Source organism: Perca fluviatilis, chromosome 19 (assembly GCF_010015445.1).
Source record: "Perca fluviatilis chromosome 19, GENO_Pfluv_1.0, whole genome shotgun sequence".
Classification (NCBI taxonomy): Eukaryota; Metazoa; Chordata; class Actinopteri; order Perciformes; family Percidae; genus Perca; species Perca fluviatilis.
This window is the reverse complement of record NC_053130.1, coordinates 1,577,619-1,710,118: the sequence shown is the minus strand read 5'-3', so window position 1 is coordinate 1,710,118 and position 132,500 is coordinate 1,577,619. Positions and strand designations below refer to the sequence as shown.

Here is a 132,500-nt window from a genome sequence, read left to right as displayed (position 1 = left end):
ACACCAAACATCCATCCACACACAAACACACACACGCACACAAAACCACAGAAACACAGCGACAGACATGGACGGATTTTTGAATAAAGCTGGAAACAAAGGCATCGCCACGGTGATCGGGAAAAAAGCCGGTGAGTAGGGGAGACCGGGGACGCCTGGAACATGTTTGACATTTCCTGTCTTTATCTTGGACTTCTGTAAAGCCGCGGCGCGTTCAGAACAGAGCCGGCCCTAAACAATTTAGTTCCCAAAGTGCATCTAGTTTAGCATCTCTTTTTCACATAGTTTTTGACCGTTGTTATCACCATATCTGTGTCTAAAACGTTGGAAAAGCTAGAACAGATGATAGATAAAGAACTACAGTCATTAGATCTTATAAAAGAAGTATTTATTGTGCCCTTTTGGCAGAATTTCTGCTGTTGTTTTAGGCTTTTTTTGCTACTTGTATCCTAGTTTTTGTCGCTTTCTTGAGGTTTTTGCCGCTTGTATCGTAGCTTTTAACCCTTGTGTTGTCTTCCATTTTTACCATGCGTCATCCTCCCGGCTCAGAATTGAAAACCTTTCTCTAGGTCTCTTTTTCGACACTTTTGGCGCTTTTGTCAATGTAACTTTTTTGTCACCCAAAATTCAATAAAAGTAGAGTTGTGTGGAGTTGTGTGTTATTTTTGGGCAACCAAAATTAAGTTGTTAAAAAGAAACACATATTTCTGATATAGACATTTAGAAAACGGGTCAAATCTGACCTGACACAAGGGTTATGTTTTTTATGTTTTTTTGGCCACTTTTGTTGCTTTTTACGATGTTTTTTGTCGCTTTTTATGTCGTTTTTGTCGCTGTCTTCTTATTATCTTTAACTTGTCTTTACTCATTTGCGCTGCCGGCACCCCTAGGGTTTGCCTACACTGCTGCTGGCCGGCTCTGGTCCTAAATGTGATCCAGACTAGTTCCATGTGTCTACTATTAAACTTAAAACTGTTCTCTCTGCAACCCAAACACAAAACGCACGGTTCACTCCCAAAACACAGGGAGGAAGATGTAACAGTTGGCCCCTTATAGTCCGGGTTAGTTGTAAATGTAAGATTATGGAATTACACACACACACACACACACACACACACACAGAGAAACCCAGGTACACACATGTTTGTTTTTCTATTTGTGGGGACCCGCCATTGACATAATGCATTCCCTAGCCCCTTACCCTAACCTTAACCATCACAACTAAATGCCTAACCTTAAAGGAGAACTCCGGGCAATTTTTACGTTAATCTTGATCGCTATATATGAGTACTGTCGATAGCAAAAAACACGAGCCGAATCAGTGCTAGCAACACAGAGCTTCTGCAGCTAATGCCGAGAGCTCCCACTCAGCTAAAACGGCAGTTATGGGGGCATAAGATAAAGAGTGTCTTTGTGCCTCTTAACAGACACAAAATGCAATTAAAATGTCTATGTACAACGAACAGGGCCCTTACATGACAACAAGATGCGTTTAGCAACTTAGCCATTGTTTAAATTCACCTACCCTCTTAGCTGCTAGCTGCCGTCTGGGATGAGTGAGTGTGTTCAGCCAGGCTCAGGTAATAATCATCACGCAGCAGTTCCATGTGTATTTGTAGCATATATATTCATTTTGTGTGCTGTCGTTGGTGAATATGAGTCTCTGCAGTGGCGAATTGTGTGGTAGTTTCCTTAGCCAGGCTAGCAGCCCCGACCGGGCATCCTTCTACTTCCTCCCCGCCTCCCTTGCCTGCCGCTGCCGACAACAATCCAAGAGCGCCGCTGGTCTGGTGGAGGTCCTCAGAGGACAGTTCATGCTTTCCACGCGGAATTTTGAAGTTTATTCCCCCCTCATAAATAGGTAATTGAGCACTGTAGTGGTTATGATCATATCAGAAACTATGTAACTACATGGAAACAGACCAAATGATGCCTGTTTCTTGTAAAGTAATTAGCATTACAGAAGGCTGTAGCCTTGCGTTGAAGCCCCGTGGGAATTCAGTTGTAGCAGGAAAAGGTAAACAACGGAGCGTAGTGTGTGAAGAGTGAAGAACGGAGGTGTTCACAAGGGAAGAAGCTTGGAGTAACGTAACTATGGAGCTAGAGCTAGCCTTCAGTAACGCTATTCGTAATAGTATTACAAGAAACAGGCATCATTTGGTCTGTTTGCTGTTTACATATAGTCACTGATAGGATCACTACAGTGCTCAATTACCTATTTTGAGGGGGAATAAACTTCAAAATTCCGCCGTGAAAGCATGAACTGTCCTCTGGAGGACCTCCACCAGACCGAAGCCTCGGGGCCGATTGTTGTCGGCAGCGGCAGGCGAGGGAGGAAGTAGAAGGATGCCCGGTTCGGGGCTGCTAGCCTGGCTAAGGAAACTACCACACAATTCGCCACTGCAGAGACTCATATTCACCAACGACAGCACACAAAATGAATATATATGCTACAAATACACATGGAACTGCTGCGTGATGATTATTACCGGAGCCTGGCTGAACACACTCACTCATCCCAGACGGCAGCTAGCAGCTAAGAGGGTAGGTGAATTTAAACAATGGCTAAGTTGCTAAACGCATCTTGTTGTCATGTAAGGGCCCTGTTCGTGTTGCACAGACATTTTAATTTCATTTTGTCTCTGTTAAGAGGCACAAAGACACTCTTTATCTTATGCCCCCATAACTGCCGTTTTAGCTGAGTGGGAGCTCTCGGCATTAGCTGCAGAAGCTCCGTGTTGCTAGCACCGATTCGGCTCATATTTTTTGCTATCGACAGTACTCATATACATATAGCGATCAAGATTAACGTAAAAATTGCCCGGAGTTCTCCTTTAACCCTTACCCTAACCCTAACTATAACCTCATTCTATCCCTAATCCTACAACCAAGTCTTAACCCTCAAACTGCCCTTTAACCTCGTGGGGACCAGCATTTTGGTCCCCACGAGGCTGTGCAGACCCCACAAGTATACTGCACTGCCAGGTTTTGGACCCCATGAATATAGTAAAACAGGTACACAGACACACACACACACACACATACACGTACACATTAAAACTTGATTTTGAGACTTTTATTCTTGAATAAAATGGCATCAGTGTGTCTCCATGTCATCATTAACGCTTCTCTGAAGCTTCTGATGACACTTTTTTGAAATTAGTGAGGCTTTTTTAATGTTATTCAAATGTTTTTTGACATTTGTGACACATTTTCTGGCATTTTCTGATGCTTTTGAAGCTTTATTTTGACACTTTCTGGGACGCTTTGTCGATGCAGCTGTTTATTTTCATTTGTTTAACATCTACGGAAAATTCTGCAACCTTTTTTTTTTAAATCCTCATTTTTTAATTAGATTTTGGGCTTCTTTATTTTCCGTAACATGTCATCTGCAGGTTCCATGTTGATATATTTATATTCATCACAAACAGTCAGAAGCTCTTTGAGGTTTCCTTCCTGTGTCAGTATTACGGGATGGAAGCAGCAGCAGATGGGCGCGGTTCCTAAAATATTTGCATTTAAATGAATGAAGAAAGTTGTCCTGAGGGTATCTGATCATCTGACTAACACTGAAACACACCCAGGACATTAAAACTAATAATTTAAGGGAGTAAACACTGGAGGCTGTTTATCGCCTCCAGTGTTTACTCCATTACACCAACTGTCAGAAGAAATACTGGAGGCGATAAACAATCAACCAACTGTAAGAATAAATCTCCTCCATGCACGCTACTTTTACACTTTCAACTCTTTTTGTCAACGTAAATGAAGGTGCCCGTTATTGAGCATTGCAGCTTGTTTCTTGCTTTTTACTGGACAGTCTTTTGTGTGTTTGTTGCGTTTAGTTTTACAGTGTATTTGTATTTTTATTTTTTATGAGATTACTATAATTTTAATGATGTTTGATGACTGTTTGTGAAGTGACTTTGGGTGTCATGAAAGGCGTTTTAAATAAAATGTATTATTATTATTATAGATTTACAGTGTTTGCTGTGTTTAGTTTTACAGTGTATTTGTTGTGTATTTTAATTTTCAATTTTTTCAATTTTTTATGAGATGACTGTTTGTGAAGTGACTTTGTGTGTCATGAAAGGCGTTTTAAATAAAATGTATTATTATTATTATAGTTTTATAGTGTCTGTGTTTGTGTGTTTGTTGTATTTTAGGGGACGTGGTGGAGAGCACGGTGGATAAAGTGATTAACAAAGCCGGAGCTAAGAAGGGTGCAGCGGCTGGCGCCGATGCGGGCACCGGAGCGAAGAAAGGCGGCTTCGGTGTAGGAGACGCCATCGGCCTCGTCACCGGAAACAAAAAGGAAGACAAGAGCGGAGGGTTCGGTGTAGGAGACGCCATCGGCCTCGTTACCGGACATAAAAAGGAGGACAAGAGCGCAGGGTCGGGAGTTGACGATGCCGTCGGTCTCGTTAGCGGACAAAAAATTGAGGATAACAGCGGAGGGTTGGGAGTTGATGACCTCGCCGCTGCCCTCGCCGTGGGCGACAAGTAGAAGGAGGATGACGGAGCTGGAGGTGAGATCTGACACACTGAGTCAAAAAGTGTCAAAAAGGAGCAGAAAAACACACACAATAACTACACACACACACACACATTCCAGGCAAGTGTTTCACGTGTTTTATGGGTTTTAATGGGTTTAATGTTTGACAGTCAACACCCAGCTGTAACTGAACATTTTGTCTCTGTGGGAATGCAGTCTCGTGACATTTCATGCCGCTGGCTCTGCAGAATAGAATATTTGCAGCCCGCAAAGAAACTGCCACATTTTTTTATATTAAATGAAGTTAAGTGTGACCTTTGTTACATTTTGGACTGTCCGGCTCTCCGTACCTTCGAAGGTCAAGAACTGAATCTCACTAACACACTAACTAACTCCACACACATACACACACACACACTAACTCCACACACACACACTAACTCCACACACACACACACACACAAACACACAGGTTTGTGGCACTATCCTTGTGGGGACCCATCATTGACATAATGCATTCCCTAGCCCCTTACCCTCACCTTAACCATCACAACTAAATGCCTCACCTTAACCCTTACCCTAACCTTAACCATCACAACTAAATGCCTAACCTTAACCCTTACCCTAACCTTAACCATCACAACTAAATGCCTAACCTTAACCCTCACCCTCACCCTAACCATAACCTAATTCTATCCCTAATCCTAAAACCAAGTCTTAACCCTCAAACAGCCCTTTAAACTTGTGGGGTCCAGCATTTTGGCCCCACAAAGCTGTCGGGATCCCACAAGTATACTGGACTCCCGGTTTTTGGACCCCCACGAATATAGTTAAACAAGCCCACTAGCTCCTCACACACACACACACACACACACACACACACACACACACACACACACACATACAAATACAAATACACACACACACAGACACACATACACACAAACATACATACACGTACACACACACACACACACACACAGACACGCACACACACACTAACTCCACACACACACACACACAGACAGACACACACACACACACACACACACACACACACACACACACAGTGAGTGTTAATCTTCTCTCTGTGTTTCTGTCTCTTCTCAGGGAAGGTGATGGGATCTTAAAGGACTCTTTTAAACCGACAGCCTGCAGCCTTGCATGATTCTTTCTGGAGAAAGTCAGTTTCACACAAAACGATTAAATCGTCTGAGCAGGGTCCAAAATTAACTTTTTAGTCCGTATTTTGAATGTTAAAATATTAGATGACCATTGTTTTTTTGTCACTTGCATATTTTACCACCATTTGGCTCATTTTGAATCCGAAAACATGACTCTACCGGTCCTTAAAAACCCTTGAATATGAAATCAGAAACTAGATGTAAACACACTCAAACAATGTCTTAACTAAATGTTGAACATGTACATGTTTGTTTAACGGACATCTGGAATAAAAGGTATGAGGTCACCAGTGAATTGTCTCCTGTGTTTTGATGATGCTAATGATGCTCAGGGCCGGCCCTAGACTTTTGATGGCCCTAAGCAGGATTTGGTTTGGGGACTCTCCACATTGTAACACGTTGCCACTGCACTTGGCACTAAACCAACTTGTGTATTATAAATATTAGTTTAAGCACTCATAATGTACAAATACGCATTTAAAGAATAATGTGAGAGCTATTAGCAGCAACACTATCTTTACATAGACTGGCTCTGTTATGAGCTCTATTGTGGGACATTTCAAGCACTCTTGGGGGCCCTCTGGTAGCCGTGGGGCCCTAAGCAGCCGCTTAGGTCGCTTATGGGTCGGGCCGGCTCTGATGATGCTAATGATGCTAATGATGCTAATGCTACCCAAACTGTTTCAACGTGTTGTTGTTTTTCTTGTGTTTTGGCAGTGGTGGAATGTAACTAATTACTTAAAAAGGTCATTTTTTTTTTTTTTACGTCATGTAACATGACCCCATGTAGCGTAAAAAAAACGCAAAAAAATACATTTGCAAATGTATCTTAATTTTACAAAAACTTAACTTAAAAAAGTGCCAAAAAATGTTGTCGTTGCTGTTGTTGTGTTTTAGCAGTGGTGGAATGTAACTATATGTATAAATAATAATGCTGCTCAACGAAGCTGGAGGCAGCAAAAAAAACACCGCTGGCTAAACTATTTAAAAATCGTGGGTTTGTTCAGGACACCCACGTCTGTCTCCAGCAATGATGACGCAGTGATTAGTGATGATTCTCTCCAACCAATCAGGAGTCTGCAGGTTTGCACGTCACCTTTTGGTTTCGCCTCAGCTCGCTGGAAAACTCCACGGAGGTGAGACTAAATAAAGTTCCTGTTGGCCGGTACCAGGGACTTATTATCATAAAAAGGCGAGTAGAGTCGAGGCGAGAAAGTACCATGTGATGGAAAAACTGCATAAATGTGTCACCTAAAAATCCTCAGTCTGAAACACAGGTGACTCACACACACAGACACACACACACATACAGGCACACACACACTAACTCCACACACAGACACACACTAACTCCACGCACACACACACACACACACACACACACAACCTCACAAACACACACACTAACTCCACAAACACACACAGACACACACACACATAGTGCGTGGCACTATCTTTGTGGGGACAAGTCATTGACATAATGCATTCCCTGGCCCCTTACCCTAACCTTAACCATCACAACTAAATGCCTAACCTTAACCCTTACCCTCACCCTAACCATAACCTAATTCTATCCATAATCCTAAAACCAAGTCTTAACCCTCAAACAGCCCTTTAAACTTGGGGAGTCCAGCATTTTGGCCCAACAAAGCTGTAGGGACCCCACAAGTATACTCACGGTTTTTGGACCCCACAAATGTAGTTAAACAAGACAGACACACACACGTACAGACAGACGCACACACGTACACACAAAAGTTCTGCATGGAGTCTCCTCAGAACCATAAATCTACCACGTTTGTGTGTGTTCTTGTTTAACTATATTCATGGGGTCCAAAACCTGGCAGTGCAGTATACTTGTGGGGTCCCAACTGCTTTGTGGGGCCAAAATGCTGGACCTAATTGAAGTTAAGGGCGTGGTTACAAGACTTTTTAGGATAAGTGGATATGAATAAGTTTAGGTCGCTTGTAAAACGCCCAGATTGGGTGGGTACTCACGAGGGTCACGGGCACAAGGGGACCACTGGTGTGAATAAAACACTTTAAAAAACTCCTTAAAAAACCGGGTTCAGTTAAATAAAAAAGCGGTGGCTGTTTAAAAGACGGCCAGATATTAAAAGAAGGTTAAAAGAACCACTGGACAGGAAGGACAGCGGGAAATTAAAAACTTTAAATAAAAGGTCACCTCCACAACTACCCAGGTGTCTCTCCTAGAGAAATAATAAAGTAAAAAAATATATAAAATATACACACATACATATACACATACATACATACATACATATACACACATATATACATATATATACATACACATACACACATATCCACATATATATACACATACACACACACACACATGCATACACACACATGCTAGGAAATGCATAATGTCAATGGTGGGTCCCCACAAAGATAGTGAGACGCACTATGTGTGTGTGTGTGTGTGTGTGTGTGTGTGTGTGTGTGTGTGTGTGTGTGTGTCAGCAGTGTGGCGGTGTTATCCATGTGTTGAGCGGCTGATTGCTGACCTCAGGTGTGGCTCCGGGCCACACCCAGCTGTAACAGAAAATCGTGTCTCCGTGGGAACGCAGTCTCACCATTTCATGCCACTGGCTCTGCAGAATAGAATATTTGCAGCTCGCAAAGAAACTGCCACATGTTTTAATATGAAATGAAGTTAACTGTAAACTTTGTTACATTTTGGACCATCCGGCTCTCCATACCCTCGAAGGTCAAGAACTGAATCTCACTAACACACAGACACACACACACACACACACTAACTCCACACACACACACACACACTAACTCCACACAGACACACACAAACACTAACTCCACATACACACACACACACACACACACACACACACACACACCACAAACACACACACTCAAAGGTCAAGAACTGAATCTCACTAACACACAGACACACACACACACATACGCTAACTCCACACAAACACACATACACACACACACACTAACTCCACAGACACACACACTAACTCCACACACACACACACTCAATGGTCAAGAACTGAATCTCACTAACACACAGACATACACCCACACACACATTCACTAACTCCACACACACACACACACACACACACTAACCCACACACACACACACTAACTCCACAGACACACACACACACACTCGAAGGTCAAGAACTGAATCTCACTAACACACAGACACACACACACACATACACACTAACACACACACACACACACACACTAACTCCACACACACACACACACACACACACTAACTCCACACACACACACACACACACACACACACAGAGGAAATAATAAGTTGTGAGCTGCAACGTCTGCCCTACATTGCCAATGCAAATGTCCAATTTACATTGATTGAGTAATAGGCCAAGACGTGTCTACATTGATTACAGCTCCCCTGCGTTGATTAGAGCACTCCTACGTTGATTACAGCGCCCCTACGTTGATTACAGCGCCCCTACGTTGATTAGAGCGCCCCTACGTTGATTACAGCGCCCCCTACGTTGATTACAGCACCCCTACGTTGATTACAGCACCCAAAAAAAACCTCCCACGTTGATTACAGCCCTCACGTTGATTAAGCGCCTACCGTTGATTAGAGCACCCCTACATTGATTACAGCACCCCTACGTTGATTACATCACCTCTACATTGATTACAGCGCCCCTACGTTGATTACAGTGCCCCTACGTTGATTACAGCGCCCCCACGTTGATTACAGCACCCCTATGTTGATTACAGCGCCCCTATGTTGATTACAGCTCCCTACGTTGATTACAGCACCTCCTACATTGATTACAGCACCCCCTACGTTGATTACAGCGCCCGATTCTTTGAAATGAATGGCCGCATTGCATTGGGGGATATCGGCTTTGAATGTGTTTAGCTCGGATCATATCATAATGTTCTGTATTACAGCATATACTGTAATATCTCACCGGTAATAAGACCGAAATAATATTATTAAAATATAGAAATGAATACCAAGATAACATCTAAATAAATGTTGATATATGTAGCGTTATAGTTTAAAAAATATAAATAAACAAAAAAGCAACCCAGCTTCCCTGGCCCAAATAGACCGAAATAATAACATTAAAAGAAATGCATATAAACCATGATAAGATCTCGTGAATAATGTCAATTAAAACAGCGGTTATTGGGCTAAAAATACCAATAATAAAACTGTCACAGATTTCGAGTTAAGGGGGGGCGTGTTTTTTCTTTCATCGATATCCGACAGTGAGGTATTAACATGAATGTCTATCTGACGGACCCCCTCGTCGAAAAACAACGTCAAAGGGTACACCTCTTTCGTTGAAACTTGACGCCAGGGTTCCTTGACCATGCGTCATACATTTGACGAGTAGGGAGTGAGACTGTGTTGACTTTAGGGAGGAGAGAGACTGAAACAGGATGAACCCGCTCTGCAGCTGCAGCCAACTGAAGTAAAGGTACTAATACACAGAGTAGAAACACTATGTTACTTCAGTAAAAGTACTAATACACAGAGTAGAAACACTCTGTTACTTCAGTAAAAGTGCAGAAGTATCTGCATCAAAATAGACTTAAAATAGCAAAAGTAAAGGTACTCATGCTGCAGTGTAATCGATATTGATTCATAGTTTAAGTCATTTTCTGGGCAGTTTTCAGGATTAATTTAATCTGCTGATTATTATCCAGATAAATCATTTAAATCATTAAAATCACACACTTTATTCTTTTGCTAAACCCAACCCGTCCGCTCTATATGGCGCTCAAAATGCATACAGATAACATGCCACGTGGCTTTAGAAAGGGGCGTGTATGATTACGCTGTGACGTTGTATACAGCGTAGACATACATACAGATAGTTCAAAATGCGTACTGATAACACGCCACTTGGCGTGTATGTTTACGCGAAGTCATGATGTCATGTTGCTCAAACTGTTTCGATAATCGATTAAATTGGTTTGAGTCATTTTTTATGTAGAAATACTTCAGTAGGAAGTTGATAATTCAAAATATAATATAAAAATAAAAATGATTATCATGCATTAAGACCTGAAAATAGATAAGAGTACATGTTACCCCAAAGCCCAGTTTGTTTTGTTGGTCTGTCTGTCTGTGTGTGTGTGTGTGTGTGTGTGTGTGTGTGTGTGTTGTGTGTGTGTGTGTGTGTGTGTGTGTGTGTGTGTGTGTGTGTGTGTGTGTGTGTGTGTGTGTGTGTGTGTGTGTGTGTGTGTGTGTGTGTGTGTGTGTGTGTGTGTGCAGGTTAGGCATTTAGTTGTGATGGTTAAGGTTAGGGTAAGGTGCTAGGGAATGCATTATGTCAATGACGGGTCCCCACAAAGATAGTGCCCCACAAACCTGTGTGTGTGTGTGTGTGTGTGTGTGTTTGTGTTGTTTGCTGTTCTATGTTTTTTAAATGTTTTTATCTGGCGCTTTTTATGTTTTTTGAGAGGTTTTGTTTTTGATGTTTTCGTTACTTTTTTGCAAGGGCGTAACTTTGGGTTCAACATCGGGGGGGGGATTGAGGTCTCCATTTTTTGAGCAAAATTGAAATTTTGAGCATCAAACATCAACATAATTTTCTGCATTCTGGTAAAGCTTTCTGCATCAAGTTATGATTTATGGTGCAAATTTATAACAACAGGTGTGAATGGAGAAACTAGAGCAGGTGGAACAGGTCGCTCCTCATTCCTCAACAGCCAATCAGGAGAGAGATGCCTGAGAGAGGTGGTGACCCAAAGAGACGAGGCTTCAGACTCACATCCACCTGCTAGAAAGAAAACTGGAGACGGAGACTCTCTTATTACAGAGACAGAGAGAGACAGACAGACAGACAGAGAGACAGAGACAAAGAGGGCGAGAGAGACAGAGAGACAGAGAGAGAGAAGGAGAGAAACAGAGAGACAGAGAGACAGAGAGAGAGAGAGACAGAGAGAGAGGGAGAGAGAGAGAGAGAGAGAAACAGAGAGACAGAGATGGATAAATGGATCGCAGGCAAAATTGGTGAGTAGAGAGAAGGGTGGGGGGGTGTCACAGATTTGTGGATCCATGTCTGTTGTCAAGGTGATTCTCTAACGTAAACTTAGTTTTCTATCTGGATAAAGAGACTCAGAGAGGATGGAAAAGGGTTGGTCTGAGAATCTGTAGTCTCTGTCACCCCTGTGAGGAATTCTGGGTAATGACAACAACAGCAGTCAGCAGACCATAATATGTTACAGACCTATGACTAACCTGTAGAGTTGGGCCCAATTAATGGCTAATAAATAATAAGAGCAAAACAACAACACAAAAAACAATTGATTCTTCTGATGTGTGTTTTTTTTGGCGCTTTTTTTAACCCTCCTGTTGTCCTCTGTAAATGTCCTGTTGTAAATTTAACCCATTTTCTATATCACAAATTTGGGTTTCTTTCAACAAAATTTTCAAAGAATAGTAATGTGGATGGTTCCATACGATGTACTTCACAAGTAAAATAAATGATCAGTTCACTGCTTTCATTGAATTTGGGTGTTTTAGCCAATTTTATAGCATTTAGAGAGAAATAAATTGATAAAAGCATGTTGAAAAAGTGACAGAATTGTCAGAAAAAGCTTCAAAAACTTAAAAAGGCGCTGAAAAAAAATCGACAAAGATGTTGGAAAAAGTGACAAAAACGGGGCACCTGGGTGGCCTAGTGGTAGAGCGAGTGCCCATGTAAAGAGGCTCAGTCCTTGACGTAGAAGTTGTGGGTTTAATTCTGACCTGTGGCACTTTCCTGCCTCCCCACACCCCCACCCCCCCTCTCCACCCTTTCATTTCTAAGCTGTCCTGTCACTAAAGGCCTAAATGCCAGAAAAAAATCTTTTAAAAAAAGGCATTTTAGGCCTTTAATTCCACAGGACAGCTGAAGACATGAAAGGGGAGAGAGAGGGGGGAATGACATGCAGCAAAGGTCAGAGTCGAACCCTCGGCCACCGTGTCAAGGAGTAAGCCTCTATATATGGGCGCCCATTTGCCATTTTACACTTACACTTATTTTTTAAGATTATTTTTTGGGCTTTTCCACCTTTATCTGATAGGACAGCTAAGTGAGAAAGGGGAGAGAAAGGGGGGGGAGACATGCAGGAAATCGTCACAGGTCGGATTCTAACCCTGGACCTCTGCGTCGAGGAATAAACCTCTCAGTATATGTGCGCCTGCTCTACCCACTGAGCCAATCCGGCCACAAGCCACATTCTTTATAGATTCTTTGTCGTTCTTTTTGTGTTTTTTTTTAGGGATGCACTGAATCCAGATTTTTGGGGTTCGGCCTAAATCCTGAACCCCCTGGTTGAGATTTTGCTGACTCCTCCTCCCATCCTCAGTCCATGAACTCAGTAAACACATGAATGAAGTAAACAGGGACTGTCCTTCCTTTGCCGTAGCTGAAGTTGCTGCATTCTGGCTGCTGTCTGGAGATTCCTTCATGCACCGTATTCTTTCACGTTTCGTACCAGATGTTGTAACAGCGGCCATGTTGTGTATAGTTTAGGGTCCTCGCCACCACCAGACAAATCTGCATTGCAAATTGAACATGTAACTCAGGGGTGTCAAACTCATTTTCCCAGAGGGCCACACTGGAAAAAGAGAATCACACCAAGGCCCAGACATGGAGAGTTTATTGACGTGCTTTTGTTACTGCATCTCACCTTTTTTTTTTAACAATTTGTAACTTTTATTTAAATTTGTTGCTTTTTGTCCCATTTTTGTTGACATGAAGCTCTACAAAAGTCATCAAAGAGTTCCTTAGCCATCATAGAATTTAGAAAATCAAGCAAAACAATTATACATTTTTTTTTAACAACACTTGTTTCACAGCCTGAATATGAAAACTCTGTCTCTGCTTCTGGGGGAATTTCTGAGTCTCAGAGTCGGCAAATCTGCCATATGTCTGCTTTAAATGTCATATAATTGCAGTTTAAAAAACACTTTCCTGTGTTTTTGGTTTGGCGCACAACTAGGAGGGCCAAAATGTATTGTGAACCCAAATTGATATACGGGCCGGATGTAAATCTGCAACAGGCCGGATTTGGCCCACAAGCCTTGAGTTTGACACATGTGATGTAGCTGGACTTGAATGGCCTTCTTTTGACTGAAAGTTCTGCCAAACAACAACTTTTTCTGCTCACCAGTTCCATGTCCACTTCCTCACAGCCTACTGCATTGAACGCTCCACCTACGTAAACACCTTCCCGTAATCAACGGCCCCGTCATTACGAGAGTGCAAGTGTAGGGTTCGGTTCAGCAGATCCTAGTTTTTTTGTGTCTCTTTCTCTGGTGTTTAGCCGTAACGTTGAGCTCTGATGTGATGTGATGTGTTTGCTCTGCAGGAGATATGGTGGAGGATAAAGTGAAGAGCGCTCTCGGCGTGAAGGACGAGGAAAAGGGTGCCAAGAAAGGAGGATTCATCTCAAAGGTTTTCCACAAAGATGAAAAGAAGAAAGAGAAACCACCGGCCGAGAAGGAAGGTTTCTTCTCCAAGATCTTCGACCACGACAGCGACAAGAAGAAAGAAAAAACGGTGGAGAAGAAGTCGGGGTTCGCCGGTCTCTTCAGCGAACGGGAAGACGCCGGCGATGCCGTCGGCTACGACGAAGAAGCTACAGGAGGAATCGGAGGAATCGGAGAAGGCGAAGGACAAAGTGACACTTTTAATGACGAAGGTACGCGTACACATCTTCACAGCCACATGATAGATTAGGTCATTAACCCTTGTGTTGCCTTCCTGTCAACCTGCAACTTTGTGTTTTTCTGGGTCGAAATTTTAACATCTTGTTGTTCTTTTTCTACACTTTTCTCAACATTTTTGTCGATTTTATTCAAAGTGTTTTGTCACTTTTTGGGCATTTTTTTAATTATGTTTTCGTCAATTTTTTAACAGGTTTTATGTCTCTTTTTCTGATGTTTTTGATGTTTTTCTTGTCACTTTTGTCAACGTTCTTTTGTCAAAGTTCTAGCCCAAAAGCATAATATTTATAGCACTTTAAAGACACTACACCAATTCCATCCGAATAAGGCTCAAATTGTAGCTTAAACGTTGTTTCATGTACATGTGTAAAGGTCTACCAGGCAAATATAAGATCTATTCAGACCCGTAATGATTGTCTTTTGTTGTGTTGCAGAATTGTTGAACGATCTGATGGATGTGGCGTCTAACGGGAACTAAAAGCTGCACACCACACCCTGACTGACCTCTGAGGAAAACCAGATTCTGCTGAAAACACTTTTAACCCTTGTGTTGTCTCCGGGTCAAATTTGACCCATTTTTAAAGTTTTTTTATATCAGAAATATGGGTTTCTTACAACCAAATCGCTCCAAAGTATGATTGATGCATGCATGTATGTAGTATGTAACCCATACAACATTCTTTGCAGGCAAAATTAATACTTCCATTGAATTTTGGTTGAACATGTTTAAATGGTTTAAAACAGATTACATAATTTCTGCCTTTTTTGTCTACAAAAATTGACATTGAAAAAAAAACTTACGGATATGTTTTTAGGAAATGTAATCTGAAGCAAAAACTTGAGAAAAAGAGGGTAAATGTAAAAAAGTGTTTTAATTAGGTCATGTATATGGGATGTATGTTTTAACTGTGGTGATAAATAATAATATATAATAAAGACGTTATACCCAAATGCATTTGAAGCATTTGTATTAATAATATGTGATATTTATATCGAAAAAGTAAAAAACAAAACAAAACAAAAATTTGAAAAAACTTGAAAAAAAAACTTTAATTCCGCTTGGCGCGTAGGGGGGATGTTGGGGGGGGGAGGGGGGGCTTTAAAAAACAGAACTTTGAGTTCTTTCACCCTTGGGAGTGCTTTTCGTATTCTTAATTTTCGTTGCTGCAAAATGCTTGTATTTTGGGGATTAAATGTAACCGTAATCCCCCCGAAATGAGCGGAAGTCACCTATTTTGGGCTAAACCAGAGATCTTCAACAGGGGGTACTCATAGTTGCTGCAGGGGGGGAGGTGGTAGGCACCAAATTACTGATTGATGGTTTAAAAAAAATTTTTTTATTGTCATTCGATTAATTAACTGGAATCCAACATATTATTAGTAAAGATAAATCTGTTTTTAATGTGTAAAACATTGATGATAGGCTTACTGGCCTACAGATCAGGTAGCCATCCACAGATACAGTTTAAGGATTCCCTGTTCCACATTTCAACATTAAAACATGAAGTATAAATATATGAACATGCCAACAATGTTTTGTTTTAAAAGCTTGGTGTTGTATGCACTATTAAAAGGTTTGTGTAAAGGCTTTAGGCCGCCCTACACATTATTGTAGGCCCAGTTTAATATGTAACTCTACTTCATACAATATATATAGTATGTGGTCCCTGCTCGTCTCTCAATCAGGTTAGGGGTCCTTGGCTTAAAAGATGTTGAAGATATGATACGACCGAGCTGTGGACGGAGGACTGTAGCTGGCGTCACGAAGCTCTGTAGCAGTTTAACCCTCCTGTTGTCCTCGGGTCAAATTTTCTAATCTCTATATCAGAAATATGGGTTTCTTTTTAACCAAATTACCCAAAAATAACATGGATTATTCCCTGCAACACTTTCCGCAAGTACAATTACTGATCACTACTTTCTTTGAATTTTGAGTGTTTTATTTAATTTTATAGCATTTGAAAAAATAAATGAAAATGGTTTAATCCTGACTAAACTTAAAGACATATTGTACACCAGTCTCTGATTATCCATCGACATACGTTCCTCTAATATTAGTGAAAATTATTCCTAATTTCAGCTATTTTAACTGAAAAATTTGGTATAGCTTCATAAACACAAGGTTTATTGACCATGAATTCCAAAAATAAGAAACTATAGTGGTTAGAAGTTGGTGTTAGTGGAATTGGAAGTGAAAACGTGTCAAACGTTGAATAAAACGATAAAAACGTGACAAAAACATTGTGGTGGACACTGTGGTGATAAATAATAATATATAATTAAGACATTATTCCCAAATGCAGTTGAAGCTGGGTGACTAGTATTAATAAGATGTGATATTTACAGTATATCCTCAAAGACTTTGGTCACAGAAGCTGTTGACGAAAGACGCTCCGTCGATGTTTGACAAAACACTGACTCAAAAAGCGATATTACATTTCCTTTCAGACATTTATTTACTACTTGAATCATTATATAACCTAAAGACTTTAGTAAACTCATTTCAAACATCACGTACAACACATCATAAGTTAAGGTTTAAGAGATTTGAGGAATTTCAAAAAAGCTGAAACATCAACGTTTCAGCTTTAGCGCCAAATTATCTCGTCACACATTGCTCTAGAAAACATTTGGGTGTCACTGTACAGAACGTTGAGTTTGTTCTGAACACACAGGGGTCAGTTTTACGATTTCCACGTTTTGTTGTTGTGTGCACCGAATTGACTGATGTATAATTCAATCAGGAGAGACTTTGTTTGCAGATATGCAAAAATATTTATTATACAAATGTAATATAAAATGTACAAAGTGTTTTGGAGATTAGACTCCATCAAATTAATAATATTTTTAAAGGGGTAAAGAACAGGAACATAACCCCCGATGGAGTCTAGACACTGGTGGTGGCAGAGGAGACCGAAGACCAGACCGAAGAGGCAATGGAGCGGTCAGCCGGGAGAAACACGAAGACCGGAGGAGGCAGGGGAGGTGGAGGGTTAAGTGCTTTGACTGAAACGACAGCTGAAAGCACAAGGAGAGAACAGATTTAAAGCAGAGTTATAAGGCTGTGATTGGCCCTTGAATTTCGTGTCCAAGTCTGATTGGTTTAACTGAAAGTATCACTCTAAACAGCTGATTTGATTTCAGAAGAAAGAGTAGTGATTGGGTTAATGACGTCTTCCTGAAAGAATTTGCGCTGAGCTTCATTACAACACTCCTCCCCTAGGCGGCACCGCAACATCTTTATTTCTTGGATCTTTTATGATACGTAAAATTTTTTTACAAAAGTGTTTGTTTTTCTACTTTCTTTTGATCACGTTTCCCGATGCTGGGTTCAATCTGTTCGTTTAACAGTTGTTTGGTCTCACTTCATTCTTCAGACATTGTTTCTGAAATTAAACCAGCTGAAATGAAAGTTTAAGATGAAAACACGGACAACAGGCACCAGTGTTAGCATAGTTAACATTGCTAAGCCTCTGTCCTGACCGACAGGTCCTAAAACATCCCCCGCTTCATCGTCTATTTTAAAATACATGGGAGCATCATTTACAAAATGAACATCATGCTGTATTAAAGAAGACGTGAAACTAGCGATTCAGACCATAAACTCATTATGCCAATGTTTACTGAGGTAATAAATCAAGAGAGAAGTAGACTGATTGTCTCATAGACTTCTTTTGGAATCAGTGAAGTCGCCCCCTGCTGGAAGTTAAAGACAATGCAGCTTTAAGGAGTCTCCCCCTGCTGGAAATTGGAGCAGATTGGGACACATTCATCCTCATCTCTTAATCCCACAGTTTCACCAACAATAAACCGTTTATTTACTTATTTTCATGTCAAAAGTGTCAAAACTATTACTACTGCTACTACTTCTAAAAAGGAGTAACTAGTTATGTTTCTAGGCATAAACAAATAGGCTGAAAGATACAAATATACGTTTCACTACAGAAATACCCAAGTCCTTCATGTCCTCCCGTGTCGATGCAAAACTCAGCTGCACAACAGTAACTTTCTTTGGGACCATCACATTCATCTTTTATAGGCTCAACCAACTAAATGAGGCAAACACAACACAATGTCTGCCACCAGCTTTGTGTGGAAATACTTTAAAAAGTTGAACAGTGAAGATGCAAAGTGTGTGGACGCTAACAGAATATGGAATCAGTTTCAGAGTTGCTGCTCTACTGCTGCCTCCATCGCTTAGTTTGTTAGTTTTGTTATTTCCTAACCCTTTAAAACACCACACACTTATGATAAGTTACTGTATACATACTGATTGGTTTATCATTAACAAATGATTAGTTAAGCATTGACTGCATTGGCATAGCGTACAGTAACTAATCATTAGTGGTGAATCACAGTTAATCAGTAACTACTTATTAACTAAACAGTTGTTCCTCATTTATTCCTCATTCGTTACTCAGTAACTACCTACATTTTTGTGTACCTTAAACTGGTATAGATGTCTTTAGGTGTCTAAAATGTGTTTAGCTGCTGCCCTGTCCATGGCTGGACATTGCTTAGCTTCTGACTACGGAGAAGTAGCTCATTCAACCACATTTTACAACATATGAACTGTCCCTTTAAGATAAAACTGATCAGCTGCCTGACAAAGCTCCACACCTTATATTACGTCATCTGAGAGAAACCTGGTAAACCAGTTTGTTCCTGTTGAGTTGTCAGTGAGAAGAGACGCAGCAACAGACAGACGGTAAGATTTACCTTTTATTACAAAGCTGTGACTTTAACTGAGGGATGACGGTTACAGGAAGACTGAAAAACACTCAAAGACTCAAAGTTAAAGTAACCAAGACAATTTTCTGCAGAAAGGAGGGGCACACTGGAGATGTTTACCTTCTGGGCTTTCTGCCAGAAATCTCTTAGGTTTGGACAACAAAACTGCTTAGTTAAGTTTAGGGAAAGATAGTGTTTTGGGTTAAAATAAACCCTTTTGGCAGACAGCCCTGAAGGCAAACCTCTCCGGTATGCGAGCAAGGGAAACACAACTGACTTCCTATTTTAACGTCTGCTGTTTCTGCTGTTTTCAGCTGCTCTCAGAGACAAAATGGCTTCTATGTCAGAGAAGGATTTCTACTGTCCGGTCTGTTCGATCTGTCATGAAATCTTTAGAGATCCTGTTGTTTTGTCATGTAGCCACAGCTTCTGTAAAGACTGTCTGCAGAGCTGGTGGACAGAGAAACAGACACAGGAGTGTCCAGTTTGTAATAGAAGATCTTCAAAGTCAGACCCACCTTGTAACCTGGAGTTAAAGAAGCTGTGTGAGAGTTTCTTACAGCAGAGAGATCAGAGAGCGTCAGAGGCTCTCTGCAGTCTGCACTCTGAGAAACTTGAGCTCTTCTGTCTGGACCATCAGCAGCCAGTGTGTGTCGTGTGCAGAGATTCAGAAAAACACACCAACCACAGAATCAGACCCATCGATGAAGCTGCACAACAACACAAGAAGGAACTCCAGGAAACTCTGGAGCCCTTAAAGAAGAAGATAAAGGTTTTTGAAGGAGTTAAAGTGAAGTTTGATCAAACAGCAAAACACCTGAAGGTACAGGCCCGACGCACAGAGATACAGATTAGGGATCAGTTTAAGAAGCTTCACCAGTTTCTAGAAGAGGAAGAGGAGGCCAGGACGGCTGCACTGAGGGATGAAGAGGAGCAGAAGAGTCAGACGATGAAGGAGAAGATGGAGGCTCTGAGCAGAGAGATAGCAGCTCTTTCAGACACAGTCAGAGCCACAGAGGAGCAGCTGAGAGCTGAAGACGTCTCATTCCTGATCAACTACAAGGCTGCAGTGGAAAGAGTCCAGCAGCGCCCCCTGCTGGATGATCCACAGCTGCTCTCAGGAGCTCTGATAGACGAGGCCAAACACTTTGGGAGTCTGAGCTTCAACATCTGGAACAAGATGAAGGACATGGTCTCCTACACTCCTCTGATTCTGGACCCAAACACTGCTAATCCAGAACTAATCCTGTCTAAAGATCTGACCAGTGTGAGACTTGGAGATGAGAGACAGAAGCTTCCTGATAATCCAGAGAGGTTTGATTCACTCTTCTCTGTCCTGGGCTCTGAGGGCTTTAACTCAGGGACTCACAGCTGGGATGTCGAGGTTGGAGACAATACATACTGGCTACTGGGTGTGTTAGCAGAGTCTGTCCAGAGGAAGGGAGGCATACGGTCTGGATTATGGACAATATGGTTCTCTGGATGTAAATACTCAGTGTGGTCACCACCAGCTCCAGACACTGAGCTTACATTTCAGAAGCAGTTCCAGAGGATCAGAGTGACTCTGGACTGGAACAGAGGAAAGCTGTCGTTCTCTGATCCTGATACTAACACACACATACACACCTTCACACACACTTTCACTGAGAGGCTGTTTCCATACTTTAAAACTGGGGATAAAGTCCCACTGAAGATATTACCACTGAAGGTCTGTGTGACAAAACAACAGGTCTGATAGTCTTAACTCTGACGGGGGTGATAATAATATTCACTTCTTAACAGTAAGTACAGTAAGTAAAACTGATTCGAGCAGTACAGGAGTCAGCTAAATAAAACACAACTAAAGGTTTTAAGAAGTTAAAACATATAGGTTCTTAAAGAGAGAGAAATAATACCTTAGTTTTGTGTGAGGTTAACATGTCTTTAATTATTGTTGGTTAAACTATTATTTCATCAACAGCTAAAACAATTAAACGATTATTTTATTGTCACACAACTATTCTTATAATCGATTGATAGTTTTTGTCATTTTTAATGTAATAATGCTATGATGATTTCCTTCTTTTCTCTGTTTTATATTATTATTAACTGAATATTTTGAGGGTTTTAGATTGTTGGTCGAACAAGACAAGACATCATCTTGGGCTCTGTGACATGTGATGGACACTTTATTGACATTTTCTACATTAAAATGTTAATTGATTTTTTCTCTTGCTAAGCTAATGTGTCTGCATTTTAGGACTTTGTTCTTTTTCTGTTTAAAAGTGTCCAACCGAGTAGAAACAAAGACATGAATGAATAATCTGTCAGTGGTGTAATGTGCTCAGAAACCTGTATCCTGTAAAAGTCTCAAAGCTAAACTAGTCACATCCTGCGTCTCAATAAACCGGTCAGTCCTCCAGAGTTGTTTGTCTTTTGTCATGTTCTTCCAACATTTAGAACAGAAAAAAGCATAATTAATTTGCGTTTAATCACAAATTAACTACAGACAAACATTTGATAAATTTAAATATTGTTATCGATTGACAGCCCTAATTATCATTATTACTGTTTGTATAATATATAATATATAATAATAATAATAATAATAATAATAATAATGCTGTGATTTTATACTGTATTGTCTGTAACTGTTACATGTTGTACGTCTGATACTATGTTTAATGTGTGGCTGCTGTCTCTTGAATTCCTGCTCTAGTTTAATTTCATTGGAAAATATACGTTTTGGATCATACGGACCCATTCATGAGAATGCGTTAAAAGATTTCATGCGCAAATGCATTTAAAGCTGGGTGATTTTATATGGATAAATACTGTATTGATGAAGTGACAGAAATAAAAAAGTTGCCCTGTTATGTCTCATTAAAGCACAAATGTGAGGTTTACTTTGTTAAATTGGGAGGCAACAATTTATAAGGTTTTAAGAAAGAAATGTGTTCAACTTTTGTTTTACGGATGTGTATTTAGGAAATGTAACGGAAAAGAGGGTAAATCAAGTGTTTTAATTAGGTCAACAAGTGCTCTGCGATGTATGTTTTAACTGTGGTGATAAATAATGATATAATAAATAAAAAATAAAAATAATAATTACTAAAAAATAGTAATAATAAAGACGTTATGCCCAAAAGCATTTGAAGCTGGGTGATTTGTATTAATAATATGTGATATTTATATCCTCAAAGACTTTGGTCACAGAAACTGTCAATGAAAGAAAAGCTTCTGCCCTGTCCACAGCAGGACATTGTTTAGCTTCTGACTACAGAGAAGTAGCTCATTCAACCACACTTTACAACATCTGAACTGTCCCTTTAAGATAACACTCATCAGCTGCCTGACAAAGCTGCACATCTTACATTATGTCATCTGAGACAAACCAGGTAAACAAGTTTGTTCCTGTTGAGTTCTCAGCGAGAAGAGACGCACCGACAGACAGACGGTAATATTTACCTTTCATTACAAAGCTGTGACTTTAACGGAGGGAGGATAGTTACAGGAAGGAGCTCTAAAGTACTGAAGAAGTGAAATACTTTAACTGTAATCTGCTGCAAACTGAAAAAAACACTTAGAGACTCTAACTCTAAGAGGGCCCTATCTTGCACTCAGCGCAATTGCCTTTGTACACCGACGCATGTTTCATCCCTATTTTGCACCTGACGCACAGCGGACTTTTCCCTCCACAGACGCACGTCGGTAAATTAGGGAATGTATTTGCACTCCCGGGGGCGGTTCAGCGAAAAAAGGAGGCGTGTTCCGGCGCAAACGTTCCCTGGTGCTATTTTGCAGTTTCAGAAAACAATTCCGCCACTGACCAGGAAAAACCTGGTCTAAAGTCAGTGGCGCTAGTCTAAAGTCAGTGGCGCGTTATTCAGATGCTATTTTAGGGGCGCATGCTTGGCGATAATGTAGCGTGTGCACAACGCGCATACACTTTGCTTCTCTCATCTAAACAGATGCAGCAGTTCCCATTTTTGCAAACCATACATAATTACAAAGAAAAATATTACTGAACATGCGCTTCAGGTGTTTTGATAGGTCAGGAGGCACTTTACAGTACAGTCCTCAAAAAGTTGCAGCATTCTTTGTGGCTTGTTGTGTTTTACACAACATTTCCATGAATCATGGATGTGTTGATGACATAAATGAGGAAATATTAGAGGACTTAAGGAGACGTGATGTTGAACTACGGCGGGATTGGACACTCCGGCGGAATCTGGTCCGGGAGTGGCAATGCGCGATGTGCTCCTGGTGGAGCGGGTGGACGGAGATGGAGTGGGGTGAGGAGGAAGGGGCACAACAGGAGCAGGTGGTGCGTTTGGAGGCCCACGCTCCATGGCTGCAGCAATCCTCTCCAGACTTGAGGAGATGCGCCCGAGGGGCCGCAGCAACATCGCCACCTGGCCAAGACGGGCATTTATTACTTTGCCGCATCCAGGACAGCTCCCGCTGGCGTGCGCCAGGCAAATCCACCATTATAATAGCAATCCGCCATGGAACAAGCGCACCTGCTCTTAAAGGGAATAAGAGATGACGCTCTGATTGGTTATTTTCACATTACGCCCAAACCACACCTAGCTACTTCAGACCAACCCATTTTAGATTTGCGCAAGACTCATTTATCCCGCCGTTATAATAGCAACAGCGCCCAAGATCCGCCCACAAACCTACTTGCGTTTTGCGTTTCATACTTGCGTTTCAGATCATTAAAATAGGGCCTTCAAAGTGAAAGTAACTGAGGCAACTTTCTGCAACAGGGAGGGGCACATGGGAGACGTTTGCCTTCTGGGGTATGTAGCAACGTGATATCATGACTTTGTGTAAACATACATGCCACTTTCTGTTATCTGTACACATTTTGAGCTATCCGCGAATATCTATGCTGTATACAGCAGAAGGTAAGTCTGCTGTATCAGCGTAGACATACACGCCACTTTCTAAAGCCACACGGCGTGTTATCACGAGGCTACGGTTGGTTTTAACGTCACATGCAGGAGAAAATAAAAACCAGGTGGGATTAGGAAAAGAAAAAGGGGACGTGATTCCCACTCTCCTGGGTGAAAGTCTTGTGTTTTACCAATCCACCACCCCGACAAACCTCCCTACACGGATTTTCGCCCTTTCATACTACTCGCTACGGCGTCAATTTACACGCAAACGCAAGGTGAATGGAGGCCAAACGGCGTTGATAAACACGCTGAAAAGTGAGTGTGCGTCTTCATAACACACCAATAATGGCATGCCAATTGGCCTGTCATACATACGCCACTTCATGAGATCAGTCTGCGTGTGGATGCAATAATCAGCAGCACAACAGTAACTTTCTTTGGGACCATCACATTCATCTTTTGTAGGCTCAATCACCTAAATGTTAGCCTAACAAATCCAACATAGACCCAAAATCAAGATGTCTGGGAACTCATCATTGGCAGGGCTCAATCCGAGGGGCGGGATAAACGGCTGTCTTTCAAATTCCCTCTGCAAGCAATAGGATAGCACTACAACCAACCAGATAAACGCTAGTTGATAAATTAAACTTTCGCCATATCCGGTTGGCAAAACTCCAAACACATCTTCCTTTTTTTAAGAATGACTTCAGTGCCGTTCTTTGTTCTTTTTTCAAAGAAAAGCTGAACTCCAAGTCTTCCAGAGTCGCGGCCAAAGCTGATTCGAAAGATCGCCATAAACAGAAGCCATCTTCTTTGTTTTCAAGTAGCAGCGAATTCACGTGGAACCATCAAAACTCTGCCGTTCTTATGTTAAGCCCCACCCACAATGTCTGCCACCAGCTTTGTGTGGAAATACTTTAAAAAGTTGAACAGTGAAGATGCAAAGTGTGTGGATGCTAACAGAATATGGAATCAGTTTCAGAGTTGCTGCTCTACTGCTGCCTCCATCGCTTAGTTTGTTAGTTTTCTTAGTTCCTACCCCTTTAAAACACCACACACTTATGATTAGTTACTGTATTATGCATCATGCTGAGTGGTTCATCATTAACAAATGGTTAGTTAAGCATTGACTACCATTTGTGAAGCATTGGCATAGCATACAGTAACTAATCCTTAGTGGTGAATCACAGTTAATCAGTTACTACTCATTAACTAAACAGTTGTCCCTCATTCATTCCTTATTTGTTACTCAGTTACTACCTACATTTTTGTGTACCTTAAACTATATAGTTTAGATGTCTTTAGGTGTCTAAAATGTGTTCAGCTGCTGCCCCGTCCACGGCCGGACATTACTTAGCTTCTGACTACGGAGTAGCTCACTCAACCGCACTTTACAACATCTGAACTGTCCCTTTAAGACAAAACTCATCAGCTGCCTGACAAAGCTGCACATCTGAGACAAACCAGGTAAACAAGTTTGTTCCTGTTGAGTTATCAGTGAGAAGAGACGCACCGACAGACAGACGGTAAGATTTACCTTTTATTACAAAGCTGTGACTTTAACTGAGGGAGGATATTGACAGGAAGGAGCTCTAAAGTACTGAAGAAGTGAAATACTTTAACTGTAATCTGCTGCAGACTGAAAAATACACTTAGAGACTCAAAGTTAAAGTAACTGACGCAACTTTTCAAGAGAGGGGCACACGGGAGACGTTTACCTTCTGGGCTTTCTGCCAAAAATCTCTTAGGTTTAGACAACAGAACTACTTAGTTAAACCCGTTAAACCCTTCTGGCAGACAGCCCTGAAGGCAAACCTCTCCCATATGCGAGGGAGGGAAAGACAACTGACTTCCTGTTTTAACGTCTGCTGTTTCTGCTGTTTTCAGCTGCTCTCAGAGACAAAATGGCTTCAATGTCAGAGGAGGATTTCTGCTGTTTGGTCTGTCATGAAGTCTTTAGAGATCCTGTTCTTCTGTCATGTAGCCACAGTGTCTGTAAAGACTGTCTGCAGAGCTGGTGGACAGAGAAACAGACACAGGAGTGTCCAGTTTGTAACAGAAGATCTTCGAAGTCAGAACCACCTCGTAACCTGGACTTAAAGAAGCTGTGTGAGAGTTTCTTACAGCAGAGAGATCAGAGAGCTTCAGAGGCTCTCTGCAGTCTGCACTCTGAGAAACTCAAACTCTTCTGTCTGGACCATCAGCAGCCATTGTGTGTCGTCTGTCTACATTCAGAAAAACACTCCAACCACATAATCAGACCCATCGATGAAGCTGCACGTCAACACAAGAAGGAACTCCAGGAAACTCTGGAGAACTTAAAGGAGAAATTAAAGGTTTTTGAACAAGTTAAAAAGGAGTGTGATCAAACAGCAGAACACATGAAGGCCCAGGCACGACGCACAGAGACGCAGATTAAGGATCAGTTTAAGAAGCTTCACCAGTTCCTAGAAGAGGAAGAGGAGGCCAGGATGGCTGCACTGTGGGAGGACGAGGAGCAGAAGAGTCAGAGGATGAAGGAGAAGATGGAGGCTCTGAGCAGAGAGATAGCAGCTCTTTCAGACACAGTCAGAGCCACAGAGGATCAGCTGAGAGCTGAAGACATCTCATTCCTAATCAACTACAAGGCTGCAGTGGAAAGAGTCCAGCAGCGCCCCCTGCTGGATGATCCACAGCTGCTCTCAGGAGCTCTGATAGACGAGGCCAAACACTTTGGGAACCTGAGCTTCAACATCTGGAACAAGATGAATGACATGGTCTTCTACACTCCTCTGATTCTGGACCCAAACACTGCTCATCCAAAACTTATCATGTCTGAAGATCGGACCAGTGTGAGATGGGGAGAGGAACAGCAGCTTCCTGATAATCCAGAGAGGTTTGATTATCACATCTCTGTCCTGGGCTCTGAGGGCTTTAACTGGGGGATTCGCAGCTGGGATGTCGAGGTTGGAGACAATACATACTGGCAACTGGGTGTGTTAGCAGAGTCTGTCCAGAGGAAGGGAGTCATACGGTCTGGATTATGGAGAATTAGGTTCTATAAATGTAAATACTCAGCGTGGTCTCTAACAACTTCACGCATTGATCTCCCACTTAAGAAGCAGTTCCAGAAGATCAGAGTGACTCTGGACTGGAACAGAGGAAAGCTGTCGTTCTCTGATCCTGATACTAACACACACATACACACCTTCACACACACTTTCACTGAGAGGCTGTTTCCATATGTTAGCACTGGGGATAAGGTCCCACTGAATATATCACCACTGAAGGTCTGTGTGACAAAACAACATGTCTGATAGTCTTAAGTTTGAAGGTGGTGATAATAATAGTAAACAACTATTCACTTCTTAACAGTGAAGTAAAACTGATTCCAGCAGTACAGGAGTCAGCTGAATAAAACACAACTAAAGGTTTTAAGAAGCTAAAAAAAAGAGAAATAATAACTTAGATTTGTGTGAGGTTAACATTTCTTTAATTATTGTTGGCTAAACTATTATTTTATAAACAGTGAAACAATTATACAATTATTTTATCGTCACACAACTATTCTGATAATCGATTGATAGTTTTGGTCGTTTTTAAAGTAATAATGCTGTGAGGATTGTGATGATTTCCTGCTTTTCTCTGTTTTTCTTTTGCTCGGGTTTAGACTGTTGGTCGAACAAAACAAGACAGTTAAAGACCTAGTATTGGGCTCAAACACACACACACACACACACAGACACAGATATATACACACAAACACACACACACACACACAATTAATAATGCTGTGATGATTTCTTGCCTTTCTCTGTTTCATATTATTATAAACTGAATATTTTGGGGGTTTTAGACTGTTGGTCGAACAAAACAAGACAGTAAAAGACGTCATCTTGGGCTCTGTGACATGTGATGGCCACTTTTCTTGACATTTTGTACATTAAACAGTTGATTGATTTTCTCTCTTGCTAAGCTAATGTGCATTTTAGGATTTTGTTCTTTTCTGTTTAAAAGTGTCCAACCGAGTAGAAACAAAGACATGAATGAATAATGTGTCAGTGGTGTAATGTGCTCAGAAACCTTCCACTGTATCCTGTAAAAGTCTCAAAGCTAAACTAGTCACATCCATCTTCATTGTCTTTTGGCAATGTTGGAGGTAGAGATTGTGCACCTTAAAAAGTGTTTCCTGTTGTAATTGCAATAGTTAAATAATTGATTTTTTTAGTGTGTTTTTCAAATGTTCTAATGAAGGATTTGTGCAATTGAGAAATGTAATTTTCTCTTTCACTTATGTTGTTATAATAATATGAACAGTATATACAGTGTTGTGCCTGAACTCGTTCATTGAACTCGTTCATATTTTGGGCGAACCACCGGCTTTCAAAAAGAAAATCCACACTGCAGTCACATCCACAGCAAACCTGAAACGGCACGTTGAACTGAAGCAACATATAGAAAAAAAGAACTATGAACTAAGTTCATTTTTGGAACTGTGAACTTAGTTCAACACTTAGAAGTATGAACTATGAACTGAACTAGTTCATGTAGAAAGTGAACTTTCCCAACACTGAGTATATATATAAATGTGCCAAGAATATATACAATCAGATATATAAAAAATGTAACAAGAGCAAAGAGCAACAATAATATAAAATATTAAGAATAATATACAAATAAAATATAGAATAAATAGGCCTACTCTAAATAGCCCCAATCCTTCATCACACAAATGTGAAAACACACTGAATAGAATCTAATTATTACACTATAGCACTAAGAACAGAAAACACAAACTAAAACTAAAACCTGACCTTTCTGGCCTTCCTTGATACAAAATCATCAATGGTGTTATCTATGAAATCTGCTCCCCTATTGAGTAATTGATATTGATGACGACAAGGCCAGTGATCCGTTCCTGTGACATGGTTGACCTCAGGTATGACTTAATCAACTTTAGTTTTGAAAAACTCCTCTCTGATGGGGAAGGCGGGGCTTTCCCGCAGGTTGCAGCAAGATGCTCCTCTCTCAGCAAGCAGGCCCCCTGCACCTGCAGCTGCAGGGGGCGCCGATTTGCCAATTCCCCACACAGATAGATAACAGAAAACTGCTTTGCGGCGCAGAGGATGTTTTTTTAAGTTCTCGCGCCACCCTCCATGAGTCATGAAAATGCCGCCCCGGGCAGTTGCCCGGTTCGCCCATGCCAAAAACCGCTACTGCAGACAAACATTTGATTAATTGAAATATTTGTATGGATTGACAGCCCTAATTATCATTATTACTGTTTGTATAATCATGCTGTGATTTGATACTGTATTGTCTGTAACTGTTATATGTTGTAAGTCTGAGACTTTGTTTAATGTGCGGCTGCTGTCTCTTGAACACCTGCTCCAGTTTTAGGACTCTGGCTCTGCTTTCTGCCTCCCTGACAAATCCTGGCAGCCGTCAAACTGCCACGGTCTACAGGTCTCACTCTATAGTTCTGACGGTACATCTACAGGTCTGCAGTTCTACAGGCCAATCAAAATGAAAATACAGTGAACCTAACACTGATGGAGCAGATTGGGACACATTCATCCTCATCTCTTAAAAGGTGCAGTAGGTAAGACATATAAAACTAACTTTCTGTCATATTTGCTGAAAATGACCCTATGTGAACCAGGTCACAAATCTGGCTCCTCTGGCACCACCTACAGCCTGTAGTGTGATTTTCAAAAATCCACCGCTCCCTGTTCAGATGCACCAATCAGGGCCACGGGGAGTGGCTGTTATGGTTTGCTCTCTCTCCGCCCTGAGTTGGGTGGTTTTTTCCCTGTTTGTCTGTGTGTTCTGTGTTTTTCCACCTGGAGTGCTGGAGGGAAGTAGGTCAAGGGGCGTGGCCAATTCAACACTGCACAGCCGGTCTTCACAGCTGCAGCTCATCTTCATGATTCACTCCTGCAATACTTAAACCCGGGCTGATCACCTCTTCGGTGCTAGTTCATTATCTACAACCCATGTGGTAACTTGGCTCTCAGTTAAACTCCAGTATTGTCCATGTAACCCTGAACTCCAGTTTTTGCCTTTGTTCCCTGAGCTCATACTAACCCTGTGTCTCTCTCTAGTCCCTGCTCTGACCTGCTGATTCCTCCGCTGTGCCTGCACGCTCCCCAGCCTCACCGTTCTGCCGCCCCCTTCCCCATGGGACACAATCTATGTACTCAGCTCTGCCTGTCCACCTCGTGTCCCGTAACACTTGGACTCATCCCCGTTGGCTCGCCTAAAGCCTCGGACCAGCCAGGAGTTTTCCCACCCTGACACTGCCCACAGTGATTCTCTGAGTACACTCTGCTCCATTAAACCTTTTAAAACTGATTTTACTTTGTCTGTGTGATTCTCTGCGTTCTGGGTCAGACAAACCCATTAACAGTGGCTAACTGCGTGTCAATCACTGCTCATGCACACGCATTCATTCTCCCTTGTGGGGGGAGGGGCTTAGGAGACTGTTTTGGGCTTTAGCAGAAAAGGGGGAGGGACTGAGAAGTTATCGATGTTTAAAATTTTTGGCCAAGTCCTTCATCTTCACAATTCTACCTTCAGCACCTTCAATCCCACAGTTTCATTTCAACAACAAACCGTTTATTAACTTATTCAATTCAATTTTATTTATAGTATCAAATCATAACAAGAGTTATCTCGAGACACTTTACAGATAGAGTAGGTCTAGACCACACTCTATAAATTCCCAAACCCCAACAATTACAGTAATTCCCTCGAGAGCAAACATTAGCAGTGGCTATTGCGACAGTGGCGAGGAAAAACTCCCTTTTAGGAAGAAACCTCGGCAGACCCAGACTCTTGGTAGGCGGTGTCTGACGGGGCCGGTTGGGGGTGTGATAAACAGTGGCAAATAATAGTCACATTAAAGTTAATGGAACAGTGACTTCGAAGGTCATCGTGGAAGTTCATATCATAGCAGGGCACATTGTGTCATACTGAGTAGTGCAGTCTCTTATACCGGATCCTGACTTATTTTCATGCCAAAAGTGCAGAAGTGAGGGTGAATGAATAAATGAGTGGATGCAGTTCTTGTGCACTGCTTACTAGGGTTTAATCCCGGGAATACACATCCAAACTATTACTGCTGCTACTACTATTAAACAGGAGAAACTAGTTACGTTTCTAGGCATAAATAAATAGGCTGAAAGATACAAATATAGGTTTCAGTACAGAAATACCCAAGTCCTTCATGTCCTCCCTTGTGGATGCAAAACTCAGCAGCACAACAGTAACTTTCTTTGGGACCATCACATTCATCTTTTATAGGCTCAACCACCTAAATGAGGCAAACACAACACAATGTCTGCCACCAGCTTTGTGTGGAAATACTTTAAAAAGTCGAACAGTGAAGATGCAAAGTGTGTGGATGCTAACAGAATATGGAATCAGTTCCAGAGTTGCTGCTTTACTGCTGCCTCCTTCGCTTAGTTTGTTAGTTTTGTTATTTCCTAACCTTTTAAAACACCACACACTTATGATTAGTTACTGTATTATTCATCATACTGAGTGGTTTATCATTAACAAATGATTAATTAAACCTACATTATGTAATTCTTTTAGTTGATTTTTAGCAAACACCCATTGTGCTAACAAATATGTTCATTCATGTGTAATTACTTCCACAAACTAATCAAAGTATTCTTGTTAGGGTAGAATCTGCCATTCAGAATCATTCAGAATACTTACAAGCGAGTCGCTCGAATGACGGCCGCCATGTAGCGCCTCCATCTTTAAAATACATTAGCCAAAGAGGGACATACCTCCACATTTTGCCCACTCACACTCAGTGGCACCATGACGAATGCAAACGGGAGATTACTTGCCAGGGAAGCGAAAAAAATAATTAACACAACAACGCAATAGGCAAAGCAACAAGACCAAAGTTAATATTGGAGTGGCTAGAACAGCTGCATGTAAACGATGTAGAGCGCTAATTTCGGGTTCGGCCACCGTAGGAGGAAGGGCTAAAAAGTTAAATTCAGTTGGTGGTCATATACAATTTCACCGCTAGATGGGAGAAATTCTTACACAATGTAGCTTTAAGCATTGACTACCATTTGTGAAGCATTGGCATAGCATACAGTAACTAATCATTAGTGGTGAATCACAGTTAGTCAGTAACTACTAATAACTAAACAGTTGTTCCTCATTCATTACTCAGTAACTACCTACATTTTTGTGTACCTTAAACTGGTATAGATGTCTTTAGGTGTCTAAAATGTGTTTAGCTGCTGCCCCATCCACAGCAGGACATTGCTTAGCTTCTGACTATGGAGAAATAGCTCATTCAACCACACGTTACAACATCTGAACTGTCCCTTTAAGATAAAACTGATCAGCTGCCTGACAAAGCTCCACATATGACATGACGTCATCTGACAAAAACAGGAAACCAGTTTGTTCCTGTTGAGTTGTCAGTGAGAAGAGACGCACTGACAGACAGACGGTAATATTTACCTTTTATTACAAAGCTGTGACTTTAACTGAGGGAGGACAGTTACAGGAAGGAGCTCTAAAGTACCGAGGAAGTGAAATACTTTAACTGTAATCTGCTGCAGACTGAAAAAACACTTAGAGACTCAAAGTTAAAGTAACTGAGGCAACTTTCTGCAGCAGGGAGGGGCACACGGAAGACGTTTACCTTCTCGGCTTTCTGCCAGAAATCTCTTAGGTTTAGACAATAAAACTACTTAGTTAAGTTTAGACTTCTCTCGTATGTGAGGGAGGGAAACACAACTGACTTCCTGTTTTAACGTCTGCTGTTTCTGCTTTTTTCAGCTGCTCTCAGAGACAAAATGGCTTCTATGTCAGAGGAGGATTTCTGCTGTGCGGTCTGTCATGAAGTCTTTAGAGATCCTGTTGTTCTGTCATGTAGCCACAGCTTCTGTAGAGACTGTCTGAAGAGCTGGTGGGCAGAGAAACCAATACAGGAGTGTCCAGTTTGTAAGAGAAGATCTTCAAAGCAGGAACCACCTCGTAACCTGGAGTTAAAGAAGCTGTGTGAGAGTTTCTTACAGCAGAGAGATCAGAGAGCTTCAGAGGCTCTCTGCAGTCTGCACTCTGAGAAACTCAAACTCTTCTGTCTGGACCATCAGCAGCCACTGTGTGTCGTCTGTCTACATTCAGAAAAACACACCAACCACAGAATCAGACCCATCGATGAAGCTGCACGACAACACAAGAAGGAAATCCAGGAAACTCTGGAGCCCTTAAAGAAGAAGATAAAGGTTTTTGAACAAGTTAAAGTGAAGTGTGATCAAACAGCAAAATACATGAAGGTCCAGGCCCGACGCACAGAGACGCAGATTAAGGATCAGTTTAAGAAGCTTCACCAGTTTCTAGAAGAGGAAGAGGAGGCCAGGATGGCTGCACTGAGGGAGGAAGAGGAGCAGAAGAGTCAGAGAATGAAGGAGAACATGGAGGCTCTGAGCAGAGAGATAGCAGCTCTTTCAGACACAGTCAGAGCCACAGAGGAGCAGCTGAGAACTGAAGACATCTCATTCCTGATCAACTACAAGGCTGCAGTGGAAAGAGTCCAGCAGCGCCCCCTGCTGGATGATCCACAGCTGCTCTCAGGAGCTCTGATAGACGAGGCCAAACACCTGGGCAACCTGAGCTTCAACATCTGGAACAAGATGAAGGAGATGGTTTCCTACTCTCCTCTGATTCTGGACCAAAACACTGCTGGTCCAAACCTCATTCTGTCTGAAGATCTGACAAGTGTGAGATGGGGAGAGTATCAGCAACTTCCTGACAATCCAGAGAGGTTTGATGGTCACCTCTCTGTCGTGGGCTCTGAGGGCTTTAACTCAGGGACTCACAGCTGGGATGTCAAGGTTGGAGACAATACATACTGGGCACTGGGTGTGTTAGCAGAATCTGTCCAGAGGAAGGGAGTCATACGGTCTGGATTATGGAGAATACGGTTCTATAAAGGTGAATACTCAGCGTGGTCTCCACCAGCTCCAAACACTGATCTTACATTTAAGAAGAAGCTCCAGCGGATCAGAGTGACTCTGGACTGGAACAGAGGAAAGCTGTTGTTCTCTGATCCTGATACTAACACACACATACACACTTTCACTGAGAGGCTGTTTCCATACTTTAGGCCTGGGGATTTCATTAGCACTGGGGATACAGTCCCACTGAAGATATCACCACTGAAGGTCTATGTGACAAAACTACAGGTCTGATAGTCTTTAGTTTGAAGGGGGTGATAATAATAGTAAACAACTATTGTATATAAAACTGATTCCAGCAGTACATGAGTCAGCTGAATAAAATACAACTAAAGGTTTTAAGAAGCTAAAACATAAAATGGTTCTTAAAGAGAGAGAAATAATAACTTAGTTTTGTGTAGGTTAACATGTCTAATTATTGTTGGCTAAACTATTATTTCATAAACAGCTGAATGTTTTTAAAGTAATAATGCTGTGATGATTGTGATGATTTCCTGCTTTTCTCTGTTTTATATTATTATAAACTGAATATTTTGGGGCTTTTGGACTGTTGGTCGAATAAAACAAGACAGTTAAAGACGTCTTCTTGGGGTCTAACACACACACACAGATATATACACACAAACACACACACACACAACTTCCAATGTATCCTGTAAAAGTCTCAAAGCTAAACTAGTCACATCCTGCGTCTCAATAAACCGGTCAGTCCTCCAGAATTCAGTTTGTCTTTTGTCATTTTCTTCCAACATTTAGAACAGAAGAAAGCATAATTAAAGCTGCAAGCAGCGTTGGACGGGCCCTCACACCTCCTTGCACGTCGGGGTTACTGGCGGACACCGCTCCTTGCGACTGTGCATTTTCGCGGCACTCAGACACTGCAAATCGTCACCAATGAAAAGGGAACTATCTGCTGAGTTCAATGATATCTCACACAAGACTACATCATACAATTCATTATCTGTGAAAGGGGGCGCGGCCAAACCATGACCAATGGCCAAGGAACTCTCTACTGAGTTCAATGATACCTCACACAAGACTCTACCTTAAACGGTTCCAAAGCCATAAAAGGGGGCATGGCCTTAGTACATGGGCGAGGGTAAAGTACTGGGGGCCGCTCAGTATCACATGTAGACCACACATTGTAAGTTTCATGTAAATTGGATGATGTTTGTCATATAAGGCTAATTTCCTGTTGCCAGCAGGGGGCGCTATGACCAAATGTAAATTTTTGAATATAGATATCCTCAGGCCTGGACCCTTGTTAATCTTTTGAAATTTCGGCCAAGTTACAACAACTTGTCGCCACACCCACACCGAATCAAAAAGGCGATTAATTTGCCAGAAGAAAGAAAGGAAAGGAAAAAATAATTCCTTCAGTTTCAATAGGGTCTTTGTCGCTGTCGGTGCTTGAGCCCTAATTCAAATATTTTTATCAATTGACAGCCGTAATTTATTGAAACTGAAGGAATTATTTTCTGGAAATGAATTGCCTGAGGGGCTTAACATATTCAAAAACTCACCAAAATTGGCGATCGCATCAAGCCTGGTGAAAATGTATGTATTTTAATGATTTCGGGAATGGGCGCACAAATATGGCTTGCTAGCGCCCACTCACAACCAGCCCCAGCAGTACGTTAAATGTAGACTCACAAAATCGGGTATGCATATGTATCATGTCAAGACGTACAAAAAAGTTCATTGGAGTAATACCCTAAACCCAACAGGAAATCCGCCATTTTGAATTGAAAGTTGTTTTTTGGCCATTTCCACATGTCGTACTTTAACGAACTCCTCCTAGAGATTTCATCCGATCGACTTCAAATTTGGTCTGTGCCATCTTAAGACCTTAGATATGAAAATGTATTAAAAGAATTGTAATAGCGCAAAAAATGAGCAAGTTATAGAGGACCAACTTCCTGTAGGGGGCCATCGAAACAGGAAGTGGGTGTAACTTGAGTGTACATTGAACCAATTGGCTTGAACTTTTTCAGGATTCATAAGAGTCCAACCCTGAGGACATCTACAGGCCGATATTGGCTCAAAGTGACAGCGCCCCCTAGTGGCAACAGGAAGTAGGCCTAAAGGTTAAGGTGCTATACTTTAACAAACTCCTAGAGATTTCATCCGATCGACTTCAAATTCGTTTTGTGGCATCTCAAGACCTTAACAATGAAAAGCTCTTAAAAGCTTGAGTTTTCGTCCAACTGTGTGGGCGTGGCATGGCTGCCATTTTGAGTATTTACTAGGGCTGTGCAATTAATTGAATTTCGATTTCAATTTTCCCAACGATCACCAACATAGTACAATCAAGAAAATTGAGGCCAATATTGACTTTTGGTAATAGCGCCCCCTGCTGGCCACAGGAAATAAGTCTTATATGACAAACATCATACGATTTACATGAAACTTATAATGTGTGGTCTACATGTGATAGTGAGCCGCCCCCTATACTTTAACCACGCCCACGTATTCAGGCCACGGCCGAATCGACTTCACATTTGGTCTGTGCCATCTTAAGACATTAAAGATGAAAAGTTATTGCAAGGCCCCAACGGTGCCTTGCACTGAAAGTGCGAGGAACCTATTGTTTTTATAAGGATTATTAGGGCCCGAGCACCGACAGCGGCGAAGGCCCTATCGAAACTAGGGGTGCACCGATCCGATATTAGGATCGGATATCGGCCCCGATATTGAAAAAATAGCTGGATCGGGGATCAGAAAATTAACAGATCCACAGGCCGATCCATTTTTTTTTTTTTTTTCCTCCGTCACAGCACCAGGACCCCTGTTGACTGCGTATCCTTCTCACTCATGGTAGTAACTTTATAACACAACAATTAATAACCCACAACTAACTAACATCATAGCATATAACAATTTGTGACTTAAACAGTTTCTAACACTAATATTTTTACATTTACAAATAATAGCTACACCTCCGAACTGGCTGGGCAACATTACAGCTGCTAGCCTAGCTAGCCAGGTAGCATAACAGTCTGTTAAGCTGGGAGAGGCTCCAGTCGGTACTGCACATTCAAGAACCGAGAAGAAAGTTAGCTAAAGGATGAAGAGAGACCGGAGATACACCAGAACAATGTGTGCTCAAGAGAGGAGCCGTCTGTTGTTCCGAAGTTTATTTTACTACTTTGCAACTTTTTCATGGCTTCTCCTTCATATAAAGTTATTGTATAATGTCGTGGAGCCAAACCCTTTAGTAATCAAAGCTTTTAGTAAACATGATGACATTAACATGTTTTTGTGATATTCTATGTACTCCTGACAGTAGAATAAGCCATTATATACCTATATAAAGGTGGCCCATTATTGAAGGCCCATTGATGTTATTTATTTAAATTTATTTTAAGAAGATTGATCACAAATAAAGAAGAATTCAATACATTACATCTATTTTATTTTGTCTTAGTTAGGAAAGTAATGTTTAGTTAGGAAGGTCTGTTGTCTTTAGTCTCTTCAACATGGTGGAAGGAAGGTATAAGGTGGAAGATATACAGTTTATTATTAATTCAGCAACGGTATCGACAGATACACAAAGCCCTGACATCGGTATCGGGACAGAAAAAGTCGGATCGGTGCATCCCTACTTTTGACTGAAAGTATTGCCAAACAACACTTTTTCTGCTTCCATTTTCCATTTCACTTTCTCACAGCCTACTGCATTGAATGCTCCACCTACGTAAACACCTTCCCGTAATCAACAGCGGCGCCACAAGCGTATCAAAAAGCTCAATATTCGGCCTGATCTGAAGCCGAATCCTGGATTCAGTGCATCCCTGGTGGTGAATCACAGCTAATCAGTAACTATTCATTCACTAAACAGTTGTTCCTCATTCGTTACTCATTTGTTACTCAGTAACTACCTACATTTTTGTGTACCTTAAACTGGTATAGATGTCTTTAGGTGTCTAAAAAATGTTTAGCTGCTGCCCTGTCCACACGTGTTTGTGTCTGTGTGTGTGAGAAAATTAACCTGCAACTACATTTAAAAAAATATATTTTATGAATTTGGAGTCTGGTGGCTTTGGTGGCTTCAGTTCCCCGTCGTAAAGGGCTGTCTGACAGCAACGTAAAGCGCTAAAAATATTCAAAATATAGCGTCTACTTAAACTGGTATAGATGTCTTTAGGTGTCTAAAATGTGTTTAGCAGCTGCCCCGTCCACAGCAGGAAATTGCTTAGCTTCTGACTACGGAGAAGTAGCTCATTCAACCACACTTTACAACTTTACCCTTTAATATAAAACTTATCAGCTGCCTGACAAAGCTCCACATCTTAGATTACATCATCTGAGACAAACCAGGAAACCAGCTAGTTCCTGTTGAGTTGTCAGTGAGAAGAGATGCACCGACAGACAGATGGTAAGATTTACCTTTTATTACAAAGCTGTGACTTTAACAGCTTTGTTACAGGAAGGAGCTCTAAAGTACTGAAGAAGTGAAATACTTTAACTGTAATCTGCTGCAGACTGAAAAAACACTTAGAGACTCAAAGTGAAAGTAACTGAGGCAACTTTCTGCGGCAGGGAGGGGCACACAGGAGACATTTATCTTCTGGGCTTTCTGCCAGAAATCTCTTAGCTTTAGACAACAAAACTACTTAGTTAAGTTTAGGAAAAGATAGTGGTTTGGGTCAGGGACGTCACTAGGATTTAAAGACAGGGGGTGCTTAGCCCCCAGGGTATTTGTAACTTGTGTTTGCAAAATCTTTGCACTCAGAATCTTTTGTTACTGAATTTAAGCTCCACTTATGTCAACAACCAGTCAAGAAACCAAGATGTTAACAAGTAAAAAGTGACAGACATATCCTCTTCTTCCATTTCTACTCTGTTCAACAAAAGTTACTGTAACGTTAGCTTTAAGACACATCACAGCTGCATGGGGGGGGGGGGAGATTTACTTAGGCCAGACTTTGCTCCTGATGAGTTCTTCTGTAAGCAATGACTTAAATGCTATCTGTCTGCTCATGTAAATGTGTGATAAAGTAATAGCATACTATATCTAATTCCTCTCTCTATAAGATAAGTTGTCTAAAGAATGCTATTTAATTACACTAACGCTAGCATATATAATAAATATAATGAAATAATTTAGTTTAGGCTTTGCCTTAGTGCCTAGACCTGCTATAGACCACTACTGACCTCAATCATGCTGGCTCCCTCAGAATCAACTGCTCTGCCAATCTCCTGCTTCTCTTTCTCTCTGCTAACATATCTTTGAATATCCATCTCATCTGCTCAATGAATTGAAGGATACACCGGTACAATAGCATTAACAGGGACCCTATGACATTTAGTTTTCAGTGACAACAACATTCTATGGGGACTGATATTGCTTTAGAATACTATAGAGATAGGCTATATTATTGGCAATGAATAAAGAGCTGTGGATAGCTTGCTAGGTTAACTATTTCTTATATTTCACTCATTCACTCTAGCTAAACCATTGTTTTCTATAGCAAACCAAAATATACCCTTTCCTTTACCTCTAGAAAACGTAACTAGTAAGGTAAGCTAAGGTAAGCAGGTCATTTACCACGTTTCAAAGTTTATCTGAAATTAAGTATATTTATTTTAAAATGAATTATGTATTATTTTTTGAACTATATTGACTCATTTATTTATGTATTGCATCATTTATTTATTTTAAGATGTATTAATGGGCATATTTATTCATGTATGTATTTATTCATTTATTTATTGTTGAATAAAATGGCATTCCAAGTGTGGGTATACTGTAACTTTCAGTTATGTGTTGTGTATCCAAAAAAAAAAAGGTTCTAAAAAAAAAAAAAAACTGGTTACCTGCTGCATCATGACACTTATTTAAAGTGATTTCCTTGCTAAACCAGCTAATAAAACAACAGCATTTCAGGTACACATAGTTTTATTTTATTTTTAAAGATTTTATTTTTGGGGCATTTATTTCTATAGGACAGCTTGGACTTGAAAGGGGAGAGAGCGAGGGAGAGAGAGGGGGAATGACATGCAGCAAAGGGCCGCAGGTCAGAGTCGACCCGCTGCGCTGAGGAGTAAACCTCTATATATGGGCGCCCCCTCTACCAGGTGTGCTACCCAGGCGCCCACTTTACTTTTATTTTTGACAGTGGTTTTACAATAGCTTAAAATGTCAGCTTTATTACTGCTGCAGGTATCATTAATTGATCTACATGAGCATATATATTCTGAATCACAACCAAAATAACAGTAATCAGTGTCTATTTTTCATACAAAGACAATAAGATTTACGACCATTACATTTTAATCAATACAGTGCAACATTGTAAGCCATCAAATACCATAGCAGGGAATGTTTTACATAAAAAGAATGATGCAAAATAAAAAACAATTTAAAATGAACATTTTCTTTTCTTGAGTTTCATTACTGCTGACACCCAAAGAGTTGGTACTGCTGAACCATCTCCTCCAGGCCCAGACAGGTAATTCTGTGTTCCTCACTTTGACACTCTGCTTCTGTGGGCCAGTACTCGATCCAGGTTCTCTCTCCGAATACATACTGAAATCTGAGGAAAGCAAAGTGAACAATACACATCTGTAACACTCTGTAACATGACATGAAAAGCCTCCTCACTCCTTCCCACAATCACTATCAATAGTGAGAGTAACACGTAAGATAGAGTACAAGAAAGGCTTTGATTTACTAATAGAAAACAGCAAAAATGTTTAAATACAAACTCCACACACAAGAACAAACTTACGATTGTTGCCGGTCATCTCTGTGAATATCTTTGGACGTGCCCATGATAAGGTAGGTTTTTCCCGTCCCCAGATCTAAAGACTCCCTGCAGTGGGGATAACTGAGGAATGTGCGCACTTTATTCAGAGGACCCACATCAAGACTTCCTGTAATTCAAGTATAGGAGAACAGAGAGAGGTAAGGATTAAATGCAAAGCTAAAGGTGCAGTACAAAACATTTGTGTTGTATTCTCATATTCCCAGTGAAATCATGCTTAAAGAAATAGTTGGACATTTGGGGAAATACTTATTTACCTTCTTGCCGAGAGTTAGATTGATACCTCTAATGATACCACTCTTATGACTGCGTAGCTTACATGCAACTCAGCTTAGCACTAAGACTGAAAACAGGGCAAAACGGCTAGCCTGGCTCTGCACAAAGAACAAAATCCACCTACCAGCACTTAAACGCAAAACGACAATTTGCAATATATATATATATATACATATCTTTTTTTTAAGATCATTTTTTGGGCATGTTAGGTCTTTATTTATATAGGACAGCTGAAAACCAGGTGAGGTACCCAGGCGCCCGACAATTTGCATTTTTAAGGGGGTCAACTGGTCAATTTCTTGGCCAGGACCAATAACTTCTGGAGTGTCCGCTGGTTGCCTGACAATGCAAGCTAAGTTAGCCGGCTGCTAGAGGTAGCTTCATTCTCATCTAACTCTCTGCAAGAAAGCATTTAAGTGCATTTTGAACAATCATTTTTCTGTCTGTTTGGAAACACCATTGAGATTCAGTGTGCCCAAACCATTTCAGAAAGAGGAAAAAAAATTGTTATGTCACTATCACCTTTAAGGGACCTTGGAAAAACATCAGTGTCTTGTACATTTCAGGCAGTTCAAAGATAAATACTTACCTTCTTTGATGACTTCCAGTACCTTTGCTTTGTAAATGTCAGTGGACACATCTTCTTCAAAACTTTCCAGTCTCACTTTGTACGCTGAGGACAACCAAGTTGTTAGCAAATTGTAAGCTCACTTACTCACACCAACATACAAACATTGTTTTTGATAAAAGTGCTTTATAAATACATTCCATTCACACTCTCTTACCAAAATCTATTATGCTGGTCTGTGTACTCTCACAGATCTTAGCTGTTCGCTCATCATTGGTGATTTTGTCCTTCTTCTGCATACTGCAGTTCTCTGGAAATACACAATAGGCACAACGTAAATACACAACTGATCAAAAAAGCACATGTGGATGTGTGTGGATGGGTTGATGGGTAAGTGCAACTGTATCTGACACACAATTTAAGTATGTTAGTGAGTTGTTCTTTAATACTTGATCCTGCAGGTGCTTGTTGCCTTGATGGAACATTGTAATGATTATTTTACAATTTACAATCTGGTGATTTACTAAAAAATTTAATTCCACTTCCATCTCCTTCAACAGATCTTAAAAGGCACTTTACTGGAGGTACAGTATACTTTACCATTTCAACAAGTACTACTCAGCCTAAGAAAATGCTTATACATTGTCTTCTGTAGCTCTGAAGGGAGTTTTCTGTACTCTGAGAGAACAATCCTGGTGATGTCATCATGGTTTGACCATCAGTTTTAGCAAAGTTTGCCACTAATAGTGACCATGTCTGTCTGTCAGTCAGTAATCCCACAACGTTGGTCCAGATGGAAGAATTTCAACAACTAAAGGATAGATTTCCATAATATCCGGTAGAGATACACATGGTGCCCAGAGGATAAATTTAAATGACTTTGGTGACTCCCTGAATTTTCTTGTAGCGCCACCAGCAGGTTTACATTTTTAGCTTTTAGTAACACGTCTCAACAACTTTGATGGATTGCCATTAAATTACATTCAGACATTTATCTTTTCCTAGGTACATTCTGACTTTCTTTTTTTCTTTTAATGAAATGCTTTTAAAAAAATCTTAATTTGTGAAATGTTCATGTTCATGACCCAAAAACTGCAAAATGAATGACATTTCCAACTAAGATGCGACAGCATGAAAGCATTGTCATTTTGAGCATATTAGCATTTAGCCCAAAAGTGCCAGCCCGGTCTCATGGCAGTTCGTGTAAATGTGACGTTATTGTAATATATTGATACGTGTTCACGGAGACGTTTTTGTCAGTTTTTACGTGGTGGACAACACGAAAATGTGAAGTAATGTATTTCAATGGGAAGCATATTTTGTGACCACAGCACGAAAATGGTAGGGAGTAATATAAAAAGCCGAAATTCCGCGTAGGGAGGTTGGTCGGGGTGGTGGACGGGTCAAACAACACGGGACTTTCACCCGGGCGAGCGGGGATCGCGTCCCGCGTGTGGTGCTTTGTTTGGCGTTTTGTACCGTGTGTTACTGTGGCGCGTCTCCCGGCGTTTAAGGCGCCCTTTCCCCGTAAGGTTTTTCCTAAACCCAACCTCCGCCATCCCGTTATTGTGGCGCGTCCCCAGCGGGCGCCTCGCAGGCGCCTCCCGGCTTATGGAGCGTCCTTTTCGGCCGCCTCTCGCTGTCCTTTCCCCGAGAAAATAACGTGACATTTGCACGTAAAAAACAAGAAAAATAATGTGACATTTACACGTAAAAAACGACAAAAACGTCACCGTGAACACGAGAAAATAACGTGACATTTACACGTAAAAAAACAAGAAAAATAATGTGACATTTACACGTAAAAAACGACAAAAACGTCACCGTGAACACGAGAAAAATAACATGACATTTACACATAAAAAACGAGAAAAACGTCTCCGTGAACACGTATCAATAGATTAAGAATAACGTTGACATTTACACGAACTGCCGTGAGATCGGGTTGAAAGTGCACAGGTACAGCCTCTAAGAGCCACTAGCATGGCTGTAGACTCTTTATCTTGTTTAATCTTCTCTCGGGCCTTAAGTGCCCCAACTTTATTGAGGTAAAATAATAAATTGCTGCAGTTTACAGACGATGCAGGATGATAAGCCTCACATGATGGATCAATGCTTTATCTCTACGAAGCACAATGTTAGTGTTGGGTTTAGGTGTTTGTTCAAGAATTTCAGATATAACAAATTTATGTTTACAGTAGACAGATTAGGTCCGTTTGACATCATCCTGGTTACCTTCTGCACATGTGCATTCATCACTTGTACAGAGCCGCAGCAGCTTTCCTGCTTTCCTCTCTGGATGGTAGAATTTAACACAATGTGTTTCTGCAATGGGAAAGAAAGATTTCAGAAAATGTACATGAAATAATTTAAAAAGGTAATAATGGCTGCTTATCAAGTGTTATCTCTGACATCTATTGGCAGCAATGCACATGGAGGCATCATATGTTTCAAAGTGTATATGAGACTCACGGTCATAGTATTCATAGACAGACACAGCAGCTGGTTGTAAGACTCCCACTTTCAGCTTCTGATGGATCCTAAAAGTGATCTCCTCTGGTTGTGTGTGAGAAACCTGTGGACAAATGTGAGCTAGAGATAAAGAAAGGAAGAACGAGGCAGAGAGAAAAAGTATAGAGGTAGGAAACAGTGATGTCTAACCTTATCCAGGTAGATGATGAGTGAGCCTCTTTCTGACAGGACTGTGTTCATCTCATATTTTGCAATAATGCGGGCTCGTCCTTTAGACAGCTACACACACACACACACACACACACACACACACACACACACACACACACAGAGTCAGATAACTTTATAAACTTTCTAAAACATCTTGTTCGTCCCAACCATAAACACTGACTGAACTGTATGTGGATGTGGATACATGACGTGTATCTGTATGTTCTTACTAAGTCCAGGTCGTTTGTGTTAACGGTGAAGCCAGTTAGCAAGCCAATATCCAGGATTGACATGGATGCATCACTGTCAGTGTCCTTATACCTGCACACAGCATTGATGGAATAATTAAATAACAGCATAAAAAAAGCTAAAATCCTTTAAGATTTCAAAATTATGAGAACAACACTTCACAGTTCACTCATGACTTCTTGATTATACTCACAAAATCTCTATTCGCAGCTTGTATGTGTTCTCATCCTCATCCATTTTCTCTGCATGAGCAAAATATTGTATATAGTAATTTAATATTTTGTTTATTTGTTTCACATAAGGTAAGGTACCTTATGTTGTTTGTACCTAAACAACACATAACGATGAATAAAGAAAGAGACAGAGGGCACCAAGTTACCTGGGAGGAGCTGCACTGACAAGTTAAACTTCTGACAGTCACTCTCCTTTTCTTTAGGCAGAGCGTAATACAGCGACACCATCTGTCAGACAGATAAAAGTGCATCTTTATATGTGATGAAATCATAGACATCTGTTTTAAAAATATAGTCCAAACAAGATTAAACAAATATTTGGTCTCTTCTGAGATTCAAAAAAGAGACATCAATAATCAACTGAGGATAAAACTCAGAACAATAATTACTTAAACTTACTTTCACCGTTGCTTCTCCTGTGCCCTTGGCAGTTACCTTCACATTCTGGTTTATATCTTTGATCTGTGGGGCGCACACACACACACACACACACACACACACACACACACACACACACACACACACACACAGTCAGAGATCATCAAAAAAAAAAACAGAAAATATCAGGGGCCTGTTTCACAAAACCAAGATAAGGGATTAAGCCGGGATTTCCCCGTTATCCTGGATGAATTTAGCCTTGACTCGGTTTCACGAAAGCGGAGGCACATAAATCACCATGGAGATTTATTCTGTGCAGCTAGCCTGGTACTACTTTATTTAATCCTGGAGCCTTTTCTGATCACCGAGCAGTGGTTTTACCCTATTGTTATCAGCCTGGATTAAAATACAACAGGTGCATATTGCTGTTCATTTTTCAGCATTATTTAAATGCTGTTTCATTATTATTTAAAGTTGTGACCATTATTTTTTTAATAATTATTCATGTGACAGTCATTGTTACTGTTATATTGCTGTAGGAAGACTGCTGTTCATATTGTTAGAAGTTTGATGAATATATTACGGCAGTTGTTGAGATAATTAGAAAAGGCTGATAAAATGTCAAATGTGTTTTAAATAAAGTCTGTTACTAAGGGCAATACATACAATGCTGTACATTTCTATAGTTGACCAATGCACCTTGAATTATTTTAGTTTTCATGTTTGTTCTGCTTCCATGTGCATTGTATTTGGTATTCTTAGCACACAATTTGTGTTGTCCAGTAAACTGGGACTATAATTTGGGAGGATTGTACAATTTTAAGAACATATCCTAATTGTACAATCCTCCCAAATTATAGTCTTAGTTCACTGGACCAGTAACTATCTAGTGATGTAGGCTACTGTACATTCATGTAACAACAGGTTGAAAACAAATGGTTTTTTACCTTATATTTTGCTGGGGGAAATAACTGATGAATATACTCTGTTCCATTCATGTTTACAGTGTGCATGGAATTTAAAACTTTATTATCTTTATAGTTTCTAGATTTTAGAGTCGAATTTCTTCAGTGTCTTTATTTTCTATGTCCATATATATGAGGGAGCAAAGCATATAATATGTGAAGAAGGAAACCTCTAGGCCTCTATAAAAAAATAAAAAAACGCGATGAAAAAGCGTGGCAGAGAATAGCGAACCGACTAAAAGATAGTCTAAAAATATATATTTATGAACTACTGATCTTAACTGAAACCATTCAATGAGTCACTTGTCATTTGCAAAAACGAACAGTTGTACACTGTGCATTAAAAGTGAGCAGTGGAGGTTAATATGACTTAGGAAATTTATATTTTAGCCCAGAGAGAGAGGGAGGAACAGAGTGAAAGAGATATTTCTTCATCATATTCTAGCGTTGTAGAAAATTGATCTTAATGGTAAATTTCCTGAGGAACATTATCTTCTGCTCACTTTTAAGGCAAAGAGTACAACTGTTAATTTGTGCAAATGATTAGTAGCCTAATCCTTGAATGGAATGATTATGACAGCTTCAATTCAGAGCAGTGGTCAGTAAATGTAGTATGTAATTTTTAGGCTACTTACACATTCAGTCGGTCCATGATCATCTGCTGCGCTTTCTTTTCTTCTTTCTTTCTTTTATTACAGCGGCCGTGTTTATTTTCTTTTTATACAAATAATGTGTTTCACGTTATCATACTTCCACAAGAAGCTGCTGCTCACTCTGTATAAAGTATGTACAACGAGTATTCTCGCGGTCTTTTGAGGAAAGCCGTGGACGCGCATCTATCTGAATGACTTCAGCCTGGCTCGACCTAGTCTCTCCTCAGCCTGGCTCGACCTAGTCTCTCCTCAGCTCCTAGTCTCTCCTCCTCAGCCTGACCTAGTCTCTCCTCCTCAGCCTGGCTCGACCTAGTCTCTCCTCAGCTCCTAGTCTCTCCTCCTCAGCCTGACCTAGTCTCTCCTCCTCAGCTCCTAGTCTCTCCTCCTCAGCTCCTAGTCTCTCCTCCTCATAGTCTCTCCTCCTCAGCTCCTAGTCTCTCCTCCTCAGCCTGGCTCGGCCTTCGTGAAACGCACCAAGCCAGGCTGTACAGACTAGGTCAAGCCTCGCTTTACCAGTTATCCTGGATTTATATATTCTGCTTTTGTGAAACAGGCCTCAGGACTGATGATATTAATGAACCACTATGTGTTTGTGTGTTTTCTCACTTTAGATGTTCTGGTGGCGTAGTGGTTGTCCTTGTTGAAGTTGAACTTGTCAGGCTTTGACCTGCCTGGCAACAAGATGTCCACATTCAGATCATACTCTGGTTCTTTAGCACTAGCCCAGTACTCCGCTATAGCCTGGTACACTATTATAGTAGCCTAGAGAGAAAAAGAGTGAGGGAGGGGAACAAGATTTAGAAGGAAAATAGGTTATGAGCTAACATAAGCTGCAGTTTTCAAGATGGAGAGAGGGTTCTGTGTTACCTGAGTTGATCCATAGCCTCCGCCCACATACTGCTGTGTGTTGAACCATCTCACAATAGGTCTGGCTTCTTCAAATGCCTTTATTAACAGAAGGCAAGTCAATGGTTGAAATTCTCTTTGGTTGACATGACTTTGATAACTTTAGTAAAACTGATTCTTTTACAGTTATACTTTAGATTGTAATCTGCCATTTTCCAAAGCCTAGCATAGAGCTTCTAAATCATTTGTTTCTATTATGACACAATCAAACAGCAGAGATTTGAAACTTGTCTGATAAAAGCAGTCAATCACAAAATACTCTCAATACTCAATGTCCTTGAATTTTTCTTTCTTTTTTCTAGGAAGTCACATCAAGATTAAAACCTCTTTTGCAAGTAAGACCTAGCCATGATAAGGTCACATAGAAAGTATCCAACAACAATAAATCAAAACAGCAGCAATAGGTACCACAAAAAATATTTCAAGTTTAAAATAATTTAAAGAGATGATTGTCTCAAGTTTGAGCTTGGCCTGCAGACCATTCCAGGACCAAGGACTTCAGTAGAACAGGATGGTTTTACCAGCCTCTGTACTGATAAGAGGTACTTTGAACTGGCGCCGTCTATAAGTTATAGTTATCCCACCAGCCTTTGGGCCATGCCTCCTCATTTACATACACTTTTGACATCTGTCAAGTCCAAATGGAAAAGCCAAATGTTAAATCAAAATGGAAAAGTAAAATGTTAAATCCAAATAGAAAAGGTTAATCTTAAAATGTCAAAGGGCAATTGCCAAATTCAGTTTAAGCATTTATATTTAAGCTTTGCATTTTAAATTTGACTTTTTGCAATCATTTTACATTTCAACTTTGCTTTTTCTTTTTTAAATTCAATTATGGCACGATTTTTCCTAATAGCATAGTAAAATAATAATATTTTTAATTTGATCTTGCTTCGTTTTCTCTTTGGACTTGAATTATGAATAAATATATCCTCCGTAATATGTCAACTCAATACTAAGTCATTGCAAAAGAGGAAGAGTAATGCCGTCTACGTATCCATATTCAATCATAAAGTGCTCTGTGAAGTGGTCACCAGTAGGGGTGGGAATCATCAGAGGCACGCTAAGATATCATCACGATACTTATGTCACAATATAATATTATTGCGATTTTAAACATATTGCAATATTCTGCGATATATTGCAATATAGTACCTTTTTTCCAATTTTTTCCCAATTTCAAATTATGTCCCCAAAAGGAAACTTTGTCCTTATCTGTTTAATCTAAAAAGATACATTTCTCTGTTTGTTCATCTCACTTTAATTTTATTGCTGCAAAATGTGATTGTCAAGCAGACAGACTGACATCACAACACATATATAATAACAGATCGATACTTGGCGTCTGTGTATCGATACAGTATTGCCACGGGAATATAGCGCAATACCATGCTATATCGATTTTTTCCACTACCCATAGTCACCAGTAATGTAAAAGGTCGACATGAGCCAAATTAACAAATGGAAAAATATGGTTACTTAAAGTTACTATATGTAACTTTTTAATGTTTCTGAAACGGTGTCATTTTTCATATATTGATCATAAATGACCTGTAAAAGCAAACAAGACTAACAATGAAAAGAACACTATTTTTATTTAGTTTTACTGTAATTAGTGCCATTGCCTGGTCCAATTTTCCCTGTGAAGTCACAGAATGATTTGCGGCAGGAAGACGGCGCTACAGTCACACATTCTGAAGGGTCACAGATTTCTTTGTAACATCAGAAAAGCCTTTGTTATTGTATCCAGCCAGGTAAAAGGTAGCAGGATATTTCCTTATAGGCATAATTGTATTTTAATTTGACTTTAGAAGTTATCTGCTAGTTATGGCTGATACTGGGGCAGGGCCATCACAGGAAAAAAGGAAATTAAACGAATAACAACTGACAGAGTGACTGGATCTGGGTCGGAGAAGATGGAAACAATTACGGGATTGAAAATGATTCAAAACCCACCCCGAATTGTCCCTCTGGTATGTAATATGTCTATTTCATTAAAAAAATAACTTAAAAATGCGCAATATGGTTGTACTTCATATAAAATTACGTCCCCCTTCTATTTAGCGCCCAGTTTTTATTCCTTCTCTGTCCCTGTTTGTGTTGGCCTAATTCTTTCTTTTCTTTTTTTTTGGTTGCTACAGTGAACTCTTACTGCTTGTAATCTTTACAACAGCAGGTGTGGTAAGAACACTATTGCTTTTGTCCAAAGCGGCCACTAGAATTAACACAAACTGAAAGTTACATAGAGTGACTTTAAAAAGTGTAAAACTGAGGCAGTTACATTACTTAAAGACACATTTTACCGATTCGCAAACACCCTACCCTTTCAGTGAGGTAGCATGGATGAGGACTCAGTTGTATGTTTTCTGTCAGAGTCCTGATTAGACATACTCAAGTGGGAAATGCTCACCTTGGCCTTGACCAGAGCGAGAAGAGCGTAAGCTGTGGCCTCCAGTGTGTAAACGTATCCCTTAGGTGTCTTCCAGTGGGACAACTCTGAGGAAGACATACACAAATATCTTTATATTAGTATGCTTACCTTTAACGGTAATTGTTTTATCGTTGTAAGACAATTTAAGCGGAAATGAACATACAGGCTTCACCGAACCCGACCCGAGTAATTTTTTTCTCATACTAATGACACATGTACGTTTGTTTGTGTGGAAAGCCCGCCTTTTATTAAGCAACTGTAGGAAGGCATTGAGCTTATCAGTGCACAAGGGGTAACAAGCCCACATAAATAAGCTGTTTTAAATTTAAAATGTTCAGTGTGTTAACCTCCTGATTGCTTCATTTCCGACCATGATCAGAAAACCAGCGAGACTCGTTACCTCCAGGGCCAATGTTATACAATGAATAACGTCGGGGTTAAAATCCCGTTTCTGGTGAGACAATGAATGAACTTGGCTTTCACTCTGGGGTTTATTTCGGACACCGCACACACTGTGTACAAAACTTAAACTTATTCCACCAACTCTACTCCGGTCGGATCTACACATCTGCTTCCTCTTTCTCTATCTCTCTTCTGCCCACTTACCACACACACACACACCCACACGCACTGAGCTCTCTTAAAGGAGCCGCAGCAACATTTTACAACAAATGCCTTATTGCGCTAATGTGACCGAGCCCGACCCAAACCATAACATAATTTCTAAATATCTGTCCAAACTCGGCCTGTCGGGTCCCGTCGGGCTCGGTTTGGGTATCCATCCTCTAATGAGAGCCTGACTGAATGTAGTCAATTTAAGCAATAAATTCCTCAGGGCATGCTATATTGACCGAGAAGGCTGTGTTCTCTTTAGCGGCACTGAGTCGGCAGTGCCTACATGTAACAGCATGCATTGCGCAAGAGATTCTGATGCCCGCTCAATCCCAATTCCCAAACCTGCGGCTCTGTATACAAAAAGTCAGAAAGGCGCCTTTTATATTTTACTCTTTCACCGATTAAAGAATATAAATACACAAACTGCCTCCATGGTGTTTTGTGCCTGGATGCAGCAGCTACAGAAAGAAGAGAGGACCGAGTAATGACCGTAAGCTACCACCAAATTACCAACAGGAGTAGAACGATACAAACAATAACTTTGTGCGATGTAAAAATCCCCAGATATGACGCAAAAGCAACAACATCATTACTGGGAAATTTTGCCGAAGATGACTACAGCAGGGACAAGCATTCAGAGATAGTTGGAAGTAACAGCAAGGGTTTTGCGGAAACATCTGCTGTGCCCACTCTTTTTAGAAGCAGGAGAGCCCCGGGAGAAGCCAGGCCGAATAGATGTAAAGTGTTCGGTAACACTTAACTTGAAGGTATCTACATAAGAGTGACATCACACTCACTGTAAAAACGAAAATGTTGTGAAAACTCAAAATTTCAAGTTAACTTACTGCACTAGATTTTTGAGTTTTGAGGCCAACTCAAACTCCTACGTTTTGAAAATAGTTCAGCCAACTAATAATGTTTTGTTCAAATAATTAACTTTCATATGCTGTGCCAACTAATAATGTTTTGTTTAAATAATTAACTTTCATATGCTGTGCCAACTAATAATGTTTTGTTTAAATAATTTATCTTTCATAGATATAAAAACTTAAAATCTTAAGTTTCACATACTAAATAATTCAAAAAACAGTCATGTCAACTAATTATCTTTTGTTCAGATAATTAACTTTTGGGGGTGTAAAAACTAAGTTTCGACTTCTAAAAAGCCCCCGTGCAAAATAGGGGCCCATCTAAAGCTGCTGATCTTGCATCACTTGACATAAAAGGGCCACTAGTGAAGTGACGCGCCGCAGAATACTGGCTGAAGGAAGCCTATTACTGCTCAAAGTCCAACACTGCAAAACTCCAGCTCTTCTTATCAAACGTAACAGTCACTTACCTAATGGTTACAAATGTAAACCAGCACAACAATGACAATTACCAGGCAACAAAACATTACATTCTAAGCAGACACGTTTAATAAACGGAATTCATAAAGTTACATTTGTATTTCGAACAAACTGCAAACTTTTCAGCAAAGTTTGACACAACCATTTACTGCCTTGCATCATGGGAATTGACCAGCCAATGAACCACCTGACTGCATATCGCAAATCGGAGTTCAAGGCATAGAGCAGGCCGAAAAGGTAGGCAACTGAAAACCCCTGCAGAACTGCCCAGGAAACCCTGTTTTAGCGTGGAGCATGAAAAGAGTAATTGACCTGGCCTCAATTTGAGTCTAACTACAATTTCAAAGTGGCGCCACCATACATTTTGAAGTGAGACCAACTTATCACAATAAACTTAATACAGTGAGTTGAAGTAACTACTTTAACAAAGTTTATAATGCAATTATGTGTTTTTTGTTCTGTTTAATTGAAAATCAAAGTAAGATGAGCAATTTCAAGTTCTCGTTTTTACAGTGCTGTCATGACACATGAACCCTAACCCTAACCCTAGCATGCTTCTCAGATTTTATTACTCTTTCCTTTCAGGGGTTAATTTCTACCTGCAAAGGGGGTCCTACCTAATATGTTAATATGTTTTTATGGTTTTTTTATAAATATTTTAAAGATGACTTGGTTGACCTCTATAACTTTTATTCTGCCTTATCTATATTTCAATAATTTGATTGTGCTTCTTTCTTTATTGCTAATATTTATTATTAGTAGTATTATTACACATTGAATTACTTGCCTCAACATTTTAACATGATAATACACATGCCATTGGTTTTATTTATTTTACTAAGAGTGTGGTTTTATGCTATGATGTATTTTAAATTATTTATTGTGTGGCACTTTTTACTTTTTAAGCACTTTATACACAGCACTTATTACTAATTGTTAATGGTATGTGTATTTTTTAACCTCAAGGGAAATTTTAGACCTTTAACATGTTTTTACTTTATTTTTTGAGGTTAAATAATATGTCTTTAATATTGGGATAGCATTTCTTATTTATTGCGACGCCGGGCTATTTATTTACACAATTCTCTCTCTATATATATATATTTTATTTATTTTGTAATGTCTCCACAAGAGAGACCAGGGCAGGTGTGGAGGTGACCTTTTATTTAAAGTTTTAATCTCCTGCTGTCCCTCCTGTCCAGTGGTTCTTTTAAACAGCTTTTATATAACCAAACCATTTTATTCACACCAGTGGTCCACTTGTGCCCGTGCCCCTTGCAGCGCCCATCCCAGGCGTTGCGTTTTAACCCAAACCTAACCCTAACCATAACTTGTCATGACAAAAACCGAATGACACTTACTAAAAGAAGCGTTATGTCATAAACATTGTTTATGTTTATTACACGTTCATGACTGTGTCATGTCACTATTATGTAGATATCTTCAATTAAAATGTAACCAACTGTTCTTAGTTAAAGATAGTTGGATTCAATGCATAGCTAAAATCCCATAGGTTATCTGCTCTATTTAGTATTGTGATGGTTTAAAAGTATTACTGTTAATCATTGTTATTTTTGTTCTGCCATTGCTACATTCAGATATCAATATTTGAGAGATTGAAATCTGATATTTAAGATTTCTTTTACCAATATGTAGTAAGTAGGACACTATATGGCTGAAAAATAACATTATCAGTTCTTGTGGAGTCAGGTCCACGAGAGGTTTAGTTTAAGAATGTTGCTGTGTGACGACACCTGGGGAAACAAACTTGTAGAGGACCTCCTTGTTCAGTCTGTTTTCATTGGCCAGGGCATATGACGTCATGGTAACAGCATATGGGTTGGTGAGGCTGGGCAGACGCCTTTCCAGATAGTTCACTGCTTTGTCTATACTGCCTGGCAGACTCTGGACAAAAGGAAAAGAAAGGAAGAAGAGTGTAAGCATAAAAGGCTTTCAAATGGGTCAGATAACAGTAGTGCATCTATTTCAAATATCCACTTCTGTTCAGGAATGCCAGAGCATTTTAACCTTGGACAATAGCTGAGACTGGATTGAAAGGCAGCAAGATATTTTGGTGCATCGCTTCGACATGTCAACAATCACATTACCGCAACAACGAGGCCTCATTAAGCACCACAATGTCAGAGAGGTGTCTGTGGTGTGAAAATAGGATGTCTTTAAATCTGCTACATTATTTAAAAGCAGAGATGTAGACTGTAGAAGAGTGGTCACTTTTTACAATACAACCTTTAATTAGCAAATATGTCTACATTTTTAATGTGTCAATTGCTTCAAAAGAATCCTTTGAGCAAAACTGACCATTCACTAAACCCCTCGCTTTGAGGAGCTGTGGACCTTTTGATCGAGTAAGGGAATGTGGTAGTACAAGCAGTTTTTTTAAAACCAGGTCTTTATCTGCTCTAACGTAGGCTGCAATCGCTAGCATGTCTGTGTAACATTACTTACAGTGGTAACTAAATGTTAATTCCAAGAACCAAAGAGCACATCATGACAACTACATTAACGTAAGTGGCTAATAATAATGTTTAAAAAAGACTAAGATGACTAGCACATTAACTTTGTGTCTTGTGGAGTCAGTAAATGAAGAAATGAAAGAGGTGAGGGAAAAAGAAAAAACACTGTTTCAGTACTCACATTAACACTGGCAGAACATATGGTGCGAGTCTCCTGCAGGGCAATGAGGCAGAAGGCCGTCATGGAGGCATCTGAATCTGCGCCCCTCACATCACCCTACACACACACATACACATACATGTTTTTTCATATTCATATATGTAATTGTATTCATCTTGGTTAGCTATCTTTGTAGCACCAAGTTTAAGATTAGATGTCAATGACATCAGTATACGCACAATCATCTCTCCATGGAAAACCTTTCCAACTTCTCGAAACAAGCCGTCAGGTTGCTGTCCACTGAGAATCAGAAACTTGATAGCTTCACAGATGTGTTGACTTTGCACTGCCACCAGATTGTTAGCCATGGCAAACACCTTGGCAACATAAGCTGTCAGCCTTAGAGAGGAGAGGAAGCTTAGTTTCATTTATTCACATATGACAAACACCATCCTCACATTGTCAGAATCTAAGTTATAGGGGGATGTGCAAACAATTAGATATGTGTTCATGGATGCTGGGATGCCTCACCAGGTGCTGCTCTTTTGACCCCAAACAGCAAAAGACCCATCATTTTTACGGAAGACAAGCTGATTCTGGTAGCCTGGACACAAACATCCACACAACCAGTTTGAGAAGTCCTGTTACATTCTGTGATTATAGCATATTTCAAATAACTCTGGTTGCATAGTTTTTTTGTACTGACAACCCTGGTTAAAACATGGTCTATGTGTTGCTTTCAGACTATTAATTATAAATGTCCCTAGCTTGTACAGTATATGTCGGGCAAGGATATAGCATGCATTACTGTCTACCACACTGCCTTTTTGATATCAATTCTGCCAATCAGAAACTTTAAAATCCCACACGGAGGGGAATCAATCAATTATTAAGATATCTGGTATCTGTGCAAATAAATACATATTTGAGCCCACCGGTCTTGATGTGTTGGAGGGCTTTGTTACGTTTCTGAAAGCCCACAGTTTCCCACTGGTTGGTTTTGTCCAAATATGTGGCTGCAATGACTGGAAGGGTCATTCTGATCATGTTTTGCTCTCCGCAGCCACTGGGCTGGATGATCAGAGAACCCATAATGCTCCCACTAACGACGTTCTCCACCAGCACAGCAACTTGTTCTCTCCCTGCACATATATACACATATACACATACCCACACACACACACACACACACACATACACATGCACACATACCCACACACACACACACATACACACACGCACACACACACACACACACACACACACACAAAAAAACAAAATATTCAATGGGAAGAAACAATTAAACAAAACTAAAATGCAACCAGTAGGGGTGGTCATATCACCAATAACAATATTAAGAACAATACAGTACCAATTAGCACCTATGCAGAGTTCATTTTCAGGCACTGGATGACATAACATCCCGAAATATAACATACAGTTTTTTACAATCACTTTGGCACTAATTTCAGAACCTTGACGTAATTTTTCAAAACTCTAGACACAAAACTCTAGCCTGGTGAGACCGTCCTGATCTGGCGAGCTCCAGTTCTCCACTCCCAGATCAGTCTGGCATCTTGAGATAAGAGAAAATTTGGAGCCGTTCGCCAAACGACCGACCAATCAGCGTTGGTTTTGAGGCGGGTTTAGGTGGTGATAGACAGATGGTTTATCCAATCAGCTAACCAGGATTTTCAGACAGCGGTAGCCCTAATTCTGTTAGCCGCTCGCTAATGCTTTTTCCTCTTGGATCCTTCTTTTGGAATATGGACCAGGAACCTGAAATGGGGCCTTTTATTCCTAAATTCTTGTTACACAAATGGCAAATATCCTTTTCTGACATGTTGCTTGCTTGCTGAGCTAACGAGCTATGCTTTGCCTGCAGCAGCAGGGGCTTGCGGTTGTTTTTTCATACGCTTCGTTGATCTGATTGGTTGATTTGGCCCGTCTATCACCAACATAGGTGATAGACAGATGGTTTATCCAATCAGCTAATCAGTATTTTCGCCCCCTTCCCAAAAGTTCTCCAACAGTATGTTCCCAGATGGATATGCCGAGCTAATGGGAAGCAATCCATCTGGCGGAGTCAGGTTAACAAAACTCACAACCAATGATCAAAATACACATTTTTCAAAACCCTAATACTTTTTTCAATTGCTTGGATACAATACATATAAACCTAAGATCATTTGTTCATTTAACAAAGATCACCTGTTCAATATGACACAACTTAACATCAAAGTACTACTATTTCAAAAAGCAATTTACACATTACAGTTCAGATAATTGTCTGTTCATTTCATTACAATCATTTAACTATCAATCAATACAACTACTCAAAATGATAAGTAACTGTTGCATTGCTCTTAATAGGGCTGGGCGATAGGGAGAAAATCTGATATTACGATATTCTTGACCAAATACATCGATATCGATATTGCGATGATAATTGGTGCTTTAACAAAATATCTTCACACTTAGATTTTAGATAAATAATCATCAGTAATGTGGACATAATGTCTCAGTGGGGAAAAGGCAAATAATAGAACAGCTAGAACAGTCTGGTAAAAAAAGTACATCACTTTAAAAAAAGAAAAAGTACATCACTTTACTGTAATGCAGCCTTTAAAACCAGTAGAAGACAACAATTATGCCATATCATACAGTTTTTTACAATCACTTTGCTACTAATTTCAGAACTTTAACATAATTTTTCAAAACTCTAGACACAAAACTCACAACGGTCATCACTTGTAACCCAGACTGTCCAATGTTCAAAACATTGCATTGTGCATTCATATCTTTAAATAAATATTGCACTTGCACAATCATTGGTTCAAAAAACAAATATATTGTGAAATACCATTGAAACGTTACTTTAGATCACCCACACACAAGCTACCCATAGTTTCTCTGTGTCATCATTCGTACTATCATTAAATATTATAGTACAAAATAGGTGATACATGTTTCATTATGGTACTAGATGTAAATACATCCCTGTAAAAGTAATGCAGTAGTAGAGAGAATACTACAGACACAGTGGAATCATTGAACAAAACCTGAAATGTACTGATGAAAAACAATACAGTACGATCACAACATAGGGTTATTTGAATCAAAACTAAATAATTAGCTACAAAAAAGAAAAGAAAAGACAGTAGCACAGTAGTACTGTAAAACATCAAATGCAGTGTTCCTCAACCTGCTTGTACTGTAAAAAGCAAAACAAAGAAGTGATTACTGTACTTCTACATCTTCATCAACTCTTTCTTGTGGATTTGGCCACAGGTTCTCATCTACATTGCAATTCGCCAAACATCTTGGAAAAAACCTTCGGCATGGCGAACAATGTGGTACGAGTGTATATGTATATATACAGTAAATATATAAAGTATATATCTCAATCATCAGTAACGAGTTGGCAGAATTGGACAAGCAATTCCAAGGGTCTGCATGCATACAGTGCAGTACTGTCAATACTGTAAATAGTCTGAAAGGTGGTACATGGGACCATAGAAGCAGTGTCTGATAAACAGTAGTACATTACAGTAAAGAAGGATGATGAAATATTACATCCATAGATCATGTATTCTAACTGGTTCATGCTCCACGCTAACTGGTGAAAATGAATCTCGTTATCTTGAAACTTTCATGATCTAAACATGGAATATTGTTTGTCTGTTTCCGTACAACTATACATTAAGAGTAATGCAACACTTACTTATCATCATAGTTAGATGATTGTAATGAAATGAATAGACAATTATCTGAACTGTAATGTGTGAATTGCTTTTTGAAATAGTAGTACTTTGATGTTAAGTTGTGTCATATTGAACAGCTGATCTTTGTTAAATGAACACATGATCTTAGGTTTATGTGTATTGTATCCAAGCAATTGAAAAAGTGTTAGGGTTTTGAAAAATGTGTATTTTGATCATTGGTTGTGAATTTTGTGTCTAGAGTTTTGAAAAATGACGTCAAGGTTCTGAAATTAGTGCCAAAGTGATTGTAAAAAAACTTTAATATTATAATATCCAAAATCTAAGACGATGTCTAGTCTCATATCACAATATCGATACAATATCGATATATTGCCCAGCCCTAACTCTTAATGCATAGTTGTACAGAAACAGACAAACAATATTCCATGTTTAGATATATACTGTATATATACATATACATATACTCGTACCACATTGTTCGCCATGCCCAAAGGTTTTTTCCAAGATGTTTGGCGAATTGCGATGTAGATGAGAACCTGTGGCCAAATCCACAAGACAGAGTTGATGAAGATGTAGAATACAGTAATGACTTCTTTGTTTTGCTTTTTACAGTACAGTCTTTTCTTTTCTTTTTTGTAGCAAATTATTTAGCTTTGATTCAAATAACCCTATGTTGTGATCGTACTGTATTGTTTTTCATCAGTACATTTAAGCTTTTGTTCAATGATTTCACTGTGTCTATAGTATTCTCTCTACTACTGCAGTACTTTTACAGGGATGTATTTACATCTAGTACCATAATGAAACATGTATCACCTATTTTGTACTACAATATTTAATGATTGTACTAACGATGACACAGAGAAACTATGGGTAGCTTGTGTGTGGGTGATCTAAAGTAACGTTTCAATGGTATTTCACAATATATTAGTTTTTTGAACCAATGATTGTGCAAGTGCAATATTTATTTAAAGATATGAATGCACAATCCAATAACAGCCTGTGTTACAAGTGATGACCATTGACCGTTGTGAGTTTTTTGTCTAGAGTTTTGAAAAATGACGTCAAGGTTCTGAAATTAATAGCAAAGTGATTGTAAAAAACTGTAATATCTGACCTGTCACTGAGATCTGTGTGCTAGTAGGTGTGTTTCGGACCAAATCTTTTACAGGAATTCCACTGTTGAGAATTTCTTCTTGTATACCACCTAAAGGGAGAAACAGTAGGCAAGTTGGGAGATCAGGTAGCAAATGGTAAAAATATAATATTACATAATTACTACATAATGTGGCTATTTAATGGGTAAACTCACCTACACCTTTAGTAGTGGGGTCTAGAATTATAATCTGAGGAGATTTAACCAGTACGCCTTCAGGCTGGAAAAACAACAGTGAGGACAAGCATTAGAAATTACAACTATTTTGGAGCAATCTGTATCTGCTGGGGTGTAACAAAATACAATTATGGCTTGAATTTGATTAAAATATTCTTTCGTTGTTGTTCTGTTTCTCGTTCTTATTTACAGTTCATTTTAGTTAAACCTGAAAAGATATCTGTTTTCCTACACTGACTTTAACATGGGAGATTGGTGTTTTTTTCTCTTACCACCACCAGCAGCTTCTTTATGATTCCATCATTTAGCGAAGAATCTTTAACAGCTGCTTTAACCTCAATGCTAAATGTTCCTTCTTTCATGGGAATAATGATGAAGGGTACAGATCGTGTAGTTTGGGCCCCCATTTTGACCTCCTGTCGATACCTTCCACGTTTAGAGGCTGAACTGCACACATGCTCCTCATCAGTCAGATCCACACGCACCTTGTAAACGAGACAAAGATGGAGAAAAAGAATGAAGTATGTGTAGTGCATAATAAGGATCATAATCATCAGTTGAGTGGTGGAAGAGGTATTCAGATCCTTCACTTAAGTAAAAGTACTAATACCATACTGTAAAAAAATACTCTGTTACAAGTAAAAGACCTGCATTGAAAATGTTACTCAAGTAAAAGTATGTAAGTATCATCAGGAAATGTACTTAAAGTATAACAGTAAAAGTACACAATGCAGATCAATCCTCACATTTTAGAAACTGGAAATGATTATAACAGTTCTGTCAATCAGTTAAGTGTTGAATCGGCTAATTATTTCCGCTGGACTTGTAGGCCGTTATATTGTTGGGTAGTTTAATTCATAGTAAAACATTGTATTTTATAAACTAAATGAACTGAATCTTCAGCCTCTCCCTGGCCCAGGCAGTCATCCCATCCTTTCTAAAATCAACCACAATCATCCCAGTGCCAAAGTCTCCTATCACCAGCCTATATGATTATCGTCCTGTGGCCCTCACTCTGGTAATCATGAAGTGCTTCGAGAGACTGGTTCTTCAGCACATCAAGGACTATCTCCCCCCAGACTTCGACCCCTATCAGTTCGCATATCGTGCGAACAGATCCACAGAGGACGCCATCGCCGTAGCTCTCCAAATGGCAGATTTGCTAGGCACACGCTCTTAATACATCCATGGGCGCACGCCAGGAGCAGTTCAAAGCCGAGGAGACTGACGTTTGCTATTGATTTTTCTTTTTGACTAAATGTAAATAAAGAAATGTCACAAAAACATACCTTCCAATGTTTTGGGCTCACTCTCACTGAACGACGAGGTCATGAATGCATGGTGATATTTTTGCAATGTAGTCTAACATGAGACCGAGATTGCCTCACTATAGACGATGCAGCTCTTCTGTCTCTCCTTTCCCGTGCTGCTGCTGGGGCATTGTGGCATCGGCACATGCAGTTCAACATCACATCTCCTTAAGTCCTCTAATATTTCCTCATTGATGTCATCAACACATCCATTAATCATGGAAATATTGTGTAAAACAAGGTCATATTTTTCCTTGTATTTATGTATGGTTTGCAAAAATGGGAAAAGCTGGGTCCGTGAGATGAGAGAAGTGTATGCGCGGTGTGCACACTCTAAATTATGGCCAAGCATGCGCCCTTAAAATAGCATCTGAATAACGCGCCACTGACTTTAGACCAGGTTTTTCCTGGTCTGTGGCGGAATTGTTCTCTGAAACTTCAAAATAGCTCCAGGGAACGTTTGCGCCAGAACACGCCTCCTCTTTTCGCTGAACCGCCCCCGGGAGCGCAAATTCATTCCCTAATTTACCGACGTGAGTCTGTGGAGGAAAAAGTCCGCTGTGTGTAGGGTGCAAATAGGAATGATACATGCGTCGGTGTACAAAGTCAATTGCGCTGAGTGCAACATAGGGTCCTTAATCTCATGTGTATAGTGACAACAAAAGGCATTCTAGAATACAGGGTTGTGGCAGAGACATTTGGTGTCAGTAAGACAACCGTACACCGCTGTGTATACGCTGTGTGCAGGATAGGGTTGGGTATCGTTTGGTTTTTTTTCGATTCCGGTGCTAAATCGATACTTTTAAAACAGTGCCGGTGCCTAAACGGTGCCTGAACCAGTACTTTTCAATAAAGTTAAAAAAAAAAGAAGAAGAAAAAAAATAAGGGTAGTAAACAACAGTCAGTGACTTGTTAATAATAATGTAATAACTATAACAATAACAATAATTTCACCAGTAAATTGCTGTTGAACCCCAGATGGGAAAAGGGTATTTTACAATTACTGTGAATGCACCATGAGGCAACCTGTTTTAAGTGAATGCACCGTCTGTGTTGTTTAATTCCGACAACGGCAGCTGCGAGTGAATGCACCGCACCGTCTGTGTTGTTTAATTCCGACAACGGCAGCTGCGAGTGAATGCACCGTCTGTGTTGTTTAATTCCGACCATATAAACATAGTACTACTAGTACTACTAGTACTACTACTGTATATCTATGAATTGCGACAACAGCAGCTGCTGCTGCTGTTGTCGCAACAGTTACATCCACAGTTACATCCCGCTGTTGAAGTCCTCCACAGTGAAATACAGTCACACTTTACACTGTTTAACGTTAGCTGTCAGCATTTTACCGGTGTTTAATCCATCTGCTAGCTAAAGGTAGGCTAACGTTACATGCTGTCAGGTGTAGTGTAAAGTCAAGCACCGAAATGAGGCACCGAAACTTTCGTTCTTATTCGGTCTCGTTACTACCGTTTACGTCGGCACCGGTTCCCTATTGGCACCGAGTTTCGGTACCCAACCCTAGTGCAGGACCATGCAATTCAAGCTGTTGAACCAATTCGTCAATTAACCCGACGTGACTAAGGCACAGGCTATAGCGCACCGCAACCCTGCAACACTATGCGCCTTGTGCCACAAGTGTACGGGGCACTGGATGGGACCCATTTCCTGATCTTTCCCCCATCCGATGGATACCGGGACTAAAGTCATGTGAGTTACATGTTCGCTACGTCACAACTTATTCGGCAAAGCTGTTTCTATCTCCCATTTTGCGCATTACAATTTTTCAAAAATGGCATAAACCACCTCAAGCGAGCGTAAAAACTTTTTTTGCGAATTTGAGGAAGTTTTTTCGATACTGCAAAATGCGCATAAAAATACGTTGATGGAAACCCCACTATGGTGCATCCCTAGGAAATGTAATGCTTTACATGGTTTCCTACAGGAGAATGGAAAGGCACACTGTATATATTGCAATAAGGTTTCCCAAGTTCTGGACAGACCACCATGTGAGCAGCTATTACACTTATCAAAGACTAGAGAAAGGATTACAATCCTTCTCTTTTTTTGCTACACATTGTCAATATTGCCTGTTGTTTTTGCCCTTTTTTTTGCAAACTCCTAATAAAATATCATAGTCTCATTGGCTCTGACCTAAAACACCAGAGCAGAGTAACACTGACTTACGGTGGCAGGATCAGGGCTGTAGTTGTGGAGGATTGCCTTAATTTCCAGCTGTTCTCCACGGACAGCAGAGTACGGCAGCCTGAGATCAATAAAGAATTCTTTCCGGACAATGACCTCTAACGGCTCGCCAACACAGATTCCTATAAAATGAGAGGGATAAAAAAAAAAATGATTTGTGTTTTTTCACAGCCAAATGCACTAACACGCACTCCTGACCGGACCAGCTATCAAAACAAAGAACAGAGAAGTTTGGATTACAACACACAAAGGGAGTATGACGTCATTCATAGCTTGGGCCATTACTCCTCTATATCTTTACAAACAGTAGATAATATTTGTTTGCTGCCATATTAATGTTTTGAATGTAGTACAGAACCTTTAAGGATAGCAGCACAACTAAAGCACAAGACAGCTTTTAGTCACTGAATCCTCACCGTGAGTTCTTGACAGACTAATGCCAGTGAACTGCCAGGTTGTGATTGAGTCTTGCAAAGGAACATTTTTCGTCAGAAATGTGGTGACACTGAAACAAAGAAAAGTATTAACAGTAAAAGTAAAAAAAATGCTTTAAATCCCAGTGGTGTCATTATGAAGTAATTATGAAGTTTAGTTGACTCACCAGTTAGGTGTTTGGGGAGGACAAGCAGGCAGTTTGATGTCTGTCCACAGCCAACTTTCAGGGAACTTGGTGCGAGAAACAATTTCATTGCTGTCCATGTAACTGTCATCCTCCTCACCTAATGTAAAGTGTCATCAAAAATGTTACGGTTTTGACTGTCTTCTAACTACCAGTATGACCATGAATAACCACCCAGGGCTTCCCCCCTCCCTTGTCCCTGTGTCTTACTGCGAGCCAATAAAAGGCTATCCTCCTTCCTCTCAGCTCGCTGGGTTTCCATCTCCTTGCAGCAGTGCAGGAAGGCTGCAGCACAGGCTGCACCATCACTGATGTACTCCGCTCGCCTCTCACAGGTGTATGAGAGGGGGGTGTTCCTCATGCCATCCAAACAACACTCACGTTGCAGTTGGTCTTGATATTGACTCACTGGGAAGAAAGAGGGTTGTGGAGGAATGACAGAGGAAGAAGACATAGAGCAAAAGAAAAATGGTAAACTGGAAAGCATTACAAACACAACCACAAACAAGTCTAACTCCAAACATTGTGGAGAGCCTGAAGTCTGTGACAGAAGATGAATGAATATATGGTTATTGGGTAGTTTAGAGCTGTGGTTCTTACCTAAGCTGGTTGTGACATCAATTATAGTAGCAGCTCGTTTCCTCCTGCTGGGGGCCGGACATTTCAATTCTGGAAACGCATCACAGACAAGATCTTTAACAGAACCCAACAAGGTTGGAACTAGATGTGATTCCTGCATGGTATAGTTATATATAAAACTCCTACAATCAGTGAGGTCCTTTATCTTGTCAAACCAAGCGGAAACCTCTGGTGCTAAAAAATTAAACCAATGCGGAAGTGCCAAGAACGGCAGTTCATCGAGTTGCCACTTGAGGCTGGCTCCAAAGGGGAGTCAATCCCCTTAGCCCACCATGTTAAAATGCACAACTTTAACATTTTAGGGCTGGTTCTTTTTCATAACTTACCCCTTTAAACTATATTCAGGCTTAAAGTTATGCATAGGGCATTCTGCTTTGAGTGACAGGTGGGCTGCCCACTTTGAGCTTCGTTTTGGCTCTTCACAAACTCATGGGTGATGTCATGTTGAGTATGTCCATATTTTATACAGTCTATGGGTTAGACACTTGGATTGTGTGGGGGTGAGAAAATGGATCACAGTGCACTTTTTATATGTTGAAATGTTAAAACATTGTATAAATTAAAGGGTTATCTCAATCAAAAACACATTATTTCAGTTACCCCAAGTGTAGTTTTTGTAGATTTTCCCATTGCCAGACCTTCCTCCACAGCGCTGGGGAGGAGGGTCTGGCTAGTCCACACAGCATTCTGGGATAGGAGAAAAACGTGCTCTGGTTTATTTGCATTTCTTTTAACAAATCACAATCGTCTTGGGCGGCGCTAAGCACCAGACTCAATGACGATGCCTCTGCAAAATAGCCTCGGGAAAGAACTTGCTTTGGTGGAACGTGTACTTCAAAAGGCCGTGCAACAGAAAAGATTGGACCGATAGTCTAGCTAGCTGTCTCGATTTACCCTGCAGAAATCTGAGAAGCAGTTAACCAGTGCTCATAAATCGACAAGAGTTTAGAATGCCAACACAAAAAAAGCTGAAGGGGAGGGAGGGAATTTCTGGCGGCACCTCAACAATCCCAGAAATGAAAGGTCGTTGATATAGACTACCACAAGTGGTATTTGTCAGACAGTTTTGGTTCTATGTGCCCAAAGTTTAGGATACTGTATCTGTTGCTGAGATTCTGGCTAGACAGCAACGAGTGATTTCACAAACAATGTCTCCGAAACATCTGCATGTCCAGATGCCAAAAAAGGGGAATAAGAAATATAATGTAATTTAGTTGAAAAGACCCTTTAAGATGCAGTTTTTCTACTGTCCACTAGATGCTTATTCCTAAAAAAAAAAAGCACTTGACTTATGGCCATGAATAAAGGTCTATGAGGTTGCTTCTCTTAATTAGACTAGATATTTCATTGTGTTGGATCCAAACAAATGTGCATAAACTGATCTTGTACAAAAGAACACTGGCCAACTGGCACTCAGAGACAAAAGACTCAGAGACCATGTGGTCTTTCAAACAGAGGCCTACATGTAAGAGCCCCAGCCTGGTGAGTTCACACCTCTATGTGAAAGTCCAAGCCAAAGGGGAAAAAGCCTCACAACTGGCTGGAAGTTAAAGAACTACAGGATTGTAGTCTTCACACTTTCAAGAGTTTTGAGTCTTCCTATTGGTTCAGCGGGACAATAAACACAGCATGAGGTCTTAACCTATAAATAGCCTGACCACCCAAAAATCCCAGTCTTCCATTGCCACCCGTTGCTGAAGGGAGCGCGCAAGCGCTTGTGCTAAAAATTCTATTTTCTGGAGAAAGTGGATTTAATTTCAGTGCTTTCGTGGAAACCTACGGACTGATGGACTACACACCGTAAGAAGGCTTACAGTCTGGGCAGAGATAAATAGTGTGTTTTTATTAATGAGTAACTTGCTATTGTTGCTATTTGTGTTGCCATTAATGTGATCTGATTAATAAGCGCTACTGCTGCACGTTTGATTTATTAATCTATGATTGTGATCACCGAGTCAAATCTATTGACCGTATGATCACAATACTGTTGATACAGTATGTTGTGTTGAATATGTAGCTTGTTAAAACTGTAACTGCTACCTGCTAACTCCCCTTTCACGGAGTTTTAGTTATTGTACTGAGTGAGATAATCAGGGTTTTTTTCAAAGTGCCTTTCCTCTCGTAAGGGGCTTTCTTTCCTCTTTCACTAACACACGCACACACACATGTACGGAAATACACACGCCCAAGTACACAACTGGCCAACAGTGAGTCACTTATGTTGAATAGCTACACAGCTAGCCCATAGCAAAGTAGTTCAGCGTGTCCCTCTTTGTCAGCAACATGTTAGTTTGAGAGCTAACTGACTAGCTTAGTCATGTGGCATTGCAACGCAGCCCACTATCGCCCTATTGAGGCTAAATAGCTTTTGGGCAGCTAACACATAGCCTAGCTTCAATGAGCTAACGGCTAATCTGGGCGTGACCAAGCAACCCTTGGGTTGCGTCACCCCCTCCTCCTTGCAAACTCTCTCTCTCTCTCTCTCTCTCACACTCACACACACACACACACACACTCACACAGACACACCCAGTGACACACTAACATGCTGGTTAGTTTGTTTTGTCTTGTTGTAGATTAAAAAGGTATATTGGTTTTAATTGATCGAAGAATTATTGATCAGCCATTGATGATTTTGAAGTTAATAAATTCTACTATACTTTATTTAGCTGTTGTCTGTGATTATTTGTGTACTTATTGTAATAATTGCTGGTTGAACACAGGTCAGTGCTCGAATTCACCCTTTCTCTGTTCCTTTAAAGAAAACCAGATAGATTAACCAAGTTAAGATCTGTATTCTAAAGGAATACTACAGAAATGAGACTGTTCCACAGTTTGATTATTGGTCCCTGACTTTGCAGGGTGGTGCCCCGTTTTGATTGTTTGTCAATTTGATAAAGTTATTAATAACCATATTCATAACTTTATTAATATTGCTAGAACATCTTTGATAATTTGCCAATGATTGAATCTGTACCCTACGAATTCCCAACAATTGGTACAATATTAAGGCTTAAAGAGGGGTATGTTCAGGGAGAGGGAAAGTAAAGCAGTGTCACCTTGTCTGTAAGGAGTTCCAGAAGCAGTGTTGGACTCAAACAACAGCCCAGCATCATAGAACACACCCATACCATCCTTCCCTCCACCTGGTGTGCAGCCTGTGTCGTACTTCTCTACCATATCCCACACCTGAGCAGGGAGGAGGTCATTCACACACGCAAATACAAACATACAAGGTGTACAGGATGTAAGTTAAACAGAAATATCTGTAACAAACAGTATATGCATGTTCTGATATGGCATAAGACACACCTAATCACACAATGTATTTGTGACAGGACAAATTTATACCGTATATTTCTTTAGCCAAAAGCTAACAAACTTGAAAGTCAACATGTGTGTAATTTGTCAAGCACTTTTAAATGAAAACCCCTCTCAAATATATATTTTTTTAAGATAAGGTTCAGTATTTATGGAATGGACCACTGGAGGAAAATAGGGGAGGGTCATGTCATTTTATTCTTTGTTGAGGGGAGGGTCATCCAACGTGTTTTAGTCTAGTGGGGGCGGGCATCACACAACTTTTGTATTCATAAAAACAGCAAAATTTCAAAGCGGCTTGCTTGGTGCATACTTTTCCATGTAGCTCTCAGTCTCAGCCCCCCATCACTAGTAGATGGGTCTGACCCAACAAAAATCGCAACATGACAGCAACACAACTTTGGAGTTGCTTTCTTTGAGAATGCAACCCTAATAGCTAACTGTGCCACCTGTTGCCAAAGAATCGTCACTGACATGGAGCTGTAATATAATGCAGCTGACTAGCTCTAAGGTTTCAAGTTACTTTGAGCTTGAGTACCCACGGAAAAAATACTCCAGCCAGCGGGTCTGTGAAGGTGGACAGGCCGGGTGGCAAGCCAGTGACCCCGGCAGGCACCGCCGGCTGTCACGTCAGACTGTGGAGCTTCTGAACTCCAACATGGTTTGACCAAATTTGCAATTAGCCATCAATTTTCGTAAAACGGCCTATGTTTGAGCTCTACATAGTTGATTTCTCGCATTAAAAAGTCTCAGAAGTGAATTTAGTAATGAAATAGCAGACGAACAATGTATAAAGTTTCCAGTTGTTGGCCACAACAGCAATCCATGGTTGTTGTGATTGTTGCAGCGCTTTGCACACCAATATACTTAACTTTGAATTTCTGATTGGGCGGGCCAGCTGTCAATATGGGTTATTACCCAATGTGCTTTGTTGAATAGTCTCAATGTTTTATTGTTTTATTTCAGTGTGATGTATAAGATGAGAAAGCAGAGGTTAAATCATAATCCCATGATTGTAAAAAAAACTGTGGCTATCTGTACATCCTTGCCAAGCACAGACTAGTCCGGGCATTAATAAATTGTTGGGGAGGATTGTGCCTTTTTCCCAATCATTTTGGAGCGTAATAGAAAAATGTATTGCTGGCGAAGAGAGGGTCAAGTCTATTTTGAGTAAAGGTCCCGAAACTCCTCTGGTAGCCCCTTAAATAAAAAACGAACAGTCCCTAAATATAAAATAAAGCAATGACCTTTTTCTGGGTGAGACGGTGCTTGTTGTTTAGGACGTAGACGCCTTTGTCAACTGCCACCAGTCCCACTGTGGAATCTGGGTCTCCAGTGACCTTAAGACCAAACATCTTGCGAGGCTCATAGGATGGAGCGGGTCTCGATGGTTCCAGCCTCAGCTAAATGTGAAAACGGAGGTCAGTAAATGGGACATACAGTTTTGTATTTGTTAAAACAGTTACATAAATGAAAAAAAACTGTATGTCTGAGAAATGTCAAATAACTTGATCAATTTGTGTGTGGGTGTCTTGTTTGCCCTCCTAAACTTGTGTTGTGTGTCTCACCGAGCCCATGCAGGAGTCCTTTACATCCACCCAAACAGAGTCTGATACCACTTCATTGCCATTTGTGTGGTAGTAGGCTATAATGCGGAACGATGGCAGCATGTCTTTGGTAATGGGAACATTTAGGGAAATCAGAAATTGACCTGTGTTCCTGTGATGGCCATTATTCACCAGCTGACCTCTGCTCAGGATCTAGGTACACATATTTGAATATCAGTTCTTATCCGACATGTATAGAGTACACAGGTCGTGGAATGCAACAAAAAGAGTTGTATATGCACACATGCAGGTGTAAAACATCTCTCACCAGGTATGTGATGTCGTGATTTCCCTGCCTGTTGAGGCTGAGGCTGAATTTCAGGTTGTCTCCTAATTTCAGCTCAGCTGTATCCACACCTGCAAATGTGACATGTTGTGATGAGTGTTAAACACTGAAAACATGTAGTGCATGGTACATACTTTGCCAATGCCACCACCTTTTTCACAATCTGATGTTATTATGTTCCTTACCTATGTGGATGTAGTTGTTGCCGCGAGTGGTATATGGGAGAGCTACCATGGTGGCTGATGCTTGCCTTTCATTTAAAATACCATCATCCTTGGTCCTTGCCTGCAATTAACGACACACACAGGTAAGCATTCAGTACACAAACAGTTGAATAATGAATTCTTAAAAAATGCAGAGTCTATTCTATCCTGTCCTAACCTATTGTGGCTTTGCCTGGCATAGCGTAGCCTAGCAATATAAAATTGCTAAATATAATGTGGAAAAGGCATAACAATGGCAAGATGAAGTTCACTATTCCCATACTGTATAGTTAATTTGCAAGCATTTACAGTATATAATATATATATATATATATATATATATATATATATATATATATATATATATATATACAGTATATATAATACAATAAGGAAGCTTAAAATCTGCTCTTCAAGTGAATATCAAAATTGTTGATTAATGTAGGTTTAAGCTTCCCTTTGCAAACCACATTTATAGACTTACAGTGATTGTCAGTCTTGGTTCCCCCGCCCCTGTATTGACGGAAAGCTTTGCGATGCCATTGGCTGCGGTGAAGCCCTTCACCTGGCCAGGGTCGACCACCACTGGAACACGCTCTGCCGGAGTGCCGTCAGGATTCACAACTTCAACCTGCCATCAGAAACACAAACAGCTGAACAATCAGAAAAATGTGTAACTGTTCTATGAAAACACATCTTATTACGTAAGGCCAAACTCATGTTATGAGATTAATTTTAGTGCTGTGCACTAAGTATTGTACCTTTACTGTACATCATAATGAAACTCAAAAACAGATCAAAACATTTCTCTAGTCAATTACAATTATTAACATAACATTAATTAGCAGGCAACCTTCATATTTAGAAGTCCTGCCATTTGTGTTTTCAAAGAGTAACTGTATTTAGTAATGACATGTTTTCTGTAATGGATTTTTTATTTGTAAGTAGAAATATAGCCATACTTTTGCTGGTAATTTATATAAATCTAAATAAGTACTTTACCACAACATCGAAGGACATTCCTGGTTTGAAAAATTTGGGCGTTTTCTTAAAGGTGATAGTGTAAGGTGATGTAACAATCTGGATCCCTCTCAACTCTGCCTCCACCATTTCACCACCTGTGAAGGAATGCAGTAACACAAACCTGATTTTACCATCTGTTTACTTTCTTCTAGATTAACTGATACAGAACAACGTATGTTGATATCTCTTCTTTTTGGGAAATTGTTATTATTATTATTATTATTATTATTATTATTATTAATAATAATAATAATAATAATAATAATAATAATGATAGTAATAAACTGATAATACTGATAGTTAATTTGACCCACACATGATCAAACATAGTGAACAAGCACAAACATACAGTCTCTCTTTCTTACCACTCTCCGTCAGCACACTGACAGCTACATATATGGACCTCCCCACCAGTTCAAGGATGTTTGGGTAGGTCTGTGTGATGTGCTCTCTCTTCAGTGTCACCACTCCAATACCTCCCTCTATCTAATGTGACATAATAGAAAAATGCATCAGTCATTGAACAGTTGGAGGTACTAAAGTGTAAATTCTTACAGTATGTCAACCTGCCATTATTCTCAACATCCTAAATAAATAATATCTGTAGAAAGGAATTTAACAATGTAACCTAAATAACTGCAGACGTCAGGAAATCCTAGACAGTTTCATGTTTTAGAGTCCCCCAAGACACAGAAAATTACAGCAAACATGAGTATGAGCTCACCTGCACTCTCTGAAGAGAAGTTGGAAAGCTCTTCTTTTGATCGTCTTGCATAACCCCAAACACCACGTAGGCCGTCCCATCCACCTCTTGACCAAACAGATACCTAAATCCACAGGAGAGGGCCATGTTTTAAGGCCACAATTAAAAATGGGAACAACAAAAACAAATGACTAATTGACTAAAAGAGCAACACAGCTTCTGAATAACACCTAAAAAACCTTCACATACGTAGCTTTGGTGTGGACGGTGAGCTCTTGACTGTCCACGTAGAAGAAGGAGCTAACAGGCATCAGTTTAACTTCAAAACTGGGCAGCACTGAAAAATTGGAAACATGTTACTGTGGGTTCAATCATCTAAAAAACATGTGAATATTGTAGGTTTATACAAGTTTTAAATAAAAGTGCAGCTCACCATATTCTTTGACCTCGAACTCTGCAGAATAGCTCTGCTGTGGGTTGCTCTGGAATTTTGCCACCACTTTCCACAGTCCGGGACTACACACACACACACACACACACACACACACACACACACACACACACACACACTCACACACACACACACACACACACACACACACAAAACGTATTCTTTTAATATCAATTTTATACTAAATAAAAGAAATTGATTGAATTAATTATTCATTAAGAGAATACACATATGAGCAGCTGAGAACAACTTTCTGTTGATAGTAATTACAGAAACACTGAAGTTCAGAATAAAAGTTTTAAAGTTTAAAGTACTAATGCGGTGCCCGTTGAAAATGAGCCTGTTTGGAACGGGCCGATTGCTTGGCCTGTGGTACTGCTGCTTGTAGAATTCTTCAAAACCAAATTGTACCCCAAAATTACTTACAGAAGGACCCCAAACCACTGCAACTCCACTGTAGCCTATAGTGTAGGCTACGTCTACATTAGAGGCAGACATTGTACTACTGTATTTACCTGATAGAGAACGCTGCAGATTTAAAATGTAATCACAAAATATCACAATGACAATATGGAGTAATCAGACATTAGCTTCATGGACGCATGGCAGTGTGCTACCTACCTTGCCTGTTATTAGAGCTAATCAGTACATATCTGCATTCATCAACCACCAGAACCGGACCGTTTGTGTGTGTGTGTGTGCGCTCGCAGGGCCTGAGGTGTATGTCACATTTTAGCTGCCAAAGCTCCACTGCTCTCTCTCTGTCTCTGGTCCTGCTCAATGCTCACTCAGTAGCAGAGGGGGAGTGGCCAGTGGCTAGAGTGGCAAAAGCCAATGTGTGCTTCTCTTACCGACGATATCTTTTGCATTTCTTATCTACACAATGTCAAAGTTGGCACTGCACTTACTCGTGCCCGTAGAAAGACACCTGTCAAGTTTGAAATCCATCGGACTAACAGTTTGAGAGATATGCGCTTAACACCCACACAGACAGAAAGACAGAAAGACCTTCCTGCAATTTCTAGATAGATAGATTGGCTCGAGTAATGGATGTACTGAGGATTTAGTGTGTCTCTCTACACTTCCTATACTGTATGACTTAGATCATTTTTGTCAAGTAGCTGTCCAAACACCAAATTAGCATCAGCATGGGAAATTCTCCGTGAACCATCACCTTATCGTGGTGGAGAGGTTTGTGTGTCTCTGTGAACCTGAGGGCTGTGTTGTCTGGAGCTTTGTGCTCCTGGTAGGGTCTCCCAAGGCAAAGTGGTCTCAGGTGAGGGGCCAGACAAAGAATGGTTCAAAAACCCCAATGGAAAAACAAGGTAGAAATGGAGTGACCCTGCCCGGAGGAAGCCCGGGGCCCCCATCTGGAGCCAGGCCCAGACGGCGGGCTCGTCGGCGAGCGCCTGGTGGCCGGGTTTGCCACGGAGCCCGGCCGGGCACAGCCCGAACAAGCTACGTGGCTCCCATCTCTCCAGCCCATGGGCCCACCACCTGTGGGAGGAACCGCTGGGGCGTGCGCGCTGCCACATGGGTGGCAGTGAAGGTCAGGGGCCTCGACGGACCAGACCCGGGCAGCAGACGCTGGCTCTGGGGACGTGGAACGGTCACCTCTCTGTGGGGAAGGAGCCGGAACTGGTGCGGGAGGTGGAGCGCTACCGGTTAGATTTGGTGGGACTTACCTCTACGCGCAGTCTCTCGGTTCTGGAACTGTACTCCTGGATAGGGTTGGACTCTTTTCCTCCGGGAGTTGCTCAGGGGGTGCCGCGGCGCGGGCGGGGTGGGGATACTAACAAGCCCCCGGCTGAGCCGCCGCGCGTGGAGTTTACCCCGGTGGACGAGAGGGTCGCCTCCTACGCCTGCGGGTTGTGGGGGAAAACCTGACTGTTGTTTGTGCATATGCACCAAACAGGAGTTCGGAGTATTCGGCCTTCTTGGAGACCTTGAGTGGAGTCCTGCATGGGGCGCCAGTGGGGGAATCCATTGTTCTGCTGGGGGACTTCAACGCACACGTGGGCAATGATGGAGACACCTGGAGAGGCGTGATTGGGAGGAACGGCCTCCCTGATCTAAACCAGAGTGGTTGTTTGTTGTTGGACTTCTGTGCTAGTCATGGATTGTCTATAACGAACACCATGTTAAAACATAGGGATGCTCATAAGTGTACCTGGTACCAGAGCACCCTAGGCCGAAGGTCAATGATCGATTTTATAATCGTTTCATCTGATCTGAGGCCGTATGTTTTGCACACTCGGGTGAAGAGAGGGGCAGAGCTGTCAACCGATCACCATCTGGTGGTGAGTTGGGTCAGGGGTGGGGAAGACTCTGGACAGACCTGGTAAGCCCAAACGTGTAGCGGGGGTAAATTGGGAACGTCTGAGGGAGGCCCCTGTCCAACGGACTTTCAACTCGCACCTCCGGCGGAGCTTTCGCATCCCTGTGGAGGCTGGGGGCATTGAACCAGAGTGGACAATGTTCAAAGTTTCCATTGCTGAAGCTGCGCGCAGGAGCTGTGGTCTTAGGGTCTTAGGTGCCTCAAGGGGCGGTAACCCACCGAACACCGTGGTGGACACCGGTGGTCAGGGAAGCCGTCCGACTGAAGAAGGAGTCTTCCGGGATATGTTATCCCAGAGGACTCGGAGGCGGTTGCAGGGCAACCGGAAGGGCCCGGCGGGCTGCAGCCTCTGCCGTGAAAAGAGGCAAAGCAGCGGGTGTGGGAGAAGTTTGGAGAAGACATGGAGAAGGACTTTCGGCGGCACCAAAGTGCTTGTAGAAACTGTTCGCCACCTCAGGAGGGGGAAGGGGGAACCATCCAAGCTGTGTACAGTAAGGATGGGACACTGTTGACCTCAACTGAGGAGGTAATAGGGCGGTGGAAGGAGCATTTTGAGGAACTCCTGAATCCGACTAATACGCCCTCTATGTTAGAGGCAGAGCTGAAGGATGACGGGGATTGTCGTCGATTTCCCCGGGCGGAAGTCACTGATGTAGTCAAACAACTCCACAGTGGCAAAGCCCCGGGGATTGATGAGATCCGTCCAGAAATGCTCAAGGCGCTCTGGGTGTGGAGGGGCTGTCCTGGTTGACACGTCTCTTCAACATTGCGTGGAAGTCTGGAACAGTGCCAAAGGAGTGGCAGACTGGGGTGGTGGTTCCCCTTTTAAAAAGGGGGACCAGAGGGTGTGTGCCAATTACAGGGGTATCACACTTCTCAGCCTCCCTGGTAAAGTCTACTCCAAGGTGCCGGGAAAGGAGGGTTCGGCCGATAGTCGAACCTCAGGTTGAGGAGGAACAATGCGGATTCCGTCCTGGTCGTGGAACAACGGACCAGCTCTTCACTCTCGGCAGGATCCTGAGGGGGCCTGGGAGTATGCCCAACCGGGTCTACATGTGTTTGGTGGATTTGGAGAAGGCGTGTATGACCGGGTCCCCCGGAGATACTCGTGGGAGGTGCTGCGGGAGTATGGGGTGAGGGGGTCTCTACTCAGGGCCATCCAACTCTGTAACGCACCAAAGTGAGAGCGTGTCCGGGTTCTCGGCAGTAAGTCGGACTCGTTTCAGGTGAGGGTTGGCCTCCGCCAGGGCTGCGCTTTGTCACCAATCCTGTTTGTAATATTTATGGACAGGATATCGAGTGCGGTCGGGGTGGGGAGGGGTTGCGGTTCGGTGGGCTGGGGATCTCATCGCTGCTTTTGCAGATGATGTGGTCCTGATGGCATCATCGGCCTGCGACCTTCAGCACTCACTGGATCGGTTCAGCCGAGTGTGAAGCCGTTGGGATGAGGATCAGCACCTCTAAATCGGAGGCCATGGTTCTCAGCAGGAAACCGATGGAATGCCTTCTCCAGGTAGGGAATGAGTCCTTACCCCAAGTGAAGGAGTTCAAGTACCTTGGGGTTTTGTTCGCGAAAGTGAGGGGACAATGGAGCGGGAGATTGGTCGGAGAATCGCAGCGGGCGCGGTATTACATTCCATCTATCGCACCGTTGTGACGAAAAGAGAGCTGGCCAGAAGGCAAAGCTCTCGATCTACCGGTCATTTTCGTTCCTACCCTCACCTATGGTCATGAAGGCTGGGTCATGACCGAAAGAACGAGATCCAGGGTGCAAGCGTCGGAAATGGGTTTCCTCAGGAGGGTGGCTGGCGTCTCCCTTAGAGATAGGGTGAGAAGCTCCGGTCATCCGTGAGGAGCTCGGAGAGCCACTGCTCCTTTGGCCGAAGGAGCCAGTTGAGGTGGTTCGGGCATCTGGTGAGGATGCCCCTCGGCGCCTCCCCTAGGGAGGTGTTCCAGGCACGTCCAGCTGGGAGGAGGCCTCGGGGAAGACCCAGGACTAGGTGGAGGGATTATATCTCCAACCTGGCCTGGGAACGCCTCGGGATCCCCCAGTCGGAGCTGGTTAATGTTGCTCGGGAAAGGGAAGTTTGGGGTCCCCTGCTGGAGCTGCTCCCCCCGCGACCCGACACCGGATAAGCGGACGAAGATGGATGGATGGATGGATGGGAAATTAATTGTAGAAAACACAACATAAACATTTTCAAATTTACTTTGTATGAACTTAAAATATTTAAGGTATTAATGTTTGAATTGAATTACCCTGTTATCCATGGTAAAATGTAAATTCACCATTAAAACAAAATAATAATAATAATAATAATAATAATAATAACAAAATACAATGTGGAAAATTTAATTTGAACAAGATAAAATACTAACCTGACAATTTCAGCGAGTTGGAAATCTCCAGAGTGGATCCCTGATTTCAAAGAGACTGGATCAAGTGGAAGAATGATGTCCTCAGGGGTCTAAAAATAAACAATATTAAACAATCATGAACAGAGAGCTGTGCCAGTTTACAAATTGATTTAGTAAATGCATGCTATATTTGATGTATGCCTTTTGTCTACAATCCATGACATTTTTTTCTGTCACTGAAGAAAGAGGCTGTGTTCAATGTGCAATTCGGCCACTAGATTTATCTTTTCTTGCATTTATTTTTTACAGTAAGTAGCAGGATAGGTTTTACTAAAAACATAATAAAGACACAAGGTTAACTGTTTCTGTTATTTGGTCATTTGTATGAACATTATCTACTTTTAAAGTGCCCGTATTATGAAAAAAACACTTTTTCTGTGATTTGGGGTGTTCTTTTGTGTCTCTGGTGCTTCCACACACATACACACTTTGAAAACAATCCATCCATGCTGTTCTGAGTGAGATACGGTTTCTGAATGTGTCCTGCCTTCAGTCTCCTGGTGAGCTGGTCATAATCGGCCCGGCTTGTGATGTCACAAGCCGAAACGAGCTGGCTACCCGCAACCGTTAGCTCGTAGCGTTAGCATGCTAATGCTAACGCTAGCATGCTAACGCTAGCAAGCTACCTCGTTCTCAATAGTAAAGCACTGCTACAACACACACAAGTTCACCATAATCTCCAAGAACTACTCCCATGTGCTCCCTGGTTTAGAAGAAGTCTCCCAGCTGATCCTGCCTTGGAACTGACTGAAGTTGGAGAAACAGTCTTTCTTTTACTGTCTCTAGAGTTAGCTAGCTGACATGCTCTACATCTGAGCTACTGAGCATGTGCGAGTGCAATCAAAGATAGTACAGAAGAAGAAGAAGAAAAGAGGTCCCACTCTGTAGCTAAAACAGAAACCAGGTGAAAAGAGGATCTGCAGCAGTGAGAGAGAGCTGTGCAGTACAACAAAAATATGGTGTTTTTTGAAAATTAAACCATGTAAACCTATTCTGGTAAAACCTTAAAATACAATTATGAACCTGAAAATGAGCATAATATGGGACCTTTAAGCATTTGTGATATCACCTCATCAAGAGGTTTCATGCTCTCAGTTTCAGCTGACTATATAACATTATGTTACAATCTGTGCTTATCAAAGATAAAATACAATACCACAATCTCAATGGAAATAGAAGCATCAGTTTGAGTTTCGACATCCCTCTCTACGGGCTCCATACGGGGCGTCACTGCAAACATCCTGTAATGAACTGACAGAGAAAGAAAGAGGTTTATTTTGCTGCTGAAGGTTGGAGGAAGGTGTCTCAAATTTGTGTCAAAAATGTCAAAAGAGGGATTTGTTGTACTGTAATTTACAGTACAATCATTTAATTTGGGAAAAACAGAAGTAAGTGTGTTTCTTAACAGTTCTGCAACTCAGTATTGAACTCACCTTTGCTGTTGGGGGTGTAGAGGGTCTTGTCTGTCTGGATGAAGATGTATCCGGACTGGAAGGACACTAAGACCACTTTCTCCAGCAGTCGGTCAGGGAACTGAGCTTGCAGGTACACATACTGCTTCATGGTAGGATTCTTACTGAAGCTTCCAGCAGGGATCTGAAACCAGTATGATGAGCATTATGTGCATCAGGATGTACATTTCTGAATTAATTTCTAGATTCTTTCTGGTCGTGTTAGTAATTGAAGCCAAGTCACAGTAACATGCACAGCGTCACAGTATTTCATTTACCGTTATTTGTCCGAGCTCCTGGAAGTTTCTTGCACTGGTAAGGGTCACAGATGTGGATGTCAACTGTGTGGTTTTGGTTGGATGGTTCATCACGTTGATCTTGACTGGGATGTTTCCCCCGGTGCAGTCTTGACATTCCACAAAGATGTTTTCTGCTGTTCCTACCCGCAACAAGTTAGGGGCAGACATCACCTTCCTGCAGAGCAGTGGTGAGAGAGAGAAATATATTATTGTGAATATACTGCAGTTAATGTGCAGAAGTGACCACATGCTGTTTACGATGTCCTAGAAAATGCATTTCCTACAGAAAATGTGTGGGAATGCTGAATAGCTGAATTGCTAAAGCTAAACTGGATGAATAGCAACAAGAGGAAACAGAGGAAAGAGAGAAGGAGAGAAGGAGAGAAGGAGAGAAGGAGAGAAGGAGAGAAGAGAGAGGAGAGAAGAGAGGAGTGGACAGAACAGAGAGGAGAGGACAGAAGAGAGAGGAAAGAGACAAAAAAAGAGCAACGTTCAATTGCTACTGGTTTTAACTGTCTTACTCAGGGACACATTGATTGATGTATCGCAGTGGGATTCAAACCTGGGTCTCCCACATCAAAGATATGGGTCATTACCACTACGCTATGACCACTGAATAGATGGTAGGTGCTCCTTGAGCTCTAATAAAGCCTTTCTTTGATCTGTAATTACCATGCCTGCTGTTAATATGTCACCTGTGGCACTCTGCAGCTATTCAGAGACAGATTTTTTGAAAAAGTGGAAATCGTTTTATTAAGTATGAATTTCATTAAAAAGTTAAAAGCTTATGCTAAACTGAACTGTTGGCTTTAAAAGTTGAATAATGACAAAAGATGTAGAACATTGTGAGGTCTGAGTAGATTTTCTAACTGATAATGACTCACAAATGCAGAAATATGAAACAAATTGTATGAAAAATCTTAAAGCTCAAATGCATTGCACCGCACTGCTGAAACATCTGGAAACTCAGAGTTGGAAGCTAAACTGCATTACCTAAATAAGTGAAGAGCTAAAATGCATTGTTAGAAAATCTGGAAACTGAACTGTAATACTGTCAAAGATGAAAGTTGAAATGAATTGCCTGAAAAGGCTGAAAGAAGAAATACTGTATTATTATCAGACATATACACTGCATCAGGGGCGGATCTAAAAGAAAGCCTCGCCACCCCAGTTGGCAGCAACAAATTAAAAGTTACGGCCAATTTGACCATTTACGAGCACGAATCTCCAAAGTCCGACTGCAGTCAGTCAAAAACTGTTTGCTTCCCCTCTCACACATCTGCCTTTCATCACCTGTGTCTTACCTTAAAGCCTTTCCTGTGATACTTCTATCATACTTCTATCTCCTATTAAGTGAGATCACATTGTATGGTCACTTATTCCTAATATGAACTATTCACATGAAACCTCAAATCAACATATTGATTGCATCAATGAATCAGCATTCCCACTAATAAAGAAGTGCTTGTATAGTAAACCCTTGTTGTGTGACTTTTTACTGTGCTAAATGATAGGAAAATTCTAAATATTTAACATAATGTTGTGCAACGTTAAAAAAAAAACATTTCATCATGCCTCTAGACTTAGGCTCTGTCTGGCTTAATGCATCGTTGTGCAAACTCTGAACAAGAATCAGGTCAACTCATTAGCATAATTTCAAAGACCACAGTACCTTGACTTGTGTGACACAAACTGCAAACTGGACTCAACTTCTTCAAGTTAAACTAATATTTAATTGAATATACATGCAGAGGACCCTAGATATTTGTGTTGCTCCTATTGTCGTTTAACCAATAATAATTTGAATATCAGAAAGATGAACAAACAAACAAACTATATATTTTAGCTCTGTGTGAATTAACTAAGGCACATGGGGGGGGGTCTAAAGGTAAGGCAGGTCTACTTACAATGGAGCTCCATCAGCCAGAGAAGTCAGAGAGACAAAGGCCAGAGAGGCCAGCAGCCACAGCTGAGTCCTACTCATCCTTCAGCCTGATCCGCTATAGACTGTCGCTCTGCAGCACCCTCCTTTTATCCACTCCACCCCCCCCCCCGACCCCCACCTCTTCCACTTCGCCTCACTACTGTCTTGCCCACCCTCCTCCCAAAGTGTTTCTGTACACGTGTAACACAAGCACACACCCACACATGATTTCCCAGCAGCAGTTGAGAAACTGTTGATTTCTGAAAAAAAGATTAAGCTATCTCTTTTTCTAGGAAAAAGATAAACGGTAGAAAATCGATGATGCTTTACATGTTTGTCTAAGTTGAATGACTAGTTTATTGCAAAATGATGGCCATTGTGCATTTATGTTGTTTTCTAATGCCTTTGTTGTCTTTTTGTTGTGTTTTTCTTATTTGAGAAATTTAAGTCTATTGTTCATCTTATTATGAGCCTGCTGAACACATAAGCAGACATATTGAACAAACACAGACAACTAGTCAGGTGAAAGTGTTGAGTAATTTCTGGGCAAAGTATCTTTTTGTTTGAGATGTAGTTTGGGGAGTTTCAGAGCAGGGATTTTTAGCAAGTCCGAACAGAAGAAACTGTATCTACTTTATTTGTGAACAAGAATTGGGCAGGTAAGAAGTAAAGGCAGACGAGTCAATAAACTGTTGTGTTGAGTTCTTCCAACAACACTTAGGACTATTACTGTAAGAACATTTTATGTCTTTCATTGATTATTATTGCATTGCATTCACGTAGTACCTTAAAAAGGTGATTAATTTGCAGAAAATAATAATAATTCCTTCAGTTTCAATAGGGCCTTCGCCGCTGTCAGAAAACACATACATACACACACACACACACACACACATATATATATATATATATATATATAATATATATAAATTAGGGCTGTCAGCATTAACGCGTTAATCGTGATGCGATTAAGGTCCGAGCATAATGCGTAAATTTTTTTTAATCACATTAATCGCATGCTGCCATTTATTAATTAGGGCCTGAGCGCCGACAGCAGTGAAGGCCCTATTGAAACTGAAGGAATTATTCTTTATTTTTCCCGGCAAATTAATTGGCTTTTCGAGGGGCTTAACATATTCAAAAACTCTCCAAATTTGGCGGTCGCATCAAGTCTGGGGAAAATTGACGTATTTTAAGGGTTTTGGGAAAAGATGCGCAAAATGGCTAGCGCCCCCTTCAAAATTAAAAAAATTGAGCCCCTGCAGTACGTTTAACATAGACTCATGGAACTTGGTACATATGTATCATGTCAAGACGCACAGAAAACGTAATTGTAGCCATACCCTAAACCCAACAGGAAGTCCGCCATTTTGAATTGAAAGTTCGAAATTAGTGCAATTTTGGCCATTTCCACATGTCGTACTTTAACGAATTCCTCCTAGAGATTTCATCCGATCAACTTCAAATTGGTCTGTGCCATCTTAAGACGTTAAAGATGAAAAGTTGTTATAAGAAAAAAATTTCGTTATAGGGCGTGGCCGTGGCGGGGCGGTCATTTTGTGCGTTTCGGCCATCAAAACAGTAAGTGGGTGTAACTTGAGTGTACATTGTCCAAATGGCTCAAAACTTTTCAGGATTCATAAGACTCTAACTCTGAGAACATTTCCCCAACAAAATTGACTCAAAGTCATAGCGCCCCCTAGTGGCAACAGGAAGTAGGCCTAAAAGTCAATGTGCTATACTTTAACGAACTCCTCCTAGAGATTTCATCTGATGGACTTCAAATTTGGTCTGTACCATCTCAACACCTTAAAGATGAAAATGTATTAAAAGAAAAAACTTTTCTTCAAACGGTGTGGGCGTCAAGCTTGAGCTACCACCTACGAGCTAAGCATAGTAGTACAATTAACGTGATTCATGTTGATACTAGTGGGCTCAGGCAAAGCACTATTTTGGAGAGTGCTACTTGCCGACCTGCGGATGAAACCAAATCCCAAAAAATAACTACCGCTCTTGCAAAATGGGTGGCAATTAACTGCAGACCTATCAGCATTGTAGAAGACTTGGGTCTTAAAGACTACGGTTGGCATGTTCTGACCCGTCTTATACATTGCCGTCGAGGGGGACAGTAGTTTCACGCATGCATACACAGCCTGTACGACATGGAGAAGCCAAACTGGAACTGCTGCAAAGTGATGAAAGGTGATCACTGGACGTCAGTGAGTAATCAAAATTATTTAGGAGTTACTACACACATATTGACTCTAGATTAAAATGTGTGACACATTTTTTTTTGTTTACAGTAAATAAATAAATAATAAACAATTACAAATCTTAAAATCTGTTATGGTTTCATATTTTTGCTTTGCATTGTGTTCTATTTCTGTTGCCTGTGTGTAGATTTCTGTATGTTTCCTGTTTTTGTATATTTATTCTGTATTTTTCTTTTCCCTGTCTTGTAAATTTATCCTGTGCTGTGTATTGTGGTCTGTGTATATTTTGTTGTGTATTTTTCTGTTCCCTGTTGTGCATTACCCAGAGGCCTGTACTACGAAGCAGGATTTGGCGTTAACGAGCTAACTTAAGGCTCAACCCAGGATTTTCTGTACCACGTAGGCGGATCAGTTGTTACCGGGTTCAATCGCCGTGGTAACTCATGTAGAACACCTAAACTGGTCGGTAGCAGGTTATGTTGGAGATCAGAGATCAACTGGTGTTAAAGCACCGCCTACTGACCAATCAATACTCGATTGATAACAGCGTCACCGTTCTTAGAAGATCAGGCAGAGCTCGGTGCAGAGAGAGAGAGAGAGAGAGAGAGAGAGAGAGAGAGAGAGGGGTGCGCTCATAAAAGTTAAAACATGTAGAGACTGATAACCCCGTTAACATTCCCTGATGAGTATTTTTATGAAATATATATATTTTAATGGGAGGGAATTACATATCGGCTATTTGTCGGCTTCTTGAGCCGTGTGTCGCCAATGCGCACATCGATTTGAATTATGTTTTTATATTTTTTATTTGCTCTCACGATCGCTTACCACTGCCAAGGTTGCAACTGAAATAAAAGGCTAAAGCAACGACAGTTTATGGAAAGCACCAGTGTAATTATGGTCAGATCTTGGTCCTGACTGATGGGGAAGTGATATTAATAAGAGTTGTGATTTACGCAGACAGCGTCGGCTATTTTTTTTGCCAGCTTTCCTTCCTGTTTTAGGAAGCAGTGACTTTATTGCGTTTTGCCTGTAAAACTGTGTCTGTGTTCTTCATATTTATGTAGAATTATAATTTGCTCTTCTTATATATAACATGCGGCTCTGGTAGATGTTTGCGATTAGTCGTGCTGTGCAAACCCCGCCTCTTTTATGTGAAAACGCGCGCCGCTGGATTGGGAAACCCTGAGTTGACTGAACTAGTTGTTAACCAGCGTCGTGATACAGCTTATGCGGTGCCGCGGTTGTTAGATTAGGTGAAGCCGGGTAACTGAAAGAGATCCAGGGCATGTTGATCTTGATTCGTAGTACAGGCATCTGTAGGGTTCCCATCTCTACTCATTATCATTCTCCAGAGTGATGGAGCTGCTAGCCATAGCAATATGTAGCAATTAGCCCATAGAATAATTCCCGGGGTAAAGAACATGGTTTTGCTATATGCAGATGACCTGCTTCTTTATATAGTAAACCTAGGTGATGTCTGCCAAAGACCAAAAACATGAAAAGCAATTCTATATTTTGTTTGAATCAGAAAAACAAAGTTTTTATTTCATTTAGGCAATATTGTTGTACAGGGATACATTTTGTGAGAAGCTTCTGGATGTATATATATTCTGAATCACAACCAATTTGAAATTTGGTTCATTTTAAAATTTAACTGTCAACTATGCATTACTCCACTGAGCTCAACATTGTCAATTTCAATCAAATATTTATTAAACTTACTATACAATAATCAACATAACAGTAATCAGTGTCTATTTGTCAAACACAGACAATGAGATTAAAAAACATTACATTTTAATCAATACAGTGCAACATTGTAAGCCCTCGTGTCCCATAGCAGGGACATTTTGACATAATAAAAATTATGCAAAATAAAAACAATTTAAAACATTTTCTTTTCTTGAGTTTCATGACTGCTGACACCCAAAGAGTTGGTACTGATTAACCATCTCCTCCATGCCCAGACAGGTAATTCTGTGTTCCTCAGTTTGACACTGTAGTGGAAGTTTCCTTTGCAACAGGGGTAAAGTTTGAAAGTTTAGTAAAGTGAAACAAATAAGACAGTCGGAGAATAAACCAAGTTAGGTTTTTGTATTTTATTAAAAATATATTTGCAAATATAGGAGCAACATGATTTCACAAAAGGCACAGCAGCCCCGTGTGGAGTCAGTCCCTCAAATGAGTGAACAAAAACACTAGGATTATATGCATCTTCAGAGTAACAGCACACACGCACTTGGCTTATTATGACGCTACAATTTTTACATGCAATCTGATACACATGAAGACAATCAAAAAAACACAAGAGACATCTTGGAGCCATCTCACCTCTTCCTCCCTGTACAACTTTTACCCCCAGTTACATCTCAATTGGCATGGGAAATACTGAATAGGCAGAGAAAGATAGTGTTCTGCGGCCTTGTACCCATTTATCTGTTCAGACAAACAGTGCTCCCATTATGTTCCAGACTGGATGTCTCACTTAGTTAGAATCAATTCTACATGTGGGAATGAGATAAACTCTCTTTCAGTATTGTAAGAAAATCAAAGTAGAAATAAAACATACAAATACAAGGAATTATGCTTAAATGTAATTTTGCCATTACAACACTCTGCTTCTGTGGGCCAGTACTCAATCCAGGTTCTCTCTCCGAACCATACTGAAACCTGAGGAAAGCTAAGTGAACAACACACATCTGTAACATGACATGAAAAGCCTCCTCACTCCTTCCCACAATCACTATCCATAGTGAGAGGAACGCTTAAGCTAGATTACAAGAAAGCCTAACTTGATTTACTTGTAGAAAACAGTGAAACAGTAAACATGTTTAAATGCAAAATCTACAAACATTCACACAAAGAAAAAAACATACGATTGATGTTGGTCATCTCTGTGAATATCTTTGGATGTGCCCATGATAAGGTAGGTTTTTCCCGTCCCCAGATCTAAAGACTCCCTGCAGTGAGGATAACTGAGGAATGTGCGCCCACATCAAAACTTCCTGTAATTCAAGTATAGGAGAACAGAAAAAAGGTACTTTAGGATATTAAGTTAAATGCATAGCTTAACATGTAGTACAAAACATTGATGCTGTATTCTCATATATACCCAGTGGAATCACGCTTAGAAAATAGACATTTTAGGATATATGCTTATTCACTTTTTTTGCTGAGAGTTAAATTGATAGCACTATTGATACCACTGTCATAGGAAATATGCAGCCAACAGCCGGCTAATTTAGCTAAATCTTTCCAATGGTAACAAAATCCACCCACCGACACCTCTAATCTCCATATTTAATCCATACAAATAAATGAATTGTAAAAACAACAATTCTTTTTTTAAAGGGGTTAAATGGTGGACTATTTCTTGGCCAGGACCAAGAACTTCCTGGAGTATCTGCCAGTTACCTGTCAATGCAAGATAAGTTAGCTGGCTAATAGAGGTAGCTTCATACCTAGCGTACCAACATGAGTTAACATTAACAAGACCAATATTCTCATTTAACTTTCTGCAAGAAAGTGAATGAGCGTGTTTCCTAAATTGTTTAACCAAGCCAAGACTTTTTCTGTTTTGTGTATGTAAATATATTTGTGTGAAGTGTATGTAAAAAAGAAACACAAAAACATTTATTTCTTTACTGTCATACATTAAATCAGAGTAAACTTTTTCTGTTTTAGATCAATACATATTAAAATATTTTTTGCATTTGTTAAATGTCAGAATCAAAGTCAGAAGTATACATACACTTCCTTAGTATTTGGTAGAATTTCCCCTGAACCTGTTTCACTTGGGCCAAACGTTTTTGGTATCCTTCCACAAGCTTTCTACAATAGTTTGCTGGAATTCTGTCACTCCTCTTGACAGAACTGTGGATGCATATAAAGGCACACCTCAAACACAGAGCCTCTTTCTTTGACATCATGGGAAAATCAAGAGAAATCAACCAAGACATCAGGAAAAGAATTGTGGACCTCCACAAGTGTGGCTCATCCTTAGGTGCAATTTCCAGATGCCTGAAGGTCCCACGTTCATCTGTTCAGACAATAATACGCAAGTATAAAAAACATGGGAATGTACAACCATCATACCGCTCAGGAAGGAGACGGATTCTGAGTCCCAGAGAGGAACGTTTTTTGGTGCGAAATGTGCGAATCAATCCCAGGACAACAGCAAAAGACCTTGTGAAGATGCTAGCTGAAACTGGTAAGACAGTGTCATTATCCACAGTAAACGAGTCCTGTACCACCATGAGCTAAAAGGTTACTCTGGGAGAAGAGAGCCATTACTTCAAAACCACCATAAAAAAAGGCCAGACTACAGTATGCAACTGCACATGGGGACAAAAACCTTAATTTCTGGAGACATGTCCTGTGGTCTGACGAAACAAAAATTGAACTGTTCGGCCATAATGATAAACGGTGTATTTGGAGGAAAAAGGGCGAAGCTTTGAAGCCTCAGAACACCATCCCAACTGTGAAGTATGGGGGTGGTAGTATAATGCTGTGGGGCTGCTTTGCTGCAGAAGGGACTGGTGCACTTCACAAAATAGATGGCATCATGAGAAAAGAACATTTTTTGGATATATTGAAGTAACATCTGAAGACATCAGCCAGGAAGTTAAAGCTTGGGCGCAAATGGGTCTTCCAAATGGACAATGACCTCAAGCATACCTCCAAATTAGTTACAAAGTGGCTTAAGGACAACAAAGTCAAGGTATTGGAGTGGCCATCACAAAGCCCTGATCTCAATCCCATAGAACATTTGTGGGCGGCACTGAAAAGGTGAGTGCGAGCAAGAAGGCCTCCAAACCTGACCCAGTTCCACCAGTTCTGTCAAGAGGAGTGGGCCAAAATTCCAGCAAACTACTGTAGAAAGCTTGTGGAAGGATACCCAAAACGTTTGGCCCAAGTGAAACAGTTTCGGGGCAATTCTACCAAATACTAAGGAAGTGTATGTATACTTCTGACTTTGATGAAAGTGATAAAAAAAATACATAAAAATTCTCCCTCGCTCGATTCTGACATTTAACAAATGCAAAAAATATGTTAATATGTATTGATCTAAAACAGAAAAAGTTTACTCTGATTTAATGTATGACAGTAAAGAAATAAATGTTTTTGTGGTTTTTTTTGAAGTGTATGTAAATATCTGGTTTCAACTGTATATGTGTATGTATGTATATATGTGTGTGTATGTATGTATGTGTGAATTTCGATATATATCTGTCTATGGATTGTACACTCAAAACACACTAGAACTGCAAGCAGTTATGACGGGGCCCAAGCCTCCGATGCCAGTCACCCCCGACGACCCGGGAAGCTGCGCCAGTCGCCCCTGATGACCCAGGGAGCTGCACCAATGCGGGACCTAAAGCATTATGTGGGTGGGGGGCAAACATTGGTGAATATCGAGAGCTTTGATCCGCAAGCTCTGCAGTACTCTGCCATTGCAAATGTAGTGGTTAACAGTTCATCTCGATTCATATACAGACTACCTTTCACAATAAACTTCTTAACCCCCCTGACCACAGGGGACAGCAGAGAGAATTGAGAGAGTGACTGAGAGAGTGGAGGGGGGGAGGCAGGTGTGGTGGTTGAAGGAGCAGGGTGGTCAGGTTGTTGTAAATGGTGTCATAGGCACTGATTTATGTTTTCCTCCGAGGGTGCTCACAGGTGCACACCCTTTAAAAAAAAAAAAAAGTAGTCAAAAATTGTTTGCATTTCAGAACCTTAGGACACACACGCCTATTAACTCGATAATCTAGCTGTAAAGTAGGCTTTCAACTCAGGACAGCGCCACTTCTAACAAATACAGATAGGATTGGAGATGAAAAGTTTAACTGGCACGTAACCGCAATCAGCTTCGTAGGAAATTAAGAATCGATGACACCAACATAACCAATCACACTATGACAGACGCTCCACTCAGCACCAACTGCAATGTTTAATTCCACAGCGCATATGAATGGTGTTGATTTTGGATTGAAAAAGTGGGAGAAAAGAGTTACATTTGTCCACTCTGAAGGTTGTAGAAACTTTGTCAGGTGGGTTAAGAAGTTTGTTTATTAAAGAACACCAGGGGAGCACACGAAAGCGAAAACCAAAACATAACGGTAGGAGGTAAACATCAGTAAATATTCAGAAGTGTGAGCTGCAAGATCTGTGATACATTCCCATTGCAAATATTCCATTAACATTGATTGAGTAAAAGGGACAAAACGCGTCTACGTTTATTATAGCGCCCCCTAATGGCCGATCTTTTAATGGCCAAATTTAGTACAGAGCCTCGGAGCGGCATGCCGAATGAGCATCACAAGTTTTGTGTTGATTGATTTTACTGTGGCAGAGATATTGCAATTACAAATTTCCCATTTACAGTTAGGTCCGGAAATATTTGGACAGTGACACAATTTACATAATTTTAGCCCTGTGCGATAACACAATGGATTTGAAATGAAATCATTGAGATGGAATTGTAGTGCAGACTTTCAGCTTTATTTTGAGGGTATTTACTCTCTCAATGGGACTCGCGGACAAGCGGCGTTTATTTCCCCAATCGTTTCTTTAAATAACTCAACACATTATAATTACACACATTAAAAGATTAACTGAAACCTGTGGTAAGAGATTGCTGGCGTAACAAGCTCGCTGACCGCGCTCTCACTCACATACACTAGGTATTTAGCTAGCAGGAAGAGGGGAGTTGCAGGCCCTGGAGCTCTGTCAGGGCAGGGGCATTTGGTTGTCATTAGCCCAAGAGACGGTGACTTTGCGTGGGTATGGAGTGCTGTGAGCTGCCAGTCGTGACGGAGCTCCAAGTACCTCATAGCAGGCCGGGGTCTGTGAAGGAAGGCAGGCTGGGCGGCGAGGCAGCTACACAGGCAGCACCGGCGCTGAAATCCGACACACAGTCAGACAAAATTTGCAATTAGCCATCCATTTTCGTAAAGCGGTCCATATTTGAGCTTTACATAGTTGGTTTCTCGCATAAAAAAGTTTCAGAAGTGAATTTTGTAATGGAATAGCCCGATAAACAATGTATAACTTTGCAGTGTCTGAAATATGAGAGTCTCCCATGTGTTTCTATGTAGTTTGCTCAAACCAATCAGCACGTAGCTAAGGGCCTAATAAAATAGCATTCGGGCAATTTTCAGCCCAACCAGTGTTACATACCCCATTAGGAGACCTTAAGGAACAGTGTAAAATACCCTATATAATCATTCTATCACCCCTTTAAGTAATTGGACAAATTAATATAATCATAAATAAAATGTCCATTCTTAATACATTGTTGAGAATCCTTTTCAGGCGATGACTGCCTGAAGTCTGGAACCCATAGACATCACCAAACGTTTGCTTTCCTCCTTTGTGATGCTTTGCCAGGACTTGACTGCAGGTGTCTTCAGCTGTTGTTTGTTTGCAGGTCTTTCTGCCTTAAGTTTTGTCTTAAGCAAGTTAAATGCATGCTCGATCGGATTGAGATCAGGTAATTGACTCGGCCATTGTAGAATATTTCACTTCTTTGACTTGAAAAATGCCTGGGTTGCTTTTGCAGTATGTTTTGGGTCATTGTCCATCTGTATGTGAAGTGCCGTCCAATCAACTTTGTTGAATTTGGCTGAATATGAACAGACATAATGTTCCTATAGACTTGAGAATTCATGCGGCTGCTTCCATCTTCTGTCATATCATCAATAAACACTAGTGACCCAGTGCCACTGGAAGCCGTGCATGCCAATGTCATTTAACTGCCTCCACCATGTTTATTTCTCCATACTTTTCTCTTCCCATCATTCTGGTACAGGTTTATCTTAGTTTCATCAGTCCAAAGAATGCTGTTCCAGAACTGGGCTGGCTTTTTTAGATATCTTCTGGAAAACTCTAATCTGGCTTTTCTATTCTTGAGGCTTATGAATGGTTTGCACCTTGTGGTGAACCCTCTGTATTTGCTCATGTGAAGTCTTCTCTTTATGGTAGACTTGGATAATGATACGCCTACTTCCTGGAGAGTCTACTTCACTTCACAAGATGTTGTGAAGGGGTTCTTCTTTACCATGGAAAGGATCCTGTGATCATCAACCACTGTTGTCTTACATGGACGTCCGGGACTTTTTGTATTGCTGAGCTCAGCGGTGCGTTCCTTTTTTCTCAGAATGTACCAAACTGTTAATTTGGCCACTCCTAATGTTTCTGCCATCTCTCCAATAGATTTTTTATTTTTCCGGAACCTAAGGATGGCCTGTTTTACTTGCATTGAGAGCTCCTTTGACCGCATGTTGTGGATTTGCAGCAACAGCTTCCAAATGAAAATGTCACACCTGAAATCAACTCCAGACCTTTTATCTGCCTAATTGATGTTGAAATAATGAGGGAATAGCCCACACCTGCTCATGAAACAACTTTTGACTCAATTGTCCAATTACTTTAGGTCACTTGAAATAAGGGGACTATGTATGAAAATGTTTGTAATTCCTAAACCCTTCCTCCAATTTTGCTGAAAGTCTGCACTACAATTTCATCTCAATGATTTCATTTCAAATCCATTGTGTTAGAGCACAGGGCCAAAATTATGAAAAGTGTGTCACTGTCCAAATATCTCCTGACCTAACTGTAAATGCATTGATTTATTGGCCGAAACAAATAAACGTTGCTTATAGCGCCCCATGAAGGCTGTTCTTTGCCAAATTTGGTACAGAGCATCGTAGTGAGATGTTGAACAAGGATCTCAAGTTCTTTGCTGATAACGTTCAATTTGGCCGAGATATGATATGTGAGGAACTCCTGAATCCGACTAATACGCCCTCTATGTTAGAGGCAGAGCTGGAGGATGACGGGGGATTGTCGTCGATTTCCCGGGCGGAAGTCACTGATGTAGTCAAACAACTCCACAGTGGCAAAGCCCCGGGGATTGATGAGATCCGTCCAGAAATGCTCAAGGCTCTGGGTGTGGAGGGGCTGTCCTGGTTGACACGTCTCTTCAACATTGCGTGGAAGTCTGGAACAGTGCCAAAGGAGTGGCAGACTGGGGTGGTGGTTCCCTTTTTTAAAAGGGGGACCAGAGGGTGTGTGCCAATTACAGGGGTATCACACTTCTCAGCCTCCCCTGGTAAAGTCTACTCCAAGGTGCTGGAAAGGAGGGTTCGGCCGCCGAGCGATTCGAACCTCAGGTTGAGGAGGAACATTGCGGATTCCGTCCTGGTCGTGGAACAACGGACCAGCTCTTCACTCTCGCAAGGATCCTGGAGGGGGCCTGGGAGTTGCCCAACCGGTATACATGTGTTTTGTGGATTTGGAGAAGGTGTGCGACCGGGTCCCCCGGGAGATACTGTGGGAGGTGCGCGGGAGTATGGGGTGAGGGGGTCTCTACTCAGGGCCATCCAATCTCTGTACGACCAAAGTGAGAGCTGTGTCCGGGTTCTCGGCAGTAAGTCGGACTCTTCAGGTGAGGGTTGGCCTCCGCCAGGGGCCCGCTTTGTCACCAATCCTGTTTGTAATATTTATGGACAGGATATCGTAGGCGTAATCGGGTGGGGAGGGGTGCGGTTCGGTGGGCTGGGGATCTCATCGCTGCTTTTTGCAGATGATGTGGTCCTGATGGCATCATCGCGCGCGACCTTCAGCACTCACTGGATCGGTTCGCAGCCGAGTTGAAGCCGTTGGGATGAGGATCAGCACCTCTAAATCGGAGGCCATGGTTCTCAGCAGGAAACCGATGGAATGCCTTCTCCAGGTAGGGAATGAGTCCTTACCCCAAGTGAAGGAGTTCAAGTACCTTGGGGTTTTGTTCGCGAGTGAGGGCAATGGAGCCGGGAGATTGGTCGGAGAATCGGGCGCAGCGGGTGCGGTATTACATTCCATCTATCGCACCGTTTGACGAAAAGAGAGCTGAGCCAGAAGGCAAAGCTCTCGATTACCGGTCAGTTTTCGTTCCTACCCTCACCTATGGTCATGAAGGCTGGGTCATGACCGAAAGAACGAGATCCAGGGTGCAAGCGGCGAAATGGGTTTCCTCAGGAGGGTGGCTGGCGTCTCCCTTAGAGATAGGGTGAGAAGCTCAGTCATCCGTGAGGAGCTCGAGAGCCACTGCTCCTTTGCGTGTCGAAAGGCGCCAGTTGAGGTGGTTCGGGCATCTGGTGAGGATGCCCCTGGGCGCCTCCCTAGGGAGGTGTTCCAGGCACGTCCAGCTGGGAGGAGGCCTCGGGGAAGACCCAGGACTAGGTGGAGGGATTATATCTCCAACCTGGCCTGGGAACGCCTCGGGATCCCCCAGTCGGAGCTGGTTAATGTTGCTCGGGAAAGGGAAGTTTGGGGTCCCCTGCTGGAGCTGCTCCCCCCGCGACCCGACACCGGATAAGCGGACGAAGATGGATGGATGGATGGATGGATGATATGTGTGTGGTAGCTAGCTAGGAAAATTTGTTCGGTCGTCAAATGCGCATACTTTAACGTAGCAAAATTCTTTGTATAACTTTTGGACAGGTCTATCTGGAGATGCTATCTACAAGGTTTCGTGCAGATCGGTCGCACGGCCTAGGACGAGTTCGAAAAAGTTGGTTTTGCGAATTGCGCGATATTGCGAAAAAACTTTTAAGCGGAAATGGGCATGGCCTATATCACGTAATTCAGCTTGATTCAAGGAACACGTGGATGTAAGAATTTCTAATGTGCGATATGTAATGTGGGAGTTAAAGACAAAAAAACATTGTAGCGCCACATGTGGTCGACGTGTAATTTTTGGTAGGTGTGGTCCATGGCCCATTGTCCATCTACCCTGTAAATTTAAAGTTGTTCACTTAGTGTAAGGGGTAAATTTAGACATAGGTCCCATAGGCCATGCCCGCTTTGACCCCTCAGTACCCCACTGTAGGGTTGGCCTCAGGATTGGCCCTAATGGTACCCATAAAATTTTGTATAAATCAGATAAGCCGTTCATGAGATATAAACCTTTTGTACTTGGAGCGCCCCCTAGTGACCAATTTTCGTAAAACGCATGGGGGACCTCCAGAGGGTCATGGCAAAGACGAATCTAAAGATTGGCGTTGATACTTTTTATTTTGGCCGAGATATGGCAAAGTTTGTGTTTTCGTAGTTAGCTACACAAATTAGTTTGTGCGTTATATGCGCAATTTTTATCGTATAAAAATTATTTTTATAACTTTTTGTCACATCAGGCAGAGAAGAATAATGGAAAAGAAGAAGAATAAAAATCCTTAGAAAAACATTAGGCGTGGCCTATATCACGTGATTCAGTTGGATCCAGGGAAGGCGTAGATGTATGGTTTTTGAATGTCGGGTGTACGGTGTGGGAGTTATAGGGCCAAACACGTTTCTTTTGCTATAGCGCCACCTAGTGGTGGAATTGGGTCAATTATTGCGCCTGAGGTCCTTGCGGAGTTTTGGACCAGTCCTGAAAATGGCAACCCCCCACCATGTACGGTTTAGGCTGTAGTCTGAGTTTTAGGTGGAGAAGAATAATGGAAAAAAATAAATCAGTAGAAAAACAATAGGGTTCCACAGCCCTGCTGTGCGAACGGCGTACCTCTTGCTACCGCCGGTTCTTCCAGACTCGGGCTTGGACCCCTAATAAAGACGTTATGCCCAAATGCATTTGAAGCTGGGTGATTTGTATTAATATGTGATATTTATATCCTCAAAGACTTTGGTCACAGAAACTGTCGACGAAAGACGCTCCGTCGATGTTTGACAAAACTTCTACTCAAAAAGAGATATTACAACATTTCCTTTCAGACATTTATTTACTACTTTAATCATATATAACCTAAAGACTACAGTAAACTCATTTCAAGCCCCGAAACAATTCGTAAAACACATCATAAGTTAAGGTTTGTTTTCAAAAGAGATTTGAGGAATTTCAAAAAAGCAAACATCAAAGTTTCAGCTTCAGCACAAAATTATCTCTTCACACATTGCTTTAGAAAACATTTGGGCGTCACTGTACAGAAAGCTGAGTTTATCTGAAGATTTTGATATGAAACACACAGGGATAAGTTATAAGCACCGAATTGACAGCTGCTGTATAATAATGTCGAGGGAGGGGGTTGGGGGGGTGTGGGCGTTAACACACAGGACTTTAAAGCCAGGGAGCAGCGTTCACTTCCCGGGGAAAACAAAAGACTTTCACCCGGGAAATGTGAGATTCTGAGTTTTTCCTAAACGTAACTTTCATCGCAGCATAACGCTCACTTTTTCTTGTCTAAACTTAACCATAATCTCTGCTGAAACACTGGCAGCTCTCGTTGCTCTGAAACATTCTAGGGTCATAAAACCCAGTTCGCTGGTTAAACTTCATCCACCGTGTTCTCGTCATTCAGCTACAGCCAGCAAGCCGGCTACAGTATTGTTTTGTTTCCATTTTCGACTAGCATACCGGATTTAAAAGCTTAAATCCATGTTGGGAACTGAACAGTGTGGTTAAACTCTATCCTTTAAACAAAGATCTCAGAGCATGTGACCTCTAAGACAAAGGAAACCAAGTCCCAGATGTGGCCTGAGCACCCTTTTCAAACAAAGAGAACGTAGCCTCCATGCAACTGTAAAAGCCTAAAAGTCACACACAGCTCTGTAGCGGCTTAAACAGCTAGCAACTGGCGCTCAACGTCATGGATCTCTGTAGTCGATGTCACGTGACCGTCCAGCGGTCTCCTAGTTTTGGTAGGATATACACGTTTCAGTGTGCATAACTTATCGTACAATATTATAGGAACCCGTTCATGACAATGCGTCGCCCTGATGAACTGAATTTAAAAAAAAGAAATGCAAAGCTAAACTGTGATTGGGACGCTCTGGTGTTTGGGAAAGGGTTTAGGGAACGGTCAAAGGTCCAACACACTGAGGAGCTGTTCTGGGCATCAGTGGGGGAACTGGAGGTCCAGCAGCGTGAAGTCCTGGTCGATGGGGACGCTGTTTTCATCGCACAGGAAGTGGCTGCGGACCGTGATGGTGAAGGTTTTCCTCGGAAGGGAGAGGAGGGTCTGGATCCGCTCAGCTGCCAGCTGGACATGCTTCACCTCCGAACCTGGAGCTGAGAGACACAAATGTTGACAAAAAAAATATATATATAAAAAAAATAGCAAATATCGCAATAAAGCAACAATTCTCCGCTAGGCGGCACCACAATGTATTTATTTCTTGGATCTTTTAAGATACCAAAGGCTTTCCAGTAGTGGAAGAACATCTTTATATCTTAGATCTCTGAAGATACGTCAAAAAAGTGTCAAAAGCATCAAAAAATGTCACAAAAGTGTTTGTTTTTCTACTTTCTTTTGTCGCTTTTCCCAACGTTGGGTTCAATCTGTTCGTTTAAAGGAACACGGCGACTTATTGGAACTTTAGCTTATTCACCGTATCCCAAATCGTGTTTTCACAAACTTCTACCCGGGAAAGTGCCCTGGAACAGCAGTCAAACCTGTAACTTACTACAGCAGACGCCAGTGATTAACGGTGAGAAATGGAAATAAATACACTTAAATAGGCAACGTAAAGTAATTGTAATCAAAACAATACACATACGATTGTGTCCTACTACAGGTTATGTTTATTAAATGAAGCCCAAAATATGTCGCCGACTAGAAATCGCTAGTAACAGCTAGCGATAGCTAACGTCAACGTTAGGTAGCCGCGTCTAACGCTAGCTAGAAGTGTTTGTCGTGACTTTTCCTGGAACGCTACCAAGTCATGAGTCGGGACTTGAAGTCGTAACTTAAGGGCTAAAAATTTTGTCTGGAACGCAGCATGAATCCATACATACCCTTCTCATCTCTGTGCGTGTCGCAACTGATGCACCCACTGCTAGCCTAGCTTAGCACAGATCCTGGAGGTAACCGGCTCCAACTAGCCTACTGCTCCCAATAAGTGACAACATAATGCCAACATTTTCCTATTTACATGTTGTGATTTGTATAGCCTTTGAATGTGTCCCCAAGTGCAGTCGCAAAAACCATCAAGCGCTACAACGAAACTGGCTCACATGAGGACCGCCCCAGGAAAGGAAGACCAAGAGTCACCTCTGCTGCTGAGGATAAGTTCATCTGAGTAACCAGCCTCAGAAATCGCAAATTAACAGCAGCTCAGATTAGAGACCAGATGAATGCCACACAGAGTTCTAGCAGCAGACACATCTCTTCATGGTCAAATAGCTGCTAGGAAACCACTGCTAAGGAGAGGCAACAAGCAGAAGAGATTTGTTTGGGCCAAGAAACACAAGGAATGGACATTAGACCAGTGGAAATCTGTGCTTTGGTCTGATGAGTCCAAATTTGAGATCTTTGGTTCTAACTGCCGTGTCTTTGTGTGACGCAGAAAAGGTGAATGGATGGATTCTACATGCCTGGTTCCCACCGTGAAGCATGGAGGAGGAGGTCTGATGGTGTGGGGGTGCTTTGCTGGTGACACTGTTGGGGATTTATTCAAAATTGAAGGCATACTGAACCAGCATGGCTACCACAGCATCCTGCAGCAACATGTCATCCCATCCGGTTTGCGTTTAGTTGGACCATCATTTATTTTTCAACAGGACAATGACCCCAAACACACCTCCAGGCTGCGTAAGGGCTATTTGACCAAGAAGGAGAGTGATGGAGTGCTGCGCCAGATGACCTGGCCTCCACAGTCACCGGACCTGAACCCAATCAAGATGGTTTGGGGTGAGCTGGACCGCAGAGTGAAGGCAAAAGGGCCAACAAGTGCTAAGCATCTCTGGGAACTCCTTCAAGACTGTTGGAAAACCATTTCAGGTGACTACCTCTTGAAGCTCATCAAGAGAATTCCAAGAGTGTGCAAAGCAGTAATCAGAGCAAAGGGTGGCTACTTTGAAGAATCTAAAATATAAGACATGATTTCAGTTATTTCACACTTTTTTGTTAAGTACATAATCCATATGTGTTCATTCATAGTTTTGATGCCTTCAGTGAGAATCTACAATGTAAATAGTCATGAAAATAAAAGGCAATGCATTGAATGAGAAGGTGTGTCCAAACTTTTGGCCTGTACTGTAAGTCAGTGGAGGCCAAACAGCGTTGATAAAAACGCTGAAAAGCGAGTGTGCATCTTCATAACACGCCAATAATGGCATACCCATTGGTGTGTCATACATACGCAACTTCATGAGATCAGTCTGCGTGTGGATGCAAAACTCAGCAGCACACCACACTGCATAAAAAGTGGGATTTTCGTCAGTATGCGGCACTGTAGATTGTCGTGGAACTTCAGGTTTACGACTGCACACGGCAATTTACAGGCAACACCAAAAACTGCTGTAAATTGTCGGAAATTGACGTGGGCCTTGCTTGGCAGTTGTCCCCCCATGACCCCCCTCCGCCCTCTATTCCACGGGAGGCTTTCACATGTAAATGAAAATGCTGTGAGCTATACAAATGCAAATCAGGGTAGCAGCAGGTTGGAGTTTTACCCCAGGTGACATTTTTCTAAAAGGTATTAACTTAATTTTAAGAAAACCTCTTAAAATAGATCAGACTCAGGGGCCGTCCACACGGAAACGTTTTTTTGTGCAAACGCACATGTTTTGCATCGTTTGGGCCGACCGTCCAGACGAATCCTGCAAACGCACTTCCTGAAAACGCACTTTTTTGAAACCAGGTCTCAGGGTGAAAAAATCCGAAAACGGCTCTCGTTTGGCTTCGTATGGATGGTAAATACGGATCCGTATCGATGAGGTCATCGCCACACCCCTCTTTTACACCCTCTCCCACGGCCGCTAACGCACACAACTGCGGTGAAGCTAGCATGTCCCATCTCCATGGTCAAACCAGCTCACTTCCATCTAAATACTCTGCTCCCTGACCCTTCCCTCTGGATTCTACACAAGATATATTGCTAACGTTATGTAGCAAACGTTAAACATCGCTAAAGTAGCTGACCGCTCCAGCAGCGAAGTAACGTTATCGTTAGCTGCTATGGCTATCTGTTTATAAAGTGGAAGTAGATAACTTATCAACTAGCTAGCTAATCTGTCTGCTTATCAACTCCCTGAACGGATTATAGTAACTTTTACCACGGTTTATTGTAGAAAGGCTACTGCAAGAAAAACGTATATATTATTAAAAAGACATCATTCATGGATCATTGATGTTTGTTTGACTGCCGATGTTAGAGCTAGCGAACGTTAGCGCGCTAACGTTAGCTCGCTGCTAGCGCGCTGCAATCATGCAAAATAAAAAGCAATAAAACAGCACATTATACAACGTAAACAAAGACACATTTTCTTGCGGCAGCCTTTATAAAATGAGCAGTGGTGAAAGTTATTATAGTCCACGGATGTATTAAGAGAAAATGATAATCTAGCTAGTCATGTTATGATCGGAAGAGGAAGTGACTATGCTCTTCTTCTCCGTTTTTTTTGGTAAATTTCTGTAGCAGAAACAGCGCCGCCTATAGGCCTGGCATATGAAGTAGCGTATTGAGTCATTTACAAGTGGATTCGTTTGGACGCAACTATTCTTGAAACAAATCCAGGGAAGACGGGTAAAAAAAAGATCGTTTTGGTACGTGTGGACGGGGCCTCAGTATAGCCTCATTGTAGACTCTTCAATTTTAGCTTGAATTGATTTATTTAACAAATCCCTCTGTAAATATCTTCAGAATACTACTAAGTGCATAACTGGAAAGTTTTGTGTACATAGGTGTTACATAGGCTGAGATGTTTATACTGGAAAATGACAAAAAACTCATTGTGAGAAAACAGCATTTAAAGATTTAAATAGGGAAATTAAATACATTTCTATTGGAAAAATTGCTCAAAAACAGAATAAATGCCCAGGCCCTTAGTAATATTATAAAAAAAAATATAAAGCCAAGAAAATAAATTACATAAAAAAAAAGGGGGGGCAGTATAGCCCCCCCCCCCCGCTATTCCTTCAGCCCCCCCCCCCCCCCCACCAAAAAGCACGCCAAGGAACCTTCACCAAGGTGGGGATGGCCATTCTTGCTGCTGCCTCAAGCTTACTTTCCCCACAAAACAGTCCCCTCAGTCAGCTGATGGTGAAGCTAACTAACCAGTCCCCTCAGTCAGCTGATGGTGAAGCTAACTAACCAGTCCCCTCAGTCAGCTGATGGTGAAGCTAACTAACCAGTCCCCTCAGTCAGCTGATGGTGAAGCTAACTAACCAGTCCCCTCAGTCAGCTGATGGTGAAGCTAACTAATCAGGCTCCCATCAGCACTGGTTCATAACAACACAACAGAACAACACTAATTATGAATCATTCAAAAGACCACTATTTAGAACATTGGAGAAAGCAAACAAAGTAGACTAAATTGTTTATTTGACCACCAACTAGGTCAGACAGACAGGTCAGTGAGAGAGAGAGAGAGAGAGAGAGAGAGAGAGAGAGAGAGAGAGAGAGAGAGAGAGAGAGAGACTCAGTGACCACCAGCTGGGTCAGACAGAGATACTTTTCCTCCTCCACTGGGAAAAACTATCTTCATTAAGAGAATTACACCTTGGAAAAATAGCCAAAACAAATAAAACTTCCCAAAGTTAACACCAGAAAAGAAGCCGGAAGTTCTCCTAGGAGAGGTGACAGCAGCTCCCCTAACAGCTAAATGTGGATCTGTCTGCCACAGCCTAAGGGACTCACATTACAGATTTGTTTAGTAGCCTATTATATAGTAATTATATTATACAACAATTTTAACTGTTGTGTAATGTAATTGTTTTGTAATATAGTGTGTTGTATCGCGATCAGTGCAGTGTAGATAGTATATATGTGACACAATGACATGTAGGCTATATGACTTTCTGTAAACTGCTTTGAGAGAGAGAGGGTCTGATTACCTCCGCTGTCTGAAAACTCCTGTTTTCTGAACGACAGTTTAAACATCAACGTACTATGTGAAGGCATTTCATCATCTGCTGTCTTAGTTTGTAATCCCCTGTGTCTTCTTGTTAATAACAACTGTTTTCGTCTTCTCTGAGGTGATTTTCGACCGTTTTCGACGCACTTCTTTCGACATTCTGAACTACCGCGGAAATGTCGGAGCGCGTCACGTGATGATTCTGAACGATTCACGTTGTCAGAAATTAGCATCAGCCAATGTGATTACGCATTTTGAGTTAAATCCCCCCCTTTTACTTTCACGATTGGTTGCTGATGAAAAGGAAATGACCAGATTTGGATCCGACAGCATTGTAGAGGAGAGAGCGAGCTTTCCAACGGTATATGTGATGACAGGGTGCAGACAGCGATCGCGGAGCAGCGGGATGATTTAGAACGCCAACTTTGGTTGAATTTAGGAGAAATCTACCGACGCAAACAGACAAAGTATAGTAAAATAAAGACCTAATGTGTATTTCGAACTTTTTTTCACCACAAGTCTGAAAGAAGACATGTTATTGAACACAAATAGCCAAAAATCTCAAAACTGACCAGTCGTGTTTCGCCTTAAAGACGTCATCTTGGGCTCTGTGACATGTGATGGATACTTTTCTTGACATTTTGTACATTAAACAGTTAATTGATTTTCTCTCTTGCTAAGCTAACTTGTCTGCATATTAGGATTTTGTTCTTTTTCTGTTTAAAAGTGTCCAACCGAGTGGAAACAAAGACATGAATGAATAATGTGTCAGTGGTGTAATGTGCTCAGAAAAGAGCCAATGTATCCTGTAAAAGTCTCAAAGCTAAACGTCTCAATAAAGAGGTCAGTCCTCCAGAGATCAGTTTTTCTTTTGTCATTTTCTTCCAACAGAACAGAAGAAAGCATAATTAAAGCTGCAAGCAGCGTTGGACAGGCCCTCACACCTCCTTGCACGTCGGGGTCGGGGTTACTGGCGGACGCCGCTCCTTGCGACTGTGCATTTGCGCGGCACTCACACACTGCAAATCGTCACCAATGAAAAGGGAACTCTCTGCTGAGTTCAATGATATCTCACACAAGACTCTACATCATACAGTTCATTAGCTGTGAAAGGGGGCGTGGCTAAAGCATATGACCAATGACCAGTGTTGTAATGTAACGGAGTACAAATACTTCGTTACTGTACTTAAGTAGAAATTTCACGTATCTGTACTTTACTTCGCTATTTAAATTTATGTCAACTTTCACTTTTACTCCACTACATTTCCTAGATAAAATGTATACTTTTACTCCGTTATATTTCCACTAAGCATCTTCGTTACTCGTTACAAAAAAATAAAATTAGAAGAAATGTGTGCGACTGCAATAAGGGAGGTTTGGCGAATCACTGCTCCTAGATTGCATTACGCACGCTCCGCACATCAGCGCTTGTTTGTTGCTAAAGGAGGAGGACGCACAACTGAAACCGCCATGGAAGCATGAGCACCTACTGGAGGACCTCCCGTTATCGTAGACGACCAGGCTCGACATAAGCAATGGCCCGATGGCCCGGGGCCAGTAAAAACGTATGTCGGGCTGGTTGCAGCCACAGTCACTGGTGTGTGCGTTACTTCACGCAGCACATGTAGGCTACTGACTGGAAACGTTACCGAGGATTATTTACCGCCGATGGCACAGATGAACTAACGCTACACTCGTTACTGTAAATAGGTAGCCTTCAACAAAACCTCCACGATTAAAGAGTCAATACTTATCAATAACCCACGTACCTGTTCTACAGGCAGAAACACGTAGAAACCCATATCTCAGTCTGCGCTGTCCACTCTCGTCCACCGCGCTGTGCAAACACAGCTCTACTCTGCAAATAGCGACTTTACAAACGAGCTAAAATGAAAGATGTCAGTTTGCAGTCTAACGGTTTGTCTTAATTTTCAACCAATCTTGAACTTTGGACAAACTCTTGTAAACGTAGCTGCTGTCTAAACGAGCCATCCTCTCCGCTGGAGCGGTAAACCTATGGATGTATTTTAAGACCAAAACAAATACATGTGGCTACTTAATATGCACGTGAATGACGCGTTCTTCATTCTTGACGATGTTGCCGGTTGTATTATTTAGCAACAGAATTGTCTTCTTTCAAATTAGGCATACAGGACTAATCTGAGATCATTTTCTAGTTAACCCCTTAACGTTCCGACGGCCCGCCGTCTTTTTAACACGTGATGCTATGTATACAGCTCCTATATTTAAGTAGTTACTCATGCCACACATCTTTAGAAAGCTAAAACTCTTGTGATTTCACTGATACAATCTATTCCAAGACACGATAACAACAGCAGGTACAAGCATCCCCTCTGTCTGAGTAACAAACAACTACAAAATTGAGGTAACTCACCTTTGAAGCCTCATTGTAATCCACAGATCCGTAATATTCTGACAAAAACGGTCTTGTTACATTGACAAAGGTCCAGACTATCAAATCCAGTAAACTATTTAGTCCAAACATATTATGACATTAAAATATATCCACGGACAGCTGTTTTTAAATTTCAAATTTCGCGGCAGTCATTTAATATTTTACTGTATTAGTAAAATATTAAATCTTGTTTGCATATATTTCCTTGCCGGTATCTGATATCAAAATGGCCCCTGCACTCTGACCTTTCGATTGACACCTCACTTGAACCAATAGGACCTTCCTGGCCTCGTCTACAGCCTAGAATAGCCAACGAGGGCCTGCGGTGAAAGAAGGTGTACGCCTTTTTATTTTGTGCCAATTGCAACTGGTTGTGCCGATGACTGACGTTTTGCATAGCCAATCAACTTTTCAATATGGGGAACTGATGCTTTTGCGAATTTACAATCCTAAACAAAGGAATGATCTGTCTAGTGCAAACACCGGCAAAAATATACGTCCCACTACTTTCTGCATCCTAAAACGAAGAAGTTGAGAATGGCGAAAATTAGCAAGTCAAGAAGATATACCCTCCAAGAGGCAGTGGAAGAGTGTACTCGCCACGTGAAAGCGACAGTCAGAGGAGGAAATGTCTGAGAAAGACAGTGAAATGTCTTGCATCGACTCCGTGGCAGAGGACATGTTTCTACAGGGAGGAGACATTACTCTCGACAAGTGAGTATTTTACGTATATAACGTTACTGTATATTTAGACAGGCTGTGACCTGGAGCTCACCGTCTGCTTCAGTTTGACTGTTGAAGAGTGTTTAGATGATTTAAATGTTTACTAATTTAGAGAATGGACAGTTCGCTAAGCTAACCTTAGCTTGCTAATTTCACCAAACTATCATGCTAACGTAACACTAAATGAGCCAGACAAAGTTGTCTCTCATCTAAAGGCAACCCTGCTCTCTACTCTTCTGCGCTAGAGCTCCACAGCTAATGTTACACATTTATGTTGCTCCACATTTACTGCAAGAAGTGTTGCAAAGAAAAAAACGTTTGAGTAAATACTGCATTACAAGTTTGGAGCTGTTATTGTATTTATGTAAATATCTATGGTAATATCTACACATTTGTTAATATTTTTTGGTGGCTTCGCATTCAGAACATTAGTTGTAATTACTGTTATTTCTTTATTTTCACATTATAGGAAATGTGATGTAGATATGGATTGGGAGCCAGCTACATCTGCACCAGTGAGCAAGTGGCCACATGGATTGGAGCAGCAGGACAGTTCATCAGGTGAGGAGCTTCCTTTTCCACAGAACAGCAGGAGACCAAGAGGTAGAGGACAAGGTAGTGGAAAAGGAGAGTGGGAAGCAGCAGGACAGTTCATCAGGTGAGGAGCCTCATCTTCCAACTCCCCAGAACAGCAGGAGACAAAGAGGTAGAGGACGAGGAAAAGGGAGAGGCTGCAGTCAAGCCAGATCAACCAGCCCATCTGAAGAGAGGTGGAATGATGTTGACGTTCCAGACATCACACCACCACAGCCCACCTTCAGACCCAGAAATGTCCCAGGACCCCAGCTCATACGTACTGCTACGTACACAGCCCTCCAGTTGTTTCAACTATTTTTTACCAACTCTGTTTTGAAGACAATACTTCAAAACACCAACAACTGTGGATCAACACACCATTCAACACCCTCTATCCCGTGGATTGATCTGACATTGCAGGACATGTTTGCATTCATGTCTTTAGTTGTTTACATGGGTGTAGTCAAATGCTTTTCTTTCACTGATTACTGGCGTGGGGGTCATCTTTATAGCTTGCCGTTCCCGAGACGGGTAATGACTGGTAAAAAGTTCCTCAGGATCTCCCAGTCCCTTCACCTCAGCAGCTCTGTGGGGGATGCTGCTAATGATGAAAGGAGAGGCACAGGAGCCTACGACCGCCTGGGTAAGATAAAGCCGCTTACGAGGAGATGAGGGACTCCTGTAGAAGAAACTATCACCCTGGCCAGGAAATCGCCATTGATGAGCGAATGGTTGCTTCAAAAGCCCGCACTGGTCTGAAACAATACATGAAAAACAAGCCTGTTCGCTGGGGTTATAAACTCTTTGTTCTGGCAGACTCCAGGAACGGTTATACATGGGACTTTTTGTTGTATGAGGGAAAGTGTCAGGGAAACAGTGGTAAGGGACCCAGTTATGAGGCAGTGATGGAGCTAATTGATGTACAGTTGCTGGCCACTGGCTATAAGGTCTTTGTGGACAATTTTTATACAAGTCCAATCCTGTTTGCGTGACCTCCTTCTTAAGAGGATCTGGGCATGCGGAACCATCCGCACAAACAGAATCGGATTCCCAAGGTCAAAGGTCAACATTCTGGTCTCAAAATCTCCCGCGGCAGCATTACGCTGGATCAGGAATGGCTCCTTGCTCTTTGTTCAGTGGCGGGACACAAGGGATGTTTTTCTGTGCTCAACTCTCCACAGGGCCCACGCGAGGACACAGTGCAGAGGAGGATCAAAGGTGCAGATGGGCAGTGGCAGCTGAAGGACGTCCCAGTTCCACCAGTGGTGAAGGACTACAACCGGTACTCCATATTCAACTACATTTTCATGTATGCTCTTGGAAGTGTTATTTGTGTGCTGTATACATTAATGTTTTTGTATATTGTCTGTTCATCTACTGTAGGTGCATGGGTGGAGTGGACCACTCAGATGCCCTCATAGGGTATTACAAAGTCCTGCAAAAGACCCAACGGTGGTACAAGACTCTGTTTTACCACTTCATGGACATCGCAATTGTGAACGCCTTCCTCCTCCAGAAGGACCTTGCAATTGGCAAAGGAGAGGTACCTCTGCATCAGAAGGCATTCAGAGAGACGCTTGCAGTGGAGCTGGCAGAGGCGGGGTCTTCCTCCACAGCCACACCCGAACCACCTCCTGCTCCACGTGGAGCACATCACAGGCCAGTGTATATCAGTGGGCACAGCACTGCTGGTCGGCTTAAGTGCAGGCAGTGTCATGCAAAGACACCAGTGAAGTGCTCCACCTGCGATATTCCTTTGTGTTTTGTCGCTGGCCGTGACTGTTATAATGACTGGCATGTTGCCAGTAACCTGTAATTGTAAATACTAGTACAGTGGCTGTTGAAAATGTGCCTGCAGCACATATCTGCGTTCATCAACCACCAGATGCGGACCGTGTGTGTCTGTGTGCGCGCAAAGAGAGAAGGAGAGATTGTGCTGTCTTATGTCATATGATCATTAACTAATTTAACACATCAGCACAGGTGCTCATTTTCCATACAGGTTTATTTAGTGGCTTGACGGTTAACAGTGAAGTATGGATTTGATTTGCTGGGTTCCTGCAATTTATAGATATATGTATGTAAAAAGTTATATAATAGTACTCGCAATACTTTTTCAGCATAGCACTTGTTTTACTTTGTTGACCATTTTTACCAGCGGTTCCTTTATGGGTCTTCAAATGTCCTTTGTGCTTTGTCACTTGAGATTTTTACAATGTCTGGCATGTTGCCAATAACCTGTAAATATGTGGATTTAGATAATATGTAAATAGTTTTATAGTAATGCTTTTTTTGCACTACTTTTTCACCATAGCACTTATTTGAAATTTTTTACGAAAGGGTCCTTTTTGTGTCTTCAAACGTTCTTTGTGCTTTGTTGCATGTAGCAGATAACCTGTACATACATAATTGTAAATATGTATATTTAGATATGTTAACAGCTGTAAATATTTTGTTACCTTTTTATACAGTACTTTTCCACCTTACCACTTGTTTTGACTTTTTTTACACACAAAGTTAGAAAACTGCAATTGATTGTGTTTATGCTTCTGTTACTCTGTGTCAGAAATACTGATAGTGATTCTGGATATGAGAGAGGATAGCTCTTAATGTAACCTTTCAATAGAGCCCTGAATGATGACTGTAATGTCAAATGTTCATGGGTAGCAGTCTTTTTAGTCTAGGTATGTGACCATCATTACCAAGGGTCCTTTTTAGAGTCACTAAAATGTCCGTTTTCGTGAACGCCTAGACATATACCCCTACAAAAACGGGTGTAGAATATTCATTTTATGAGATATTGATATGAAATTTCAACTGGGACTGTGTAAGACTTCATGCTATAGCCCCATTGTGTTTTCAGACTAATAGGTCCCAGCAAAAGTCATCTACAGGCATTTTGCTATAAAAAATAATGCAGACAGGATAAAAAAAATATTTTCCAGTATATTCAAACTTCTATTACTCAAAGCCAATAGCACTTACATTAATTCTAACTGTTGGGAAAGAAGCCTCAGAGTGTTACCTTTCAAAAGAAACCATAAACATGCATGTAGAACAAATGGTTCAAGAACAGCTTCCAATTTACTATGGGTATGCCTTGGATAGGCGTTTTTGGCTAATTTTACAGGAGTGTTAAGGGGTTAAGTAGCCTATCTAGTTATCATTATGGATTTTCCATGTTTTTAGGGATTTTCTTACTAATGTAAAAAATATAGCATTAATTTAGTAAGAAAGTGAAAATATCAAACAAGATGATGCGTATTAGGTATAATTTTATTTTCTTTATTTGAAAGTCCAGCCCCTGGAGTGTCTGCTTAAAAAAATTCTGGCCCTTGGAAAAATGTAGTTGATGACCCCTGGTCTAGCTTTGCTGGTAATGGCACGTCATCCAGTGGCAGTGGCTAGCTGGGTTAGAACCATTTTCTAAAGCATAGGTGCAGCGTATATTTTCCTGCTTTTTTGTCCTTTTCCAATCACACCTATGATATTTCTTTCAGGGCCAGTAAAAATGTAGAAGGGGCCAGCAAAACTCTGATCTACTGGCCCCGGGGGCCAGTGGGGATTTTTTTTATGTTGAGCCCCCGCACCAACCCCGACGATAGTGGTGAACTTCGGTGAACAGGGTAGTGGTGAAGATAACGTCATACACCCGTGTTGCAAGAAATGTTTCTGTACATTGATGTCAGCTCTAAAAATCTGCTGTTTGTTCTTTGAACTTAAGATAATTGTGCCTGAAAAGTCCTAGAAAAGAATGTGATTTTGATTTGATGAGTGAGATTAAGAAGATATGGGAACCCTGAATATGCTTTATGCTTTACTATAAGAAAGCCACAATAAAAGTTCTAACCGCTTGCTTTTAAAAAAACAAAAAAACTTTTACTTTTACTTCAAATACTTAAGTAAATTAAATATCAGAAAATTACTTTTGATACTTAAGTACAATATATATCAGATACTTTAAGACTTTTACTTAAGTAATATTCTAAAAGGTAACTTTCACTTCTACCAAAGTCTTTTTCTAGTACGATACTTGTACTTTTACTCAAGTATTGCTTTCTAGTACTTTATACAACACTGCCAATGACCAAGGAACTCTCTGCTGAGATCAATGATACCTCACACAAGACTGTACCTTAAACGGTTCCAAAGCCATAAAAGGGAGCGTGGCCTGAGTACATGGGCGTGGTTAAAGTATAGGCTCAATAGCACATGTAGACCACACATTGTTTCATGTAAATCGGATGAGGTTTGTCACATAAGACTAATTTCCTGTTGCCAGCAGGGGGCGCTAAGTAAAAAAAAAAAATTTGGCCTAGATCATTGTTAATTGTTTGAAATTTCGGCCAAAATTGGACAATGTACACTCAAGTTACAACAACTTCTTCGTTCATCGATAAATGCTCAAAATGGCCACCACGCCACACCCACACCATTGACGAAAACTCAAGCTTTTAATAACTTTTCATCGTAAAAAGGTCTCGAGATGGCAAAACGTATTTGAAGTCTATCGGATGAAATCTCTAGGAGAAGATCATTAAAGTATGGCATCTTGACTTTTAGGCTTACTTCATGTTGCCACTAGGGGGCACTATAATTCTGAGTCAATATCAGCCTGTAGATGTCGTCAGGGTTGGAGTGTTATGAGTCCTGAAAGGTTTCGAGCCAACTGGTCAATGTACACTGAAGTTACACCCACTTCCTGTTTCAATGGCCCCTTACAGGAAGTTGGTCCTCTATAACTTGCCCATTTTTTGCGCTGTTACAATTCTTTTAATATATTTTCATCTTTAAATTCTTAAGATGGTACAGACCAAATTTGAAGTCAATTGGATGAAATCTCTAGGAGTTCGTTAAATTACGACATGTGGAAATGGCCAAATAGCACTAATTTCGAACTTTCAATTCAAAATGGCGGACTTCCTGTTGGTTTAGGGTATGGCTCCAATGAGCTTTTTTGTACGTCTTGACATGCTACATATGTGTACCACGTTTCATTAGTCTACATTAAACGTACTGCAGGGGCTCCATTTTTTTTAATTTTGTAGGGGGTGCTAGCGAGCCATTTTTTTGCGCCTATTCCCGAAACCCTTAAAATATATCAAGTTTCACCAGGCTTGATGCGACCGCCAGTTTTGGTGAGTTTTTGAGTATGTTCAGCCCCTCAAAAAGGTGATTCATTTGCCGGAAGAAAGAAAGGAAAGGAAGAATTCCTTCAGTTTCAATAGGGCCTTCGCCACAGTTGGTGCTCGGGCCCTAATTATTAAAATATTTTTATCGATCGACAGTCGTAATTAGGGCCTGAGCGCCGACAGCGGCGAAGGCCCTATTGAAACTGAAGGAATTATTTTCTGGAAATGAATTGCCTTTTTGAGGGGCTTAACATACTCAAAAACTCAAGAAAATTGGCAGTCACATCAAGCTTTGTGAAAATGTACGTATTTTAAGCATTTTGGGAATAGGCGCACAAAACTGGCTCGCTAGCGCCCCCTAACAACCACTCCTGCAGTATGTTTGATGTAGACTCACGAAATCTGGTATGCATATGTATCATGTCAGGACGTACAAAAAAGCTCATTGGAGTAATACCCTAAACCTAACAGAAAATCCGCCATTTTGAATTGAAAGCTGTTTTTGGCCATTTCCACATGTTGTACTTTAACAAAAAATATTAAAACCATTGTAATAACGCAAAAAATTAGCAAGTTATAGAGGACCAACTTCCTGATGGCTTTGAAGAGAGGTAACGGCTTCAGTTACCCATCGTAAAGGGCTGTCTGACAGCGACGTAAAGCGCTAAAAATATTCAAAATATAGCGTCTACTTAAAGTGATGGTTCGGAGTAATTCACCCTAGGGTCCTTTGCACCATGACCTCGAGCCAAACACCCCCCCAGAAGCTTTTTTCACCTGGGTCGAACATTGGGAGAGTTAGCTAGAGTAGCGTTATCAGCTGAATAGCTTAGCGCAGGGGCTAATGGATCCACGTTTGTATCTTGTAAGTTACTCCACTAATAATGCCCAAAATGATACCAAACGTCTACAAGTAGTACAAATAGGTTATGCTCTCATAAAACGATGGATTGGAAAGTTTGTAAGTACACCAGAAGTTTATGAACACTTGCCTGCTCTATTCAGCTCTCTGTTGCTGCTGCTGCTACCTGCAGTTAGACGAGTGCTTAGGGCCGTCTACAAATTACTACACCAAAAAGAGATACAACAAAAATACTTATTAATTTAATGATTAAATAAGGTAATGTCTCCAAACTTACCTCAATTATAACTTGTCTCCTGCTAGTTATATTACAGCACTTACTTAAAAAAAAAAGTTAAATTAAAAAATATTTTTGTTGCATCTCTTTTCGGTGTTGTAATTTGTAGACGGCCCTAAGCACTCGTCTTACAGCAGCAACAACAGCAGAGAGCAGAAGCCAGCAGGCAAGTTTTATTTACATAAACTTCTGGTGTACTTACAAACTTTCCAATCCATCGTTTTAAGAGTGCATAACCTATTTGTACTACTTGTAGACATTTGGTATCATTTCAGGCATTATTAGTGGGGTAACTTACGAGATACAAACGTGGGTCCATTAGCCCCTGCGCTAAGCTATTCAGCTGATAACGCTACTCTACGCTAACTCTCCCAGTGTTAGACCCAGGTGAAAAAAGCTTCTGGGGGGGGTGTTTGGCTCGAGGTCATGGTACAAAGGACCCTAGGGTGAAATTACTCCGAACCATCACTTTAAACTGGAATAGATGTCTTTAGGTGTCTAAAATGTGTTTAGCTGCTGCCCCGTCCACAGCAGGACATTGCTTAGCTTCTGACTACGGAGAAGTAGCTCATTCAACCCCACTTTATAACATCTGAACTGTCCCTTTAAGATAAAACTCATCAGCTGCCTGACAAAGCTCCACATCTTGCATTACATCATCTGAGACAAACCAGGAAACAAGCTTGTTTCTGTTGAGTTGTCAGTGAGAAGAGACGCAGCGACAAACAGACGGTAAGATTTACCTTTTATTACAAAGTTGTGACTTTAACTGAGGGAGGACAGTTACAGGAAGGAGCTCTAAAGTACTGAGGAAGTGAAATACTTTAACTGTAATCTGCTGCAGACTGAAAAAACACTTAGAAACTCAAAGTGAAAGTAACTGAGGCAACTTTCTGCAGCAGGGAGGAGCACACGGGAGACGTTTGCCTTCTGGGCTTTCTGCCAGAAATCTCGCAAGAAATCTCTTAGGTTTAGACAACAAAACTTCTTAGTTAAGTTTAGGAAAAGATAGTGGTTTGGGTCAGGGACGTCACTAGGATTTAAAGACAGGGGGTGCTTAGCCCCCAGGGTATTTGTAACTTGCCTTTGCAAAATCTTTGCACTCACATCTTTTGTTACTGTGTTAAAGCTCCACACTGTAAGAAAAAATACACCATATCTACTCAATAAAAATGAGGCAACAGATTACAAGCAATATTATTAATTAAATTTCACATGATTTGGTATAGAGTAAATATTAATTATATGAGACCCTTAATAGTTATCCATTTAATATGAGTAGATTCAAATAGAAAACATTACAGAATTATAACCTAAACAAAAATATTGAGTCGATTTTAAAAAGATAAACTCCCTAATGTGTAAATAGTACTAAAAAAAATAATAATTTAAGTCTACACATCAATGATATATAATTGAGTAGTAATCATCTACATTAATCTGCACATTGATTTGAATTTAATCAATGCAATGAATTAAATCTTCTTTCTTAGGAATAACTAGTCTATTTTATTAACAATTCACTTTTGTGCTTTCGACCCATTGTAGTAGTGCTGGGCTATACCGGTGTTAATTTCCCGTTTGAGAGGAATTTTTCACATACCGTAACACCGGTGCATCCCCGCAGAGAACACTACGGCCAAATTAATCTGCAAGTGTCTTCAGAACGGGAGCCCTGTTAACTTCGTACCCTTCTCACTCATGGTTGTAATTTTATATATATATATATATATATATATATATATATATATATATATATATAGGCCTATATATACATATATTCTTTTTTATATATATATATTAAATTAATAACCCACAACTAACTCTCTTTAACAGGATAAAACACCATAGCACACAACTATTTGTGACTTTAACAATTTCTAAACATGAATAATTTTACATTTACAAATTTAAACAGCCGAACGGCATGCTGGGTAATAGCTGCTAGCTAGCTAGGTTGACAGGAAGTGCTTTTCAATTAAAATTTGCCTGATTACATTAATTTGAATTAACTCAATATTCTCTCTATTTGGGATTAGATAAATATAATGCTTATGTTTTATTTAACTACAATGGGTGGATTTTATTCCAAACATTTTTATTTGAAATTTAATTAAATATTTGCCTCAAAATCAAAAACACAATCATATTCAATATATTTTACCTAATAATAATAATAATTCAAATCTACATGACCACAGAATCATTTCTTACAGTGCACTTATGTCAACAACCAGTCAAGAAACCAAGATGTTAACAAGTAAAAAGTGACAGACATATCCTCTTCTTCCATTTCTACTCTGTTCAACAAAAGTTACTGTAACGTTAGCTTTTAGACACATCAAAACTGCATGGGGGGCGGGGGGGGGGAAGTTTACTTAGGCCAGACTTTGCTCCTGATGAGTTCTTCTGTAAGCAATGACTTAAATGCGATCGGTCTGCTCATGTAAATATGTGATAAAGTAATAACATACTATATCTAATTCCTCTCTCTATAAGATAAGTTGTCTAAAGAATGCTATTTAATTACACTAACTACTGTAACTGCGCTGTGGATTGGAGTGTCATATCTCTGTGTAGTTTGGCTTGCATACAGTAGAACCCAAGAACCAGAATTTTAAGGTCATAGTGAAATTTGACAACACAAGTTTGAGCCTTTCTCAAATAAAGATAATTTATTCTGCCAAATGATGTATACAATGTATGACATAAATCAACAATTACTGATATTGATAAAGCTATTGATAAGGATCCTATTTAAAGTGGCTACTGTCTAAATATAATAACCTGATGGCGGAAGGAATAAAAGATTTGGAGTAACGATTACTGGATGTATTTCATTTTATTTTCACATGTGTATCTGTGGGCATATGCTCATGTTTAGCCTAGCCTACATTTAGGCAATATCTACATATTTATTTAAATTATGACAGCCAATGAATGCAGAAAGTTAAGTTGGTCAGAATATAGCTAGCATATATAATAAATATAATGAAATAATTTAGTTTAGGCTATGCCTTAGTGCCTAGACCTGCTATAGACCACTACTGACCTCAATCAGGCTGACTCCCTCAGAATCAACTGCCCTGCCAATCTCCTGCTTCTCTTTCTCTCTGCTAACATATCTTTGAATATCCATCTGCTCAATGAATTGAAGAATACAATAGCATTAGCAGGGGACCCTATGACATTTAGTTTTCAGTGACAACAACATTCTATGGGGACTGGTATTGTTTTAGAATAGGCCTACTATAGAGATAGGCTATATTAGCTGTGGATAGCTTGCTAGGTTAACTATTTCTTGTATTTCCCTCGTTCACTCTAGCTAGACTATTGTTTTCTAAAGCAAACCAAAATATCCCCTTTCCTTTACCTCAAGAAAACGTAGCTAAAGGTAAGCAGGTCATTAAAAACAACTTACAATTTCACTCTGTATCACTCACTACATGTAATCAATCTTCCTTCACCATTCATCTGCGTGTTTATCGTTGTGTGTGTGTGTGTATTACATTACCGTATTTTCCGGACTATAAGTCGCACTTTTTTTCCTACTTTGGCTGGTCCTGCGACTTATAGTCAGGTGCGACTTATATATCAAAATATATATAATTGAACATGTTTTTAAATGTTAATTCATACTGAAAACATTACCGTCTACAGCCACGAGAGGGTGCTCTAGGCTTGTGACAACTAGAACGCTGCTGCTAAAGACAACTGAGAAAGAAAAGAGATAACAAACTGCAGGTAGTAAAATATGCAGCCGAAAACGGTGATGGAGCAGCAGAAAGAAAGTTTGAAATGAGGGAGAAACTTGTGAGGGAGACTGGTGAAAAGATGACTCTTACTGCAGTGAAGAAATCAGAGAAAGCTAATCGGCTAATTGCGGGCTGAAAGCAAGATGGCCAGAGCTGGAGGAAGGAGTCGGGAGGGGCTGGTCAACAGTGCAGTTACGTCTCCACGCCTTTTAATCCATCCATGCTCCACGCCCTGGTAGCTGGTTGCCCTGTGTGCTATTGTATAGTTCAATAACTGTTAATGTGTTACGTTAACATACCGGACAGCTACCGTATTCAGCCTGTTGTTCTGTGTGCTGTTGTGTAGTTGACAGATGAAAATAAAAAAATTCTAAATAAATGCGACTTATAGTCCGGTGCGACTTATATATGTTTTTTTCCTCTTCATGACGCATTTTTTGACTGATGCGACTTATACGCCGGAGCGACTTATAGTCCAGAAAATACGGAACATGTCATTTATCTGACACAATTAAGTGCGTTCAACCTTGGAGGTGCAAACTTCAGACAACAAGGAGTAAGTGCAAGTGCATGCAGTAGTGAGTTCAGACCAAAGAGTAGTGACGAGACGAGATGAATCCTCCAGTTTCTTGCAACTCTCCGGTCTGCAACGCTCTGAAAGCTGCCAGTTCACACCAATGCATCGAGACGGTGCATCATCTTGATAGCACAACGACTCTTTGTACTTCTGTCTAACTTCCGACTTTTCGGCTATTTTGTAGCTGGATTGGATATATATCATTTGTTGTGTCTAAATATGGATGGGGATATGGTTAGTGATAATGAGATGCTTGATACAGTTGCATAATCTTTGACTTTCTGCTTTGTTTTAATGCTGCTTGGCTCTCGTCAGTAGCTAACTCTCTACCTCGCTTGTCCACATACCTTTACCATGCACGTGGGCGCTCGTTGAGCCTCTAACACTGCCATTTCAACCAGCTGACAGTGTAATACAATTATTATTGATGTTTTTATTATTATTTAGGGGGGCTTAGGAACATGTTAGGGTAGCTTCAGCACCTGTAAAATAGGCCTAACGACATCCCTAGTTTGGGTTCAAATAAACCCTTCTGGAAGACCGCCCTGAAGGCAAACCTCTCCCGTATGCGAGGGAGGGAAACACAATTGACTTCCTGTTTTAACGCCCGCTGTTTCTGCTGTTTTCAGCTGCTCTCAGAGACAAAATGGCTTCCACGTCAGAGGAGGATTTCTGCTGTTCGGTCTGTCATGAAGTCTTTAGAGATCCTGTTGTTCTGTCATGTAGCCACAGCTTCTGTAAAGACTGTCTGAAGAGCTGGTGGGCAGAGAAACAGACACAGGAGTGTCCAGTTTGTAAGAAAAGATCTTCAAGGCCAGAACCACCTCGTAACCTGGAGTTAAAGAAGCTGTGTGAGAGTTTCTTACAGCAGAGAGATCAGAGAGCTTCAGAGGCTCTCTGCAGTCTGCACTCTGAGAAACTCAAACTCTTCTGTCTGGACCATCAGCAGCCAGTGTGTGTCGTCTGTCTACATTCAGAAACACACACCAACCACAGAATCAGACCCATCGATGAAGCTGCACGACAACACAAGAAGGAACTTCAGGAAACTCTGGAGAACTTAAAGAAGAAGTTAAAGGTTTTTCAACAAGTTAAAGTGAAGTGTGATCAAACAGCAAAACACATGAAGGTCCAGGCCCGACGCACAGAGACGCAGATTAAGGATCAGTTTAAGAAGCTTCACCTGTTTCTAGAAGAGGAAGAGGAGGCCAGGATGGCTGCACTGAGGGAGGAAGAGGAGCAGAAGAGTCGGAGGATGAAGGAGAAGATGGAGGCTCTGAGCAGAGAGATAGCAGCTCTTTCAGACACAGTCAGAGCCACAGAGGAGCAGCTGAGAGCTGAAGACGTCTCATTCCTGATCAACTACAAGGCTGCAGTGGAAAGAGTCCAGCAGAGCCCCCTGCTGGATGATCCACAGCTGCTCTCAGGAGCTCTGATAGACGAGGCCAAACACCTGGGCAACCTGAGCTTCAACATCTGGAACAAGATGAAGGACATGGTCTCCTACACTCCTCTGATTCTGGACCCAAACACTGCTCATCCAAACCTCATCCTGTCTGAAGATCTGACCAGTGTGAAACAAGGAGGAGAGAGACAGAAGCTTCCTGATAATCCAGAGAGGTTTGATGGTTACCGCTTTGTCCTGGGCTCTGAGGGCTTTAACTTAGGGACTCATAGCTGGGATGTCCAGGTTGGAGACAGTACAGACTGGATGCTAGGTGTGTTAGCAGAGTCTGTCCAGAGGAAGGGATTCATACGGTCTGGATTATGGAGAATAGGGTTCTCTGGATGTAAATACTCAGCGTGGTCTCCACCAGCTTCAGACACTGATCTCCCATTTGAGAAGCAGCTCCAGAGAATCAGAGTGACTCTGGACTGGAACAGAGGAAAGCTGTCGTTCTCTGATCCTGATACTAACACACACATACACACCTTCACACACACTTTCACTGAGAGGCTGTTTCCATACTTTAGGCCTGGGGATGAAGTCCCACTGAAGATATCACCACTGAAGGTCTCTGTGACAAAACAACAGGTCTGATAGTCTTTAGTTTGAAGGTGGTGATAATAATAGTAAATAAACTATTCACTTCTTAACAGTGAAGTAAAACTGAGTCCAGCAGTACAGGAGTCAGCTGAATAAAACACAACTAAAAGGTTTTAAGAAGCTAAAACAAAAAAAGGTTCTTAAAAAGGTACAATGTGTGTGAATTTCTCCCATCTAGCGCTGAGATCATATATTGCAATCAACTCTCTCGCACCACGCAGTTCAAAGTATGTATTATATATAATTTTTTTTAAACACTATTTAAAACACGTTCTTCTGCATTTCCTTTCCCTGCTCTTCTCCGTCTCTCTGTCACTTGTGTCTCGCTCACACACACACACACACACACACACACACACACACACACACACACACACACACACACACACACACACACACACACACACACAGCTCTTCTCACCGTGCGGTGTTTGGTGTTTTTAAGCCCCCAACGTCGCCTTTCAGGCAGCGCGGCAATGGTTATGTTTAAGGTTACGGTGAGGGTAACCTGCCTGCAAGGCGATGTTGGATGCTTAAAACACCATCGAGCCCACCGTGCACTCAGCGTCAGTCTCCATCAAGGAGAGAAGACGGCTGGCGAAATTCACAAGTTCACGAAAGGTTGGTATCTATCACCTTTACACAATCACATATTCACAATCACCGACCTGACTCTTAGCAAACAAGCGATTGCGCCTGCTTTAGAAAGTTAACTAGTCGCAAGTTTGCGGTAAAATGCAGTTGGGTTGTCGAGGTCAAAACACTATAGCAGCAATGAATCAAATAAACGTATTATAAATAATGTTATGTTGTGTTGTGTTTTACTCTTACACTGAATGTTTGCTGCTTCAATCCAGATCAAATACATGATAGACTTGCCCTTTCATATATCAAAATCAGGGTTCAAGTATCTAGGAATCCATGTCAAACTTCACTTCAATACCTGAGAAACTAAAATCTGACCTCAAGCGATGAAGCACCATTTATTTATCTTTAGCCGGAAGAGTTAGCTGCGTTAAAATGAATGTGTTGCCTCGATTTTTATATTTATTTCAAAGTCTTCCAGTTTTCCTTCCGAAGTCTTTCTTCCGAGCAACAGAGAAGGTACTTTAAAGTTTTTTATGGGGAGGGAAAACTTCAAGGCTACGTAAAAAATTCCTTGAAAGACCAAGACAGAGGGGTGGGCTTGCCCTTCCAAATTTAATGATTCAGTGTTTCCTCTATGTTGATTTGACTGTGGTGGCCCCCCACGGCAACATTTCTGCCCCCCACTGTATCAGAAATAGGGCTGCATTGTTAGAGTGCATGTCGGAGAACGTTTGTATTTTAGGTGCATTATTTACATGCTGAAGTAGTTAGACTGCATTAATTGTTCGGACCTGCCCCCACTGCTAAAAACTGTGATTTATTATTGGGCTGCAAATTTACAAAAAATTGTTTACTGGTTTCAATCTCCGGAAGCAGGTGTAGTGCAGAGGCCAAGTTTTGTAAACCGGCATCACTTGCTGCACTGATTACATCAAAACTCCCCCTCTCCTCATTACGCTTCTCCTCCAGCCCAGTAGTTAGTTCAACATTTAGGATTTGGATACAATTCAGGCAAATATTTCATTTCTCTGATCTTTCCATACTCAGTCCTGTCTGTAATAATCATCTTTTTACGGCTGCTAAAATGGACTTTCAAACAGTGGGACAGTATGGGCCTTTCTACATGTAAAGATTATTTCATAAATAACGTCTTTCTCAGTTTCACTGACTTGGTCAGTTTTTTCAGATACCTTCAGGTTCACCATTTCATTTGAACACACGTCTCATAATTTCCTCAATTGCCTGAGCACTCTGACATAGAGGATATACTGCAGAGCCCTCTGACATTAAAGCCCATGTTGCAAGTTTAATTTTCCAACGAATTTGTGGTAATTGCTTGTTGGTAATAAACATTTAAACTGGTATTCATGTATTTGATGTTGTTAGGTATCACAAAACAGAATATAACACGAAAAAGTAGGTACTATTTTACAGCGGTTTGTCTTTCCCCCACAATGCATTGCATGACGTCACGTTGGGGAGACGACAGGCGAAAGCCCCGTCTCGGTTCACTGACCCGGTCACGGTTTCTGCCATTGATCTGGCAAAATATGGCTTTTGGTCTCCACCGAGTCAATGTGTCTTTATTATGTGAATAATAATATTGGGGGGGGAGTGAAAGGCAGCTTGGACGGGGATACTATTCGGCTTTTCACAAGTTTAAACAGCTAGCTAACGATACGCCGACGTTTGCTAACGTTAAAAGCGTTAGCTTAGACTGCTAGTTAAATACCGGTATTACAACGCTGCCGAGCTGCGCGTTACGTTGTCAACACAAGACATGTGGCGTTAGTGCTCCTTTTGTATCATACTTTTATTGAATGAAATATTAAGCTTGGCTCCCTACGAAATAGGTGTTTTTTTGTAACATTACACACAAAGCTAACTGGCTATAGTTACAGCCTGTACGTATACTAGCGGGATTAGCTAACGTTGCGTAGCCAGCCAGCAACTTTGGCAATCGGCAGTAGTTTCGGCGAGCTAGCTAACCGCGACAGTATGTTGCCCACAATCAACCTCTGCTGTTAAAAGCAGTCAATCTGCAGTGATATTTTGAAATGGAGACACATGGATGTGTTAGCTGTCGAGGTTAGCTTCGCTCCGAAGCTGCTTGCTGGCTATGCAACGTTAGCTAATGTCCGCTAGCATACGTTACAGGCTAACTATAGCCAGTTAGCTTTGTGTGCAACTAACAAAACAAAATACGGCCTAGGAAGCGAGTTTAACGTTTCATTCAATAAAGTTATGGTACAAAGGAGTACGAACGCCAACTTAGCGATCAACATGGGCGGCAGATATAGGAAACTCCGAGGCAGTTGTAATATTTACAAATATTACACAGCTAACGTTAGCGGCGTGCGAGCGTTAGCGGCCGTCGGTAGGCTAGCTGTCTAAACTTGTGAAAAGCTGAACAGCATCCCCGTCCAAGTAATAAATAAACACCAGGCAAATATGTTGTTACTGGAGCTAGTAGCCTACCATCAAAACGTGAGATATCTAATCATGATATCAATCATATCTATGTGTTTACAACCATCTGGGATTTCACAGGTGGGACTGGCAAGTTAGCACATAGCTAGCATGATGCCTTGTATTTTCTAGATCTAGATAAGTTTACCGGTACTTATCTGAACTAACGACATGATCACTGTCACTAGATATAAATAAAACATTGACTTTCACTTGGTGCTATTCACGGACAGTAAAAACCCCTCTTCCTCATCCCAGTCAGTCACCATAGTTCTAGTACCAGGCTGATACACAGTTACCATAGTTACAGTACTAGGCTGATACACGTCTCCCCAACGTGACGTCATCACCGAATTGCGGGAAAAAACCCACTTATACCAAAAACGACAAAAACCTGACAAAAACTGGCCTTTAACACTATTTGGAGACATTTTTAACAATGATATACATATATTGAGTGCTATATGTACCTATTAATCAACAGTGGTGGTTAACTTGCAACATGGGCTTTAAGAGGCCAAATCTGTAACATATACAATTCAATTATGTCACTCTACAGTATATCCATGGATCCTATCAAAGCAAAATGGGAAGAAGGGTTAGGAACAAATATATCAGATGCTGTATGGGACAGAGCTCTAAGCTGGGTGAATGGGACCTCTTCTTGTGCACGTTTGAATTTGATTCAGGTTAAAGTTCATCACCGTAAGCACTATAGTAAGGTTAAACTGGCCAAAATATACTCAGACATGGATGACATCTGTGACAGATGTAGAATGGACAGAGCAGATTTACTTCAAGTGCTTTGGTCGTGTTCCAGGTTGAGAGAGTTCTGGGCATCAATATTTAAGGTCTTAAATGAAGCCTTTGATTTAGATCTACAACCTAGCCCTACAACAGCCGTGTTTGGGGTACAAGAGGGTGATATTGTAATGCCCAATAGTAAGGAAAGTGTTGCTGCTTTTGCAACCTTAATAGCATGACGGAGAGTACTTATAGAATGGAAAACATCTACACCACCAAAAGCCTCCGCATGGCTTTCTGATATTATATTTCTAAAAATTAGGGCTGTGCTCGATTGAAGAAATTCTTAGTCGACTAACACTCATTCAATTGTATCGACTAATCAATTAGTTGATTTAATCGACAGATCTGTAAATCTGAGTTTCTCCACAAAGAGTCATGCAAAAGCACCACTTTAATTCTTGTGTTTACCAGAGATGTGCTCATACGTTTCTTGGAAATAAGTCATTCAGCATGAAAAAAGCATTAAACATGACTAATGGACTAAAAAAAACTAAGTTGACTAAGACCAAAACCACCGATTAGTCGACTAATCAACTAAGAGGGAGCAGCCCTACTAAAAATAGAAAAAAAACAAATACGTTCTTAGAGGATCAACCAGGAAATTTTACAAAAAATGGGACACTTCACTGGCTTACTTTGAAAGACTTACTACACTACTACACTTCCCTCTTAATAATTGCTAAGAATTGTAAATAACACTGATTACACTATTTGCTATCCTGAGTAATAGAAGAAAGGTTTTTTTTTTTATCCTCCTCCTTTTGTTTTTATTTTTTGTTTCTTTGTCTCTGTATCTGTCCTCCTTTCCTCGGCACAAGGGTTTATTGTGGGTGGGATGGGGTTAATAGAAAGATGTCTTGTTATAATTTACATTGTAATGTTGCACTGTATATTGTATCTTCTCTAAAGCAATAAAAATACTTGTGTCCAACGGAGTAGAGACAAAGACATGAATGAATAATGTGTCAGTGGTGTAATGTGCTCAGAAACCTTCCAATGTATCCTGTAAAAGTCTCAAAGCTAAACTAGTCACATCCTGCGTCTCAATAAACCGGTCAGTCCTCCAGAGTTCACTTTGTCTTTTTTCATTTTCTTCCAACATTTAGAACAGAAAAAAAGCATAATTAATTTGCGTTTAATCACAAGTTATCTACAGACAAACATTTAATTGATTAAAATATTTTTATCGATTGACAATCCTAATTATCATTATTACTGGTTGTATAATCATGCTGTGATTTGATACTGTATTGTCTGTAACTGTTACATGTTGTACGTCTGAGACTTTGTTTAAAGGTGCAGTAGGTAAGTCTTATAAAACTACCTTTCTGTCATATTTGCTGAAACTGACCCTATGTTCCAGTAGAACTACATGAAGTAGGTCATTAAAAAAAAGAAAAATCTGGCACCATCTACAGCCTGTAGTGAGATTTGCAAAAATCCACAGCTCCCTGTTCAGATGCACCAATCAGGGCCAGGGGGCGTGTCTAACTGCATGCCAATCACTGCTCATGCACATGCATTCATTCTCCCTTGTGGGGGGAGGGGCTAAGGAGACAGTTTTGGGCTTTAGCACAAAGGGGGGAGGGACTGAGAAGTTGTTGATGTTCAAATTCTTTGGCTAAGTCCTGGATCTTCCCAATCCTACCTACAGCACCTTTAATGTGCGGCTGCTGTCTTTTGAACACTTGTTCCAGTTTTAGCTTTTCGACTCCGGCTCTTCTTTCTGCCTCCCTGAGAAATCCTGGCAGCCGTCAAACCGCCAGGGTCTGCAGGTCTCACTCTGCAGGTCTGACGGTACGTCTACAGGCCTACAGGCCTACAGGCCTACAGGTTTACAGGTCTACAGGTCTACAGGCCTACAGGCCTACAGGCCTACAGGTCTCATCACTTCCCATTTGTTGTAGTTTTTTCGACGTTTTGAATGCTTTTTTCAAAGTTTTTTTGGGATGTTTTTGTAGCATTTTCCAGCGTTTATGGCGATTTTTGACATTTATATCGCCTTTTTCAAAGTTTTTGCTGCTTTTATTGACGTTTTTGTCGCTTTGTTCAGAATTTCTTTCTGCTTTTTTGACGTTTTTGTCGCCTTTTTCAATGTAACGATCGAGAGGAAGTCAGTTTGTCTCACCTGAGTTCCTGTGGAGTTTATCAGGCGGAGCTTCGAGGATCTTCTGCAGCGAATCAGGAGGAACCTGAACAAACACCTGCCTGCTGCTCCGCCCACTCACCGTCAGCACACCTGGCCTGAAATCAATCAATCAATCAGACTTTATTTAAACGGCACTTTTCATACATGTAACAACGGGTTAGGGGGTTGGGATACCACAAACACACACACAGACACACACACTCACACAAACATACACACACAGATATACACAATATACACACTCACACAAAAAGGTAGAAAAAAAGCGACAAAAACATTAACAGAAACTGAAAAAAACAAACATAAAATCCCAAATTAAACAGACAGTATATATATATATATATATATGCCCTCTGTAAACAGTATTACCATGGCTATGCTGCCGCCTGCTGGTAGAGGAAGTAAATTACAACATGACCCATTTTCACGTAACTACGGTGTGTAAAGTCTGTACTCAATCAGATCTTCATGATCTGTGTAACGACGGTACAGTGGAACGTTAACCTCATATACCATCACTACTGAGATTAAACTACATTCTCCGTTATATTTGCACTGAACAATGTATTCAATAAACAGAAAAGTAACTCTGAAGCGCACATAAACAGATGCAAAATATTAGCTCACACATAAAACACACACACACACACACACACACAAGACACACCAACACACACATACACACACACACACACACACACACACAGGGCTGATACGTTACTAGACCAGGTAGAACGAGCTTTTTAAACTCACATCATCACTGTGATTATAACCTTTAGAACCCATCATAGAAAACATAAACTCAGCAAAAAAACAGAAACGTCCTCTCACTTTCAACTGCTTTTATTTTTCACCCAACTCAACATGCGTAAAACTTTGTATGAATATTAAAAAATTAAACTACTAGGAACTAAACTGAACAATGTTACACAGACATGTGACTAACAGAAATGGAAAAATGTGTCCCTGACAGAGGTGTCAAGTAACGAAGTACAAATACTTCGTTACCTTACTTTTGAGTATCTATACTTTACTGGAGTAATTATTTTACAGCAGACGTTTTACTTCTACTCCTTACATTTTCACGCAATACTCCTTACTAGGGGTGGGGGAAAAAATCGATACAGCATAGTATCGCAATATTTTCTGTGGCAATACTGTATCAATACACAGACGCCAAGTATCGATCTTTTATTATATATGTGTTGGTCAGTTTGTCTGCTTGACAATCTGATTTTGCAGCAATAAAAGTGAAGTGAGATGAACAAACAGAGAAATTTATCTTTTTAGATAAAACAGATGTTGACAAAGTTTCCTTTTGCAGACATAATTTGAAATTGGGAAAAATTTGAAGTTGGAAAAAAGGTAATATATCGCAGAATATTGCAATATGTTTGAAATCGCAATAATATCGTATCGTGACAAAAGTATCGTGATGATATCGTATCGTAAGGCCTCTGGGGATTCCCACCCCTACTCCTTACATTTAAAAAATAGCCTCGTTACTCCTATTTCAGTTCGGCTTGTTTTCATTCCGGCTCGTCATCGTTCAGAAAAACACAAAAAAAAAAACCTCTCCACATAAATCGTGCCATCCGGATAGAGTGAATTTGATTGTGGTTGGATGAGAAGTATAAACATACACCATTCCGACACCCTATTGGTTGTACGCGATCCATCGCACCTGCACAGACCTTAACGACAGTTATCTACCGCACCGAATAGCATCGCAGATTTCGGTGCCTTATTTAGGTGCCACTTAAATGCCTGCGCTTCTCTCTGATGCTCCGAAGACGGACGTTAGAGGGAACTGAAACATCAAAAGTCACAGGAAGACCTCCTCCTCCTCATGTGGTACCCTTCCTGCAGGCTACAGGAAGACCTCCTCCTCCTCATGTGGTACCCTTCCTGCAGGCTACAGGGAAGACCTTCTCCTCCTCATGTGGTACCCTTCCTGCAGGCTACAGGGAAGACCTCCTCCTCCTCATGTGGTCCCCTTCCTGCAGGCTCACCCTGACATGACCCTCCAGCATGATAATGCCAACAGCCATATATACCGCTCGTTCTGTGCACGTTTTCCTGCAAGACAGGAACGTTAGTGTTCTGCCACGGCCAGCGAAGAGCCCGGATCTCAATCCCATTGAGCGAAGTCTGGGACCTGTTGGATCGCAGGGTAAGGGGCGAGAACCATGCCCCCCAGAAATGTTGGGGAACTTGCAGGTGCCTTGGTGGAAGATTGGGCTAACATCTCACAGCAGGAACTGGAAAACCTGGTGCAGTCCATGAGGAGGAGATGCACTGCAGTACTTAATGCAGCTGGTGGCCACACCACATACTGACTGGGACTTTTGATTTGGACCATCCTTTGTTCAGGGACACATTTTTCCATTTCTGTTAGTCACGTGTCTGTGAAACATTGTTCAGTTTATTTCTTAGTACCGTATTTTTCAACACTTTTTTTCATAGTTTGGCTGGTCCTGCGACTTATAGTCAGGTGCTATTTATATATCAAAATATATATAATTTTACATGTTTTTAAATGTTAATTCACACTGAAAACATCACCGTCTACAGCCGCGAGAGGGCGCTCTAGGCTTGTGACAACTATACGCTGCTCCTAAAGACAACTGAGAAAGAAAAGAAAATCCTATCCTGCAGATAACAAACTGCAGGTAGTAAAATATGCAGCCGAAAACAGTAATGGAGCAGCAGAAAGAGAGTTTGGAGTGAGGGAGAAACTTGTGAGGGAGACTGGAGAACAGGTGACTCTTACTGCAATGACGAAATCAAAGAAAGCTAATCGGCTAATGGCGGGCTGAGAGCTGGAGGAAGGAGTCCACAGGTGGGGGCTTGAACAACGTGCTGCCGGGAGGGGCTGGTCAACGGTGCAGGTACGTCTCCACGCCCTGGTAGCTAGTTGTTCTGGGTGCTATTGTATAGTTCAATAACTGTTAATGTGTTACGTTAACATACCGGACACCTACCCTATTCAGCCTGTTGTTCTGGGTGCTGTTGTGTAGTTGAATAACTTGCCTTTCCAGATTAAATGCCTGTTCTTGGTCTTAGAGTTTGTGAAATAAATTTCTAAATAAATGCGATTTATAGTCCAGTGCGACTTCTGTTTTTTTCCTCTTCATGACGCATTTTTTGACTGATGCGACTTATAGTCCAGAAAATACGGTAGTTGAATTTTTCTATGTTCGTACAAAGTTTTACGCATGTTAAGTTGGCTGAAAATAAAAGCAGGTGAAAGTGACAGGACACCCGACAGTTTCTTTTGTTGCTGAGAATATTTATAAGATAAAGACACAAAGAAAGTTTTTTTCTACGTTTTTGACATCTTTTTAAACGATTTTTCCTGCTCTTTTCCACATTAATTTCAACGTTTTTGTGACTTGATTTTAATTTATGTCGATTTAATTTATGGCGGCGTACGGCGCTGTGATGATGTCATCCGTACCTGTAATAGCGGCGTACGGCGGTGTGATGATGTCATCCGTACCTGTAGTAGCGGCGTACGGCGGTGCGGGGCAGGCACGGGTAACACGGGCCGTAGATGCCGTTGGCGTCCGTGTCGAGTTCGGCGGCGCAGCGGCCGCAGCCGGTGTAGGTGATGTCACCGCTCAGCGCCGCCAGGGTACCGTCCAGCGACGTGGAGCAGTCCAGGACCGGCTGAGGTGCATTCTGGGAAGGCAGAGAGACGAGGAATTGGAAGGAGATGATCTGGACTCTCAGCTCCACGTCACCTGGTGGAGGAAACGGAAACACCCTCCTCTCAGTTTACATGGTATTGTGCGTGTGTGTGTGTGTCTGTGTGTGTGTGTGTGTGTGTGTGTGTGTGTGTGTGTGTGTGTGTGTCTCTGTGTGTATGTGTGTGTGTGTGTGTGTGTGAGAGTGTGTGTTCTCGTTTAACTATATTCATGGGGTCCAAAAACCATGAGTCCAGTATACTTGTGGGGTCCCGACAGCTTTGTGGGGCCAAAATGCTGGACCCCACAAGTTAAAGGGCTGTTTGAGGGTTAAGACTTGGTTTTAGGATTAGGGATAGAATTAGGTTATGGTTAGGGTGAGGGTAAGGGTTAAGGTTAGGCATTTAGTTGTGATGGTTAAGGTTAGGGTAAGGGTTAAGGTTAGGCATTTAGTTGTGATGGTTAAGGTTAGGGTAAGGGTTAAGTTTAGGCATTTAGTTGTGATGGCTAAGGTTAGGGTAAGGGGCTAGGGAATGCATTATGTCAGTGGCGGGTCCCCACAAAGATAGTGAATTGCATGTGTGTGTGTGTGTGTGTGTGTGTGTGTGTGTGTGTGTGTGTGTGTGTGTGTGTGTGTGTGTCTTTGTGTGTGCGTGTGTGTGTGACCTCCCAGTTTACGTGGTGATCACAGTGACTGAACGAGGGAAAGGTGTCTCAGACTCACCGCTGTATTTCTGAGACAGCAGCGTGTCCACGTCCAGCTCCAGGCTACCCCTGGTTCCTGGTGGTCCAGGTCCCGGTCCCGGTCGGAGGAAGCTGTGCGCCCGGCGGTCAGCGGGGTCCAGAGGCCGGATGGAGCTCCAGGGGGTGGAGTGCAGCTCTGGGAGGTCAGAGGTCAAACCCTCTCTCACCAGGAGGACCTGGAAGTCCCAGACCACCGCTGAACGAGACAAGATGTATTCTTTGAGCCCAGGGGAGGAATGTAACTCAGTACATGTACTCCAGTACTGTACTTCAGTCCACATGTTGAGGTACTTGTACTTTACTTGAGTCTTTTCTTTTCATGTCACTTTCTACTTCTACTCCTGTGTGTGTGTGTGTGTGTGTGTGTGTGTGTGTGTGTGTGTGTGTGTGTGTGTGTGTGTGTGGTGTGTATTGTGTGTGTGTGCATGCATGCATGTTTTATGTGTGTGTGTGTGAGTTTTTGTGTGCGTGTGTGTGTGTGTGTGTGTGTGTGTGTGTGTGTATGTATGAGTTTGAGTGCGTGCATGTGTGTGTGTGTGTGTGTGTGTGTGTGAGTGTGTGTGTGTATGTATGAGTTTGAGTGCATGCATGTATGTGTGTGTATGTGTGTGTGTGAGTTTGTGTGTGCACGTGTGTGTGTGTGAGTGTGTGTGTGTGAGTTTGAGTGTGTGTGTGTGTGTGTGTGTGTGTGAGTGTGTCTGTGTATGTGTGTCTGTGTGTGTGTGTGTGTGTGTGTGTACCTCTGTCTCTGTTGAAGCGAGGCAGCCAGTCCACGGCCCCCCCCCACAGCAGCAGCGCCCCCTGCTGGCCGCCCGGTTGCTCCACCGTCACGACCGCCTGCAGCTGAACAGCCGACCGGCAGCGCGACTCCGCTTCACTCCGCCACGCTGGAACAACCAAAAACATCAGAACAACCTCAAGAGAAGCCACAAAAACAGCTTGAAACTGCAGCTTTCCCTCTTTAGCGTTTAGCCTAGCGCGGTGCCATAGCAACCATAAACAACACTGGCTCTACCCAGTTTCCTGTTTGGTGCTGAAAGGGAGCGCGCCCATTGGTTGTTGAGAATATTTACGTGGTTGAACTTCTCTACCGATATTGGAAAATAGTCTGCGCCAGGTGAATCGCTTGGTGTAAGATTGGCATAATGCAAACAGTCAATGTAGAGCTTACAGACTGGCAACATTTCGACTTGTCCTCCATTACTGTCTGAATGCTTAGTACACACACACACACACACACACACACACACACACACACACACACACACACACAGTCTGAATGCTTAGTACATTTTTAAAACAGCACTATTTTCAGTCCCTCCAGAAAAACGTGATTATGCGATCGCATAATTCAATGCAAAATCAGCCATAATCCGCATATTTATTTTCGTTGCAAAAAAGTCACATATACCTTAGCAGAAAGTTGAAAATTGTTGCGTTTACTTCACACAAGAGCAGCCATTTAGCCCCTGTTGCCATGGGAACGTTATGAAGTGATGTAATTACGCGACGTGAAAAATTCACTGTTTTTTCTCTTTTTCATCAAACTGCAGTTTTTGCAAGTTCCTGCAATTTCATCGCATAAAATTGCATAAATATCATATGTAGCATATTCCATCGCATTTTTTAAGAAAACGTGCCGCATAATCAAGGATTTTTGCCCCACAACAATCACAAAAAAACTCTGCATTTTTCTGGAAGGAGTGTATTTTTGTCCACTAGGCGGCTTCAAACCTTTAGAACATGGACTGAATAATATTAATGGACAGAGCATGTGTCACCCAATCACCCACTGGCTGGTGGAGTCGTCGAGTTTGCCGTTATGGGCGCAGCCATCCTGGTTGGGGATGTGATGATTATAGACTAGAGGGAGGAGAGAGGGAGGAGAGAGGGAGAGTGAGGGAGGAGCCCTAGACTGTTGGGTGCTATCTGACTCTGACGTTAGCTGAGAGTTGGCAACGCTGCTTACGCTCTCTACGTTACGTTACACACTTTCACCGGCAATCCTACATAATTCGAGGTAAGATTTAGCTTTGCTAGGTTTTAAATATATCTTTGTCCCATATATTTATATTACATATAAGAGAGGCCGCAAACTGGCAATGACATGATAGCCACGTCCTGAAACACCCCCTGCTTTATTTTAAAATCAACAAGACCATAATTCAAAAAAATGAACATCACTCTGTGTTGCAGAAGACTTAAAACTAGCGATTGAGACCATAAACTGATTATGAAAATGTTTACTGAGGTAATAAATCAAGTGAGAAGTGGGTCACTTTCTCACAGACTTCTACAGAAACCGAACTCCTTTTACAACGGGAAGATTCCCCCCGGAACAGATATAAAGGTTTAAGGAGTCTCCCTGCAGGATCAGATATAAGGATTAAGGAGTCTCCCCTGCAGGAATTCAGATAAATGCAGGTTTAAGGAGTCTCCCCGATTCAGATATAATGCAGGTTTAAGGAGTCTCCCCTGCAGGAATTCAGATATAATGCAGGTTTAAGGAGTCTCCCCTGCAGGAATTCAGATATAACAGGTTTAAGGGTTCCCCCCTGCAGGAATTCAGATATAATGCAGGTTTAAGGAGTCTCCCCTGCAGGAATTCAGATATAATGCAGGTTTAAGGAGTCTTCTCCCCCTGCAGGAATTCAGATATAATACAAGTTTAAGGAGTCTCCCCTGCTGGAATTCAGATATAATACAGGTTTAAGGAGTCTCCCCTGCAGGAATTCAGATATAATGCAGGTTTAAGGAGTCTCCCCTGCAGGAATTCAGATATAATCGGAGTTTAAGGAGTCTCCCCTGCAGGAATTCAGATATAAAGCAGGTTTAAGGAGTCTCCCCTGCCGGAATTCAGATATAATGCAAGTTTAAGGAGCTCCTCCCCTGCTGGAATTCAGATATAATGCAGGTTTAAGGAGTCTCCCCTGCAGGAATTCAGATATAATGCAGGTTTAAGGAGTTCTTCCGCCGCTGGAATTCAGATATAATACAGGTTTAAGGAGTCTCCCCCCTGCAGGAATTCAGATATAATGCAGGTTTAAGGAGTCTCCCCCGCAGGAATTCAGATATAATGCAGGTTTAAGGAGTCTCCCCCGCAGGAATTCAGATATAATACAAGTTTAAGGAGTCTCCCCTGCGGAATTCAGATATAATACAGGTTTAAGGAGTCTCCCCCGCGGAATTCAGATATAATGCAGGTTTAAAGAGTCTCCCCTGCAGGAATTCAGATATAATGCAGGTTTAAGGAGTCTCCCCCTGCAGGAATTCAGATATAATACAAGTTTAAGGAGTCTCCCCTGCGGGAATTCAGATATAATACAGGTTTAAGGAGCTTCCCCCCTAGGAATTCAGATATAATACAAGTTTAAGGAGTCTCCCCCCTGCATGAATTCAGATATAATACAGGTTTAAGGAGTCCCCCTGCAGGAATTCAGATATAATGCAGGTTTAAGGAGTCTCCCCTGCAGGAATACAGATATAATACAAGTTTAAGGAGTCTCCCCCTGCTGGAATTCAGATATAATACAGGTTTAAGGAGTCTCCCCCTGCAGGAATTCAGATATAATGCAGGTTTAAGGAGTCTCCCCCTGCAGGAATTCAGATATAATGCAGGTTTAAGGAGTCTCCCCCTGCAGGAATTCAGATATAATCCAGGTTTAAGGAGTCTCCCCTGCAGGAATTCAGATATATAAAGCAGGTTTAAGGAGTCTCCCCTGCAGGAATTCAGATATAATGCAGGTTTAAGGAGTCTCCCCCTGCAGGAATTCAGATATAATGCAGGTTTAAGGAGTCTCCCCCTGCAGGAATTCAGATATAATGCAGGTTTAAGGAGACTTCCCCCTGCAGGAATTCAGATATAAAGCAGGTTTAAGGCACTTCAGCATTTGCAGCACTTCGCCGAACCGGATGTTTTGTCCATTAATATTAACAGTCTATGGTTTAGACTGTTAATGGACAACGCAAAAGAAGGTCTGTTTCTGTAGAAGTCTATGAGAAAGTGACCCACTTCTCTCTTGATTTATGACCTCAGTGAACATTTTCATAATCAGTTCATGGTCTCACTCGCTTGTTTCAAATGTTCTGACACAGAATGATGTTCATGTTTTGAATTATGGTCTCGTTGATTTTAAAATCGGCGATAAAGCAGACGTGGCTTTTTTAGGGAGTGGCTATGATGTGATGGACAGTGAAAGTGTGTAACGTAACATAGAGTCCTCCCCCCGCCCAAAAACTCACATCCCCAACCAGACAAAAGCAAACTCAAACAGAAACAGATCTCACCAACCAATGTGACACAGCCTGCATAATAATACTAACAAAGATCAGTCACAACAACATGGGACAATAGTGTCCAGGCTGAAACATTGCCCTTTAATGAGACGGCTGTCTCCCAGCTGACCAACCACCCTGACGGGGACACGTAGTAGGGCCACGCGTGGACCCTCAGTGACCCCAGCCACAACAGGAAGGTCCAGGGTCCGGAGGGGCCAGAGAAACCAGCAGCCCGAAAGCAACCAACAGAGAGCGAAGAGAGGAGGAGGAGGAGAGGGGGAGGGGGGGGGGGGGGGGGGGGGAGAGGGGGAGAGAGAGGAGGAGAGAGGAGAGAGAGGAGAGAGGGGGAGAGGAGGGGGAGGAGAGGAGGAAAGAGAGAGAGGGAGAGAGAGGAGAGGGAGGAGAGAGGAGGAGGAGGAAGGAGAGAGAGAGAGGAGGAGGGAGAGAGGAGAAAGAGGGGAGGAGAAGGAGAGGAGGAGAGAGAGAGAGAAGGAGGGAGAGAGAGAGAGGAAAGGAGGGAGGAGAGAGGGAAGAGAGAGAAGGAGAGAGAGGAAAGAGGGAGAGGAGAGGGGAGAGGAGAGGAAGAGAGGAGGAGGAGGAGGAGAGGAGGAGGAGAGAGGAGGAAGGAGAGAGAGAGGAAGAGAGGAGGAAGAGAGGAAGAGAGGAAGGAGAGAGAGAGGAAGAGGAGAGAGAGAGGAGAGAGAGAGAGAGAAGAGGAAAGGAGAAAGAGAGAGAGTGAGAGAGAGAAAAAAACAGGAGAGAGGAAAGACAAAAACAGAGGAAAAGAGAAGAAG

At 41.4% G+C, this 132,500-nt stretch overlaps 5 protein-coding genes and 1 long non-coding RNA gene across 6 annotated transcripts; 5 read left to right on the top strand and 1 right to left on the bottom strand.

Annotated features, from left to right (window-relative positions):
- The first annotated feature begins 19,069 nt into the window (after window positions 1-19,069).
- LOC120548439 (nuclear factor 7, brain-like) lies at window positions 19,070-21,541 on the top strand. Its single transcript, XM_039784699.1, has 2 exons — window positions 19,070-19,115; window positions 19,453-21,541. The coding sequence occupies exon 2, from the start codon at window positions 19,470-19,472 to the stop codon at window positions 20,871-20,873; it is 1,404 nt and encodes a 467-aa protein (XP_039640633.1). The 5' UTR covers window positions 19,070-19,115; window positions 19,453-19,469; the 3' UTR covers window positions 20,874-21,541.
- A 3,880-nt stretch (window positions 21,542-25,421) lies between these two features.
- Window positions 25,422-27,367, top strand: LOC120548441 (nuclear factor 7, brain-like). Its single transcript, XM_039784701.1, has 2 exons — window positions 25,422-25,547; window positions 25,909-27,367. The coding sequence occupies exon 2, from the start codon at window positions 25,926-25,928 to the stop codon at window positions 27,315-27,317; it is 1,392 nt and encodes a 463-aa protein (XP_039640635.1). The 5' UTR covers window positions 25,422-25,547; window positions 25,909-25,925; the 3' UTR covers window positions 27,318-27,367.
- A 1,266-nt stretch (window positions 27,368-28,633) lies between these two features.
- Window positions 28,634-30,351, top strand: LOC120548442. Its single transcript, XR_005637182.1, has 2 exons — window positions 28,634-30,001; window positions 30,105-30,351. It is a non-coding gene; the product is annotated as an uncharacterized LOC120548442 (long non-coding RNA).
- Window positions 30,352-32,418: 2,067 nt separating this feature from the next.
- LOC120548440 (E3 ubiquitin-protein ligase TRIM39-like) lies at window positions 32,419-34,717 on the top strand. The gene is made up of 2 exons (XM_039784700.1): window positions 32,419-32,485; window positions 32,818-34,717. The coding sequence occupies exon 2, from the start codon at window positions 32,835-32,837 to the stop codon at window positions 34,230-34,232; it is 1,398 nt and encodes a 465-aa protein (XP_039640634.1). The 5' UTR covers window positions 32,419-32,485; window positions 32,818-32,834; the 3' UTR covers window positions 34,233-34,717.
- A 5,540-nt stretch (window positions 34,718-40,257) lies between these two features.
- LOC120548209 (complement C3-like) lies at window positions 40,258-80,642 on the bottom strand. The gene is made up of 43 exons (XM_039784294.1): window positions 80,549-80,642; window positions 78,621-78,816; window positions 78,325-78,487; window positions 78,048-78,142; window positions 76,853-76,941; window positions 72,118-72,200; window positions 71,934-72,021; window positions 71,706-71,808; window positions 71,347-71,467; window positions 70,961-71,076; window positions 70,443-70,589; window positions 69,941-70,040; window positions 69,738-69,826; window positions 69,431-69,622; window positions 69,110-69,265; window positions 67,601-67,730; window positions 64,503-64,571; window positions 64,113-64,310; window positions 63,885-64,002; window positions 63,700-63,788; window positions 63,266-63,405; window positions 60,038-60,250; window positions 59,745-59,808; window positions 59,550-59,639; window positions 55,643-55,849; window positions 55,239-55,311; window positions 54,947-55,106; window positions 54,729-54,824; window positions 53,828-53,978; window positions 50,089-50,174; window positions 47,640-47,717; window positions 47,379-47,534; window positions 45,176-45,238; window positions 44,923-45,004; window positions 44,737-44,785; window positions 44,525-44,615; window positions 44,274-44,363; window positions 44,085-44,187; window positions 43,848-43,937; window positions 41,830-41,922; window positions 41,634-41,717; window positions 40,733-40,877; window positions 40,258-40,537 (listed from the first exon to the last, which is right to left on the bottom strand). Exons 1-43 carry the CDS (start codon window positions 80,623-80,625, stop codon window positions 40,396-40,398), a joined length of 4,965 nt encoding a protein of 1,654 aa, XP_039640228.1. The 5' UTR covers window positions 80,626-80,642; the 3' UTR covers window positions 40,258-40,395.
- A 30,628-nt stretch (window positions 80,643-111,270) lies between these two features.
- On the top strand, window positions 111,271-117,186 carry LOC120547800 (E3 ubiquitin-protein ligase TRIM39-like). Its single transcript, XM_039783492.1, has 2 exons — window positions 111,271-111,335; window positions 115,565-117,186. Exon 2 carries the CDS (start codon window positions 115,582-115,584, stop codon window positions 116,974-116,976), a length of 1,395 nt encoding a protein of 464 aa, XP_039639426.1. The 5' UTR covers window positions 111,271-111,335; window positions 115,565-115,581; the 3' UTR covers window positions 116,977-117,186.
- The last annotated feature ends 15,314 nt before the right edge of the window (window positions 117,187-132,500 follow it).

What these genes read in the sequence shown, in the direction of transcription:
- LOC120548209 (XM_039784294.1), bottom strand. Translation starts at nt 80,625, where the DNA reads ATGAGTAGGACTCAGCTGTGGCTGCTGGCCTCTCTGGCCTTTGTCTCT. An exon ending in AGGAGCTCGGACAAATAACG is followed by an intron (nt 78,488 to 78,620) that starts GTAAATGAAATA and finishes TACTGGTTTCAG; the next exon opens with ATCCCTGCTGGAAGCTTCAG. An exon ending in CAACAACTACATCCACATAG is followed by an intron (nt 69,827 to 69,940) that starts GTAAGGAACATA and finishes TCACATTTGCAG; the next exon opens with GTGTGGATACAGCTGAGCTG.
- LOC120548439 (XM_039784699.1), top strand. Translation starts at nt 19,470, where the DNA reads ATGGCTTCTATGTCAGAGAAGGATTTCTACTGTCCGGTCTGTTCGATC.
- LOC120548440 (XM_039784700.1), top strand. Translation starts at nt 32,835, where the DNA reads ATGGCTTCTATGTCAGAGGAGGATTTCTGCTGTGCGGTCTGTCATGAA.
- LOC120547800 (XM_039783492.1), top strand. Translation starts at nt 115,582, where the DNA reads ATGGCTTCCACGTCAGAGGAGGATTTCTGCTGTTCGGTCTGTCATGAA.
- LOC120548441 (XM_039784701.1), top strand. Translation starts at nt 25,926, where the DNA reads ATGGCTTCAATGTCAGAGGAGGATTTCTGCTGTTTGGTCTGTCATGAA.